The sequence below is a fragment of the Geotrypetes seraphini genome, chromosome 19 (assembly GCF_902459505.1).
Source record: "Geotrypetes seraphini chromosome 19, aGeoSer1.1, whole genome shotgun sequence".
In the NCBI taxonomy this organism is placed as follows: domain Eukaryota; kingdom Metazoa; phylum Chordata; class Amphibia; order Gymnophiona; family Dermophiidae; genus Geotrypetes; species Geotrypetes seraphini.
The window spans coordinates 17,509,646-17,653,824 of NC_047102.1; the positions used below are offsets into that span (position 1 = coordinate 17,509,646).

At 43.1% G+C, this 144,179-nt stretch overlaps 2 protein-coding genes across 2 annotated transcripts; both read right to left on the reverse strand.

Annotated features, from left to right (window-relative positions):
• Nucleotides 1–409: 409 nt before the first annotated feature.
• On the reverse strand, nt 410–88,598 carry AMPD3 (adenosine monophosphate deaminase 3). Its single transcript, XM_033928383.1, has 15 exons — nt 88,178–88,598; nt 80,259–80,484; nt 66,551–66,758; nt 62,091–62,256; nt 57,115–57,334; nt 52,989–53,118; nt 47,643–47,837; nt 45,443–45,574; nt 32,921–33,084; nt 23,197–23,323; nt 16,291–16,454; nt 11,456–11,576; nt 8,423–8,596; nt 5,112–5,222; nt 410–4,436 (listed from the first exon to the last, which is right to left on the reverse strand). Exons 1-15 carry the CDS (start codon nt 88,197–88,199, stop codon nt 4,263–4,265), a joined length of 2,334 nt encoding a protein of 777 aa, XP_033784274.1. The 5' UTR covers nt 88,200–88,598; the 3' UTR covers nt 410–4,262.
• Nucleotides 88,599–134,657: 46,059 nt separating this feature from the next.
• On the reverse strand, nt 134,658–137,019 carry ADM (adrenomedullin). The gene is made up of 4 exons (XM_033928384.1): nt 136,904–137,019; nt 136,332–136,436; nt 136,075–136,212; nt 134,658–135,770 (listed from the first exon to the last, which is right to left on the reverse strand). The coding sequence occupies exons 2-4, from the start codon at nt 136,421–136,423 to the stop codon at nt 135,425–135,427; spliced, it is 576 nt and encodes a 191-aa protein (XP_033784275.1). The 5' UTR covers nt 136,424–136,436; nt 136,904–137,019; the 3' UTR covers nt 134,658–135,424.
• Between the last annotated feature and the right edge of the window lie 7,160 nt (nt 137,020–144,179).

The window sequence follows — 144,179 nt, forward strand, 5'->3', positions numbered from 1 at the left end:
ATTTCCATTTTTTTTTTGTTCGGTTTTGGAATAAAAGGGACTCATTTTATCACACCCCAGATTTTTTTTTTTTTGCAATTTCATTCATTCTTCACCAGTTCATGCAATATCCATGCATTAAATTTAGTGCAGTGCATGCATTGGATAATAAGGAGTCATTCAGCAGAACTCCAATTTACTTCAAATTTGCTAAAAAAAAGAAAGCTTCAAAGCTTACTAATACTGAATTTGGTATGAAATGCAAGTTGGAAGAAGGGGGAATGGTAATTATCTGATACAACTGTCAGAATTGCTGGCTTAAGAACTTGTTCCCCAACCAATGTATCCGTACGGAGAAAATGAGGAATGGTGCTAGGGCACCTTTTGTCTATAAGCAATAGAGGAGGGAAGGAAGATGGACTCCAACATATTGATAAGATCCAAATTTATTGTTACAGAATCTCATACACATGTGAAAAAACCCTGACTGGCTGGGGTTCCCTCAGGACAGTTCCAGAGCAAGGCTAAGAATCACTAAGCCTGTAAGCAATTCCCCCCCAAAAGATAAAATGGACCCTGAGCAAAGCACTTTGTTTTAAATAAGCAATATTTAATGGTTTTGATAAACTATGATCCCTGCAATAAAAGAATTTTAAAATCCTATGTGCAAGTGATGATAAAGTTTGGATAACGGTTAAAAGCAGCTGTCCAAACCTAGTCCCTTAGATAAACATTAAAAAAAAGTAAAACAAATATGAAAATAAAAATCTCCCTCAAAAGCCACACAGTACTGGGGAGACCACATTTTTTTAAAAAGTTACAAAATCCAACTTTCTTTAAACAAACTGAATTGTGCTTATAGTCATGTCTAACAAATATAAAATGTACTAGTATTTACAAACATGGTAGAACTCAATAATCCTTACATTGATGAACTTAAAATACTATATAACACTTGCACTTTCGTTAAAATGGATCCAAGCAGAACAAACAGATGCAAATAAGAAAAAAAAAAACACAAAACAATTGCTACACATAGAGTCACATTTAAGTTCTCACAGTCCATGTGCAAAAATTACCACTTTCTGAACATCCCGAGTATAAAAATATTTCTTCCCATACTCACAATGTTTAAAGATACATTAACCTTTTCATTTGGTGCCATGGATATTCTTCTAGGGCTCCTCCACCGGGTAATATTTCTGGCAGGCAGTTTTATTAAGGTGCTATAACGTAAGCATGCATTAACACCTTCAGTACAGGTTAGTGGTAGCTGGAGGCCACCACATTAACATGCTAGTTAACCATGCTGACACATGCTAAACTAGTCATGCACTTCGTCACTACCCCTGATTGTACAAGAAGCGATGAAACGGAGCTACAACGGAGAACTCCCCACTGTACTCGTATATTGCATGAGCATTTTTGTCAGCAATAGTCAGAGGCTTGCCTGGCAGTCTGTGTACTGCTATTTAGGGAAATCTGTGCCTAGTTCAAAGTTTAGGTCTTTTGCTCCTAGGGTTGAGAATTCGATGGGGATAGCTTTCATAGTCCCGGGGAGGGGGGGCACGAATTCCAGTCAACCTACAATGGCAACAGCAACACCATGTGCAAAGATTTAGAGCAGGATTTCAGAAGGAGCTCTGAATGTGTAGAGAATGACAAGGGGACAAATTTGTCCCCATGCCCGCAGGAACTCAATTTCCCCTGTCTCAACTGCACAAGCCTCAAACACTTGTGATTTTAAGGTGTTTGAGGCTTGTGCATACGAGGATGGAACTTGCAGGAATGGGGCAGAGACAGGAAAAGAACTCACCAGGACGGGAAAATGAGTTCCCGTGTGGGCGGAGAAAAATTTGTCTCAGTGTCATTCTCTACTCTGATGCTTTCTTTCTCCTCCCACACCTTACACTTATGTCTGTCACTGTGACAACTAGGCTGGTTGAGGATGAAAAGAAACACCTATGTAATTGGAAATAAAGCTCTGGAGCTGAGCTAGAACCAAGTCAGAAGCCCAAAGGAGGCACCAAGAATACTGTGACACTCCCTCTCCCTTAATGGGTCTTCCTCCCCACTTTCCCTCCCCACCCAAGAAAACATAGCTTTATTCATTCTCAGAGATCATTTAACTGAAGCGATTAACCTTCTTGAGAGATGATACATGTCATTCAGTTTGTCCCTAGAGGATTTTAATGTAGGCAAACACAGTATTGTATAGAATACTTTGTTCAAAAAATTGTACATTTTTGATTTTATGATTCATTGAACAGTAAAACCCAAAATGTTTTGACTAGATCTCAGAAGCGCAGGGAACTATAAGAGCCCTTTAACTAAAACTTAAGATGCGTGCTAACAGAATTAGCGCATGCTAAATGCCGCATGTCTTATACCTATGGGCTACATGGCAGTTATCGTGCGCTAAGCTTTAATATTTCCCAAATTTCACACAGTGAAGCAGAGGAGCATCTTGGACTTCTGCCATAGGCTGTTTCCTGATTCCAGGGCTATACCAAGCCAGGATCACACCCTGCCTACCGTACCTCAGCCGAGAAATGAAGTCAATGGATGGGGAGCAATTTGGTGCCAAGCAGGCAATATAAGAGGAAAACCTTTTAATCACACTACTCTAATACTCTCTCTATTCAAGCCTTCTTTTTATGCAATAACTGTGCAGTTATGTGAGTGAAAGCCTTGTTTTTATTCCCAAACCTGGCCAGACCATCTCAAGCTGCTCAGGGGGAAAAACCTCAGATCCCCCTTTGCCGCCAGTCACAAACGTTGCAAGGGAAAATCTTCATCGGTTAAAAGAACCTTCTATTAATGCTTATTATTTAGCTTTACTTTTCTTTTTTTTCTTATACTAGATATCATAGCACTTGTGTTATTCATCTCAAGTTCTTAGCTTGTTTCTTTCTAAGAATGTTCAATAGTGTTAACTGCCGATGAAGGCAAGCCCACGTTTCGCTTCCACTGCGTCAGGGCACGGGACATATAGTGAACAATCTAGTTGGATAAGAAATAAAATTTATTTACTTTTTCCTTCAAAACATTCCTTTCACCCTGAACCGTTTGAGATTTGTCTGCCCAGGTTTGAGAATAAAAACATGGCTTTCATTATGAACTGCACCGTTATTGCATAATAAGGAGGATTGAGGATTAGAGTAGAGCAATTTGGTGCCCCCTGCTTCTCATACACCCTATGCAGCAAAAACCTTAACACAGCACTCCGTGACTTTGCAACCCCATGGGCTAATCACCGGACCACATCCTCTTGCTGGGATCAAACCTCAAAGCTGCAACCTTGCAGATACAATGGTAAGAAATAGGATCCTTATTCAAGTCACAGTTGAAGCTTCCTACATTGTAGCGAACATGTCAAGCAAAGACATTCATTGCATGAGCGATATACCTATGTCGTCATAAGGTGCATGTTTTATAGCACAATTATAATTTAAAACTTTAAAAATTAAAGCATGTTAATTAGGACACAATTGTAAGCTTATCATTCATTAAAAAAAAAAAATTACTATAGAGTCAAATATATGCATATTATTTTTTCACCATTCATTTCATATTCCTCGATACTGATTTTAAAGATACATAAAAATGCTAGGTAATATGCATAAATGCAGAATATGCTTTGTGCCAATGACACATTAGGTACGTTATCCAGTAAATAAAGGAACCCTGCAACTCTGTTTTCTAGTCTGACCATGTATGAGTGTCATCATTAAAGTGCCAGTGCTCTTAACGGCGTCACTCGCCAATGAGACCTGCTATTGAATCAAACAATATAATTTTCTCATGGTATTCTTATTGGAAAATACCAGATGTGCAAACCCTCAATTGTTTTTCAGAATTTTACACATTACAAGAACGGATTCTGGAGATATGGTCTTATGAGAAGACTTCCTTTTTGTTGACTTTGAGATGGTCTATGACTCAGAACTCGTATCAGCTCAGGTAAAAATATTGAGTTGGCAGGTTCAATGACCTGCCTCCTGTCCGAAAGAATCATCCTGAATAACACATTCTGCAGGCAACTTTTTCACCACAGAATACGTTAAAGCTAATTAGCACAGCTGTGATTTGAGGCACAACCAACAGAACCAGAGACATGCTCATACAGAGTCCCTACAACGTCGTGGCTGTTGCAACAAAACCGAGGAGAATTTGTTATGCTTCCAGTGGTCGTGCGCACCTCGCAGTTGTGATCATGGTCAGACGCTAAACAGAAACTTGTATCCAGTTGTGATGCCATCCATGTTTTTCAGCCTTGATGCTCACTGCGATGGAGCTGTAATCTCACACTGCATGGCATCGGCTAAGAAACTCAGCTCATTGCATAGGGTCTCATAGCGGAAAGCCATTCGAATCTGTGCAACGTTTGTCCGGCGAATATCGTTCCCTTCAGGACCTTCTTTCAAGTAGTTCTCGCCCAAGAAGTGTTTCTTTTCCTGTAGAAGAAAAGACATTTCATGGAAATGCTACACTTCTTTCGTTTAAGGAGCTTTTAAATAGTCTGGAAAGTAAAGTTCTGTCTGTTCAAGGAAATTCAGAAGTCTTAAATACATGTAGGTTAATTTTTTTTTTTTTAATTTAAAGGAGATCTTGCATTTGCACTTCCTAATCTCACTGTTACATAAGAACATAAGAGGTTGCCTCCGCCGAGTCAGACCAGAGGTCCATCTCGCTCAGCAGTCCGCTCCCACGGCGGCCCATCAGGCCTAGTTGCCTGAACAGTGTCCCTGACTAATTCTGTACTGTCTCTAATTCTATCCCTATAACCTACCTCTACTCCTATCTATACCCCTCAATCCCTTGGTCTTCCAGGTACCTATCTAAACCTTCTTTGAAGCCCTGTAGCGTGCTCCTGCTTATCACATCCTCCGGTAGTGCGTTCCATGTGTCCACCACCCTCTGGGTGAAAAAGAACTTCCTGGCGTTTGTTCTAAACCTTCCCCCTTTCAATTTCTCTGAGTGCCCCCTTGTACTTGTGGTTCCCCATAATTTGAAAAATCTGTCCCTATCTACTCTTTCTATGCCCTTCATGAACGTATCAAACTCCTATTATCTGTGTCTTGTTTAGTTTGGCAAATCTCATTATTTCCGTTCAAGAGAATACTTTTTACCTTATCTGATAATCCGCTTTGCAGTACACTGTTTCTGGCAATTTCACACAAGTCGCAGGTGCTGAGTTTCCACACTTGTGCAGCTATCGCATATTCTTCCATGAGTGCTTCCTGGGGAAATCCACAACACAAACAAATGTCAGATCAGAGTATGTCTTTCATCTAACGCTATTAGAAAAACAATTGTTAAATCTCTATATGGCTAATTATGTAGGGTTTGAGTTGCCTAATTTCAAGCTTGAAAAGCTTTCTGACTTAAATATTTGACACACAAAAAAATAAAAACCCATCAGGTCTTACATCAAAACAGATGGAAAAAGGCTGCAAAAATAAAAAAAAATAGTCATTAAAAACTCAGTCAAGATTATCCTCCCCTTTTACTAAGCCGGAGTGCTAAATATGCCAAAGTTGCTCTGATGCGCAGAGAATTCCCTGGGCCATGGTAGAAACCTCTGCCACACCTTAGTAAAAGAGGACTTATATTTCATTCCAGATCATGTTAAAACAAAAGTCCATAAGCCATTATTAAGGTGGATTTGGGAAAATTTATTGCTCTTTTCTAGAATAAGCAGCATAAAATCTGTTTCACTCCTTGGCATCTTGCCAGGGACTTGTGACCTGGGTTGGCCACTATTGGAAACAGGATACTGGGCTTGATGGACCTTCAGTCTGTCCCGGTAATGGCAACTCCTATCTTTTAAGTGTCCATTTAATAGAAATTAAGGCCAAGTCTCGCAAACCGTGTGCCACAAAGAGATTCTGGGTATGCTGCAAAGAGATAGACAAAAATAGGAGCAGGGAAGGAACACGATCGACCAATCTCAAGGGCAACCCATTTATTGAAATTATATGGCTTAAAAACCTATATAACATATACTGCAAGAGATTCCAGAATATATTTTTAAAATTCCCTTCATAAGAAATAATTCATAAAATAAATATATACTAGACTAGAAGACATGTACATTGTGTAGGCAAGAGTCCATTACCGCAGGTGCCTTTTCTCCTCTCCGCACCCTGGTGTACCTCTGTAAATGTTTGCCAGCTCCAAGCAGCATCTTCCACCTGCGGCTCATGCCAGCCTTGGCTCCCTTCTGATGTCACTTTCTGTCTCTGGACCAGGATGTGACATCAGAAGGGAGCCGAGGATGCTGCTCGCACCGATGAACATTTAGAGATATAATTTCAATTATAATGTGCTACAAAAAAACACATTTGATCTGTTTACTGTGCCAGAGCTAAAAAAAAAAAAAAAGTTTGCGAGACACTGAATTAATGGACCAAAAATGTCCAGTATTTATATGCGAGCTTCTAATTTGTCTTCTATTGAATAGATGTCAGAGGCCCCGTATCTCTGGAAAATCAAATAAATGCCCTTTATGGATGTTTTTAGCTTGACCTCTGCTTAGAATGCTTAACATATTAGCAACTTAACTACAGTTGGGTCAATAGCTGGTGGTGGTGGTCAACCTTTTTATGTATTGACCACTGCTGGCTAAATTTGGCCTGGAATTCAGTGCTCTGCCATATTTGTGCACCAGCACTGGATATCTGGGTCACTGGTGGAGCTGGGAGTTATGTGGGGGTCGGCTGCTATTCAGTGGTGTTGTTGACATACTTAACTGGGGAAAGAGAAGGTTGCATCTTTATCTACTAGGTTAGGTATATTGGTGCTGGCATAATGAATATTGGCAGTGCCCACAAATCTGACTGCCTCAACTCCCCTCCCAGACAGGCCTGGCATTACCTGGATTGTGCTAAGGTGATAAGAACATAAGAATAGTCATATTGGATCAGACCAACAGCCCATCTAGTCCAGTATTCTGTTGGCACAGTGGCCAATCTAGGTCACAAATACCTGGCAGAAACCCAAAGAGTAGCAACATTCCAGAACCCCAAAGAGTATCGAGATTCCAAGCAGAATCACAAAGGATAATAAGATTCTGGAATCCTAAATGGTAGCAACATTCCATGCTACTGATCCCAGGGCAAAGTCACAAAATACTGAAGGGGTAATAAATTTAACTAGTACGTTGGTATTGTAGACTGACTAAAGAAAAGTCAATCACTGCTTTTCTATGCAGTGACTTTTTCAGTTCCACTGATCCCAGGGCAAGCAGCGGCTTCCCCCCATCTGTTTCTCAATAGCAGACATTGAGCTTTTCCCTCCAGGAACTTGTCCAAACCTTTCTTAAACCCAGCTACACTAACCACTGTTACCACAACCTCTGACAACAAGTTCCAGAGCTTAACTATTTTCTGCGAGTGAAAAAATATTTCCTCCCATTTGTTTTAAAGGTATTTCCTTGTACCTTCATTGAGTTTCTCCTAATTTTCAAAAATTTTGAAAGCGTTAAAAAAAAAATCGATTCATTTTTACCAGTTCTACACCACTCAGGATTTTGTAGACTTCAATCAAATCTCTTTTCCATCTGTCTCTTTTCCAAGTTGAGGAATCCTAACCACTTTAGTCTTTCCTCATATGAGAGTAGTTCCATCCCCTTTATCATCTTAGGCATTTTGATCAGAATCAATATTAAGTGCCACTGATTATCGGCAGATTAGTATGTTTACAGACACTTGATATACTGCTATTTGCAATGTTGCACCAATGCTTAGCATGGTATAGGTCAGGGGTAGGCAATTCCGGTCCTCGAGAGCTGGAGCTAGGTCAGGTTTTCAGGATATCCACAATAAATATGCATGAGATAGATTTGCATCCCAAGGAGGCAGTGCATGCAAATCCATCTCATATATTCATGGTGGAGATCCTGAAAACCTGACTTGGCTCTGGCTCTCGAGGACCGGAATTGCCTACTCCTGGTATAAGTGGTCAGAAGTTAGATGAGTGCACTGTTACAGACCTGCCCTTCGCAATGCTTCTTTGCAAGCCAGTAAAATGAAGCTCTGAGTAGGACAATGACCACTGCTGACATGAAATGTGACCCCCATACATTTTGATGCCTGTCTATAAGGGATCTGGCAAATTCTTATCCCTTAGCATCAGCCTCTGGTCCTTTCATATTCTTAAGCCCTTGCAGCAGAGTCTAGTGCAGTGGTTCCCAACCCTGTCCTGGAGGACCACCAGGCCAATTGGGTTTTCAGGCTAGCCCTAATGAATATACACGAGAGAGATTTGCATACAATGGAAGTGAGAGGCATGCAAATCTGCTCCATGCATATTCATTAGGGCTATCCTGAAAACCCGATTGGCCTGGTGGTCCTCCAGGACAGGGTTGGGAACCACTGGTCTAGTGCTTCTGATTTTCAAACTTGTCCCTGTGTTTCCAGGCAAGCTATACCTTACTGACCTTAGTGTAGTGAAACTGCATTGGATCATCCGTGGAGAGGGAGACCACCAGGCCCTTATGTAGAAATTCCCGCAGTGGATTTTTGGAATATTCCAGGAAGAGACTGTTGTTGCTTAGTGGAGACATAGCAATGGGGATTTGTGCAAGGTAATAAAGGTACTGGAGAACTGGACTCTGCAGAAGAAGAGCACAAAGAACATAAGGATTAACCATACTGGTCCATCTAGCTCAATATCCTATTGCCACTGTCCAACCCAGGTCACAAGAAATCTGGCAGAAATCCAAAAAGAGTAGCAACATTCCAGAACTGAGATTGTGATGTCATAAGCCTCACTCCAGCAATGCCTAAGAGCCAACTTCATCAGTGATGTCACAATGGCTAGACTGTCCTATTATTGGCTCACATAAGAATAGCCATACTGGGTCAGACCAATGGTCCATCTAGCTCAGTATCCTATTGCCACAGTGCCCAGTCCAGGTCACGAGTACCAGGCAAAAACCCAAATAGTAGCAACATTCTGGAACCCTAAAGAGTAGCAAGATTCCATGCAGAATCTCAGAGAGTAGCACGATTCCATGTTTCCAATCCTAGGGCATGCAGTAATCAACAGGCAAACACATTTCGCAAACATTAAGGAGATTGTTATTAAGTGTGAGAAGCAGTAAATTATGAGGCTTTTTTTAAATTGAAGTTTAAATTTATACAGTCTCAAATATAATCAAATATCATAGTCTCCAGAGGATGAATTACAAAAATAAAGAAAATGTACTTAAAAAGGACCAATAAATCAAAAACAAATTATTTCCCGTACCTAGAGAATATTAAAGAAACTAAGGGGTGAGAATGCTCAAAATACAAGGCAATTTTGAAGAAGATAAAAGATAAGACTGAATTGCTTGACCACGTCTAGGTGAAGCCCTGCTAAATAAAAATGCCCAATATAATCACCAATGCATATTTGTTGTGTGTTAAAAAAAGAACTTAATTGAAATTGTATATCACTTCAACTTGCCTTCAGCAAATGAGACAGTGTAGCAAGATACACATGGAAATTAGTGCAGTCTTAATGTAGAAGTTTGCCACAGGGAGGAATGCCCCTCTAGGGGGCCACAATCCAGTCGGGTTTTCAGGATTTCCCCAATGAATATGTATTGAAAGTAGTGCATACACATAGATTTCATGCATATTTATTGGGGAAATCCTGAAAACCCGACTGGATTGCAGCCCACAAGGAGGGACTTTGAGACCCCTGCTCTAAGCTGTGCGGGAGTCCTCCACCTGTAGTTATGCCAGTGGGTGGTGATGCTTCAATATTGTGCTGGAGTCCTGCAGAGCTTGCCTGTCCCTCACTATTGAAAATGTGGTTGGGAAACAGCACCCCCCACTGGCAGGACTCTTAAGTGGTAGACTCCCGCCCAACTTATCAGTCTCTTAGGCAAAAAGAGGGTTAGGTGATTTGCCCAAGATCAGGAGTCGCAGTGGGATTTGAACAGGGCTTTCCTGGTTGGAAAACCAGTGCTCTAACCACTAAGATACTCCTCCATATGTTCAGCCTCCTTTTTTTTTTGGGAGGGGGGGGACAGCTCTTACAGTATATATTGGACATTGCACATTTTGAAGCAAATAAAAAGTTTAAGAAACTGCAGTGATACATCCATCCTTTTGTTTCTGTCTACAAGTATGCCACTATGAATATCTGGTCTGATATATATCATATACGTCATTTCTCACATCATATATGTCATTTCTCACATATTACACCAGATTTTCTGAATGAGTGACTCTCAGTTGCACAGAAGCATTTTGTTTCTCTCATTGAGACTGAAGGTGCATGGGTTAGGGTTAGGGTGAAAAAAAAAGTTTGCAGAGTGTCAGTTTCAGAAATTGACTCACAAAACTGGAACACATGAAATGACCCAACTGCAGCTTCATAATTAGTCATTGAATCTCTATCTACCTCTAGTGGCCAATTACATTCACTTCCAAATATTTGGCAGAAATAAGAGCTCACAAACATATTCTAGGTCGGTGTCTTGCAATCTTTCTCAAACCGTGGCACACTAAACGTAGCGGGCATCTGGAAGTGTGGGGACGTCGACACAATGTCATGCGCACGCGTGATGTCATCACGTCGATGTCCACGCACGTGCAAAGGCCCTCCAGATGGGCCTTGAGCCACCAGTGGGGAGTGCTGGCAGGGAAGACACGAAGGAGAGGTGCTGGCATTGCCTGATTGCCTACAGGATGTGCTTCTTGCCGCGAGAGGCACATCCTATGGGGCAGTCAGCAGGCGTCGACACCTCTCCTCCCCAGCGTCTCGTGGCACACCTGAAATCTCAGAAGGCACACAGTTTGCGATACACTGTTCTAGGTGATATCTATGATTAGCTCTCAAAAGTTATCCCTTCTAGAGGCCAATTGAATTTCAGCTTCAGGTTCTGTTACAACCCAAATCTTTTTTTTTTTCTTTCTTCCTCTTTTTGGTGTTGGATGAAAGGTTGTTTTAATTTTTGGCCATGCTTTAGATTCAGCCCATAATGACCATGTGTTTTCAGGGGAAGCTGGAAACTTGTGTTTTCTCCCATTTGTCTCCCTCCCTCCCCTTGAACAGGAGTTGCCCCTCCTCTGGGACCCTCCCTCCCCTGAATATCTCCCTGGGCTTATTTTACAAACTCTGGTGGTCTAGGAATGTAGTTGGAGCAGGAGCAATCCCCAGTTACTCATGCCCATTCAAATTCTGCTCTCAAAATGGGTGCTGTGTCTGGAGCATTATTTCTGTCCTGACTACACTTAAATCCAGATCCCATTAGTGTTAACAGTTGTTCGTATCTTTTGAACAGAAAAGGATTTTGTGAGAATGCACACCCTACAATGGTCTCTTATATAATCTGGAAATTCATTTTTATCTATAAAATGTGCCTGCCTTGTGATGATTTCTGAAAGGTTGGGGGGGGGGGGTGGAAACATGATACAAACGATTCCAAGAAAGGCGAAGACCTCTGCTTTGATTATACACATGGAAATAGTCATACCTTCTTCAGGTTCAGTCCATGTGAGATGTTGTCGGCTGTTAGGAAGGCTGACACCAAGTGCGTGATGGAGCCAGCTTCCCCGCAATGTGGTCGGAACTGAAAGGTACTCATCCCTCTCTCCCTGCAGAACAAGGAGCAAATTCAGAAGTGAGATCCTCAACCAGAGCAGGATACAGCAGCACTAAAGGCCTAAGCCAGGGGTCTCCAAAGTCCCTCCTCGAGGGCCGAATCCAGTCAGGTTTTCGGGATTTCCACAATGAATATGCATTGAAAGCAGTACATGCACATAGATCTCATGCATATTCATTGGGGAAATCCCAAAAACCTGACTGGATTCCAGCCCTCGAGGAGGGACTTTGGAGACCCCCGGCCTAAGCTAAGATCAAGAAAACTCCAGCTATAATCCATTCAAGCTTTAGAAAAATCGTAGTTATAATCGGGCAGAATTTTAAAGAATTATCTTTAAATAGGTAATTTCTTAAGAAATCAAATATATAATAATTTAAAAAAGCAGTAATCACCAATAAATCCTGGCATTTATTTCAATACATGCTCCACTGGTCTTCAGCACCATGTTCTGGACAGCTCCTGTGAGGGACAAACACCCCACTTTGAAAACTAATGGGCCTTTTTACTAAGCTGCACTAAGCACTAACATATGCTTACCACAGCTTTAAAGGGCTCAAACTTTTTATGGTGCAGATATTATGTGTGTGTAATTGCCACTGGTTTATACCATACACTTGATAACTAATTCTCTGTACCTTCATTGCATATGTACAGTTCTCATCTCCTTGTAAACTGCTCTGAACTGTTTTCTGATATTCTGTAACTTCGCTGTAAATGTAGTCTCTTACCCTGTAAACCGCTCTGAACTGTTTTGTGGTATTGCGGTATACAAAAATAAAGTTATTATTATTATTATTATTAAACACACACACACAAAACATCTGTGCCCATAGGAAAAAAAAAGAAAAAAAACAGGCAGACCTGTTGGATTTTTCAGGTCGGCATTAGCAATCCGATTATGGAATGCACTGTTAAGCCATCGATCGGATGGTTCGTTATAATATTAACTGCCTCATTTTAATAGTAATGAGGTCGTTTGCATGCCAGAATCGGAGAATGTATGACCGCACGGAAAGCCATGCTTTGAGCCATTTTCAACATCGAGTCGGCAAATTCCATCGGTCACTAAGCCAGTCAAAGCTAATACACAAATCGGAGCATTTAGTGCATCTACCCTCAGTAACCATTAGGGCAGGCATGTCCCAATGGTCATCATTTGCCAAAACCCATGCTAGCTGCTTTGCATATTTTAGTAAAAGATCCGCTAACTGCCCCTTCACACTTTTAGTTGACAGCAGTGGTAAAATATAGGTGCTTTATTTTTTTAATCCAGGCCACATTCAGTATATATTGTATGGATAACTACTGCCATTTTAAATTGCCAACAGGCTAAACTCTTCAATTTTACAAAAGGATGTGGCTAATAAGATGCCAGCATTGAGCAAAAAGTTATCCAGTCAAGTGTGATATTCCACTGCTAAGTGAATAACTTAACCATAAACTTATCTATAAAGTTAAACCAGTACCTTACTAATTTATCTTTATCTGGGGATTTTCAGTGCTGGACAGAAGGGGTTTAAACGGATACGGCCGAGAGGATAATATATTTATTTAGCTGTATGAAGTTTGCCTTCCACTGAAAATTCTTCAGTGTGAAAACCTTTGAATGGGGCCTATTTTCTGTCCAATAAAAAAATATCAAGCCCATTCAAATTTCTACAGAATAAATAGCACAAAAATTGTTCCCTAGAGATGTGATTGGCTCAGCAGCTGACCAATCAAACTCATACCCAGAGCCATTTTGCTGCAACATTATGATACATTCCCCTAAATTTGAATCATTCTCAGAGGATGCGATTACAGCAGTTAGTATAGCTGGGTTTAGCAATGGTTTGGACAAGTTCCCAGAGGAAAAGTCCACAGCATGTTATTGAGACAGATGTGGGGGAAGCCACTGCTTGTCCTGGATCAGTAGCATAGAATATTGCTATCATATGGTTATCTCCTGGGTACTGTGACATGAATTAGTCGCTGTCGGAAACAGGAAACTGGGCTAGAGGGAACCATTGTTCTGACCCAGTATGGCTGACCTTTATGTCATTAGATGTGAATATATATATATTTAGGATTTGATTACTGCCTTTTTGAAGGAACTCACTCAAAGTGGTGTACAGCAAGACTAATTCATTCTTTCAGGAGTTTAAGGGGCGAGAGATTTTTTGTTAAGTTAGGATATAGGGGAGGAGAAAGAAGAGTGAGAAAAGATTAAGAATGAGGGATAAGAGATAGTTAAACCCTTCCTTTCCACTCTCAACAGAATCAAATTACATAGTTCTTGTAATTGCATTAATCCAGGGTACTCGCATCTGAAGAAGAGTAGCTCACACCCAATGTCTTTTTTGGTTGGTCCTTTGAGAACATTTCTTTAAAATATATAACCACTCTTAACACTTTTCTTCATTACCTCCCAGAGAATTTCTATATAGTAAGATAGTAAATGATGGCAGATAAAGACCTGAACAGTCCATCCAGTCTGTCCTTCAGTTATACCAATTACAAATACATGATTAAATTAACTTGATATTTCTGAGTCATAGACTGTAAAGTCCACCTGGTGTTGTCCTAGGTTCCAAATGCTTAAGTTGTCGTCCAAGCTCACTCCAGCTTATCCAACCATCCTGTTTGCAGGATATATACCATAAAGTCTGGCCAGTAACATCCTCATGTTCCAAGTTAGTGGAGTTCCCATTGATATCCTCCTCAGCCCAACCCTACACCAATATGTGACCCAGACTGTGCAAGTCTGTCCAGTACCGGCCTTAGCTCTTTAATTTACATTCTTTGTTTTCTAATTAGAGATCCTCTATGTTTATCCCAAGCTTTTTTGAATTCCATCATCTTTATCTTCTCCACCACTTCCCTCGGGAGGGCATTCCAGGCATCTACCACCCTCTCCATGAAAAAGAATTTCCTAACATTGTTCCTGAGTCTTCCTCCCCACAACCTCAAAATTATACCCTCTAGTTTTACCATTTTCTCTTCTCTGCATCATGTCTCCCCTGTCCCTCCTTTCCTCCAGAGTATACATATTTAGGTCTTAGAGTCTCTTCTCATACTTCTTCTGGTTCAAAACCCCTTTCCATTTTTGTCACCTTCCTCTGGACTGCTTCAAGTCTTTTTATATCCTTCACCAGATACGGCCTCCAAAACCAAACACAATACTCCAAGTGCGGCCTCACCAACGACCTATACAGGGGCATCAACACCTCCCTTCTTCTGCTGGTTATTCCTCTTTCTATACAGCCTAGCATCCTTCTGGCTACAGCCACCGCCTTATCACACTGTTTAGATGCCTTTAGATCCTCAGACACAATCACCCCAAGGTCCCTCTCTCTATCTGTGCTTATCAGCATCTCACCTCCCTGCACATACGGTTCCCTCGGATTTCTACACCCAAATGCATCACTCTGCACTTCTTCGCATTGAATTTTAGTTGCCAGATGTTAGGCCATTCTTCCTGCTAGGCCAGGCACTGCCGAGAACAGCAAAGCAGGATGGCTCATCTGTGCCAGGACAGGTTCAGTTAAGATTTTTAAAATGTTGCTTTACTCTAAGTTACTCGATTAAGAGCTTTCTTCAATGAGAGTTTGGTTCTATAGGTACTGAACAGGGAAAAAGTCCCAATGGTTCAGATCACCTATGTCTTCTTTCATTTATGTACTTGGGAACTCTAAAATCTCAGACCAGAATGTTCCTGGCTCCTGCTCTGAACCTCAACAACTTTTTGTGCCCTCTGCCAGCATCCGGGAGAAACAGGGAGTTGCAGCTGTCTTGTGATGGTTTGGTTTCTTTTTTTTTTTCCCTCTTCTCTTTTCTATTTTTGATATAATTCTTTTCCTACTGCAAATATTGTAAATTTTTTCTGATGTATACTTGAAGAAGAAACTTAATAAACAAACATAAAAGCAACAGCACATATGCTATAGTGTTATAGGGAGCATGCAGGGTATTTACATACAGTTACCGAGCTTGCTGATTCAGATGTCTTATCTCCAAAGAAAGAAGATGCTTTGCAGGCAATCGGTCTCTTTGAGGTTATCAAATCTCTGTCCCTTGTAAGAATGCATTTTATAGATATCTTTTTGTCCTCATTGCAGCACAGACTGTGATTTGCTACTATTTAGAAACTACTTCTCAAAATGTCCCAGGCTAGAAACTGACCAAAGCTTGGGAGACAAACAGGTGGGTATTCAACCAGTGGTAGTGAGCATTTTTTTTTTTTAAAGCTACTGCTGGCGTTATTCCTGGATATTCAATCCTGGGTCACGTCTAGGTAACAGCACTAACTATCCAGGTTTAGTGACTAGCTATCTCTTCTGAAGTTAAGTGCAATAGTCTGCATTTAATCACCTAAGCGACACAACATAACAATAGGACTGACTTTTTTATGCAGTCCAATATGGCCGCTTAACTTAGGTAGTTAAGTGCTGAATATCTGCATATAAACCACATAAGTGTCAGCTCCACTCCTAGGCCACCCAAAAATAACTGGCCTGCGATAATACTTAGTGGCACTAACCAGTTAATTTTCGCAGAATATCAGCAGATAACCCCGCACACATGATTTAACCAGGCAAGAGCCATTTCTGGCTGGTTAATTGGTTTTGAATATCGACCCCCATTAAGTTCAGTTTCCACTCCCCAGACATCACGTCACTAAAGGCATAGACAGGAAAACTTTCCTAATTCTTCCAAGTGCTACTTACTTCCGAAGATTGTTGAGGATCATAATGTTTGCATACATATAATAGAGATAGTAGCTATACGGGGGATTCTGCTCAAAAGTCCAGATGTCAGGGCACGGACTCTTATTGCAAAACATGTGATCACTGTGCTTAGATTCGTCATCGACACTGTCAAATCCTGTCACCTAGAACAGAAAATTATTTTCATTAAGTGCCTCAAGATACTAAAGCTGCACAATATACAGAAGATTTAATAATAATAATAATATGCCAAAAAAAAACAGACATAACACTCTCTCTCCTCATGCCTACTGGTGGATCTCTCTCATTGTTGCAACACATAAGCTCAGCAAGAATACCAGCACTATAAAGACCTTGGCCTGATTCCTAGAAGCGTTAACAGCTGCCTGTAATTCACTGCAGTTTCCACCAGGTGCCAGCAGAGTGCCTGAAGAAATCAGAACCACTGCTGTACTGCGGAGATCCCAGAAAGCAGCAGAGCTGCAAATGACATCAGAAAATGCCACCAGCGCAGAATTTCTGGTAATTAAGTGAACAGAAAGTCCCTGAAGGCACCGGGAGATACTACTATTTATTATTTCTATGGCACTACCAAACACACGGGGCTAGGAGGTGTTATCTGGTGCTAATTCATTAAAATGCCAATAGGGATAAGAAATATGGTGCTGTGCCCCCCCCCCTGGACACACCTGCTGGCAATTAAAGACATTATTGTGTTAGAGAAACCATTAGAAGCTGCGCAATATGACTAGACAATAATGAAAGCTGAGCCATGACAAAGCAACAGATATGTAGTCAAGAGTCCCAGGTCTTAAAGGTCTATAAATCAGACACATTATAAATAAAAATGTTATGCTGTACAAAACACTAAGGGGTCAATATTCAGCATAGTTTAAGTGGGCAGGAGAGGAAGTAGTTAATCTGTGACTCAGGTGAGCACAGGGTGCCGGCAGTTAGAGCCATTGAGAAGAGGCAGAGCAGCGGCAGTGAAAGAGACAGATGCTCTCATCATTGTGCTAATGACTGGCAATTACAGGGCAGCTGGGGAGGGTTTTAAAACCAGTGCAGTAATGGTGCAGGATCAGTACAATGGGTAAGCGGCAGCGTTTGGTGCCCTACTATGCTTACTCCACTAACCGTGTTGGGCCAGTTCTGTTGATATTCAAAAGGGTTTAACGTAAACCCTAACTGAGCAAGCCGGCCTCTAATAGTCAGTGGTACTTAACCGGTTAGTGCCACTGAATATATCTTTTAACCAGACATCTCTTAACTAACTAGGTTAGGGGCGGGCCAAGGGTGGAGTTAGGGACAGAGTGTCAAAATAGTGATTTTCACTAAGCTAATTTGCATAATAATAATAATAACTTTATTTTTGTATACCGCCATACCCCGAAGAGTTCTAGGCGGTTCACATTAGTTAAACAGAGATTACAAGTGGTTACATATCAAATTGATCATAGAGTTGCAAACAGCAAGGCGAGAGTAGTTATATCGAATTGATCATAGAGTTGCGAACAGCAAGGAGCGAAGTGGGGGGAGAGGAGGGAGAAGGGGGAGGGGAGTAGATCAGGACGGGGGGAGGAGGAGGGTAGAAAAGGGGCATTAAAGGTCTTGGTCTCGGAATAGGTGAGTTTTGAGTAATTTTCTAAAGTCGAGGTAGTTGTAGGCCTGGAGGACCATAAGGCAGTGTCTCAAACTTTTTAGCTCCGGCACACTAAATAGAGCAAATGTTTTTTTGCAGCACTTTATAACTGAAATGATAAAATTGCAAAACCAACTAAAAATTAAATTTTGAAAGTTATTTATTTAAAGTTCTCTAAGCTATGTTTGGGTAACTGTAACAACGGTGAAAGTAAAGTAGATAGAATAGAGCTGCTAATCAATGTGATGGATGTGCTTGTGTTTCGAGTGCAAATTAATTCAAAACGTGGCTCGATAAGTCAACAAGCAAACACACATTTTATCATCCACCATCTGCAGTTCTCTTTTTTTTTTCAATTTAATTTCTGCTTTTGCAAAGATAAGAAGATCCAAACGGTAACAAAGCCTCGATTGCTTTGTTGTTCAAGTTAAGATAGCTACTGCATAAAAAAATAAAATTAGTTAGTTTTCAAGGACCAATCACGCCAAATGCTTATCTGGGAGCTCGTATCCTTATGCAAGCAGATGCTCATAACATTGACAGACTCTTGCGTATGTGACGTATATAATAATAATAACTTTATTTTTCTATACCGCCATAGTCAGTTGACTTCTAGGCGGTTCACATCAAGAGAAGGCTGGACATTCAGCGAATTACAAATGCATGAGGGGAAAGTTACAGGAGAAAAGGGTTGCCTGAAGAATTGCTTAGGGGTTTGAAGGGGGAAAAAGCGTAGAGAGCGCGGAATGGTCTGTTTAGGTGATGAATTTGTCAAACAGAGCAGTTTTTGATAGATGTCATCTAGTCTAGTGTATACTTATGAAGGGAATTTTTTTTTAATAATGTAAAATTCTGGAATCTCTTATGGCACACCCGGAATCTTTTATGGCACACCCGGAATCTCTTTGGGGCACACCACTGTGCCGTGACACAGTTTGAGAGACACTGGTCAGTTAATTTTCGGGACGGCGGATATACCTAGCTATCTGGTGCCAGGAGCCACACATGCCCTAGCACTGAATATCTGGAGTTAGTTTAGCAGCCATTTACCACCACGGGCTAAATATTGAACCCTGAGAAATTGGACAACCGGTACAAAGCACATCTATCTTATGAATATTCGTTATAGCAAACCTGAAAACCCAGCTGGCTAGGTGCATTTCCAGGAGAGGGTTGAAATACTCTGCTCTGAAGTGCTGCATCAGAGGGAGGCACCAAGCCATGCGGGCTTCACCTGCTGTCATATTTCCACATGCCCTGCAGGTCATTTTACAATAGCCTAATCAAATAACTTTTGCCTTTTGTCCTTCTTTTCCTCTCTCTCCTCCCCCCCCACACACACACTTGTCTCAGCTATTACAGGTCCCCTTTCTGTGCGAGGGAAAAGCAGGAGAAAGTCTGAATCCTGCAGCATCAGTCATGTGCCAGCAGAGAGACCTCCTACATAACTCTGTCCCCACCCCCAGGGCACGAGCACACCATCTGCTTCCTCTGACAAAGCCGCCTCAAGGATACATCTGTTCAGCCTTCTCTTTTGATCATCCCAAAATATCATTTTGACCACCGTTATCCTTTACTCCCCAGGCCAGCACACCATCTGCTATGTTTTCCAAGAAAAGCGATATGGCCTCTCTGACGTTTCATGTAAACTCTTTCCAAGAAGGTGGCCCACTAACCCTCCTTTATCCCAGCACCAGCCAGTCGCGGTGTAACATTATTCCTCCCCTAAGAATCAATAGAACCACTTTGGGGCAATGCCAACGCATTAGTACAGAGACAATGCGAGTTGGGCAAAGCAATTTAACTTGAGACTGCAGTGTGGCCGTCTTCCACACCCAGAGAGCAGAGATAAGAGGATGGAGTGCTCAGCTGTGATGGCAATTTCTACACACCATGACAGATGCCGAAATAAGGCCATTTTAACAAAGCCAGGCAGCTTTCTGAAAATGCACAAGGCATTACAGAGTCAGCCTTTGCCAACCCTGCATGGCACACATCCCAGGAGAAAGAGACTGCAGATCAGCTTTCCTTTAGACTCTTGCGAGGGTCATCTTGATAATCTCCATAACATAATGTATCCTCATCAGAACAGAAAAGAGACAAGAGCGTGACAGGAGGACACAATTGTGGCCGGGTACAGAGATGCACTATTTTCACTCAGGGGTGAGGAAGCATGCTAAGAAAGCCAGTGCTGCTTGAATACTTCTTAAGAGACCCAGCCGTCATGCAAAAGCATGTAGTGACACGCAAACAAAAAAGCCCTTCCACGTGAACCACGAACAGCATTTAAACATACGGAACAAATAGTGGGGAAATTAGCAAAAACATACCAAATGCCAGAAATCTGACTGGGAGAGCCACGAGGCTGGCTGAATAAGTAGGAGTGCATCTCAGCTGCACTGTCCGGATCGAACTACGAGTCAAAAAAAAGTCCCAGTATTCCAGTTTGAAAACACACCATTCCTAGATTCTGTCTCAAACGTGAGCCCTGGAATTTAACATTGCTGCTTATAGCAATTTTTTTTTTCTCTCAAAAATTTGCTTATATATTCGCTTGGTCTGTCTGTATTCACATTAGCCTCCAAGCCATTCTGCTTAGAGCTAACATCTTTTTCAGGGATTTAGGTTTATATAAGAGTTATAAAAAGAATTCATCGTTTCCCAGAAGACTGATGATCTAACCCAAAACTGGTACAAAAGGCTTTTCTAAGCCAAAAACTGATAAAAAGGGCTTTTAGAACTGTAAAGTATTTTCTTTTTGTCGTTTTTTTTTTTTTTTTTTTTAAGTCTTCATATTTTTTTTTAAGTCTTCATATTATGTAATCCTGAAATTGAAGACTCCGTGTCGGAGCTTTGCAAAGCAATCCTAGGGACCCCACTGCTGGCTGGGTGTTCAGAATCCACAATGAATATGCTTGAGATAAACGGGCATATCTGTGAGATTCCATCCCAGCGGCACACTAAACCAGCAGCTGTGGCTCGAGGGCACCCAGAAGTGCGCGGACGTTGCCCGGGATGAAGGCACATGCATGCATGACATCATCACGTCGACATCCGCGCATGGGCTGCTAGTAGAGGGGGAGGTGCTGAAAAAAAAAAAGGCACGGAGAGGAAGAGAGGCGTGCCGGCAGCCGACTGCCTAAAGGAGGCGCCTCTCCTCCTCCCCGGTGTCTCGCAGCACATCTGAAATTTCGTGCGGCACACAATTTGTGGCTACATTGCTCTATCCGAAACCCAACTGATTGGGGTGGGGGGTGGGGGGTCTCCAGGATATCTCCGCTTTGCCTTTTTTTTCTCCCCCGCCAGTCAAACTCTGCACCACTTGCTTGTGACTGAAAAAGCTACAACGTTTCAATATGATATACAGCTGGTCACTTTTTTAAAAGGGGTTGTTGTCATCTGGACCCAGGCATCCCAACTAACAGCAAGATAAGGGCTTTCTTAATCTATTCTGGTGACCGCACAGTCAGGTTTTCAACATAAACACCATGAATATGCAGTGGCGTAGCGAGGATAGGAAGCGCTCACATGCGCCCTTCTCTCTAACCCCCCTGCTCCTTCTGTGCCCCCCCTACTCACCCCCTCCCTTCCCCCGTACATCTTTACATCTTCGCTAGCGCAAGCAGCTTCTACGGCCCGCTGCTCACGCTGGCATTGGCTTTCCTTCTGATGTCACTTGCTGGCCCCTGCGAACAGGAGTTGATTTCAGAGGGGAACTAGGCCGGCACGAGCAACAGGTCGGAGAAGTTCCTAACGCTGGTGAAGATTTAAAGAGCTACAGGGAGAAGGGAGGGCATGAGCATGGCATGGGGGGTGGAGAGGTGCTGGTGCCCCCACCAAGACGTCGCCTGGGGCGGTCCACCCCCTTCTCCTTACTAAGCCACTATGAATTTGTACAGGATAAATTTGCAAAGAATGCATATCCAATATATACTAATATATCTTATCCTGGAAACCTGATTGGCAGTGGGCTCACCAGGACCACTCAGCAAAAGGATAACCCATTTAGAAAAATGCATATGGCGTGATTTTTCTATCACAGCAAGTTATAAAGGGGTTACCTCCCTTTGAACTGAAACACAGATTGTCAACAAAATGTTCCTTTTTCAATAAGCCGTTTAACATATAAACATGTATTAGCTCCCCTTCCCTCCCCTCCCCGATAAATCAGACTTCTGAAAAGTAAAACAACCCTTCCCCATGAACCTTATTCCCCTACCCCACTATCACAGGAGTCTTCACTCACCCAGTTTGAAACAGAATACCAGCAAGACAGAAGCAACTGGGGATGTCTCCTATACCAATGAAGACCCCCCTACAATTGCAAGTAAGCTGAGAAAGATAAAAGATGCAGGAAGGAGGTTGTTTTGCTTTTTAGCAGTATGGGGTGGGGGGCAAAGTTCGTTGAGGAGGAAGGAGCTCCAGAACTGGTTGTCAACATTAAAAAAAAAAAAAAAAAAGAATAAATATTAAAAATTCCCCATACCATTAAATGAAAATGAAAAACACCCTCGTATACCCTTAAAACGTCATGTTTCCTGAAAGTTAGTTATGCTTTTGTAACAATAAGGCTTTGCTCAGAATTTGATTGCCTTAATAAATATAAAATGAATGAGTAGAAAGTTTAACTTTGTTAGTAAAGGGTTTATTTATTAAAAAAAAAAAAAAAAAAAAAAAAAGGGGGGGGATTTAGGCTCTGAGCATAGTGGAAATAAATAGTAAGGAACCACTGAACTGGAAACCAGACTGGACCACAACAAACCAGCCCAGTCTGCCATTCCTCGATATCTTGTGTCTAATAGAAGGAAGGGAATCTCTTTCCAACTACATAACCTGGCATATAATAAATCTTAGCACAAGCCGCTATTTAATAATACCATCTGTATATCACAGCCAGGTTCTCTCCTTCCCCTCCCCCCACCCACAGGAAGACCCACTTAAGGAAAGGGAATTGCAATGGTTCTGAAAAGAGCAGTTTCAAAGAAAACGCGGGAGGTCATCAATACTACAAAACCTTCAAAAAAGAAACAGAAACCCTACTCTTCAAAAAATACATAAAACCAATATAACACAACCAAACAGAAAAAACAACAACCAAACTGAAAACCCCCCTGCAATTACCAACTACTCCTTAGCAAACTAGAAAATGTTCAATCTATTCCTTAAGTACTTCTTATTATCACAACAATTCTTATGTAATCCGCCTTGAACCGCAAGGTAAAGGCAAAATAGAAATCACTAATCTAATGTAATGTAATACTTACATATTTCAGGAAAAGATGCAGCTCTTTATGATCTGAGGGGTTAATTGTTGCCTCAAATAGAGGTAAGAAGATGTTCTCTAACATTTTCCCAAAATTAGGCAGAATCTTTTTTGACCTAAATATATCACTGAAAGACACAAATAAAAGAGCTCTCATTTCTTAAATGATCTGGATGACAAAGTAGTTACTGTATCTCAAATTTCAGTTAGTGCAAAGTTCTTTATGAGGACACAGGCAATATATGGTCAGATCCCAACTTTCTGTGGTATGGACAAACCTGGATTTAGGCAAAACTGCCTAGGATACCACATGTTAAAGATGCCGTATAGCTGGGCCAAAAATGGAGTCTGTATTTACTTACTTTACAGTTAACCAAGGACCCCATTCAAAAAGGCATGATTCAACCACAGAGCAGCCTAAAATACAATCCTTGGTCTGGGAGACCATAGAGAATGACACAATGACAGAATTTGTCCCTGTCTCCGTGGATAACCGCAGGAAACCATCTCAGCCTCAGTCCTACACCAGCATTCTTCAATGCAAAGCTTGAGGGTCAGTGACTGTGCCCATTCCTACTCTGAATCTTCCCTCTCTCCTTAAAGAATGACATGGGGATGGTTTCCCGTGGTTAACCGTGGGTCTGAGGACAACTGTCCCTGTGTCATTCTGCAAGCAAATCTTATGTTCTTGTGTAAGCCAAGTACAGGGCAGTCAAGCCATTGTGACTGATGAGGCTGGATCTTAGGTATTGGTGGAACGAGGCATTATGATATCACAATATGAGCTCTGGAATGTTGCTACTATTTGGGTTTCTACAAGGTACTAGTGACCTGGGTTGGCCACTATTGGAAACAGGATCCTGGTCTTGATGGACCTTCAGTCTCTGTCCCAGTATGAGGAAACCATCCCATGTCATTCTTTAGTGTCTCTCAACCTCAGTCCTTCTACACCAGCATTCTTCAATGCAAGGCTTGAGGGTCAGTGCCTGGGCCCATTCATACTCTGATACTTCCCTCTCTTCTTAAAAAAATGACATGGGGATGGTTTCCTGTGGTTAATCGTGGGGATGGGAACAAATTCTGTCCCTGCATCATTCTTTAGAAGTACCTGGCAGAAACCCAAATAGTAGCAACATTCTAGAGCTGAGATTGTGATGTCATAATCCTCATTCCACCAATGCCTAAGAGCCAAACTCACCATTGATGTCACAATGGCTTGACTGTCTTATACTTGACTCACATAAGAATTGCCATACTAGGACAGACTGAAGGTCCATCAAGCCCAGTATCCTATTTCCAACAGTGGCCAACCCAGGTCCCATAGAGAATGACAGCAGGACAGAATTTGCCCTTGCCCCCATGGATAACCCTGGGAAACCATCCCGTGTCATTCTTTAGTGTCTATCTCAACCCCAGTCCTTCTACACTAGCGTTCTTCAATGCAAGGCTTGAGGGTCAGTGGCTGGGGCCATTCATACTCTGAGTCTTCCCTTTGTACTTAAAGAATGTCACAGAGATGGTTTCCTGTGGTTATACGCAGGGAAGGGACAGTAACAAATTCTGTCACTGTATCATTCTCTTGAAACAAAACCTAATCCATCAACATTTGTATAATCTGACCTGTTTTATCATTCATTTTTTTAAAATTCTTTTTATTTATACACTTTCAAATAAATCCACAAGAATCCACTTGTTACAGAAAACAGTATATAAAGCAAATATGGTTATCATTTCAAAATCGAAGAAAATAAAATAGAAGTATCCTAATATATATATATCCCATAAATTTTAGGTATTATAGTTATATTATATTTTTTTAACTCTTAAGAGGTCCTCAATACCTTTTGGGAAAACAATAAGAAAAAGACAAGGAGATCTTATATTCCTAGGAATTAATACATAATGAAATGGCTTAACATGCTAATAAACAACCAGCCTTTTCCTTTTAGACCGCTGTACAGCATTTTCTTAGTGTCCAGAAAGCTACGAAGGTATTCAGGAACAAAAAAAAACAAAACACATATTTAATCCCAGCGTATCTAATTAAACATTTACAGGGGTAACGAAGTAAAAACGTAGCACCTAAACTTTTTACTTCTTTCCTCATAGCTAGAAATAACTTCCTGCGATCTTGGGTAGACTTTGTCACATCAGGGAAGATCCAAGTTTTTTGAACCAAAAAGAGACTTTACAATTAATTTTATAAAAATAATTAGCCCAAATGTTCAGCCGGAGCTGCTCAAGAGTTTTGCTGACTGCTGCTGGGATTATGCCAAGAAATTCAATGCCAGGCTATGTCTGGGTTTTGGCACTGTATTTCTAGGTTTATGGAGCCATACCTTGGATTCTTACCAGTCAAATACTGACTCCACCCTTGAACGTCCCCAAAATAGATGGTAACATTTTCAGCACCGCCACCGAGAAAGACTATTTAGCTCTGAACGAGCAATTTAAATGGCCAGGAGCCGTTTCTGGTGGTTAAATCAGTTTGAATATTGACTAAAATATTTTGTGCTCTGAAAAAAATATATATTCACTGCACTGTCCAGTATTCTATCAAGAAAGGCATCCAATTTTCTATCACCGCAAACTTTGCACTTAGGAGACACTCAAAGTTAAATATTTTTTCACTCAACAAATAGTTCATCTCTGGAACTCACTGCTAGAGGAGGTAGTTACAGTGGTTAGCATAAAAAAGATTTGGACAAGTCGCTGGAGGAAAAGTCCATAGGCAGCCATTGAGATAGACACGGATGAAGCCATTGCTTGCCCTGGGATCGGTAGCACGGAATGTTGCTACTCATTGGGATTCTACATGGAATCTTGTTTGACAGTCTGTCTGGAACCTTGCTCCTTTCATATTCCAAATGAAAAATGAACACAGCATAATCGTTTACAGCGACATCAAATTTATAATAACGAGGAAAAAGACCTCAAATACCCCAGTTTCTCAATATTTTGAAGACACATTCAATGGGGCAAAAGGTACTATCTTCGGTCAAAAAAAAAAGTGACCTTTTTCTTTTTACTTTTATTATTTTTTGTTATTTCTTTTTTAAATCTTGTAATACTTTTTCTGAGATCTTGCTTCAAACAAATATCAATATTGTATAAGTGTAACTGTGTGTTTCTGGGCAACCGATTATAAACAATACCTTCACATCTCACATTTGATCACTTATTGACGTACAAGAACACCTATTTACATTTTTGGATCTTTTCCAGATAAGCCCCGCCAAAAAGTTAACCCCCACCACCCAAAAAAAATTATAAAAAAGAGGCGCGATCTGTAAAAAAAATGGTCGACAGTTTATCCTATTTTTTTATAATTTTAAGTTTCATATCCTCTTTTTTATAATCTTTTTTGATAATGTTAAAAGTTTCATATCCTCTTTTATATAATCTTTTTTGGGTGCTCTGATGGGGGACGTGGGGGGGACCCCCCCCCACACTTTACTTTATACACATCGCGCCGCGTTGTGGGGCCGTTGTGCTGAGAACTTCACTGGTTAAGGTTGCGTGCGCTGGCAAAAGGTGGCGGGGCTTAACTTTCGGCGCGTCCACTTTTTCCATTAGTGGCGGGGCTTATCTGGAAAAGATCCTCATTTTTTTTTTAAGTTGTCATCCCAAACATTGTAAACAGAGTCTTCCATACTTTCAATGTTTACGCTTTAGTCACATTTGTAGCGATATCACTGTTTGCTATTTTGATTGGTGAATCACAGTTTGTTTCCACATCAGATATGGGATCATCAATACTTTCAGATTCCACATGGAATGCTGCTACTATTTGGGTTTCTGCCAGGTACTTGTGACCTGAATTGACCACCGTGAAGATTGGATACTGGGCTATATGGACCATTGGTCTGACCCAGTAAGGCTATTCTTGTTTTTGTTTTTTGATGGGACTTGTTACACTGTAACAATAGAAAATTGGGTGCATTTTATGTAATCTTCTAATGTCGCTCGAAGGAAGGAAAGGTGACTAGTGGAGTCCCTCAGGGTTCGGTGCTGGGGCCAATCCTGTTCAATATGTATGTAAGTGACATTGCTGAAGGGTTAGAAGGAAAAGTGTGCCTTTTTGCAGATGATACCAAGATTTGTAACAGAGTAGACACCGAAGAGGGAGTGGAAAATATGAAAAAGGATCTGCAAAAGTTAGAGGAATGGTCTAATGCCTGGCAACTAAAATTCAATGCAAAGAAATGCAGAGTAATGCATTTGGGGATTAATAATAGGAAGGAACCGTATATGCTGGGAGGAGAGAAGCTGATATGCACGGACGGAGAGAGGGACCTTGGGGTGATAGTGTCCGAAGATCTAAAGGCGAAAAAACAGTGTGATAAGGCAGTGGCTGCTGCCAGAAGGATTCTGGGCTGTATAAAGAGAGGCGTAGTCAGTAGAAGGAAGAAGGTGTTGATGCCCCTGTACAGGTCATTGGTGAGGCCCCACTTGGAGTATTGTGTTCAGTTTTGGAGACCGTATCTGGCGAAAGACATAAGAAGACTTGAGGCGGTCCAGAGGAGGGCGACGAAAATGATAGGAGGCTTGTGCCAGAAGACGTATGAGGAGAGACTGGAAGACCTGAATATGTATACCCTAGAGGAAAGGAGAGACAGGGGAGATATGATTCAGACGTTCAAATACTTAAAGGGTATTAACGTAGAACAAAATCTTTTCCAGAGAAAGGAAAATGGTAAAACCAGAGGACATAATTTGAGGTTGAGGGGTGGTAGATTCAGGGGCAATGTTAGGAAATTCTACTTTACGGAGAGGGTGGTGGATGCCTGGAATGCGCTCCCGAGAGAGGTGGTGGAGAGTAAAACTGTGACTGAGTTCAAAGAAGCGTGGGATGAACACAGAAGATTTAGAATCAGAAAATAATATTAAATATTGAACTAGGCCAGTTACTGGGCAGACTTGCACGGTCTGTGTCTGTATATGGCCGTTTGGTGGAGGATGGGCTGGGGAGGGCTTCAATGGCTGGGAGGGTGTAGATGGGCTGGAGTAAGTCTTAACAGAGATTTTGGCAGTTGGAACTCAAGCACAGTACCGGGTAAAGCTTTGTATTCTCGCCCAGAAATAGCTAAGAAGAAAAAAAAATAAAAAAAAAAAATAAAAAAAAAATTTAAATTGAATCAGGTTGGGCAGACTGGATGGACCATTCGGGTCTTTATCTGCCGTCATCTACTATGTTACTATGTTACTATGTTTTATATTATTTGTAATGCACTGTTAAATTTGAAAAACAATAAAGAATTTATAAAAACAAAAAAAATTGGATGCCTTTGTTGACAGAACACTGGGTGCTATATATTTCTTTTTTCCGCGCACACAATCTTTAAAACTAAAGTTAATTAAAACAGGTCAAATTATTTAAATATTGACGGAATTAGGTTTTGTACAGTTCCCCAGACTAAGGATTGTATTTTAGACAGTGTTGAAATTGGGTCTTGAGGTTTATTATAATTTCATTTAAACTTCCAATATCATATTCAACAGCAGAGCTGCCAAGTTATCTGGTTCCAAGAGGGAGATTTCAGGCTGGTTCTGGATTTGACAACTCTGCAAGACAGCCTGTAGCACTGAAAAACAAAATTTTCTCCCTGTGAAGAGGAGGAGTTCTCGTGGCCTTAACACTTCAACATTTTACACCGGCTCCCTGTCAAATCAGTACTGTAGCTCAAAGTCTGACACACTGAAATGGTTCCCCGTTGAGGTTTAGAACTACTCTATATATGATTAGAAAATGTGCACAAGGGACTCTGTTCCCTCCTCAGAGGCACGACGACTGCCAGGTTCTAACTGGAGGAGTCGGAGAATGGCAAGAACTACGGAACCCAAAATATGGCCGTTCAGCTGATTTCCCCCTAATGGCATCTCATTCTTTAAAACTGGACACTGAGGATGGTGGTAGAGCAGTGTTCCGCAAATGTTTTAAAGCACATTAAACTCGGGGCTGCAGCTGGAGGGCATCCAGACGGGGCCTGAGCCTGCAATTACTATGGCGGTGGGGGGTGCTGACTGCCTACAGGTCGTGCCTCTCGCCACTATGTTACTAAAGGTCTATGACCTCACAATGCAGGTATAAAGAGCCTTAGCCAATAATGAGAGGAGGAGATAGTGGATGCTGCAGATGGCCAATTGGAAGGATCATTTGTCCACTATCTGCCATCATGTTTCTATGTTACTAAAGTTCTGTGACATCACAATGCAGGTATAAAGAGCCTTAGCCAATAGGGAGAGGAGGAGATAGTGGATGCTGCGGATGGGCAGAATGGATGAGCCATCATGTCTCTATGTTACTAAAGTTCTATGACATCACAATGCAGGTGTAAAGAGCCTTAGCCAATAGGGAGAGGAGGAGATAGTGGATGCTGCAGATGGCCAACTGGAAGGATCATTTGTCCATTATCTGCCATCATGTTTCTATGTTACTAAAGTTCTGTGACATCACAATGCAGGTATAAAGAGCCTTAGCCAATAGGGAGAGGAGGAGATAGTGGATGCTGCGGATGGGCAGAATGGATGAGCCATCATGTCTCTATGTTACTAAAGTTCTATGACATCACAATGCAGGTGTAAAGAGCCTTAGCCAATAGGGAGAGGAGGAGATAGTGGATGCTGCTAATGGGCAGACTGGAAGGATCATTTGTCCATTATCTGCCATCATGTTTTTATGGCTAGATTAAGACATGAAAAAATGGGCCATTCTCTGGGTTGATAGTGGAAAGGGGGCATTGGGAGAGAGGAAGTATGTGCAGTGATTTGGATTTGCCAGTTTCTAAGCGAACCTTCCCACCTGGACCCTGAGCCTGCTCACAGTTAAAGTGATTCAAAAGTATCTCCAAGCCCTACTGTCGGTAATTTGATGACACAGCACCTGTGCTGGACTTATTTTGTAAAAGGCAGCCTAAACTAGCCTCTGAAGAAGCTCCTACAGAAAGTTACACTGGAACCGAGGAAGGAGAAACTTTGTACATGGATGTGCTGGTAAAGTGTAGCATACAGTATATGCAATGCATGTTTATGAAGCAGAAACCTAAGGATTGAGCCTTCCCCCCAGGCCCGTTGTTCACTCCGGGATTGCCTACGTTTTCTGAGCACCTGCGTTTGTGCTCAGATATGTCAAGGGAATTAGAGAAGCTCTTGCTTGAGCTTGCAATACACTGCTGTACACAGGTTGTTTATGAAATTACCCCTATGCGTCCCTGGAGAGCATTTCAGCATTGCTCAAACTCTTGATGACTACATTGAAATCTTAAACCAGTCACTGACTTTTTCCATGATTGGATATGGTGTCACCAAATTTCAGAAGTTTATGCACTTCTAAGTAGCCTAGTAAGGGAGGGGGCGGGGGGGGGGTTGGTCCGCCCTGGGCGCCATCTTGGTGGGGGCGCCAGAACCCATCCTCCTTTCTGCCCCCCCCCCACTACTGCGCCTGCATGCCCCTTCCCTTCACACATACCTCTAACGTTCCTGGCGTGAGCAACAAACTCAATCTGCTGTTTGCACCAGCGTCGGCTCTTCCTCAGACTTCACTTCCTGGACCTGCATCTAGGAAGTGACATCAGAGGAAGAGCTGACTCCTAACGTGAGCAGCTCGCACCGGGAACATTAAAGAGGTATGGGGGAAGGGAAGGGATGGGGGAAGGGAAGGGATGGGGCTTATGGCATAGCTCTTGAACACTCAGGTCTAAGGAAGAAAGGGTTACTTGGAGGGGGGGGGTCATAGCTACCCTCTTATGATGCAAGCAGCCAACCACGGTCACAGCCTATGCTAAGGCTTGGAAGACCTTTCAGCACGGGTGTGCAGAACAGAAGGTAAAGCCTTTTAGGGCTCTGGTTTCCGCAGTCCTATCGTTTCTTCAGGTTGGTCTCAAACAGGGCCTAGCAGTTGACTCAGGTAGCAAGCCTCTTGTGCTTAGGGCCTGACTGAAGATAGGCTCTTTGGCCATCCGGATGTGTCTATGTTTCTGAAGGGAGCGTTGCATTTGTATCCTTTCATGCAATAACCATTTCCACCATGGAATCTTAATATTGGGCCGTAGGCCCTCAATAAAGCCCTTACAAGAGGTGTCGCTGATGAATCTGACCATCAGCCCGGGCACGTCATTCAGAATGCTTTCTTTTGCTTCAATAAAGCTGGAATTAGATGGTTTTCAGGTTTTGTGAAATTTGTAGATGAACAGGCCTGGCAATAGCATAAAAACAAGGCTACTTTTCCTTCACAATGTGCTGAATGGGTAGAAAGCAATCTATTAATAATCACACACTTCCTCTGACAGTTGTCAGCTGGAAAATATACGTAGATCTGCTTTGTTTTATAATGTTCTGCATTCCAGTCCCTTTAGTTTAAATTTCTAGATCTTCTTCCTTTACAAAATCAATTGGTAAAGATGATGGCGAGAAACAAAAATGCAATCAAGAACAAATATCAAAAATAATAACAAAAATGATTATAAACAGGACAGAGTTACTTATCAGCTAATCAAGACTTCCTAACAGCATCAACATTGCAGGCAAAAGCTTAGAATAGACACAAACGAGGCAATTTCCCATTTCATGTATAAACAAAAACCTCTCCTCACTCTCTCAATGACAACATTCTTAGGCAGAGTTTCTTCAAGTCAAATAAAGATCGTTTCATTATACCCTTAGTTACTGGTGGAGGATGGGAAAAACAAAAGGAAGAAACGGAGAAAAACAGGAATAATGAAGGGACTCGGGAGGGACTTAGGGCTGGATGCACAAAGCTCTGGGCAACCTGGCAAAGAAAGCCGAGTTGGGAGCAATTTTCTTCTGCCCAGCTATACTCAGCATAATTGCATGCAAATCATATGCATGCTAACTGTTAAGAGTAGCCCGGTAAAAGAGGGGAGAAAATGTGCCTGGTGCCTGCTCAGAAGAGCAAAGCTGTAGGCACTGCCCTCCCATCCCTTCTGTCAGGCACTACTACTCATTCCTTCTCCTGCTGCTGCTGCTCTCCCCTGCCGGCTCAGCTGATTGGTGGCTCCAGTGAGTCCGGCCTACTCAGCTGTTCGCGGCTTCCCCTGCCGGCTCAGCTGATCATGGCTCCAGAGCTTCGATCAGATGAACGAGCAGGGTGAGAGCAGGGCTGCCGGCTTCGCTGCAGTGAGTGTGTTTGGGGGTTTTTTTTAGCTGCCGTTGTGCATGTGTTGTGCGAATGTGTATCCCGTACCTGTGTTAGGTGCAGGATATACATTCATACAACACAAGCACAACAGTTACCGGCAACTCCAGACCTGCTGTAAAAAACTCCCGGTATGAAGTGGGTGTTCCCCTTCTCTTCCCTTTTGCGCATTACAAGGAGTGCTCGTTTAAATACTAATGAGCTCCTTGTAATGCTTGCATAGGGTTCTCAGCGGCTGCTACTGCTATTGGTAGGAGCCCCAGAAAATGCTTTTGAGCACAGGAAGTGGGAGCTTCCTTGCAAGTAGGACTGGTTTTAACCACTCTTACTTGCACGGAAAACCTTTGAGCACCTGGTCCTCAGTAGATATATATATTAAAAAAAAAAAAAAAAATGCAAACACTGTCAAGGAAGCTCTGAAGAAGCCTTCGGTAGTGTCAGAGCTATACAAACAATGGTACATCTGACGACATGCCACAAAGCAAGAAAAAAAAAAATAGACCGGTACTAAAAACAGGTTGTTTGCACAATTATAATCGGTAAATACTATTGATAGATTCTGTCTACTTACTAGATTCTGGGAACCTGAATGATCCAGCGCATGTTGGGAGAATAAACCTTGTTCTTGATGAACCAGTCTGCCAGAATGTTCCATTCATTTGCAGAACGTCCGTATATGGACAGTCGAGGTTCCGTGTACTGGTATTTGCTATCCTCTAACTCACGAGCAACCTCCTGTTAGATAAAAAAATTATAGTTGCACTGTGAAGGCCTTGCAAGATATTATGGGTCCCATCAGCAACGAGCCCTACTTTAATATGCCAATATACAATATCAGTGGCATTCTCAGAAATGGCTGAAATCAGTCAACTCTGTGCTTCTGTCTCAATGAGTCTAGCTGTTTCATCAAAATGAAAGGCCACACTCTGGCTGCGGATCTGCCTCTCTGTTGCCCCCTTTTTAAAAAGATCTGTTTGCTTCCCGCACGAGTTCATTCATAATCCTTCATATGTTAGTAGAATGATAAATACATAAAACCAGAAAGCTTGTTGATGATGCAACTGCACTGGATCAATGTCACAAATCAATTTTTAAGATCTGTTACTATGCAAGAAAAAGCATTTTATTCCTGCCATGCCACAGTGTCAGGCAAGATGAATGAGTACTTATGTCTTCAACAGACAGACCCTCACCTGAGTCTGATTCATAAAAGCACAGTTACTTACCGTAACAGGTGTTATCCAGGGACAGCAGGCAGATATTCTTAACACATGGGTGACGTCACCGACGGAGCCCTCGGTACGGACCTTTTAACTAGAAGTTTCTAGTTGGCCGCACCGCGCGTGCGCGAGTGCCTTCCCGCCCGACGGAGGAGTGCGTGGTCCCCAGTTAGGATAAGCCAGCTAAGAAGCCAACCCGGGGAGGTGGGTGGGACTTAAGAATATCTGCCTGCTGTCCCTGGATAACACCTGTTACGGTAAGTAACTGTGCTTTATCCCAGGACAAGCAGGCAGCATATTCTTAACACATGGGTGACCTCCAAGCTAACAAAGAGGGAGGAGGGATGGTTGGCCATTAGGAAAATAAATTTTGTAACACAGATTGGCCGAAGTGTCCATCCCGTCTGGAGAATGCATCCAGACAGTAGTGAGTAGTGAACGTGTGAACTGAGGACCAAGTGGCCGCCTTGCAGATTTCCTCGATGGGCGTGGAACGGAGGAAAGCCACAGAAGCAGCCATAGCTCGGACTCTGTGGGCCGTGACAGATCCTTCCAGTGAGAGACCGGCCCGAGCATAACAGAAGGCAATACAGGCAGCAAGCCAATTTGAAAGTGTCCGTTTGGAGACAGGACGGCCCAAACGGTTGGGATCGAAAGACAAAAAGAGCTGGGGGGATGTTCGGTGAGCTCTGGTACGATCAAGGTAGTAAGCGAGGGCACGCTTACAATCCAGCGTGTGCAACGCCTGTTCTCCAGGATGCGAGTGAGGCTTAGGAAAGAAGACGGGAAGCACAATGGACTGGTTGAGGTGAAAAGCTGAGACCACCTTGGGAAGGAATTTAGGGTGGGTACGCAGAACAACCTTGTCATGGTGAAAAACAGTGAACGGTGGGTCGGCAACCAGTGCATGCAGTTCGCTAACCCTCCTGGCAGAGGTGATGGCAATTAGGAAAAGCACCTTCCAGGTAAGAAGCCTGAATGAAGTTGTGGCAAGAGGCTCAAACGGAGGTTTCATAAGGGCAGAGAGAACCACATTCAGGTCCCAGACGACGGGAGGAGGCTTGAGAGGCGGTTTGATGTTGAAGAGCCCTCTCATAAATCTTGAAACCAGCGGATGAGCCGTGAGGGGTTTTCCGAGAATAGGCTCGTGAAACGCAGTGATGGCACTGAGGTGGACTCTGATGGAAGTGGTTTTGAGGCCAGCGTTGGACAGCGAGAGCAAATAGTCCAAGACAGTTTCCACCGCCAAAGAGGTGGGTTCTTGATGATGCCGGAGACACCACGAGGAGAATCTGGTCCACTTCTGATGGTAACATTGAAGAGTGGCCGGTTTCCTGGAGGCGTCCAAAATGAGGCGGACCGGTTGAGATAGATTCTCCGGAGAGGTCAGCCCGAGAGAAACCAAGCTGTCAGGTGGAGGGAAGACAGGTTGGGATGTAGTAGAGACTGATTCTGCTGTGTAAGTAGAGTAGGAAACACAGGAAGAGGAATGGGCTCCCTGGAGCTGAGTTGAAGCAGAAGGGAGAACCAGTGTTGACGAGGCCACCGAGGGGCGATGAGGATCATGGTGGCATTGTCCTTGCGGAGTTTGGACAAGGTCCGCAACATCAAAGGAAGTGGAGGGAAGGCATAGAGGAACCGATCCCTCCAGTCGAGCAGGAATGCATCCGGGGCCAGACGGTGAGGAGAGAAGAGTCTGGAACAGAATTGGGGCAGCTGATGGTTGTGAGGTGCTGCAAAGAGGTCCACCTGCGGAGTGCCCCATCGAGCAAAGATGGAGAGTAGAGTCGGAGGGTCCAACGTCCACTCGTGAGGTTGAAGGATGCGGCTGAGATTGTCGGCCAGAGAGTTCTGTTCGCCCTGGATGTAGACCGCCCTGAGAAAGAGATTGCGGTCCGTGGCCCAGGTCCAGATGCGCAGAGCCTCCAGACAAAGGGGGCGAGATCCGGTGCCGCCTTGCTTGTTTATGTAGTACATGGCGACTTGATTGTCTGTGCATAGGAGGAGGACTTGAGGACAGAGAAGATGCTGGAAAGCCTTGAGGGCGTAGAAAATGGCTCTGAGTTCCAGGAAATTGATGTGATGACGACGCTCCTGTGGGGTCCAAAGTCCCTGGGTGCGTAGATCTCCCAGGTGAGCTCCCCACGCGTAGGGGGACGCATCTGTGGTGATGATCATAGAGTGGGGGGGCAGATGGAAAAGTAGACCCCTGGAAAGATTTGAGGAGTTCAACCACCATTGGAGAGATTGCTGAAGAGATGATGTCACAGAGATGGGATGAGAAAGAAGATCCGTAGTCTGTGACCACTGGTTGGCGAGCGTCCACTGAGGTGTACGAAGGTGGAGACGAGCCAGAGGGAGGACATGCACTGTCGAGGCCATGTGACCCAGGAGGACCATCATCTGTCGAGCAGGAATGGAGGGATGCAAGAGTACCTGACGGCAGAGATGGAGCAGGGTCTGCTTGCGATCGGAGGGGAGAAAAGCCCTCATTAGCGTGGTGTCCAGAACTGCTCCAATGAATTGAAGTCGCTGGGTGGGAAGCAGATGCGACTTGGGGTAGTTGATCTCGAACCCCAGGAGGTGGAGGAGAGAGATGGTGTGATGAGTAGCCTGTAGCACAAGTGGAGACGTAGGTGCTTTCACCAACCAATCGTCCAAATAGGGGAACACCTGGAGGTTGTGAGACCTGAGGAAGGCCGCTACCACTATGAGGCACTTGGTGAAGACCCTGGGTGAGGAGGCGAGGCCGAACGGTAGCACCTTGTACTGATAGTGGTGGTGCAGTACCTGGAATCGCAGGTAGCGGCGAGAATGTGGATTGATGGAGATGTGAGTGTAGGCCTCTTTGAGGTCCAGGGAACATAGCCAGTCGTGTTGAGAAAGAAGAGGATAGAGTGTGGCAAGGGAGAGCATTCTGAACTTCTCCTTGACCAGACACTTGTTGAGGTCCCTGAGATCGAGAATGGGACGGAGGTCTCCCGTCTTTTTGGGTACCAGGAAGTAGCGGGAGTAGAATCCCTGCCCCCTTTGATCTGGAGGTACTTCTTCGATGGCATTGAGAAGGAGGAGGGATTGAACCTCCCTCAGGAGGAGGGGGGTTTGAGATGAGTTTGAAGCAGACTCTACGGGAAGGTTGTCCGGAGGCAGAGTCTGGAAGTTGAGAGAGTAGCCGTGGCGGATGATGTTGAGGACCCACTGGTCCGACGTGATGACTTCCCAACGGCTTGAGAAAATGGTGAGACGACCCCCGATAGGCTGTGGAAGAGGTAGCGAGGGTGGATGACTGGCTATGCCCTGGAGAGAAGAGTCAAAAGGGCTGAGATTGTTTAGCAGGCTGAGGAGGCTTGGAGGGTTGGGTGGCCTGAGACCGAGCCTGGGCATGGTGCTGCTGTTGACGGGGTCGCCGAGATTGTTGGGGAGGCGGATTGAGTGGCCTGGCTGAGAACCTCCGCTGGTAGGATGATTGAGGCCGATAGGGTCGAGCAGGTGGAGCCTTCTTTTTCGGCTTGATTAGGGTGTCCCACCTAGTCTCATGGGCGGAGAGTTTCTGGGTGGTGGAATCCAGTGACTCTCCAAAAAGCTCATCCCCGAGACAGGGGGCGTTGGCCAGGCGGTCCTGGTGGTTGATGTCCAGGTCGGAGACTCTGAGCCAGGCCAAGCGACGCATGGCTACAGCCATGGCAGAGGCCCGAGAGGTGAGCTCGAAGGAGTCGTAGATCGAGCGGACCATATACTTGCGCATTTGGAGAAGGCCAGATATGTGCTGCTGGAATAGCGGGACCTTGCGCTCAGGAAGGTACTTCTGGAGGGCAGACAGCTGTTGGACCAAGTGTTTGAGATAAAAGGAAAAATGGAAGGAATAGTTGTTTGCCCTGTTGGCAAGCATGGCATTTTGGTAAAGCCTCTTGCCAAACTTGTCCATGGTCTTACCTTCTCTGCCAGGAGGGGTAGAGGCATAGACACTGGAGCCCTGAGTCTTTTTTAAGGTGGATTCCACCAGAAGGGACTCATGGGGCAATTGAGATTTGTCGAATCCTGGAATAGGGATGACACGGTAAAGGTTGTCCAGTTTACGGGGAGCTCCCGGTACCGTGAGGGGATTTTCCAAATTTTTGTAGAATGTCTCCCGTAAGATGTCATGTACGGGAAGTTTGAGGAACTCTTTAGGAGGTTGCTCAAAGTCTAAGGCTTCTAAAAAGGCTTGGGACTTTTTGGAGTCAGATTCAAGGGGAAGTGACAGAGCAGCAGACATTTCCCTCAGAAATTTAGAAAAAGAGGACTGCTCAGGTTTAGAGGAGGCATCAGGCGCCGATGGTTCCTCATCAGATGAGGAGGGATCCTCCTCGGTACCGAGAGGAGTCTCCTCCCATAAATCCGGATCCCTGACCTCTGGTGCGTGTCGGGACACCGGGGTGGAGGGTGCGGTGTGGTGAGTTTTGGACAAAGATTTACCAGAGCGCACCGAAACGGCACCAGGGGAGGACGATCGGCGTCGTTCTCGGTCCCGAGAAGAGTGCCGTACCGCCTGGTGCCGAGCAGGATCCACTGTGGTTCGAGAATGAACCACAGGATCATCAGGAAGTTGTTGTGCCGAAAGGATCGGCATCGAGGTGTTTACCGGTACCGAAGGAGTGGACACCGGGGGCTCGGTGCGGGGCTCGGGCCGGTCTGGTACCGGAAGGAGCGGTGCCAGGATAGAGGGTAGCAGTTGTTCAAGCTGTTTCTTCAACTGCTCCTGAAGCTGAGTTTGTAGGATGGCCGAGATACGGTCATCCAGGGGTGGCATCGGAACCGCTTTCTTTTTCTTCGGTTCCTTGGATGCCGCTCCACGCCCCGGCGATGAGGAGGCCGATGACGAGGCACTCACCGTTATCGGGGCGGAGCGTTTACGGGACCGGTGCGATGCCGGTATGGACGGTGTCGTCACCGTAGCTGGAGGGCGCTCGAGGGAAGAGGAAGGCTTCTTAGCCGGCTTACCTGGCGCCAGTGGCGCCGATGCGGGATCGGTCGGTGTCGAGCTGGACGGTGCCGATTTCTGCGGTACCGCCGCTGAGGGTGATGAATCCATCGCCGACTCGGAGCCGAAGAGCAGGGTTTGCTGGATTCTTCGGTTTTTAAGAGTACGTTTTTGTAAAGTGGCACAGCGGGTGCAGGAATCTGCCCGATGCTCCGGACCCAGGCACTGCAAACACCAATTGTGTGGGTCAGAAACGGAGATCGGGCGTGCACACCGCTGGCACTTCTTAAAACCGACCTGCGGGGGCATGAAGGGGAAGATAGCCTCCGCAAAATCGAAGTCCGAGGCCTGTATAATGGCAACAGGCCCCGCCGGGGCAAAAACGAAAGAAACAATAAAAATCAAAGTTTTTTTTTTTTTTTTTTTTTGCAATTGAAAGAAAAAGGAAACCCGAAGGTAGAGGAAGAAAAAAATATAACAAAAGCGCGAGCGGGAAGGCAAAAAGTGATTTCAACGGCCGTTGAAAAAATACACGCGTCTTCTTCGCTCCGCGGAAACGAAGAAACTGGGGACCACGCACTCCTCCGTCGGGCGGGAAGGCACTCGCGCACGCGCGGTGCGGCCAACTAGAAACTTCTAGTTAAAAGGTCCGTACCGAGGGCTCCGTCGGTGACGTCACCCATGTGTTAAGAATATGCTGCCTGCTTGTCCTGGGATAAAAGCTCCATGCCGAGGGTCGCAGAGCAGCTTTCAGATTGGGGAGGGAGGGAGGGAGGGAGAAACGCATACAAGCCCTGTCCCACCCTCAAGCTCCCAAGTTGCCGATGCCATGTGGTGCCATGGTCCTGGTAAACTACTACTACTGCTATTAATTATTTCTATAGTGCTACCAGACGCAGCGCTGCAGAGTCACAACGAAGAAGAAAACAGTCCCTGCTCGAAAGAGTTTACAATCTAAACAGGCAAGACAGACAAAGAGGATGTTATGGATACAGTCAAGGGGAACCATTAATCAGCTGGCTGGGTTGCAGGGCAGAGGGGAGTACAGTACAATCAAGCCATTGTGACATCACTGATAAAGTTGGCTCTTATTGGTAGAATGAGGCATTATGACATCACAAGCTCAACTCTGCTTCCCAAAGACAAACAGGATGTCATGGATATAGTTAAAAGACATACAGGATGTCATGGATACAGCTAAGGGGAACGGTTAACCAGCTGGCTGGGTTGGAGGGCAGAGGAGTAGGGTTAAGGATTGATGGCTATATAAAAAAAGGTGGGTTTTCAGTCTGCTTTAAGGGAAGGGAAGAGGGTTGATGGAAAAACTCGGGTAATTTATTCCAGGCAGCTAGATGAAAGGAACGAAGTCTGGAATTGGCAGTGGAGGAGAAGGGTAACGTTAAGAGTGACTTATCTGAGGAACGGAGTTCTCGGGGAGGTATATAAGGAGAGAGAAGCGAGGAGAGATATTGAGGGGCAGCAGAATGAACCCACCCTGTTCCAACTGCCTAGGCACTGCGAATGTGAAATGCTTATTTTTATTGGCACCTTTTTTGGATCAATCATATATTTTTATCTTGTTACAAAAATGTAATCCACCGGTTTCTAAAGAGTACAATAAAGAGGAGGAGGCCAGTGGCGTGGGAAGGGGAGGGGGAGCGGTCCGCCCCAGGCGCCATGTTGCTGGGGGCACAGGCTATGAACAGAAAAAATGGAGTTGCGGATGTGTTCATGTAACGTGTCACGATAGATGGAGGATCATGAGTTGATTTTTGGTGGGCAGATCCGAGAGTTCTTGATGGACGTAGAGTGAGTAGACATGGCAGAGAAGCAGGTTCCCCCAAAGACCTTTGACGACTAGCAGAGGTATTTTGTAAGCAATCCACACCGTACCATATGGGTGAGCAAAAGTGGAATAGTGAGCAAATGGAAATGGTGTACACACGGGTGGAACATGGGAAGAGCATGGGCAGGGTTTCCACTTAACATGCATAACTTACAGACTACTAACAAAAACAAAAAGAAGACCCAACGTTCCTCAGTAAAAACAATCCAGTGATAAAAACAAAAGAAACTGTGGACGTGGATGTTCTGAAAGATGATTTATTATTCACTCTTCACAATAAAAACCTAAGAATACAAATAAAAGTCTGGATTTATAGTACATGTGCGATTGTCCTACCAGGTCCGGTGTACTACAAACCCAGACTTTTATTCGTAAAGAGCGAATAATAAATCATCTTTCAGAACATATCCACCCTTGCCACATTTATACCAGGCTTATGGCTGGTGGAATTGTGGGTCCATAAATGCTAGGTTGTAAAAGTGCCAGGATAGGCTAGTTTTCTATAAAAGGAATCTGGGCACCCAGATGCTAATACAAAACAGCTTCTCGCTGCGCAGCTTTGCGGTACCTAAATAGAAGAGCCCATTAATAGGCTCCTATGTGTCTCCTATGTGTCTCCTATGCATGTGTGACCCGCTGATTGAAAAGGTACCAAATTTCAGCCTCAGGTATGGATTAATTACATCTTTAAAACATGAGAAACATTTCCTCAATTTAAAAAAAAAAAAAATAAGTGTTATTTGAAAAATAGCAAACAAAGCATCAGTGTCTCTAATCTATAGGAAGTTATGGATAAAATCTTGACTTTGGGCTGCTTTTACTAAGCTGCGTTAGGGCATTAATGCATGGAATAGCGCGCACTGAATTGCCCCGCGCGCTAAACCTTAACGCCAGCATTGAGCTGGCGTTAGTTCTAGCCGTGTAGCGCGCGGTAATATCCTGCGTGCGCTAAATACGCAATAAGTATTCCGTGAGCTCCCTTTAAGAGTGCTTTCAACACATGTAGATAGATCTGAGCCATACTACTTCCTGCAACTACTTATCACTTATATAGCGCTGAAAAGCGCTATATATTGTAACTATCCTGGAAATGTCCAGCTAGATCTTTTGTAATCCGTCTAGAACTGCAAGGTACAGGCGGAATAGAAGTCACTAATGTAATGTAATGTAAAAGCGTACGCAACCCTCTACATTTGATACTTATACAAGGTCCCTGCTCAGAAGAGCTTACAATGCAACTTGGACAGACAAACGTGACAAATAGGGTTGGGGATGCAGAACCCAAGGTGAGAGGAGTTAAGAGTTGAAAGCATTCTTAAAGGGGGTGGGCTTTTAACTGGGCCTTGAACACTGCCAGAGACGGAGCACGCCGTAGGGATTCGGGCAGCTTGTTCCAAGCATACGGCGCAGCAAGGCAGAAAGGACGGAGTCTGGAGTAGGCAACTGAAGAGAAGGGCACAGAAAGGAGGGTCTTACCAACTAAGCGGAGCTCATGGAATACTTATTGCGGAATAATGAATTTGGGTGCACCCGCTAATGGATTTCTAAGCAGCCTGCAACAGCACCACTGCATCATGGGTGTAGCTTAAATATTTCAAACTTAATGACCCCGTCACTTAATGCTGAACCACTTATGAAAACAATGCAATTATATTTAACAATAGCTCAAGAGACAGTAGTTATCCCATAAGTTAATTTAAATTCAACCAAGCACATTTTGCTATCAAATCCTTACACCAGTAGGTCCCAGCCCAGTCCTTGGGGCACACCCAACCAGTTGGGTTTTTCAAAAAAATCTCTCTCTCATACATTCATTCTGGACATTTCTGGTCTGGTGTTGCACTGCATGCAGAGTCTGGCTTCCTGGAGTTTCCAGTTCAGACATAGATTGTGCAAACAAAATTAACATATGATTCTCAAACCTGCCCTGGGGAACAACCAGCCAGTCAGGTTTCCAGGATGAATAGACACGAGACCGATTTACATGCCTATCACATCCATTATATGCAAATCTCCTTATACATATTTATTAGAGATATCTTGAAAGCCCAACTGGCTGGTGGTACCCCAGGACAGGCTTGAGAACCACTGCCTTATTTTGTATTTGGCGAGGTATTTGTGTGTAGTTTCTGCCTAGGAATCTATAGCAGTACTGCTTGTTCCGTTTTCCCGACAAGAGGAATGCTGGTGTAATGTTTTTTAATGTTGCTCTTTCATATATTGCAAGGGTGAGGCTATATAGGGGCAGGGCACAGGGATTCGCTCCCACTCCAGTAGATGTGGCCTCTCCACCCTAGAAAAAAAATGCATGGATAACGAATAAAAAAATTCAGCTGCTCTCCGTATAATTTATATAGTTAATTCTGGTCACAATTACCAGTCAGATAAATTATCCATTAAAAACAAAACAAAAAAAAAAAGTTAGACGTAAATATTCAAGATGACCAACTCTAATCCCTCCTTTTACAAAACCATTGTTTTTAGTGCCGGCCATGGTGATAACGCCTCCCAAACTCATAGGAATTCTATGAGCATCGGAGCTGTTACTGCCGCGACCAGTGCTAAAAGCACTAGCACGGTTTTATAAAAAGGGGAATATATGCATCATTTTAAAAGGATAAGTTTTATCCACTTAAAACTGTATAGCATCCATCCCATTGAATATCCTTGGAGTCATTGACAAATTGAATTATCAATTACATGTATCGCCAGAGGGTGATGATTAATGGAATTCGCTCGGAGAAGGAAAGGCGAGTAGTGGAGTCCCTCAAGGATCGGTGCTGGGGCCGATCCTGTTCAATAAGTATGTGAGCGACGTTGCCGAAGGGTTAGAAGGAAAGGTTTGCTTTTTTTGAGGATGATACCAAGATTTGTACGATTAGACACCAAGGAGGGGAGTGGAAAACATGAAAAAAGGATCTGTAAAAGTTAGAGGAATGGTCTAATAGCTGGCAACTTAAATTCAATGCAAAGAAGTGCAGTAATGCATTTGAGGATTAGAAATCGGCGGAAGGAACCGTATCAGCTTAGAGGTGAGGGGCTGATATGCACAGTTAGAAAGACCTTGGGGTGATAGTGTCTGAAGATCTAAAGGCAAACAGTGTGACAAGGCGGTGGCTGTTGCCAGAAGGATGCTAGGCTGTATAGAGAGAGGCGTAACCAGTAGAAGAAAGGAAGTGTTGATGCCCCTGTAGAGGTCGTTGGTGAGGCTCCACTTGGAGTATTGTGTTCAATTTTGGAGACTGTATCTGGCAAAGGACATAAGAAGACTTGAAGTGGGCCAGAGAAAAGTGATGAAAATGTTAGGAGGTTTGCACCAAAAGGTGCAAGAGGAGAGACTGGAAGCCCTGAATATGTATACCCTAGAGGAAATAAGGGACAAGAGAGATACGATTCAGACATTCAAATCCTTGAAAGGTATCAACGTAGAACAAAATCTTTTCTAGAGAAAGAAAAATGGTAAAACCAGAGGGCATAATTTTAGGTTGAGGAGTGGTAGACTCAAGAGTAATGTTAGGAAATTCTTCTTTATGGAAAGGGTGGTTGATGCCTGGAATGTGCTCCCAAGGGTGGTGGTGGAGAGGAAAGCGGTGACAGAGTTCAAACAAGCATGGGATGAACACAGAGGATCTCTAATCAGAAAATAATGGGTATATATTGAAGGACTTGCACGGTCTGTGTCCCATATATGGCCATTCAGTTGAGGATGGACTGGGGAGGGCTTCGATGGCTGGGATGGGTTAGGTGGGCTGGAATGTGCTTTGATGAAGACTCCAGTAGATAGAGCCTAAGCACACTACCAGGCAGAGCTCTGGGTTTCTGGTCCAGAAATATCTAATTAAAAAGGACCATTTAAATTAAATTATTAATTTATAGAGTGTGTACGGTTGGGCAGACTGGATGGACCATTCGGGTCTTTATCTGCCGTCATTTACTATGTTACTACCAAGAAAAAAAAATGTTTTAAACTTGAGCGGATTCATTCGAACCAGCCCTTTTTTAATCAAGAATTATGCATCCTAATCCATTCACTCATACTAAGCCAACTAGACTACTGCAATGCCCTCTTTCAAGGATTACGAAAGCACTGGATTCAGGCTCACAACAGGTGCATATAAATAGTATCTTGTGACTCCATTATTATAACAAGAATATTGGCTACCAATCAGATACAGGATTCCATTTAAAATATTAACTCTGGGACATAAAATACAAAATACCAGCTTCCCTTCATTCTTATCGCATCTCTTGATCCCTTAACAACCTTCAAGATCTCTACACTCCCAAAATAAAGACTTTTATTTGGACTGCTCTTTCTACCAGATTCAATTTGAATTCTATCATTGCAGTCTTCAGCATCACAGATCCAGTTCTCCAAAATAACTTATTATTACAACTTCAACCAGCACCCTCATTCTTAAAATTTAAGGCTTTTCTTTGAATGATTCATTTGACAGAAAAAGATTCCAGTAAAGAGTAGATATCCTTTCTACCAAGAGAGAGTGGCACACGGCAGCTTAATCTAACTTACTCCCTTTCCCTTTGCACTAATCTTTATATAATGTAACCTTTCCCTTCTTACCCAACTCTTCTTACTTTCCATTACCTACAATGTTTTTCTATGTTCTCGTAATTAAAACAATTGTCAAACGCTTAGCCAGAACCCTAATAGGCAGTAACCTGAATACACTTGAAACTTGAAACACTTGAAACACTTGAAAGGAGGAGTGTGTGGCGCAGTGGTTGGATCTACAGCCTCAGCACCCTGGGGTTGTGGGTTCAAACCCCGCACTGCTCCTTGTGACCCTGGGCAAGTCACTTAATCCTCCATAGCCCCAGGTACGTTAGCTAGATTGTGAGCCCCCCGGGACAGAGAGGGAAAATACTTGAGTACCTGATTGTAAAAACCGCTTAGATAACCTTGATAGGCGGTATATAAAAAAAAATCCTAATAAAACTAGAACATCTATCATTCATTCTTAATACCTATGTTGTACAGCATTCTGAGACTAAAGACGACAATGCATTTTAGCATCTCACATGTCCAGGCGCCAAAATAATAATTACCTTGATAATGCGGGCAAAGTATTCACCACCAAGATAGTTCTCACTTTTCAAGTAAAGGTCCCTCAGTTCGCTGGCACCAACAGGATTGTATTTCGCATTAAACTTGTCAAATCGATGAAAGGTCTGGCGGCCCTACGGGAGGCAAGTTTCAGTGCATTACATTTAAATATATTCCATGTTATAGATAACTGTGTCATAAGAACATAAGCAGTGCCTCCGCCGGGTCAGACCATAGGTCCATCCTGCCCAGCAGTCCGCTCCCGCGGCGGCCCAAACAGGTCACGACCTGTCCAAATCACCAGAAGGGGCCCCCATGCCACCTTGGTTTCCTATTGAGTCCTATCTTCCCATCAAAGTCCTAGCCCTCTGGTCTTGCACATGCACGACCTGGTCGGGTTTCTATACTTATTTTCTGGTTAGTGTCATTGCCTAAATTCTGTTTATTTTACGCAACGTCTTTTGCTCACAATGCAATAAAGATACTAATATTTCATGACTACTCATCAATTTGGTTCAATACAGATTACCATAAAAAAAAAAAAAGCTAAAACCTGATTTTAGGATTACAAACAAAAAAAAGTGAAAACGTACCACACGTTAATAATCTATCCTTTTAAAAAGTGTCGAAAGAGAAATGTTTTTAATTTCGTACAAAACCACATATCATTGGTTTCCAGTCAAGCTGCTATTCAATTTGGATATTACTGAGATGTTTTTGCACGTATTTGTATGCTTTACATCTCATTATTATGTATCCCATTTAAATTATCAGGTGTTACAATAATATAAAGCACACAGAGAACCTTGTACAAAAAAACGTTACGCCTTAGTGCACCTTTACCCCCCCCCCCCAATTATGTAAAAAAAACACCAAAATTTGTGCACACAATTTAAACAAGCTAATTAGCGCTGATAATTGGCATTTTAACAAACAATTATTGGAATTAGAATTAATTAAGAGTTATGTGTGTAAATTTAGTTGAGACATCCATGCCTATATTTTACACGAGTCAAAAAAGGGGTCACGGAAATAGGCGGGTCATTGGCATTTCCTTAAATTATAGGCGTAATTACAGAATTAGATCCTTCACACTGAAATTCTGATGCAAGCATTTGCGCCACATTTTTCTTGGTGGAAACGTCATGCCTAAATTTAGGGGTCCTTTTATCAAGCTGCGTAATACCGCGCGTTAAACCGCCTGCCGCGCTAGCCACTAGCGCGGCTTGATAAAAGGACCCCTTAGTCATGGTTCCTGGATATAAGGACTATTCTATAAACCTTGCCTAACTTTAAACATAGCTTATAGAATACAGCTTTTTTTCAGCACTGATTTTTTTTATGTGCAATACATAGAATTCAGTCCTTATTTTGTAAAAAAATAAAAAAAGGCTCACTACAAAATGCTTTAATAATAATAATAATCATAATAATAATAGCTTTACTTATATCCCGTCATACCTTTTCAATACATACACAATAAAAACACTATACAGAACGTATAAAATTAACACAGCAGTCATCAAGAAAAAGTAGTATCAATAATTATATTTCATTTCACAGAACAAATACATACATTATACGTGTAATCATGAATATAACCATAGCATTAAAAAGAAAATAAAACAAAAATAATAAAAAGTGCTCTACCATTACGCAAAAACTGGCTCCTAAATACTCCTTAAAAGTATGCAATCACCAGGCCTTTATTCATTCTCAAAAAACGAACAGGTCTCTTTCCTGGGAGGATGGGATTTGATAAAGGGTAGTTGATGAGAACATCCTTTTATTAATAATAATAATAATAATAACAGTTTATATACCGCAATACCGTTAAGTTCTATGCGGTTTACAGAAGATTAGTGGAGTACAAGTTGAGTTGACGTACAAGTTGAGTTAACTTAAGGGATGTGGGAACAATGGGGAGAAAGGGGAAGAGAGGGGAAGGAGGGAAGTGACTATACACCCTTCAGAGATGGGAAGTGAAGGACAAGAATGGCTTATCGAAGGGGGTAAAAGTCAAAAATGATCCATATAAGCTGGAGCTATAATTCTAAATGCTCAAGTTACTTTTGAGTTACAAGGATGCTAATTAAAGGGCTTTAGGACCCAGGCAACTGAAGACAAAACGGTTTTGCATTACCATGAAACGAACTCGTTTTGGGCGTTACCGCATCATATATGCCAAAGAAACAGACTTACTGCGTGCACGTCTAAGGAATCCACAGTCAAATCGTAGGGGTCCATGTTAAGACTTTCGAACAATTGCTTCAGTGTCACTTTCTTTCCTCCCTTCTCAGCAACAATCTTGTCCGATTCAGTCCTGTACGTGTGCTTGATGAATCGGAGCAAATGTTTCTGGTTCATGCAGGCAGCAGCATGGATGTGAGTGTCCACCTAGAATGAGAAAATTACCACAGACGTCCAGTCACTTAACATTTGAGTGGTATCATCATTGCCATGCAAACCAAAGGGCAAAAGGGACATGCTACATGAGCGAATCCCCATGTGGGTGAGGGTATCATGGTCAGAACCGATGGTGGAGCCAGTATGGAAGGCAGAAATTCCTTTGTGGTCTGTTACCAGATGATTCCTTTTATATAGGATTCTATCAAAATAGTCAACTCAATCTTTGGGTAGGACATGACCTTTAAGCCAAAATATTATAAGTATTTTCATTCCCAATTATTTTCTCGCCTGCTTCTCTACCCCATCCCCACTCCCCAATATTCAAAGCGCTGGACGCAGCATTTAAATCTGTACCTGGATATTCATCACCAGGCAAAGCAAAGAACAAGGAAAATAACTCCATGGGAAACCAACAGAAAATGGCAAAGTGAGGGTGGAACTCTGCACATCAACCAGAGATAAAACCAATGAAGAACCAATAAAAGTCTGTCGTATATTGAGTTGAACTGTGATGCAGACCCGATACAGTCCGTATTTCGGCAATGAAGCCTGCCTCAGGGGTGCAAGGAACATCTAAAAAACCAGATTCACTAATACTGATAATGTACAACATTAAAAATACAGTGAACATAGATATATGCAACAAAAACATACTGTGTATGAACTGAATCTATGAAGTTTCTACATTTAGCCACAATCAGGTAAATAACAAAATACTTTTTGTTTGAATGAATAAATAAAATAATCCAAGCTCACTGCACTTTTAATATCTGGTGCCTAGGGATTTGAGGGAGGGAGAAATCTGTAGTCATTCTTGCCCCTGCCATCACTGTGTTCTAGGGCCTGATATCAATGTTCTGTTTCTTCAGTTGACCCCACAGCACCTCTGGCTTATTCTTCTCTTATACTACTTGCAGTACTTCCATGATCCAGTCACATCCCCCTCCCCCCCTCCCGCATGTTGACTGTGAATTTCCATAGCACCCTTGCAAGAGTCCTCATTACCGAGATGTTCAACTTGCTGGTTCAGTACTGCAGAGCCGGGCACATTCCTCAGCTCAGGTTTCCTTGGCTTATGATGCCCTCTGTTTATTTACTCGCTGCCTACCCGGAGGGCTCAGGTCACATTCTGGATTGTGCCGACGGAGGCCAAGAGTTTCACAGTAATAAATTTCTAGAATCTGACTGATCAAACTGTAGCGAGAACCAGTTTGTCCCGGACAGAAAAGTAGTCACCTTTATGCGTGTCAAAGATATTATTAAGTTGCCGTGGCAGTGTTAAGAGAAGGCAAAAAGCTCTGGTGCACTGAACCTCGTGACCTCGGTTTTCAAAAGAGTTTTACAAGGGCACAGAATAGGATAAGCTGCTCTGGTAACAGTTTACACAAGTGGTTCCCAACCCTGTCCTGGAGGACCACCAGGCCAGTCGGGTTTTTGGGGCCAGCCCTAATGAATATGCATAGGATAAATTTGCATATAATGGAGGTGACAGGCATGCAAATCTGCCCCATGCATATTCATTAGGGCTGTCTCAAAAAACCGACTGGCCTTGTGGTCCTCCAGGACAGGGTTGGGAACCACTGGTTTATACGGCCATTGCTCATTATTTTGTTTAAGATACTATTGCAAATATATCCTTACTTTTTTACTGCTTTTAAATACAGTACCATTGTGCTTAGCTATATTAGAATATGATTTCCCTGCATGTAGGGTTACCATATGTCCGGATTTCAGCTCGGGACCGCGTCGGAAGGCGTCTGCACGGACGCAATGCGGCGATGTCACACGCACGTGTTGTGACATCGCATCACATCTGCGCACGTGCAGATTGCCCTCCCGATGCGGCTCCGAGCACAACAGGTTGGGGGGGTGAGGCTGGGGGAAGAACAGGGCGTGACTTGGGCCGAACAGGGCAGGGCTGGGTGGAAAAGGGCAGGCCTGGAGGCGGGGCCATGGGTCCAGATTTTACGATCGTAAAATCTAGTAACCATACCTACGTGTCTTCTGAATTATTTTCCTCCGTTTCCCCATACACCAAGGAGACAAGTCTATAAAAGGTCACCAGAGTTTAGGTATCAGAATGCAGTATGCCGAGCGTAAATTCTCGTGACAACATCTGGGCATCCAGATTCCACTATAGAATTCAAACATACCCTCTTCCCCCCTTTTACAAAACCGTAGCACGTTTTTTAGTGTTGGTCGCGGTGGTAAGAGCTCCAGCGCTCATAGGAATTCTATGAGCGTCAGAGCTGTTACCGCCACTAATAACCGTGCTATGGTTTTATAAAAGGGGGGGAGGGGGAATAATTTTTTATTTATTTATTAGTTCCTTAGCCCATCCTCCCAAAAAGCCCAGAACCGGTTACAAGGTTACAAAAGGTGCAGTCACAATAATTTCCACATATAAAATAAAATAATAAAATTACAATCATAATCCTACAATAAACAAAATTTAAAACAAATAAATTATTACAGCCTTATAAAAACACTAATCATCCATCTAATAACCTAATTGGCAGAATTTAAAACAAATAAATTTTCACAGCCCTGCAAAACAATAATAAACCATTTAATTACCTTATAACATAAGGAGTTTCTTGAAGGAACACAAAAACACCTCATTTTGCAATCGTAAAGAACGTGCAGGAATATTAATCGATAATTTCTCAGAAATATCCTGGATTCGTTGCATGAAAGACTTTAAATGCCAGTACTAATGCCTTAAAAATACATCACTTCCTAATAGGAAGCTAATGTACAGAGGCCAATGCAGGAGAAACAAGGACATAGGTGCTGAAATTTTTTAAATAATCTCACAGCAGCATTCTGCACACGTCAGAATCAAAGCAGACTTTTGGCAGACACTCCCATAAATATACAGTAAAACCTTGGATTGCGAGTAACTTGGTGTGCGAGTGTTTTGCAAGATGAGTAAAACTTTTTATTAAATTTTAACTTGATTAAATTTTAACGAGGTCTTGCAATACAAGTATGTACAGTATACGCACATTTCCAACTGAGCCAATGGATGCATTTTCTCCTGTCTGTCCTGGTGGGCTCACACTCTATCTAATGTGCCTGGGGCAATGGGGGATTGAGTTATTTGCCCAGGGTTACAAGGAACAGTATGGGATTTGAACCCACAACCTCAGGGTGTTGAGGCTGTGGCTCTAACCATTGCGCCATACACTCCCCACATCTAATTACCTCCAAGATATAAATGAGTACATAGGAAAGAAGAATCTGCACTAAGGGATCACAGACTGATGGTGAAAGGGGCAGACTCAGAAGTAATGTCAGGAAACATTTTTCTACAAAAAGGATAGTAGAGAATGATATGGTGAGTGTTACCTGCGGCTAGCCAAGGATAGCCATGGATAACCCGCTGAAACAGGGATGTAAAAAAATAAAAAATGGTCGCTGCAGGGAACGAGGACAAGGCCATTCACCACTCTGTGAAGTGGTGAATGGCCTTGTCCCCGCAGTTAGCCGATGAAATGCGTGCAAAATCCCTCCTTCCTCCCAATTGTGGTCGGGCATCTCCCTCCCTTCCCTTTGCTGGTAAGCCGGAGCCTTGAAGTTGCATGCAGCTGCCGGAAAGTCCTCCTCTGATGCAACTTCCTGTTTCCAGTTGCGTCAGAGGAGGACTTTCTGGCAGCCGCATGCGACTTCAAGGCTCCGGCTGCTTGTTAAGAGAAAATTAAAAGAAGCCAACGAAGGTAAAGGGAAGGGAAGAGAGGGAGGAAGATACTGTGACCGCGGCGAGCAAGCAGGCGGGCGAGAGGGAGGGGGCTGCTGGACCGTACAAAGGGTCTTTAAACACCGTCATTTTTCTGTGTTTCAATAAACCCTTATACAAATGAAATTGTTTAGAAGTATTAGAAATTCATTTCCAACATTTTAAAATAATCTGTTTCATTGACCTACTAATATGAACTAAAAAAAACAGGTTAAACAAAGACTGCAAACTCATTACCGAGTCAATAAAACTAGTTTAACTCGTGGCTTTGACTGTAGCAATATTTAATTATGGATGACTCATTGGCGAGTTATCTAAAATAAAGACGTATGACTGGGTGTGAATTAGAAGCTATAGATATTACTACAGGACATGCACGTTATAAAAACCTGTCAAATGAGACCTTTAAAAAGAAACTGTTGTATTTCTAAAATGCATGATCTTGTTGGAAACAAGTAGAATGGCTAAACAGTTGTCAAAATTGTTTCCTGTTTTTCATTTTCAACTTTTAAAGCATTTTTCTATACCCGTTTTGATTAGCAAGCATCTACTGGTTCACATTTCTTTTTCCATTTCCTACTCTACACTCACAGAATCTCAAGACCACTCTCCTAATTCTTGCTGACTTTAGTGATACGAGTCAAAACCATGAGAAAGGCAATTCTATTATCTGGGTATGTGCATGTAAGTGAAAGAAACAAGCAGCGAGGAATGACAGTTCATTTATTTGACTGGTAGGGCTTGGTATTCCCACAAGCCCAGCATGTCCATGGTCTGGCATCTTTGTCTCCTTCCCTTTACCCCCCCCCCCATGCCCTGGCATTTCTCCTTCCCTCCCATCCCTCCCTCCCCTCCATACCAAGGCATTTCCTCTCCCTCCCTCCCTTCTCCATGGTCTGGCATCACTCTCTCCTCTCTCTTCCATTCCTTCTTCCTTCCCCCCACCCAATTGGATGGCTTTTTCCTTACCCCTCTCTCCCTCTCTCCAATCGTGTGCACGGTGTAGCATTTCTCTACCCCCCTTCCCAATGGGTACTTCTCTTTCTCTCATTGCTGGCAGCCTTCACAACTCACTGCTCTGCTAGCATCAGGCCTTCCTCTCTGCCACCTACTTCCTACTTCCTACTTCCACGAAGGGAGGACCTGGCATTAAGGAAGACCCAACATCGGCAGAGCAGCGAGTTGTAAAGGCTGAGGCTGCCACTGCTGGAAGGGGTAGTTCCTGAACCATGACGCTGATCGCCGGCTCCAGGAGCACCCCCTTATGGTAGTAGAGCCTCAGATGGGCAGCGTGTGTAAATCACCAACCTTTAGAACAATTATAAATAGAATCGGGGGGAGGGTGCAGGGCAGGGTGCCCTCTCATCATTTGCCTCAGGCAGTAGATTGCATACTGGTACCTTTCGAACATTGTAGAAATCCCGGTGGGGTACACTTTTCAGCTCTTTCAGTTCTGACATTTCATTCAACATCTCATGAAGATTGAACTTTGATCCTAAAAAGTTAAGTCTGCGATGACAGTAGGTTTTCCTGTAGAAAGTGCAAGTTACAAATCCATTTACTTCATATGTTTTAGAGAGTTTGGAGTACCTTTGCAATAAGTAAGAAAGTACTATAGACCAGTGGTTCTTAAACCATAAGACATAAGAATTGCCGCTGCTGGGTCCATCGTGCCCAGCAGTCCACTCACGCAGCGGCCCTTAAGTCAAAGACCAGTGCCCAAACTGAGACTAGCCTTACCTGCGTACGTTCCGATACAGCAGGAACTTGATTAACTTTGTCTTGAATCCCTGGAGGGTGTTTTCACCTATAACAGCCTCCGGAAGAGCGTTCCAGTTTTCCACCACTCTCTGGTTGAAGAAGAACTTCCTTACTGCCAGTCAGTCGAGTTTTCAAGATATCCCTAATGAATATACATGAGGCAGATTTGCATATAGAAGTCTGCCTCATGCATATTTATTAGGGATATCTTGAAAACCCAACTGGCTGGGGGTTCCCCAGCACAGGTTTAAGAACCACTGCTAGAGACTAAACACAGAAAGCTTAAAAGATTGACAATTTACAGCAAATGCATCTTCATCCATTAATCCAACTTGGGTTTTTTCCAAGATAACATACATTACTGATTATTGTGCTCTTAACAGCAGTAGCTCTTTGAGGATACAAAACGCAATGTATATCTCTTCGCACCACAGGTATTATTAATGGGAAGCTTTGCCAGTGAAATCAAATATGTACATTTTTGACACTTAATCAGAACAAAAAGCACAAACACTGAATGCACGACATAAGCCAGAGAATGTGCTGTTTTTCCAGTGTTTACACAAGAAACACATATTTATTTATTTTATTTTTTTAAAATATATAAACCGCTTAGAATCGAAGCAGTGTACGTAACGCCGTACATATTATTAAAACAAACAAAGTATCCATAAAATAGACAAAGTTAACATTTACATTTCACAATCATCAAGGCTGGCGTTCTTACATCATCTTACTGCATTAAATATCTACCAAATCAAGAAAAATCCACAGTCTGTTATTGAGAAAGACAAGGGGGAAGCCACTGCTTGCCCTGCATTGGTAGCATGGAATGTTGCTTCTCTTTAGGGTTCCGGAATCTTGCTATTCTTTGAGATTCTGCATGGAATCTTGATACTCTTTTGAGGTCTAGAATCTTTTGTTACTCTTTGGGATTCTGGAATGTTGCTACTCCTTGGGTTTTGGCCAGGTACAAGGGACCTGGATTGGCCACCGTGAGAACGGGCGACTGGGCTTGATGGACCAATCCTGGCTGGGAAACTACATAAATAAAACCAGACAGACCTACAACGCATTTCAAAAATCAATCAAAACCACTCTGTTTGACAAATTCATCACCTAAACAGACTGATCTACGCTCACCACGCATTTTCCCCCCACAAACCCGAAGCAATCTCTCAGACAATTCCTACCCCTCTCACTTTCCCTCCCCTTACAACCCTTTTTCTTCTGTAACATTCCCCTCATGCATTTGTAATTCGCTGAATGTCCAGCCTTCTTTTGATGTGAACCGCCTAGAAGTCATTTGACTATGGCGGTATAGAAAAATAAAGTTATTATTACTATTATTGGTCTGACCCAGTAAGGCTATTCTTATGTTCTTAACTGTTTCATTAAAATCAGAAACCCTATGTATATTTCAGTAAAAATAGAAAGCTTGGAGATTACAATCCTTTGTCTGTTGATTTGCTAAGTTTACAATTTCACGGTAAAGCAAAAAGTGCACAAGGATTTTGTGGGTGTGGAAGGGGTCTGGCAGTTCCCCTTTTCTCCTTCTTCTTCCAAAACAGTTGACATCAATGTTGGGTTCTGGTACCATCAGTCTTCACTCGCCATTACCCAGGGATTTTTTTGTTCCTATTTTAATGAATCCATTTTCCCACTGTTCCTAGTCTGGTCAATTATCTGAGGCCAGGATCCGTGCAACCTCTGTGGAGGTTCATAGACAATGGCGCGAAAGACAAAGGCGCGCCCGGACAATTGAGCGCAGCGTGGAGGCGCACGCCGCTCAAAATTACTGTTTTTAGGGGCTCCAACGGGGGGTTTTATTGGGGAACCCCCCCACTTTACTTAATAGAGATCGCGCCAGCGTTATGGGGGGTTTGGGGGGTTGTAACCCTCCACATTTAACTGTAAACTTAACTTTTTCCCTAAAAACAGGGAAAAAGTGAAGTTTTCAGTAGAATGTGGGGGGTTACAACCCCCCACAACGCGGCGCAAAAGTGCCGGGTTTTGAAAAGCCATCCGGACCCCCGGACATGTTCTCAAAAGGAGACACGTCTGGGAAAATCCAGACATCTGGTAACCCTATGCAGAAACCCCACTGTGGTATTGAACTTGGGGTGACAGGTCAAAAGCACGCAAGACAATCGCGCGCGGACAAAAACGCGCAGACAACTCAGCGCAAAGACAATTGAGCGCAAGACAAGTAAGCGCAAAGACAATCCAGCGTAAGACATTTGAGCGCAAGACAATTGAGCGCAGCGACAACTCAGCGCAAGATAACTCAGCACAATGACAATTCAGCGCGCCACTAGAGGCCGCTTGCCCATCGAAGGGCACGCGCACGTACAGCACGTGAACACGTCCTGCACTGAGTTGTCTTGCGCTGAGTTGTCCCGCTCGTGCACATTTCGGAAAATAATTTGCGCTTAATTGTCTTGCGCTCAAATGTCTCACTCTCGGTTGTCTTTGCGCTCACTTGTCTTAACGCTCAATTGTCTTCTGCTCGCGATTGTCTTGCACGCAATTGTCTATGAACCGAACTTGGGGGTCTTTCATGTGGCACTGCACAGCACTGAGCCACATTATCCAGTCTTCAAATGAGCTAGATGGCATAATGACCCCTCTGTGGGCACATTAAAGGATTTTGCTAAGTAGAGGGGATGCTCAGCACCCAAGGCACTCACAGAGCTTACACCTATGATTCAAAAGCATTATTACTTTAAGTTCATTCTTGGCAAAGCTTGAATCAAAAAAGGAGGTGTGAAACGTTGCCATGTTTTATGATAGCTAAAGCTATTATATTGCCAATGACAGATAATTTAAGCTCTAGAGATGGCATCTAACATAGGAAGCTAAAGCATGTTCTGTCCAATTTAGACATACATTCAAGGTGCGTGCATGTGTTCACATGTGTGGGTGCATGTGTTTGCACAAAGGGCGTGAGGATACGGGGAGAGGGAATGCTGCAAGCTAGCTGGCTCAAGAACAAAACCGATCATAAAGAACAGTAAAATATTCAAAAGCATGAACAATTTTCAGCTGCCAGTTTTACTTGGATAAAAGCTTCATTACATGGGTGGTGTCATTTTTGAAACTCACTCAACCATCTTTAGAAATCAGAGTTCCTTACGATGCCTTATGAGGTTGAATCAAGAGGCCTCAGGATATGGAAATCATGCTTCATATCCACCTATTCTTGTGCTTTTTAAATCAGATGCACTGGTGCTAGATCATTAAAACTGAAACCATTTAAGCAGAGGAAAAGATGGAGCCAATCGTCGTGTCTTCAAGGGCTTGATGCTAGCGTTCAAATCCTTAACACAACATGGCGCCAGGCTACGTGACAACCAAGCTTCTTCCATAGGTGCCGAACAGGTCCCTCCGCTCCCAGGATGAAATGCACCTCAAAACGCCCCCTGGTGGTGCCCTTCACTGCAAACCACCAAACAACGTTCCTACTCCCACGTCATACTAAGCCACTGGAATCAACAGCTCCCGCAGATCAGATCCCTTGAAGGATTCCTGAACTTTAGAAAAGCAATAAAATCATACCTCTTCACCTTATTCCCCTGCCTATAGCTGGTAGATTACAAAGACACCTGTATATTGGTACTAGATCCTCAGTATATGTCGAGTTCAGATGAAAACTTTTATTGAAAAGTCTTGCAATGTAACTATGGAAAATTGCAACCCACTCTGAGTTCACTGGGGAGAACGGGATAAAGATCAAATTGCTGTACGTTATAAAAATGGACTTACGTTGGGCCATCAGCAATGAGAGCCAGAATATGGCTGAGGTCCAGTGTGTAGGTCTCCAAGTCTGGATAGGGCAAGCTCCGAGGCTCGTCACTCTGCATCTTTTTTAAGTTATCATACACGTGGAGTATGCCCCCCTTTAGCTTCACCACGTAGTCCAGGTTCTTGAAAGAGTCTTCAAGATTGTAAGGATCTTCTCCTTCACCGGGAGGAGGATGCAGATCTATAATGCAAGACAAGAAAACGTGGGATTAGAATGATCAGCGGAGACATATTGCCGTTAGAGCCAAAGCATCTTTTATGCAATCTAAACTTCACTGAAAACATTAAGGAGATAAATTCTATAACTGTGTGGTTATATATAGGTATTTAGGACCAGATTCAGTAAGATTCGCCTATGGAGGTGAGGATTATCTTCAAATTTGCTTGCCTCTGCTTCAAAACCCTAACAGGCTCGTCCCCAATCTACCTATCAGATCACTTTGTCCGTCCGGGCCCCACCCGCACACGTAACGCCCACTTGTTTGCCTTCCCGTCCCTAAAGTGCTGCATCTACAAGAGATTCCTCGACAGATCCCTGGCGTTCCAGGCATGCAAATGGAACAAATGTCTATCCACTCTCATCTCTAATTCTCCCTTCTACCAAACTTTCAGGAAGTCAATCAAAACTTATCTCTTTGACAAATATCTCCGACTCCCGCCCTCCTTGTTAACTCCCACCGTCCTGTACCTCCCACCTACCTGCACCCGACTTCCTAAGCCACGCCGATTGACTTGTTTAGAACCTCTCTATCTCCTTCTTGCCTGCTCCCGACTCGCTAAGTTATATTGATTGATTGACTTATTTGTAAATTTCGCTGTAGATGTACAGTCTCTTGTCATGTAAACCGCTCTGAACTATTCTGGTACTGCGGTATACAAAAATAAAGTTGTTATTATTATTATTAACTAGTGCCGAAAACTAGGCACCAGAAAAAATCCACACTCAGCACTATTTTATGAAGAGCTGAGCCAACAGCACCTAAGCCCAGATTCTATAAATGGCATCTGAAGTTAGGTGCCTAGATAACCAGAGCCGGTATTGTGACATCATGATGGCTCATTTAAGGTTAATACACTAGGGAAGGGGAGAACTCCGTTTGTGCAGGAGATAGAGAAGGAAAGAAATTCATAAATCAAATGCATCCTTGAATAAAAAGGTCTCCAGAAAAACCAGTTTTGTTAGATCAATGTTATTTATCTATAGGGAAGTAACCACACACTCCCCACGCTTGTGCCAACACCCCGGGCCAAGTATCAGCCTATCGTCAAAACAATGAGCCTTCAAAGCTTTAAACATAACCTCAGCAGCTAATATTTCCCTCAGTATGTTAATGTCTAGACTCGCTCACTTCCTCTTTTCAGTTTCATTTCTAAGTCTCCTTTTTTTTTTTTTTCCCTGATCTATTTTTTTTATATTTTATAAAACGCAGATAGAATAATGCTGGTCTCGCTTTCATAATAGCCACAAACCCTTTTTGAAAAATCCTCTTCCTGATTTGCTCTTCAGATGCTCCAGCTACCTTCATAAGCGAAACTCATTTTCAGCCTAATTCTAGAACATGCGCAAAAAAAAAAATAAAAAATTGTGCGCCCCAATTTGGACATGTGCCCAATTTGTGTGTGCAAGTCAATTGAATGAGCTAATTAGCGCAGATAATTGGAACCTTAACAAGCAATTATTGGGGCTAAGTGAAATTAAAGTTTGCACGTGTACATTTAGGTACAGGATCCGGGCATAAAAATTTACATGCGATTCCAAAAAGGCGGCACAGCCCTGATAGGGTCACGGGGTGGATCAGGGATGCTCCTGCAGTTTGCGCAGATCGTTCTAGACTAATTTAGGCTCGAGGATGTGCCCCATATTTCAGTTAGCGCAGTTAGCGCAGTTCCCGGTGCCAAGCACCATTCTTTAAATGGTACCTAATTTTAAGCGCCATTTATAGAATAGCGCTAAACGCTATTTTTATGGGGCCAATTATTTTTAAGCACCATTTATAGAATCTAGTCCTTTGTATAGGAGCTCCATATGAGAAACAGGACACATTTCTTGAGTATTTTACAAAAGACTGCTGAATTCAGAGCCTCTTGTAAATGTATAGTGGTACCAGCACGTACTTTATAGCGATGTCATGTCAAAACACTAGATTCAGGGGCCCTTTTTCTAAGTGCAATAGAATTTGCAGTTAACGTGTCTTATCGTGGGATTTACCTCACGTTAGCTGCAGATCTAACGTGACAATGGCTGGAGGCATTTACAGCGTTGTTTTTTTTTTTATAAATTCAGAATGTACTTTTAATGTTCCCCTTAGCACATGGCACCAGCTCAGAGCTAACACAGGAGCACTTAGTTCCTCCTGAATATGAGATGCTAAGTGATTGTGCATTAGCCAGTCGTTGTGTGGTACATCTAACACGCCAGTTGGCTAATGTTTCCACACCCATTCCCTGCCAATGCAAACTGGAAATGTAAAACGGTGACAGAATTCGTTAAAGCGAGGGATGAACACAGAGGATCTCTTGATTAGAAAGTATACGGGTGTAAAATGAAGAACTAAGTCCGGTATTGGGTCTGTGTCCCGCCTATGGCAATTCGGTTTAGGATGGGTTGGGGAGGGGGCTTCGACCGGAACTCCAGCAATTTGGAACACGAGGACAGTGCTGGACAGACTTTTACAGGCTGCATCCGGCAAAATGTTTGGACAGGCTGCAGCGAGCTTTAAGGGCAACTCCAAGAGTTGGAACTGGAGGGTCTAAGGCCCAGAATTATCAAAGAAGAAAAGCCAATTTAATCATGGATTTACAAGACGTACAACTGTTGGGCAGACTGGATGGACCGTTCAGGTCTTTATCTAATGTCATTTAGTATGTTACTATGGGGTCTTTTTATTAAGGTGAGCTAACTGATATAGAATATAATGGATGCTTTAGCCTTTAGCGTGTGCTAATCGGTTAGCGTGCCTTAATAAAAGGAATCCATTAGCTTTTTTCACGTATTAAAGCGATGCACTTTTTTCACGTATTAAAGCGATGCACTTTTTCACGTATTAAAGCGATGCACTTTTTTCACGTATTAAAGCGATGCACTTTTTTCACGTATTAAGCGGTGCACTTTTTTTTCACGTATTAAAGCGATGCACTTTTTTCACGTATTAAAGCGATGCACTTTTTTCACGTATTAAAGCGATGCACTTTTTTCACGTATTAAAGCGATGCACTTTTTTCACGTATTAGAGCGATGCACTTTTTTCACGTATTAAGCGGTGCACTTTTCACGTATTAAGCGATGCACTTTTCACGTATTAAGCGGTGCACTTTTTTCACGTATTAAAGCGATGCACTTTTTTCACGTATTAAAGCGATGCACTTTTTTCACGTATTAAAGCGATGCACTTTTTTCACGTATTAAAGCGATGCACTTTTTTCACGTATTAAAGCGATGCACTTTTTTCACGTATTAAAGCGATGCACTTTTTTCATGTATTAAAGCGATGCCCTTTAGTAAAAGGCCGCCATGGAAACAAGTGGGAAAAACAGGCAGAGTCTGCCTCATGAAATAGTTCCCAACGGCTTCGTGTGCATGCGTGTACCTGTTCTGTGTGTGTCTTTGTCCTTAGAGGAGGGGTCGACTTTGCTCATGGAAGCTTGGGGTTTAGTTTGGGAGATTGGGTACCTGTAGGAGTAGATAGTAATGGCAGCTAGAAAGGTGAGGAGTAGTTACAGGGGGACGAGGGGGGGGGGCTAGGTGGGGGTTGGACAGGTAGTTGTGATGGGTATTTGGGGGGTGGGTTATTTGGAAAGGTAGAGGGTACTAATGGGGAGTAGGGCTGTTGAGGGGTGAGAAGAGTAGAGAATAGGACAGAAGCAGTTGAAAAGGAAGAAGTCTCTACGTGCTGTGCTTCATTGTATGAAACTAGAGAAGTTGGGACTCCTCCCATAGAAGCTTTACTTCCAAAGTAGAGAAAGATATGGTGACAAAATTCATCACTTTTCCCGTCCTTGCAGATAAACATGGGAAACCATCCCCACGTCATTCTTTAAGGACAGAGGGAATGGGCACAACCACTGAGCCTCAAGCCTTACATTGAAGAATGCTGGTGCAGAAGGACCGAGATTGAGATAGACACTAAAGAATGACATGGGATGGTTTCCCACGGGAGCGCTGATGAATTCTCTCACCGTGTCATTCTCTATTCCAAAGATTATCTTGCCTTTCACCCCATCTAGTTAGATTCAGATTCAGGCCATATCAAACTCTATTTTCAATAAAACTATATTCTGGACTACAAGTAGTCTTTCCATTTTGTACAGATGACAAACTGAGTTCCACCAGAAGCTCTAGTTTAGTCTGGAACAATTTTAAAAGGTTCCAGGATGTGTGGAGGCCAATAATAGATTATTATAATGATTAAGGTTAATTTACTATTCTTTTTCCTTATGTGATAATTTGAAGGAGTGGGAGGGGGGGGGGTTATGATAATTTAAATAAATATTTGCATAAATATTTGCATATTTTAACTGAATAATACACATAGGAAGTATAACATATATGTATAGATATGAAAGGGGGTGGGATTAAATTTTTTGGGAAATATATTGTTATGGAATTTCAAGTGATAATGTATTATGATGAGCTATATTTATTGTACACTTGATGTATATGTTAAAAGGAATAAAGATTTGGAAAAAAAAAAACTATATTCTGGAGACTTATTTTGATTGATTTTTGTTTTTTAATTGCGTCTCTTCGGTTGTAACCCACCTTGGATAAAGGCGAGCTATAAATAGGATAATAAATAATATTTGCTACCGACCAAAGAACCACACACTATTGTATAGATCGGTGTTCTTGTAAATGCGTGACAATCATGGTCACAGTCACAAGTTAAGCCATCTTTGTTTACACCACCGGCAAGCAACAAGGGACAGAAGGAGCCCACCTGGAAATACTTCATCCTCCAGTGTCCAGTTCTCATCGTGCATGGAGCACAGATACTTTGCTGTTGTCCTGGGAAAGCGGTGATAGGCCAGCCGGGCATACTTCTCCCGAATAAGAAGAGCTTTCGCCAGGCCTTTAGCAGCCTGTTCGTAATCATCTACGGTGACCTAGAAGAAATGACCTTTTTACTGCCAATAATCCAAAGTAGTTTCCAAGTTTTATTAAAATTTGTTATCCCGCTTATCAAAATTTCTAAGCGGTTTTACAATAAAAATTTCTAAAAAAAACAAAAACATAACAAAAAGGGGGACATATAAACAATTTGTCATTATATAAAAACAGTATACGTATTTACATGAGCATGTTTAGGAAATTACTTAAGAAGCAATTATTTGTAGATGCCTTTTTAGTCAATAATTGTCCTCTCTGGCTAAGTTGATGAACTATTTACGATCTTTATTATACAAGACATGGTATTAGCTTGTAGATATGATTTCTGAGAATTGTTGTATGTCTTTTTTTTATGATGATTTTGTTTTAAAATTATGTATGTAAATTATGTAAACCGCTTAGTTTTAAACAGTATAGAAATTCTTAAAATAAATTAAATAAAAATAAATAAATAAATACATGGACACTACAGACTAACAAGAATTGCAGGGGGTAGGCGGGGGGGGTGAAATGCAATTTTAAATTAAACGACGTAAAAAGGATAATACAATTACGGTAGGTGATAGAGGATGGAAACAAGTTGTCATGTGTTATACGTCAAATGCATCTTTAAAAAGAAATGTCTTTAGATTGGATTTAAAATCGTTCGATGTTAGATTCTTCCCGAAGGTGAGCAGGTATTGAATTCCATAACTGAGGGACTGCAGTGGAGAATATAGATGAACGTATGGTGTCATATATTATCGGCTGTGGTGATGGTATAACTAAAAGATGTTGATTTGGGGATCTGAGTATTCTATTATAAATGTATAAGGAATTATTAATCTGTTTATAAATGCTGGTCTATTGGAGGTTTTTAGACTTGAATGCTAGTAGAAGAATTTCATGTGTGATTCGGTATGAAATTGGCAACCAGTAAATGTAAGAGACCTCTTAACTTGCACCTCGGTGCTATGTGCTATAGTGAAGGCGATGATTGATTGAAAAATTGTTTAACCGAAGAGATTTGGGGATGGCGATAAGAAAGGCAACTGTCAACCGTGGCTCCAAAAACCAAACGGAGACCTCGCATACCAGGGTACGAGTGAGTTGCTGTTCAGTTTTAGTCAAATGCTAATGCAATTTAAAAATGCATCATTGTGCAAGCCAGTTTAAAAAGGTATTTATTTTAACTTCTTTCTACAGTTAGACAACATGACTCCAGCCCTACCTTTCTGTCTGTCTCTACTCCAGGCAGTGGCATACCTAACGATCGGAAGAGCACCCCCTAGGAGTTGCACCTGGGGCAGACCCCCTCCTCCCCCCGGGAACTTGCGAGGTTGCTGCAAGAAATCATGGCAGCCATTTAGATGGCGACTGCATGGGGCAGGAGCGTATGAAGATCACTCCTGCCCCGGTTCACTGCTGGACCACCAGGGAGTTTATACTAATGAGGGAGGGAGATGAAAATTGTGCGAATCAGTTGGGACAGGAAGCGGGAGGGATCCTTCCTATTCTGGCCCACCAGGTCTTAAGGCAGGCCCGATGGAGGCCTGCAACAGGTCTGGGTTGGGGGGAGGGGCTGACCCGAACATAAACCAAGACTCCCATTTTTGGGCCATTTTTTGGGCCCAAAAATCTTGGTTTATGTTCGAGAATATACAGTAAGTCTAACTTCATATTACTGGGATTGGTTTCAGGTATGCCGGCTGCTGGTTCTCTTAAATCACCAAAAAAGGGTAATTCAAGGAGTCGCCTGAAATAGATAACAACTCAATACAATTCAGCAGCAGTGAAAACAGCAAAACAATAAAACTAGATTTGCTAGAAAGCTGGATAGAGGCATGAGCACCTTATGCAGTTAGAAATAAAGCAGAATCCTCACTTATCTCCTGCAGTGATGCGGCAGTAATTCGTCAGTGGAAGTGAAAGCTCCTTAAAGCTGTCCTCTTTGCAGACACAGCAGGTTTATCACCCTTCAGAACTGCAGGATAGGGCATGACTCTTAACTGAGAATGATTAATGGTTTTGCCTTACCATCACCATTTTCATGTCATTTGTGCTGCCGTGTTGACGCCACTGCAATTTCTTTTAATAGCAGCTTTGTCCCCGGTTTGTGAAAAAGATGCCTTTGTCTTTGCTTGTTTGACCCAGAAGTTTCCTCCTGCTCCTTCGAGTTCCCAACACTATCAGAACCAGGGCTGGAATGTGGCTGTGGGAGCCTTCAGGTGCAAATATCTGATGAATTCTTCTCCCTCCCAATTTACTATAACATCACAAAGGATTCTTCCAGAACCTTGGAATGATGGACGATGAATCTGGACTCTACGTGTTGCCATTCCCTCCTCTCCCCCCCCCCCCTCCCTCTGGGTCAATTTTTGATGCCTCTAAAACATTGCCCTTCCCAGCAATTCAAAGACTTGAACTGGGAATTGAACCAGATCCTTCTGCACGGCAAACACTGTTGCAAAGCTACCAGGCCAGCTGTCAAGAGACTATGGGCTTGATTGACCATTGGTCTGACCCAGTAAGGCTATTCTTATGTTCTTATGAGGGGCGATATGATTGAAGTCTACAAAATCCCGAGTGGAGTAGAACGGGTACAAGTGGATCGATTTTTCACTCTGTCAAAAATTACAAAGACCAGGGGACACTCGATGAAGTTACTAATGGTGCTAATAAAGAAAACCACTTTACTCCTCCATTGTATAGTGGTTTTCTTTATTAGCGCAAGCACCAGTCACTTTGTACACCGCTGAGGATCAATAACGAGTGGATACCTCCCCACTCCTTGCCAAACTTCATTGGCTCCCAATAATCTCCAGAATCCATTTCAAATGTTCCTGCCTGGCTTTCAAGATCATTCACGGAATCCTGCCTCCTCTTATCCCACTGTCTTTCAACTCCTCCAGTCCCGACTCCTCCAGAACTGCCCAAAGGCTTAAACTAGCCTTCCCCTCTCCACGCGGCATCCACTATTCAGGCAAACTGGGAAAATCCCTTCTCTTCAAAATCACAGGTCTTTGGAACGACCTCACCACCCCGCTGCGGAACCTGAGCTCCCTTCAGTTATTCCGCAAACAACTGAAAACCTGGCTTTTCAGCAAATTGTAGCTCTATCCTTCCCCCCTTTCTCTCCCCCCTTCTACACATAAGTTCATGTAATCCTTTTTCTTCTTCTCTACCCACTATTTTAAGTTCTTGTAAACCGTGTCGAGCTCCATTCTCATGGAGATGATGCGGTATATAAACTTAAGGTTTAGATTAGATACCATCCATTTCAGATAAGTTCTTTTCTTTCTTTTGTTTGTTATATTTACTTTTGGATGGTAAAGGGGACAGTGAAAACGATGATGGTCCCCCAATGAACCTCAGTTCGGTGTTATCACCAGTCACGGGTTCAGGGTCTGAGGTTTTCACAACTATAATTATCATAATTATTATCAATTAGAGCTGTGATTTCAGAAGGTTTCTAGGATGGCAAACAGTTTTTCAATAGTTGATAGGATTAAGGATTCAAAAAGGATAAAATTGAGCTGCAATAGATTTTATAATACCTTTCATTCAAATGTGTCAGCATGGATTAAAATTACATACACCTCTCCCTCTGTATTCGTGGCTTCAGCAATTGTGGTTTCGATTATGTGCGGTTTTTAGCTTGCTGGCTCCTCTCCCCCAATTATGTCCGCTTGCATAAAGAAATCGCCGATTCCAAGGGTTTACAGAGAAAATCACCGATTCCCAGCACTTTCTTCACCGTGTTTTGCCTCTCCTTCAGGAACAGGCCACGTCTCCCACCATGTTATTCGCAGTTCCACCATATTCATGATGCTTTTTAATAGAAAACTGCGAATAACATATGAAAAAGTTATCTGCGGTTTTTCTGAATTCACGGGTCTGTTAATCCCCTATCCCAGCGAATACGGAGAAAGAAGTGTATAGCGCGTGTACAAGCTAGAGCCGCAGTTCCCAAACCTCTTTGGGGGGACCTTCAGCCAGTCAAGTTTTCAGGATGTCCACAATGAATATTCATGTGCTGCCTACATTGTGGAGATCCTGAAAACCTAAGTGGCTGGGAGCCCCCCCAGGACAGATGTGGGAACCACCGAGTTTAACTACTACACTACCCTTTTTATCATAGCTGCTCTCCAACGTGCCATCACCCATTCAGAAGGGCATTAATGGAAGTGCCATCACCCATTCATACTGTGCTTATTGGAAATTACTTGTGAAAAAAAATGTACATGAAGGTACACGGTGTAAATATTTCTTATTTAAATGTGTTGAAAAAAAAAATGATACGTTCTTTACCCCTGCACAGTAATCTCCACTAATGGTGACTCTCTGGAACTCTGGAACATCGTATGGTAACTCTAAGGTCTCAACATCATCTGGAACTGTAGCAAGGGTTGGCTGAACTGGAGTCACTGGTGACATAACTGGAGTGGCCGATGAACCCTTCCAGTCTTGAATTTGCAGCGACAGAGACTGGGACCGAATGATCTTGAAACTTTTCCTCCTGTGAACCACAGTACAGAAGAAGGCAGACAAGCATCTGGTTAGAGTACGTACATACGACCTACGTGTATTCAACAGAATTAACTCTACTGAGTAACAACCAGAGTTGCTTATGGTGTGTAACCAGAACATGAAAGATGGAAAAAGGACCCAACAAACTGTCCTCAATAAAAATGGAACCCTCACTGAAGCTTTTCCATCTAGGAGCCTCATTCACTAAGGCAACGCTTCCCAAACTTGTCCCGAGGATACCACAGTCGGCCAAGGTTTCAAAATATCCATAATAAATTTGCATGAGATGTTTGCATTTCCTTCAGTGTGTGGCTGCCTATACAAGAAAGTTTACATCGAACGACTGCATTTCAGGCAGCCAGTCAGGATTCCGTGTTACGTATCTTGTCTGCTACCTCAGGCTCCTATCTGCACTTCCGAAAACTATTGAAAACATCTTCGTTTGTAAGATTTTGGGGAAATTAATGATTAATTCACTGATTTGTACACAGTCTTTTTGCTGATGTAAACCGCATCGATCCAGAAGATTTTGCGATCTATAAATGTAATGTAGGGGCTTTTTTGATATTACGTCTAAATCCAAGTTTAGACGTTCTGCAAAACATGCACAAAAAAAAAAAAAAAAGCACATTCAGAGCAAAAACGCAAGAACGTGGCATGGGGGGGCCGGAGAGGTGCTGGTGCTCAGGGCGGTCCGCCCCTCTTTACTACGCCACTGCAATTAACTTATATAAAAAGGCCCAATTACACATCACACCAATAACCCTTATGTCAACAGGTGCCACCTATATGGGGTATAGAAGGCTCATAAATTCCACCATAAATGTAGTGACAGTGGAATATGGGCCTGCGTTGCTGTCTTTATGGTTCACTTTACCTCTCATCAACATAACCCCGGAACCTCCTTGTTGCTCTACTGGGACGGGCCCGTAATATCTGAAGCCGTCATACAGGCAGGTATGCCCCGTTTCATTCACATCTTTGGGGGGTGATCATGCTTACATCCCTCCAGTAGTCATCTGATCAGTTTGGGCACCTTTTGGCACTTATTCATTGTTAAGACGCAGCTTTATTTAAAAAAAGGGGGGGTATGTATTTATCTATCTTTTTGCAGGACATGCAAGCCTGCAGCCAAGCTCTATCCCCGGCAGTATTCAAATCTAAGCTAGATGGCCACTTTTTCGAGGCTGCTTTTAACTCCTAATTCTTACTCTCTTGTACTTCTCACAGAGGGAATGATATACAGTATTCCCCTGAAATTTGCGGGGTTTACGTTCCAGGAACCCCTGCAAATTAACCCCCCACACACACGAATACGGTTTTTAGGCAGGGGAGACAGGAGAGGGCAGCAGGAGAGGGCAGCCAGAGCGCCAGCGAGTGAAGGAAATCACTCGCGGTATGCTCCGACCGCCTCTTCCTGTACTAAAGTTGGGCTTCACCATTCAGGAACTGCTTTGACACGCAGCTCCCGATTGGTAAGGCCCGACTTTAGTACAGGAAGAGGCGGTCGGAGCATACCGCGAGTGATTTCCTTCACTCACCGGCGGAAAATGCCGTGAGTGACTGGGACCGCGAACCGCCGACCGTGAATTTGAGGGGGGGAGCACTGTAAACAGACGTGGGTACTCATTCCCTTTGTGAGAAATTCCCTAACCCCCTAGTTGTCTAATTTGGCTGTTTAATTAGATTGTAAGCTCTATCAAGTAGGGATTGTCTCTTATTTCTATAGCGTTGCCAGATGTAAATATGGAAGTAGTAGGTACTATTTATAACTCACCTATTAACTAAATGCCCCCTTTTACAAAGCCGCGTTAGAGGCTGCTGCTGCGGTTAACTGCTCCGAAGCCCATAGGGGTTTAAAGGCCTTTGGGGCTTTTGCCATGCGGCAGCCACTAGTATGGCTTTGTGAAAGAGGGGAGGGGAGAACAAAGTAACACACATTGTTAAAAGACAAAAACAAATCACAACTCGTAAACTAAAACATAAAATCATTATAAAATACTGTTCATAAAAAAACAAATAACAGCATCATAGAACCAGTTCTGAGCCTTTTTAGTTCATAAAAGCTTGAACAAACCAAAAGGGCTCTCGGTTTTCTTTAAAATTCAGAGACAGATGTTAATGTCCGAATATTGCCCAGTAAAAATTTTTCCATAGTACTGGATCAGCCAAGAAGCAAACCCATTCACAATTGTCTACATAACAAATTTTGGATAATGTAATGTAATGTAATGTAATGTAATTTATTTCTTATATACCGCTACATCCGTTAGGTTCTAAGCGGTTTTCAGAAAATATACATTAAAATTATAAGTATGAGAGGTACTTAGAAGTTCCCTAACTGTCCCGAAGGCTCACAATCTAACTAAAGTACCAAGAGATCTGTAAGGGAGTGCAAAGTAAGAAAAGAGAAAAGATGAGAAAATTAACAATCTAACTGAACTGTGTACTTTGAAAGATAGAAGAGAAGAGATATAGAGGAGGAACTGTTGAAAAAAAGAATTCTGGAGAATTTAAAAGATAGAAATAAAACAAAATGTTAAAGCAATGAATGAGATTAAATAATTCATAAAACTGGAAAAAATTAAAAGTAAAAAACATTGGCTTCAGTCCACAATTTCAGTTTCCAGATAAGGATTTCTAGTCAAGAGATTTGGATGATAGTTCCAGGCTGTCCATTTCTCCTCCTCCACGATGGTCTCCTCAATTTCCTCTGTGAAAAAGTTATTCGGAGCAGAACCAAAATACATACAAGATCCAAAAAGACATCAAAAGACTGACTAGTTCATAACGCTTCTACAAATTCCTTAAAATATTCCAAAGCAACACTTTATATGTATCCTAAAATGCAGACTTCAAGAAGTAACATGTCAGTATGTTGATGTCCAAAAATCAAATGCACAGCAGCATGTACAACTTGTAATGCTTTGCAGAAGACTGGGATAAATCCAAATTTAGACAACTGCAGCAATCCAATCTAGACAAGATGGAACTCTGAATCACCTCCCTAAAATCAGAGCGAAGAATCAGAGACTTGATCTTACTTAAAACATGTAACTGATAAAAACAAGTTTGAACTACCTTAGCTACCAAAATTCAGCTGTGCAACCAGCAAAATAAGGAACTACTTTTCAGAGTCTGACTTCACCCAAATATGCCTTGATCCTCTCTTGCATGGACTACTGCAATGCGCTATTCAATAGTCTCACAGTGAAGAACATCTCCAGCATGTACAAAATGAAGCAATCAGATTTAAAAAACAAAAAACAAACTCTTCATGCCCATGACCCTGTCTCCCAGGCTCTATTATCAGCTCACTTGGCTGCCCGTTGCCAAACCCTGCGTCTTGAAGGGCCTGATGCTAGCATTCAAAACCTTGCATGACATGGTGCCAGACTACGTGACAACCAAGCTTCCTCTGTACATGCTGAACAGGTCCCCCCCTCCCAGGTTGAAATATACCTCAAAACACCCCCTGAATGTGCCCATCAATTGTAAAAAGCCAAACGACATTCATACTCCCACTTCACACCAAACCACTGGAATCGACTGCCCCCCACAGATCAGATTCCTTGAAGCAACTTAGGAAAGCAATAAAAACATACCTCTTCTCCTAACTCCCCTTACGAGCAGTGGATTACAAAGAAATGTATATTGGTAATACACTTCTCCCTCCGTATTCGCGGTGGTTAGGGGCAGAGCCGGCCTGCAAATATTTTAAAAACCGTGAATAATATTTGGGCCGGTTCTGCCCCTAACCCCCGCTTCCCCCAGCTATTTTAAGCCCTGAAAGCCCCACCTTAAGCCTTACCTGGTGGTCTAGCGGGTTTTCGGGGCAGGAACGATCTTCCCACACTCCTGCCCCGTGCAAATCGCTCACAGGAAATGGCTGCCTTGAGCTCCTGTAGTCTCTCGAGCCATTTCCTATGAGCGATCTACACGGGGCAGGATTATGGGAAGATCGCTCCTGCCTCGAAAACCCACTAGACCACAGTTCTTCAACCGCCGGTCCGCGGACCAGTGCCGGTCCGCAGAAAATTCCTGCCGGTCCGCACAGGACCGGCGAGATGGACCCGTTAAATTTTCTGCCCCGATGGTGTTTGCAGAAATCTTCTGTTACTCCCAGCCTCGGGCGATCAAGACAGGCGGTCATTCCCTCTGTGAGTCTCGCCTATGCGGAAACAGGAAGTTGAAACAAAATAGGCGGGACTCAGAGAGGGAAGGTCCCGACGTTTGCAGCCTGTCTTGATCGCTGCCCCTGCTGAGTCGCCGAAGAGGGCCGCGGGGAAAGTGCAGGCAGAGAGAAGATGATCAGCGTGCGCGGGGAGGTCAGCGTGTCGATTTGGGCCATCAGCAGCGTTTGTGCTGAGTCTGCCCATGTGCAGGATGCGGCGGGTAGGGGCCTCCGACTCGTCTTGGGCGGCTGGGCCTGCGGTGCAAAGCTGTTTTTGCCGGCTTGGGGGGGGGGTCGCGAATGTGCAGGGCACAGCAGGAGTAAGATCATGGGGAGCCTTCAACAGTGGCTGTCTCCTCTCCTAGCAGCTCTGTACTTACCAGGGCAGTGATTCACTTTGGCAACTTTCCCTTTCCTCAGAGGCGGCAACGGACCCAAGGCTGCCTAAGGAAATCACTGCTGCAGGCAAGTACTGAGAGCTGCTGGAAGGAGAGGAAGCCACTGTTGGAGGCTGGGAAGCTGTTGGATAAAGGGAGAGCTGCTACTGCACCTGGAGAGAGGTAGAAAGAGAGATGCTGCTGGGAGGGGAAGAGGGAAAGAGTTGGGAAGAGAGCTACTGTTGGATAGGGGGGAGGAGGGAAGGGAGAAGGTAAAAAGGAAGGAAACAGCTGGCAGGGAGATTAGAGGAGGGAAAGGGGAGAGACAGGAATGAGAAAGTAGAGAGAGATTGATGCTGGAAATGGGGTCAGCAGAGAAATGAGAGAGGGATAAAGATGCTAGATCTGGTGTAGGAGAGATAAAAATGAAGAAAGCAGTGAAGCTGGAATGAATGATGTAAAAAGGAGAGAGGAGGCACGGGCTGGATGGAAAGGGGAGAGGGGCATAGAAAGAAGTCAGATACATATGGAAGGGGGAGAGGCCAGACAGTGGATGGAATGGGCAGATGCTGGAAGGAAGAGTGGAAAGAAGATGAAAGCAGAGACCACAAAAGGTAGAAAAAAATCATTTTATTTCTATTTTGTCATTACAATATATCAGATTTGAAATATATATCCTGCTAGAGACATAACTGTGGACTGCAAAGCCTAACACTATTCCTGTCATGTGTGACTGCAGTATTCTGTTAGCATGATATTTCTGTGTAGCATTCTGTAATAATTTGGCTTGTTCAGTTTTCTTGATAGTAGAGGGGATATATGTGAAGGGGAGGGGAGACAGGGGTTTTGTTGGTCCTTGTTCTGAATATTTATAAAATGACAATTGTACAGAATATTGTTTCTTTTTAAACTTTAATAAAATACGTTCAATATAAAATCATAACTGAGGCTTGTGCAGATGGGATCAGATGGTTTGTGGGGACCGAGCTTGCGGAGATGGGGCGAAAATGTATTTTTTAAAATTTCGGTCTTAGTAGTTTGCCGGTCCACAAAATAATTATTTTATTTCTGCCGGTCCACGGGTGTAAAAAGGTTGAAGAACACTGCACTAGACCACCAGGTAAGGCTTAAGGGGGGGGGGGGGGGGGGGGGAGCTTACAGGGCTTAAAATAGCCTGAAAAAAGAAAAAGGAATTTTAGGTTTTAAAATTGCAAATAAGTGAATCCGTAGATACAGAAACCGCGAATATGGAGGGGGAAGTGTAGATCCTTAGTATTTGTTGCATTCGGATAAAAACTTGATAAAACTTACAATGCAACTATGGCGAATTGTAACCTTTTAACTGTATATTATGTGTGTCAACCTGTAACCTGTTCTAAGCTCTTTGGGGAACACAAATTAAATAAATAAACAAACATACCAAGACTCACAGATTTGATAATCTAAGCAATCCTTGCCTACAGATGAGGTTCGTTGCAGTCATGGGACGCGAGAGTGGAGTTTTTTTTGACAGGGTGAGTAGTGAAACTATTGTATTTTGAGGCGTTATAAGATTTATTCTGGTAATATTTTGTGTTGGCTTGTACAGCTAAAAGTCCCCCGAGGCAGTCCAGGGCAGTGAAACAAGGTGCCCTTGTCAGGCTTTATTTGATGCAGCGGGACGTTAGATTCCTGGAATGAAAGATGAAAGCTAATTCCCTGTGCGATGACTTAACTTTTAATGCCAGGAACAATGGAACACTATGTGGAGGGAGTAGATTTGAACATGTAACCCCAAACTGCTTCATTGGCTACCAATAAAAAATAGCGAGTTATTTATAAAGCGCTGGTGTTGATATTTAAGACAGTTCATTTTAAGATCCCATGGTATTTGACACAGGTGCTTTTTGATATAGCCTTCAATCCTTAACCCTACTCCTCTGCCCTCCAACCCAGCCAGCTGATTAACCGTTCCCCTTAACTGTATCCATGACATCCTGTATGTCTTTGGGAAGCAGAGCTGAGCTTGTGATGTCATAATGCCTTATTCCACCAATAAGAGCCAACCTCATCAGTGATGTCACAATGGCTTGATTGTCCTGTACAAGCCAACAGATTAACCGTTCCCCTTAACTGTATCCATGGCATCCTGTATATCTTTGGGAAGCAGAGCTGAGCTTGTGATGTCATAATGCCTTATTCCACCAATAAGAGCCAACCTCATCAGTGATGTCACAATGGCTTGATTGTCCTGTACAAGCCAGCAGATTAACCGTTCCCCCTAACTTCCTCCATGACATTCTGTTTGTCTGTTTAGATTGTAAGTAGAGAATGACAAGGGGAAAAAAATCTGTCCCCGTCACTGCCCCGTCCCCGGACCACCGTCCCCTTCACTGCCCCGTCCCCGCCGTTCCCTTCACGTCCCCGCCCTCTAGCATCCACCCTTCCCTCTCGCCACCTCACCGCCCTTCAGCGGTCCGAGAATCTCCCTCCCCCTTACCTTTGCGGCGCTTTAGTAAAGAAACTTACTGAATCCGGCGAAGCCTGCCTGCAGTCGCGTGTGTGTGGGCGGAAGTTGCGTCAGAGGAGAAGCTTCCACCCACACACACGCAACTGCAGGCAGGCAGGCTTCGCCAGCTTCAGTAAGTTTCTTTACTAAAGCGCCGCGAAGTTAACGGGGTGGGAGGAAGATAGATTTGGCCATAAGTAGAGAGGGAGGGAGGTGACCACGCGCCTTCCCTCCCTTAACTCTGGGGACAAGGCCACGGGGCGGTGGATGGCCTTGTCCCCATGCCCGCAGTGAGCACTTTTCCCCCCCACTGGTTCGGCGGGTAAGTGCCACTCTATCATTCTCTAATTGTAAGCTCTTTCGAGCAGGGACTGTCTTCTTTATGACTCAGTACAGCGCGGCGTGCATCTGGTAGTGCTATAGAAATTATTAATAGTAGTAGTGCAAAAAGGATATCATCCATTAAGATCTTTGAGGTCAGAAGGGATGGTACAGTTAGTTAGTGAAGAACTTACAACTGTGCATTATGGGAAAATAAGGACTTCTGTTATCTCAGTGGCAGGAGGGCTGTTATGGAATAACCTGACAAGATCCCTTTGATTGTTACATGACCTACAGAAATTTAAGAAGGTTTTTAAAACAACTTTATTTGAAGAAGCCTCTTGCTAAATGAGTTGATGATTCCTAGAAGAAAAAGGGATTGAGGGGTATAGATAAGTATAGACCACTACTCAGGCAATGGACTTGCGGGAGCGGACCGCTGGGCAGGATGGACCTATGGTCTGCCTCAGCGGAGGCAATTCTTATGTTCTTAAGTTTATAATTGCAATAAAGGCAGCCTAAAGAAATTTTAAATAAGTAAATACATATTTAAAACTCCTCTCATCTTGGAAGGCAAGTTCAAAATCATTTTGGCTATACTGTATATGAGAATTATTTTTTCTATTTTGATTAGTGGACATTTTTTTTTTTTTTTTTTTAATTAATGGAGTTTGTTTTGAAGACTTTTTTAAAGTCGAGTCTGGTTAGCACCGAGGTCCCTTTTCCCTCCACTATATGGTGTGATTTAGCTGATTAACACTTCCAGCAGTTAAAGAAAAACTTTCTGTGATATTTGTATATCAAATACTAATCCACTTGGACTACCCTGAGGATGTACTTAAAATAACTTACACTAATCAGAATAGATTAAGTCACGAGATCCAACACAGTCCAGTCCAGGATATTTAGAGGTCAGAAAAGTACTGCCTGCTCCCCCTCCCCTTCTTACAGCTCATAGAAACTTAGAACATGACGGCAGAAAAGGGCCACGGCCCATCTAGTCTACCCACCCTAATGGCCCACCACTACCTCCATGAAGAGATCCCACATGCCAATCCCATCTTTTCTTAAAATCTGGCACGCTGCTTGCCTCAATTACCTGTTGTGGAAGATTATTCCAGCGGTCAACCACCCTTTCGGTGAAGAAATATTTTCTGGTGTCGCCATGAAATTTCCCACCCCTGATTTTCAACGGATGGCCTCTTGTTGCCGTGGGTCCTTTAAGGAAAAAGAGATCCTCTTCCACTTCGATACGGCCCGTGACATATTTGAACGTCTCGATCATGTCTCCCCTCTCTCTGCGTTCCGGAACTGGCCCATGGACCAGTGGTTGAAGAACACTGTTTTAGAGCATCCCAGAGGCCCTCTTCATTAAGTGCTACGAAGTCCATTAACCACCTTTCCAGCACAGTTATTACTGAAACCCATATCCCCTATATTAGAGCAAATACCACCAATGATTGCTTTGGATTTATTTTTTTTTTTTTTAAGTATTGACTAGGATCTGATAAATTCCTTGTTTGCTACTGGTTCACAGAAATCCAGGAAGATAAAATGCTTAGTTCAACATCATACAGCGTAAACAGCAGCAAGGAATCTTGCAGTCATGCTCCACATTTTCTCAAGCTCAGTCAAAATGCTGTAATGACTGAATCACTCCTGCCAGCGCCATACGACTGATACAATTATGAAGAGGCAAAAAAACCCCCCAAACAACCCAACCTGCTCAGCCCACTGTCTCCTCTCACTGGCATTGGTGAAATGGGCGAGGTAGGTGGGCACCAGTAGAACAGACACTACAGTCTGGGGTCTGGAGTCTTTGGACTCTTTTTGGATGGAAAACACATACGAAATTCATTGACAATGAAGAAACCTCGTTAGCAGATCCAGAAGCATAGTATGATGCCAATTTAACATTCTCACTCCGCAGGGATCATGATGTGCGCGATGCTAAACTGCCGTGCGCCTCCATTGAGCTGGCGTTAGTTTCTCCGCGTAGCGCGGGGCAGTGGCGGGGGACAGGTTTTTTTTCCCCGTGTCATTCTTTAAATGCAATCCCAGTCCTCCGCAAACGCCCGATGAAAAATACAAGTCTTAAGTGCTTTCTTAACCCTTTCAGGACCAAGGGACATATTTGTCCCATAACTTTAAAATCCTATAAATTTTGATTGGGATAGTCTACAGTTCTAAATTTGATATGTACGGATTCCATATGATACTGCCTTTATGTAAACAAACTGGTTCCGACATTCATTCATTAGCGTCGTTGCCAGATTGACGAGAAGATTCACTTGCCACACTGTCCATAAGCCAGAAGTGTGATTTTTTTAAATAAAAATAATGATATTTCACAAAAAAAAAATCAATTTTTTGGCATCTGCAAGCCCTTTTTACCATAAAAATGTCGTCAAAACCACAAAAATTGGCCTACGATCCTTATGGTCCCGAAAGGGTTAAACCTTGATAGGAAAGTCTTGTCAAAAAGAGAACAGAAAGGAATTCCATAATATAAAAGAGAGCATGGAAGAAAAAAAAACAAAAACAAAAACAATAGCTCTCCGAGCCTCTTTTATAAAGCTGAGGTAGCGAGCACCAGTGCGGCAAACGCGATGCAGCCCTTAGGAATTGAATAGGCTTCGGTGCATTTGCCTTGGGAAGGGGGGAGGGGGGAGGAAATCAGTTCCGCGGCTTTGTAAAAGGGGCCTCAGTTCCCTGAATCGAACACCAGATTCTGTCCCACACACTCGGACACACAGACCAAAAAAAAAAAAAAAAAAGTCACTCAGGCTGATGTTCTGTTCACTCTGCCACCCCTTCCTCTGATCAAGAGCCCAAGAAAGCAAACCATGGTGAAGACGATGCTTCTTAATCCAGGTGTAGCCAGACAACATTCTCAGTTAATGAGGACATTGCCTAAGACAGATTAATTATTTCAGCTCAGTGCTCTAGCAGAAGCCATCGCCCGCTTGATTTTGTTGTTTTTACAGATTTTGCGCGTATTCTGCCTACACTATGCTTTTCAACACTACAGATTACGGGGCCTCAGTAGGGATCTTTTGCCCAAGGTCATAGCACCTGTAGCCAGTAGCTGTGCACCTCCCCCACCCTCTCCCCTGTCCCCCTTCCCTTTTTAGCTTCTCCAGCTCACCCTTTAACGCCACTTCCTAGACACAGATCCCAGAAGTGACGTCAGAGAGGGGGGCCAATGCGGTACTGGGGAAAGATAAGGGAGCCCTGCACGCTGTTGAATCGTCACCTCAAGAGGTACTCGAGCCATACACGGCAAACCTTTTGAAGTATACGAAATTACTTCACTACATTTACACTGCAAATTTAAGATTATTCTGTCATTAAATGACTTCTAATAAACACATTTGATTGGAAATATATAATAGCAACAACTTTATTTTTATATACCTCAATGCCACAAACCGTTCAGAGCGGTTTACAGAAGGAGAGACTTTATACAGACAGCGATTATACAAAAAAAACTTTCAAACTTACATTAGCATGTGAAGATTAATCGAGTTTATCTGGAAGTGTTTTTAAAAAAATACATCAAAAGACAAAAAAGAACCAACAAAAAATGCAAAGCAGAAAACAACCAAAACTGCAGTAGAACACACAAGGCAGAGGAATGTATTAAAAAGTCATAAAAACATGTATACAATCTTTAGAAAATCCAAATACTGGTCCTAATATTCTTGTGGACCGGACTCGACACGGTCCCTGTTTCGAAAAACACTTTTTCCTCAGGGGTCCCGGATGGTGGTACGTAGAATATAAAAAAAAAAACAGACTGGAAAAAAACAAAATTTAACGAAACAGGCGTAAAACTCTCCAGGAGTCAGAGAGATTTATCAAAGAAATAGGTTTTGATCGACTTCCTAAAAGTTTGATAAGAAAGTGCATTTGAAAGAATAAAGTTGGTTAAACATTTATTCCATTTGTCTGCTTGGAATGATAATAATAATAATAACAGTTTATATACCGCAGGACCGTGAAGTTCTATGCGGTTTACAATGATTAAAAAGATGCTACAAATTGAGTGGAACATACATAGTTAGAGATTAGTGGCTAACAGTTTAAGGGATCAGATTTAAGGGAGAGATTGTGATGGAAGCGATTCTCCAGATTCATTACCTAGGTACTTCAAGAACAGGATAATTTTCTATCAAGGAATCTCTTGTGCAATTATTGATTCTAGAGCATCAGCTTAAACAGGATGGTGATCCTGTTTAGCGCATGGGCGGGCAGAGAGGAGGAGGGGTTGCCATCGCACCCTCGGAGTGGACTGCCCTACCCCCCCTCTTACTACACAACTGACCTTCCTCCCTGAAGTCGAATTGCCTTATCTTCATGGTGGGTCCTAGCCCCACCAGACTCAAACACTGCCTTACATAGGTGCATAAGAACCTTTGATACCTTTTATCATTCTATACGTTTTCCGTTTCAGCGTGGTTCACCCTGTTCAACATCTAAGCATCCTGCCAAGTTAGAACATTCTCCAACTCCATTCAATGGTATTTATGGTGGGGGCCCCCCAACAACGAGACACCATGGACTTTCGTTGGCAGTATGCATCCAACCGCCGACTCCGGTACCTCCACCCTCCCTCCCCAAAAGCATTCTCAATTCTTGCATGAACTGAGCATGCACGAGAAGTCCTGCTGTCAGCAGCTGGAGGCACACTTCCGACTTCTGCATTGACAAATCTCTCCGACTCCTGGAGAATTTTACGCCTGTTTTGTTCGATTTTGTTTTTTTCCAATCAGTTTTTTTTAATATTCTACGCACCGCCATCCGGGATCCCTGAGGAAAAAGTGTTTTTCGAAACAGGGACCGTGTCGGGTCCGGTCCACAAGAATATTAGGACCAGTTTTTGGATTTTCTAAAAATTGTATACATGTTTTTATGACTTTTTAATAAATTATTGCGCCTTGGGTGTTCTACTGCAGTTTTGGTGTTGTTTTCAGCTTTGCATTTTTTCTGCATTTTTTGTTGGTTCTTTTTTTGTCTTTTGATGGATTTTAAAAGCACTTCCAGATAAACTCGATTAATCTTAACATGCTAATGTAAGTTTGAAAGCTTTTTTGTATAATCGCTGTCTGTATACAGTCTCTCCTTCTGTAAACTGCTCTGAACTGTTAGTGGTATTGCGGTATATATAAAAATAAAGTTGTTGCTATTAAAGAAGCAGCACAAGGAGGAGGAGGAGGGGAGCAGTTCAGTAACTGCATTTCTTTGGCTGGCAGGCTTCGGCAACCCCAGTGGCCGTTTAAAGGGGTACACACTTTATAGAATCGAATCTAGCACACGCCTAAAAGCCAGTACTTGTACTTCTGATGCGCATTAAGTGCGGCTAGTCCATAAACCACATGCGAGGTTGCGGGTTCAATCCCGGCACTGCTCTTTGTGACCCTGGACAAGTCACTTAACCCTCCATTGCCACAGACCAGTGGTTCCCAACCCCGTCCTGGAGGACCACCAGGCCAGTCGGGTTTTCAGGCTAGCCCTAATGAATATGCATGAGAGAGATCGGCATATAATGGAGGTGCCTGGCATGCAAATCTGCTCCATGCATATTCATTAGGGCTATCCTGAAAACCCGACTGGCCTGGTGGTCCTCCAGGACAGGGTTGGGAACCACTGCCATAGACAGTAAGCCCACTGGGCTAGATAGGGGGAATACTTAGAGTACCTGCTTATTATTCAAAGTCGCTTTGATATCTATGAAGGAAAGGTGGTATATCAAAAAAAGATAAGGGGGAGGGAGAGATTTGTACTGCCTTTTTGTGGTTTACATTCAAAGCAGTTTATATTTATTATTTAAGTTTTCTATATCATTCTGAGCTCCCCTTGGGAGAATGGTTTACATTAATTTATTCAGGTACTCAAGCATTTTTCCCTGTCTGTCCCGGTGGGCTCACAATCTATCTACTGTACCTGGGGCAATGGGGGAATTAAGTGACTTGCCCAGGGCCACAAGGAGCAGCGTGGGTTTGAACCCACAACCTCAGGCTGCTGAGGCTGTAGCTTTAACCACTGCGCCACACTCTCCCCACCTTTATAGACTCAGGCCCGTCATGTGATCTGCCAGGCAAAAAGCTCACGTTGCAGTGAACAAACCTTTTAGCCGTCTCTGCCGACTTCTGCTCGGCCATCTCTTTCTCCAGTTCTCTTTCCTTAGCCTCCTTCTGGCCAATGGGACAGTCCTCGGGCACACTAAAGAGCGAGAAGGCATCTTTGCTGTCTTCTTCTCGAAGAACTTTGGCGTACACTTTCTCTGCGAGAAGCCGCACCTTCTCGTCCACTTGAGAGATATTAGTCCTTGGAAACTGTCTCGGCATGTCGCCTACGAAGAAAAATGTTTTTAAGATAGATCAATTCAAAGAACGGCCGTGTCGGAGACATGAAAAGGATGCATTTCCTTTACAGAGCCATCTCAATTGATTAGTTTTCTCTCAATGAAACGTCTTGAAAAAGGAATAACAACGTCCATGGGAAATTAGCTCCCTGCACTTTAGTCAGACAAGGATTTTTCTTACTTAATTAATTTGAATTATATATGTTCTGCTCTTAATAGTGGATCCAATAATATTGAGGACTAGTGTGAGATCAGCTAGATTAGTATTTCCTTGTAGTAAATATTAATTTTGGCATTTTAGTTTAATATGTTGTTTGATCTCACTTTACTGTACAAGATGTATATGCTTGGAAATATTGTAAAATTTTATAAATAAAATAATTTAAAAAAAGAAAAAAGAAAAGGATGCATTTCCATTTGGCCGTGTCTCTTAAGGCTCTGTGGATCAGCAACGCAGGTAGGACAGACAGTCCCTTGTTATACGACTCCTCCCCCGGGCTGCCCACACAATAGCCCGTTTCATCTTTAGTGGTTAGAGCACAGGTGTCAAAGTCGGTCCTCGAGGGCCAGAATCCAGTCGGGTTTTCAGGATTTCCCCAATGAATCTGCATGAGATCTATTTGCATGCACTGCTTTCAATGCATATTCATTGGGGAAATCCAGAAAACCCGACTGGATTCCGGCCCTCGAGGAGGGACTTTGACACCCCTGGGTTAGAGGGATATTTAGCGGCCCTGCCCAGCTAAATGCCACTTAATATTCCCTTGAAGCCGGGTTCGTATCAATTAATCGGATAAAAGCCTCTCTTAATTGATTAACTCTCTCTGAATACTGACTCCAGGTATGCGGTCGCCATGCAGCTGAATAAAGACTTTGGGCTTCTTTTACAAAGGTCCTAGCCGTTACTGCCTCCTTTTAAGCAGGTGGTAGTTTTTCAGCTGGTGCGCGCTACAGCTAAAAACTGCTTTGAGTGTGGTTGTAAAAATTACGAAAAGGTGGTATACAAGTCCCAATCACTTTCCCTAAAGCGTGTTATGCTCTTTGGGCCCAGGGAAGGTCCCGACAGGCAAGTACAACTCTAGTCATCTTACTGGTCTTTACAGGTCACTATGGCATTACCAATAATTAAAGGCAGCGATTTCCAAACCTGTCCTGGGGAACTCCAGCCACTCAGGTTTCCAGGATATCTGTACTGAGTACGCATTAGATATTTCCATACCAAGGAGGCAAAAAAAATGCAAATGAATTTATTAATAATAATAATAGCTTTATTTATATCCCGTCATACCTTTTCAGTTCAAGACGGTGTACAACAAGAGGAGCTGTAGGACAGGGAGGTGCCAGTGCATCAGTTAGATTTGGGAAGGAGTGGAATGGGTGACGGGGCGGTAAGGGGAAGGAGGTAGGAACGTGTAGGACAAGTTAGGTGATCAGCAGAGTTGAGGGATCAGATAGACTTGTTTTTAGTATTTTTCTGAATGAGTGGTATGTTAGTGCGTTCAGGTCGCTTAAGGTGCTGTTCAATTTAACGAATACTCATTGTGGATATCCTGAAAACTTAACTGGCTGAGGTTCCCCCAGGACATGTTTGAGAATCACCATCTTACATTATCGGTCTGCCTTGAACTGAAAGGTAAGGCAGAATAGAAATTAATATGTTAAATTAAATTAACCCAGATACAGGTACCCGGATATTTAATCCTGATGCCCAGACATGGGTATATAGGTGTAAAAAAAAAAACAAAAACAAAAAAAACCCAAAACACCCCACTGCCCACTACCATCCCCACTTTTATGTAAAAAAATTTTTAGAAGGGTAGAGGGAGGAGGAGAGGGGTTATTTTGATTATCTGCCCCCAAAAAACAGTATTCCTCCATAACAATCTGAAAGTTCAGAACTATTCTTCCAGCAAGTTAAAATTTGCTGAAATCGCTAAACCCATTAATACATCAAATAACTTAGCCTCCGCTTTATTTAACACTGCAGCCAAGGCAAGGGAGAGTGTGGCGCAGTGGTTAAAGCTGCACCCTGGGGTTTGGGGTTCAAACCCACACTGCTCCTTATGACCCTGGGCAAGTCACTTAATCCCCCCATTGCCCCAGGTACATTAGATAGATTGTGAGTCTGCTGGGACAGACTGGGAAAGATGCTCGAGTGCCTGAATAAACTCATGTAATCCGTTCTGAACGGTATAGAAAATTGAATAAATAAATAAACAACCAGTCTGTAAGTTAGTGGAACATGAAATTTAAAAATAGCTAAAACTCTTTATTATTGATGTTATTTTTTTTGTATATTTTTTTTCTATTTTTTATTTATGTTTTGTATTGTGTTGTGTTGTGTTGATTATTTTTTTGTATATTGTGTATTTTAAATAAACATGGAAACTTGTACACCCTCCCCCACCCGTTGACAACCGTGACACTTTATAGGGTGTCCATAGGGCCCGATGAGCCACATAAAAGAGAGACTGTGTCATTGAAGCCGAGAGGGTAAGCCTCCAAACCCTTGTCCAAAAAATCACCCAGTCACCCTCCCCCACTCTTCCCCCCAAATCATGCTCCCAAATGTACTTCAAAGCCACACATTGATTAACTCCCTTAAACTTAGGGGGTCCTTTTACTAAGGCGCAATAGATGTTTTAACGCACGCTAAATGCTAACACATGCCAACGCAACCATTTTATCCTATGAATATAACATTATACTTATAGACCGCGTTACCAAAAAGTTCTACGCGGTTTACAAAAGATTATGAGCATTAAACATAATCGTATATTCGAATGAGTCAGCTAGTCAGGTATTTGGAGAAAAGATAGATTTTTAGCTGTTTTCTAAAATGTCTGTAAGAAACAGCTGTGAGCAACAATGATCACATGAGAAGCTGCCTGAGATGCTACAGAGTGATTTAGGAATTTCCTGCTTTTACAACCTTTTACAGAAGGGAAATTGAACAGAGCACGAGTTTTTCTACTGCAAATAGGACACTCAACATATAAAGCTTCCACTACTCCAAAGCTATACCTCTTACAAAAAACACCCAGAAGAAGCTTAACTCATATATTTAATTAATTTATAAAGTCAATTTATTAAATATTCCCCCTATTACCATAAATATATTTTTATATTTTATAAATATGCTTATTCCCCACTCATACAATCCATAAAACATCCAACAATTCAATATACAACAGTGGTCTCAAAGTTGCGGCCCGGGGGCCACATGCGGCCCGCCAGGTCTTATTTTGAGGCTCTTGGTAGGTTTATCATAATAACAAAAGTAAAATAAAACACTTTCTTGATCATATGTCTCTTTAGCTATAAATTACAATATTATTAAGACTTAGCCAAAAGGAAAGATTTATAAACAATAAAGAGTTTTACCTCATGCAAAACTGCCATTTCTTTTTCTGAGGCCCTTCAAGTACCGACAAATCCAAAATGTGGCCCTGCAAAGGGTTTGAGTTTGAGGCTACTGTTATACAACATCTTGCTACTTAGAAAACCTGGACCCTCAGTCCTTCAGTGTTCAATCCTTCAGAGTCCAGTCTTTGAAAATATCGTTGAAAATCCCATACTGCTTGGACTTAACTCCCGTGTCGATAAAACCATGTCACTTCAAGTCCATCATTGATAACCAAATGATATTCAGCCAGCTCAACGCAATCTTTCGTTTCACCATAAAGGCATCCTCCGGAGCTGAAGCCGCTTCAGGTTTTCATGCCTCATAGATATAGAATGCTCTGTGCTTATCATACGGCAACTGCAACGCAGGCTCAGAAGTGTCACCTCCCGAACACAAAGAAAGTTCCCGCGTGTTAGCATTTAATAATAATAATAACTTTATTCTTATATACCGCCACAATCTTGCAACTTCTAGGCGGTTTACAATGAAGAGAAACTGTACAGACAGCGAATTACAGAGTATAGCATTGAACATCTAGTGATAGTAACAGGAGAGTTACAGGGTCTGTGTATTACACGGTTTCACAATGAGTAGCATTATACAGTCGACGATATTCAGAGCATAAGTAGGAGAAGAGAAAGGAGATTGCGCTTTGAGTTACAAAGGTGCAAGACTGCGAAGGTGAAAAAGATAACATAAGATGTTGATGAGAAGTAAGTTGTTAACTTGGTACATTTGAACCAAGGACGGGCACCAGTGGGAAAAACTGGTAACAATTAAAGATAGAAATTTTGGCAGAAGAGGGTAGACGGACTCCTTGGGATGGGAGGAGGCTCCGATTTTAGGGGAGAAGTCTGGTTAGGTTATAAATTTCTTAAACAAGGTGGTTTAGCATGTGCACCTTAGTAAAAGGACTACCGTATTTGCCGGCGTATAAGACGACCCCCCAACTTTTACAGTTAAAATATAGAGTTTGTTATATACTCGCCATATAAGACTACCCCTTCTTCCGCACACCTTCTGCACAACAAATAAAACTTAAAAGAACATCAGAATTTATTTCAACAATTTTCACTAAAGCTGAATAGAACAATAAACCCATGGGAGCTGCCATGCTATTTGTTTTCTAAACTGTTAACCAAACTGAAACTGTCAATGATAGAAGGAAGATAACACATAGAGGGAGAGAGCAAGTGCCGGGCAAGTCCCTAGCAAGTTTGCTGGCATGACAGTTTCCCTTTAAAAGCCTTCAAAAGCCTCCTGTTCGCCCCCGCAACTTCCTGAAGGGCTAGACTCCACACACGGCCGCATGTGCGAGAGACGTAGTCAAGAGAAAAGGGGTGGGGCCAGAGCGCCGCTGCTTCCCGCTGCGCAGGATGAAGGGGCTGGCACCCTTGTCACACTGATGTCCCGCCATGGCCCCGCTGATGTCCCGGCAGGTTTACTAGTACCGTAAGCACCGTAAGGAGGTAAGGAAGGAGATGTTAGGGCATGTAAAGTAAGGGCATGTAAACAGTACCCGGCGTATAAGACGACCCCCGACTTTGGGGAGGATTTTAAGGTACTGAAAAGTCGTCTTATACGCCGGCAAATACGGTACTTAAACTTTCAGTACACAGTTGAGGCTTTTTTAAAATTCTACCCAATTAACCCCCTCACAGAAATCTCGCAAACCAGTCTATCCCCCCCTTCTGAACAAACCCTAATAACCTACAATCTTTCAAACAATGCCGAAACTGTAACTAACAGCAAAATTGGGACACTCCTAAACCAAACTGCTGCCTCAGTTCCTCAAAAGCCTTAAACTCGCCCCCATTCAGAAACTGAGTAGCATGCCAAAAACCTTTGCCTTGCCAGTCAGCCCAGCTAACCACAGCACCTTGTATCCTTATGCCAAATGGAGACAAGATCGGCTATTGGCCATACCAGATCCAAACCCTCTGCTAAGAACAGAAGCATCCTGGGTACCGCAAGGAACCACATTCTCCACCTTCATCGACAGCAAGCCAACTAAGGGAACTGGGGACACCAAAGTCCATCGTAGCTGCAACCACCGAAGACACCGTCCATCTTCCTCTGGCAGAAACCAGGCCACCACTGCTGCCGCCAAGTAGGCATGATGGGATTTAATTCTAATGCTAATACAGTTATTTATTTTTTGGGGTTTTTTTTAATAAATAGTTTATGTGCAGACTAACGCAGGCTTTTACAAAGCTGCAGCAGAAGGTTTCACCGTGGGCCAGCAAGGCAAATGCTCCGACACTCTTTTACAAAGGTGCGCTACGTTTTTTTAGCACGCGCTAAATATCGGCGCGTGCTAAGCACACGCTAAATGCCAACGCGTGCATGTTATCCTACGGATGCGCTAGCGGTTAGCGCACGTGTCGATTTAGCGCGCGTAAAAGAGGGCCTCACCGAACTCCTAAGAGCATCGGAGCCTTTAGTTCACCAGCCCGCAACAGAAACCTGTACTGCCTCTGTTAAAGGAGCCCTAGCAAATGTTTTTATTTAGATACACCCAAGGCGGTATAAAACTTTGATTCTCTAAAGTAATACTAAGGACGGCTACAGGAAACTCTTCTATCTTGGCATCCCAAGTCCTCTAAATTTTCTTCACACTTCTACCTCTAACCCTCTGTTGTAGTTCCTTCCTATTTCTCCTACTGTAAACCGCGTCGAGCTCTACGAACGTGGAGATGATGCGGTATACAAACCTAAGGATTAGATTAGTATGTGATATCTGTCCCAGGAGCAGCTGGATCTTTGATTTATTCCCTAAACTGGGGAAGGGGTAAAACTGGGGAAGGGGGACCTGACGGACCTCGCGGATCTAAAACCGTACATCCTTAAAAATCCGAGGTCCGCGCCACTTATAGTTTCTGGCTCTGACAGACCTCGATGACAATTTAGCGCTGACGGATCCGTCCCGGCATAGGGAGGGAAAAGTATTAGGATCCGTCAGCGCTAAAATGCCGTCGAGGTCTGTCAGAGCCAGAGACTAGTGCTGGAGCGGCTCTAAAGCGAATCCTTTAAACCGGTTTCCCGCAGCCCCGGTAAATTAAAAAATCTGAGGTCCGCAGCTCCGACAGACCTCAATGACATTTTAGCGCCAACGGATCCTAATACTTTTCCCTCCCTATGCTGACATGGATCCGTCGGCGCTAAATTGTCATCGAGGTCTGTCAGAGCCAGAAACTATCTACGAGTGGCACGGACCCCAGATTTTTAAGGACGTGCGGTTTTAGATCCGCCAGGGCCGTGAAGTCCGCGTGTTACCCCCTTCCCCCCAAACTGTTCAAGTCAGATACACACTTTGTACCCAACAGGGCTATCTTTAGAAAAGCATCAGAAATAGATGGAAAGATAATACAAGCTATTTTCAGATAATATAGGTAAGAGCTAAAACAAGGCTGCTGGAACTGAGCTGCTAGTTTGCAGGGGATTCGGTATCTAACGATGTCACCTATTGCTCAGAAAATGTCATTATAAAATCTGTTGCAAAACGATCGACCATCAATTGGATCCCTAATTATTACAGAGGAGCACTTTTCTTAACTGGATTATGCGTGCAATGGGAGTTTCGGTGTCGTATGAGGAGACCAAATATGACAGCCCCGTCGGAGGCTCAGACCGTCCATCTGCAGCGAGTCTGCAGTGTGTCCGCGCTGCGCCGCCCAGCGGCGAAGGTGCCACACTACAGCCGCAGCCGCACACTGGGCGAACCACTTTCCAAGCATCTCTTTGCACAAATCGTCCAGTGATTCAACACATTTTTGTCCAGATAGCCAAGGCAAGCTCCTCGTCTACTAGCAACGGTGCTTTTTTATTGCACTTTCATGGAGAAATTGTTGCTCGATTCATTATGAATGAGGGAGAAAGAGCAGCAGCGTTCAGTACCACCCCGATGCTTTTTCAGAGGCAACAGAAACGCTGAGGGCTCTCCCCAAAGGTAAAAGGCCGGACCGGGGCTGCTTGAAAGCTTTTTTTTTTTTTTTAGCCCGGTCATGGCTTTCCAGCTGGAAGGCTGCATTGCATTCATGCAACTACTCCAGTCCCAGTGCAAGTCGCCCCTTTCCTCCCCCCCCCCCCCTCCAGCATCCCGAGACGCATCCCTGGGAGCCCAGCCTCTGCGACACTGCTCCCGAGCCCCAGCCTCTCCCCTCCCCCCCCCCCCTCCAAAATGCACATTGCAAAAGACCAAGTAAGTTGCAGGGCTTAGATGTCAAAAGGCCGACCCAATAGAAGTCCATGAGGATCCTGGCTCTCCATCCTTACCTAGAGCCCCAGTTAAAGCCATGGCTCGGCTGTGGAGGGAAGGGGCCAGGAAATGCACCGTGGCCGGGGCTCCTGCGTCCGTCCAGAATCGATCCTTCCTCCAAGTGACAGCCCGGTCCTCGCACCGCACCCCTTTTCTATTTCAGGACGCCGATCCCGCTGGAGTTCTTTCTCCTCCTCCTCCACACACCTTGAAATCTTGGGAACCAGTCATCAGCCAATGAGAAAAGAGCAAAGCCCACGCCAACCCGGAAGAGCGGCGTGGAGGGCCGAGGCGAGCTGGGGGGGGCTGCCTGCCTCGCTTTGCCTATGCGGCGTTCTCCGGCGCGCGCTAATGCAGCCTCGCGCCCCGGGGAAAGCGACGCCGCCTGCGACGCTGTGACGTCACGGCCTCGGGTCGCTGGGAATCGCACGGAGGCAAGTTTTTGCCTCGGTCCCATTCCCCGTAAGCTCTGCCTTAACCGCCCAAGCCTCGAGCACTTGGGATTTTAAATGGGTTGAAGGGGGCAGACAAAGAGGAAATGGAGCGACTTTTAACGCATTGATCCCTCCAGCTACTGTTTATGACTATTCTTTGGCTGATCAGGTAGGAATGAATCGTGTGTGGGTTCTCCCTGGAAAGTAGCCTAGGGGTGCAGCCTTTCCCTTGCCAGGTTGGGTTACCTGAGTTGGAATCATAACCAAAAAGTTCTAATTTCCAGCCTCCAGTTTGAGTCCCTCTGCTGGAAATGACAGTTTACCAGGGGTCTCAAAGTCGCTCCTTGAGGGCCAGAATCCAGTCGGGTTTTCAGGATTTCCCCAATGAATATGCATGAGATCTATGTGCATGCACTGCTTTCAATGCATATTCATTGGGGAAATCCTGAAAACCCGACTGGATTGCGGCCCTCAAGGAGGTACTTTAGACAGATCCTGTCCCCAAAGATTAGTTTAAACAAGAATTTCCACCCAGAGCTAATTGAGCCCACTCTCTAGATCATGGGTAGGGAACTCCAGTCCTCAAGAGCCGTATTCCAGTCGGGTTTTCAGGATTTCCCCCAATGAATATGCATTGAAAGCAGTGCATGGAAATAGATCTCATGCATATTCATTGGGGAAATCCTGAAAACCCGACTGGAATACGGCTCTCGAGGACCAGAGTTCCCTACCCCTGGTCTAGCTCAGTGGTTCCCAACCTTGTCCTGGAGGAACACCAGGCCAATTGGGTTTTCAGGCTAGCCCTAATGAATATGCATGAAGCAAATTTGCATGCCTATCACTTCCATCATATGCAAATCTCTCTCATGCATATTCATTAGGGCTAGCCTGAAAACCCGATTGGCCTGGTGTTCCTCCAGGACAGGGTTGGGAATCACTGGTCTAGCTCCAGCAAAATTTCATCTACAGCAGGGGTAGGGAACTCCGGTCCTCGAGAGCCGTATTCCAGTCGGGTTTTCAGGATTTCCTCAATGAATATGCATGAGATCTATTTGCATGCACTGCTTTCAATGCATATTCATTGGGGAAATCCTGAAAACCCGACTGGAATACGGCTCTCGAGGACCGGAGTTCCCTATCCCTGCTCTAGATTGTAGGGGGTATTATGATGGTCTGTGTATATGTGTGAATCTGGGGATGGGAAGAAAACATTGCTGCCGGAATCTTCTTGTCCCCTCTGACGTCCTATAGAACACCAAAAATTAGATATATAGATATAATTTGGCTTTTTTTTTTATGCCATCAACTAGCGTTTGAGTCCTCCAGTGTCATCCCCATGGTTGTTTTCACTGTATCCAGCCCTCTTCGCTTGGTTCCTTTGATCTTCCCAAACATGATGTCCTTCTCCAATGATCTTTCTCTTCTGACAGTGTGACCAAAATAAGGTCATCATTTGGGCTTCGAGTGGCATAGCCGGTTTGATCTCTTCCAGAAACAATTTGTTCGTTCTTCTGGCGGTCCACGGCATACATAAAATCCTTCTCCAGCACCAAAGCTTAAATGAATCGATCTTCTTTCTGTCTATTTTTGTCGTGTCTAGTTTTTGCATCCATAATTAACCACTGAGAAAATGAATGTGTGGACGAGTCTAATCTTCATTTGGAATGTCATTTCCTTACCTTTGACTACTTTGTCGAGAGCCTTCATTGAAGAGGGACCAAGTGCTATTCTGCTAGTTGCTTCTTTGTTTACAAAAGAGTCCAGGAGGCTGAAATCCTTTATAACTTCTATTCCTCGCTTTCAAGCTCAAAATCTTCTTCGTTTTCCATGTTCATGATCTATGTCTTGCTTAGGTTTAGTTCTAATCCCATGTTATGACATTCGTCTTTTACTCCCACCTTTTTCAATAGTAGCTCAAGGTGAATTACATTCAAGTACTTCTTCCCTGTCCCCGGAGAGCTTACAGTCTTTGTCTGTCTTGATTTACTAAGGGGCCCTTTTACTAACTGTGGCAAGCACTACACTTCTCCCTCCGTATTCGCTGTGATAGGGGATTAACAGAAATTCAAATACAGAAAAACCGCAAATAACTTTTTCATATGTTATTCACTGTTTTCTATTAAAAACCATCGTGAATATGGTGAAACTGCGAATAACAGGATGGGAGACCTGGCCTGTTCATGAAGGAGAGGCAAAACACGATGAAGAAAGTGCCGGGAATCTGCGATTTTCTCTGTGCAAGATGACATAATTTGGGGGGGAGGAGCCAGCAAGCTAAAAACCGTGAATAATCGAAACCGCGAATACGGAGGGAGAAGTGTAATGATCATTTTGTGTTCGGCAATATACTACCCACATGTTAAAAAGCAGAACATATTGTTTAGTGCTGGGGGGCAGAGATTAGGGGTGCCCAGTGGCATAGTAAGGGGGGCTGGTCCGACCCAGGCACCATTTTGGTGGGGGCGCCAGCTCCCGTTCTCCTCTCTGCCCCTCCCGCTCCTTGCCCACCACCGCGTCCGCACGCCACTTCCCTTTCCCTGTACCTCTTTAACATTTGTGGCGCGAGGAGCACCCCCAACCTGCTGCTCGCACCAGGGTCGGCTCTTCCTCTGATGTCACAACCTGGACCGGCGCCCTTGAAAGTGACATCAGAGGAAGAGCCAACGCTGCTGCGAGCAGCAGGTTGGGGGTTTCTGCTCGTGCCGCGAACGGTAAAGAGATACAGGGGATGGGAAGGGTCGCACATGTGGTGTGGCAGGAGGGTGCGGGGAAGGAATGGATGGAGGGCCTCTCACCTTTGCTACACCTTTGGACATGCCCAGCGCTAATCCATTAACGCAGCTCTTTTACTACAGGTTAACCAATTAGTGCATAGACCATCTTCTTTGCCTGTAGATGGTCTGCGCATACTTACAGAGCTGCACACTTTAAAAAAAAAAAAAACACTTTTACTTTATTTTTACTTTGCGAGCCCATGGTTTTAACCTTTTTTAAACCCGTGGGTTAAAACTACGGGCTCACACTGCGGGGAAAGGCAGTCGGAGCAGAGAGCAGGAGAATCGGGGCAAGACAGTTTACTGAGCAGGGCAGCAGAGAGTAGGAGAGGGCAGTCGCTTCTTTGTTGATCGGCCAGCCTAAATTTTGTTTAGCGAATCCCCTGCCTGCTTTGCATGCCGTTTCCCCTCATTTGCATGCGCGGATCGGATCGGAGGTTGATCGGCACCAAGGTTAGTGAATCGGGTCGCAAAGTGGTCGGGACACGATCGGTGTCCTTAGGGAATCTAGCCCTTATTTTGCATGACTGTAAAGTTTTGCATACCATTTGCAGCCTCCCTCCCTCTATACACCTTCTCCAGAAAGGGCATGATAGGATAATGTATTCAAATGGTGTTTAATATGTTTATATTATTGATTTGCTTTTCCTGCAGAGCAAAGCAAGCTAATGGATCAGCTAGCCAAATGCTTTTAAAGCTGTAATGGGTCCATTAAAGCAAAGGCAGAACCTATCACATTTCAGCATAATATAATGTCTTTATCCACATCGTGAATTACTACAGAATATCAGTGGGAAAATCTTATATCTATTTAAAGAATGGAAAAAATGGGTGAACTGGTAAAATACGTTTCTGGCTGGCCAGGAATCAAAGAGAGAAGCCGTCGGTCTTGTGTGAGCAAATTCAAGATGGATTTCACAGTCCAGACCAATGAGTGCACAGGCCGAGAATTACACAGTCCAGAGAAGATCAGATACTAAATTTAGCTCGCTGCTTTCTGTGGAATCAATGCCATTTATTTGCAGGATGGAAAGCTGTTGCTAGCAGGACACAATGTGGTACCATCATAATCAAAACTTTCTAATGTTTGAATATTACTGGAAGAAGACAATAATTGCACTGGGATTTCAGTTATTAGCCAGCGATTTGGGATGCCATAGAAATCGCATGGGAAAGAGAAACATTTTCAGAAAGCAGCTCTTTGCCTCTGCTACCCAGATTCCCTATTTATACCTTTATATTTCTTATTTATTTGTTTCCAAACTTTAATCGCAAGAACAGAAAAGCACAACTGCATTTCCGGCATACTGAGATACCCACCAATAATATAACATAAATCTGTTACAGGTTTTGACAACTGGAATCTTTTTTTTTTTTTTCCATAAGTCTTTATTAAATTTCCAAACTACCATAGTGCAAACAAACAATTTCAATATACATAAGTTTACACAAAATGCACATTAACTTACAGACATTAATGTACAACCATTTCCTCCCCCCCCCCACGCCCCCATCAAATAATCAAAAAAAGTACAACTGGAATCTTAAAGCCTATGGGGCTCATAATAAAAAAAAAAACGTCTAAAAAGTGGCCTAAATGGGTACATGGACGATCAAAAAGCCTGATCGTCCAAGTACCCATAATCAAAGCTTGGGCTTCCTCTTGCCCCGATGTCGTCGGAGGGGGGGGGGGGTTGGGGATCGCGGGGCAAGAGGGCTTGGGCTCTCTCTTGCCCCGATGTCGTCGGGGGGAGGGGGTGGATCCTGTAACCGGTGTTGTTTTTGACAGACACCGGTTACAGAATCCAGCTTTTAGGCGAAGGACTGGTTCCTCCTTTGCCTAAAAGCCCTTGTTTTGGATGTTTGGGGCTTAGGCTTTTTTTAGGTTGATTATATGGTTTAAGTTTAGACGTAGTGCTGGTCTGGACGTTTAAACAGCTGAATGTAGAGGCAGGCCATTATAAAAAAAAACCCTCCTTTTGGACATTTTTTTTGATAATGGACATTTTCCCTGTTTCTACTTTCAACGTTTAAGGCCTTAGGCCAAAAGGGGACTTAGACATTTTTTTTATTATGCCCCTGCACATATTTATTTTCCATTCTGTATCGCCCTATCTTTATTTGTAACCTTGAAAAACTGTTTTTAATAGGGGTAATTGAGTGCCCCATATTTTGCTAAATCATATATTTCCCATGGGAGAAAAGTTTAACCAAGTAACCCATCTGCCCTGTAAAATGCTTTGGTCTATCAGGCATATCTTCCCTCCACTGACATACTCTGTCACTTCCTATCCAATTATATCAGAAAAGCTGTGAGACACTAATTGGAGCAGAGCTTCAATAGAAGGTATTTTTATGGGATGTCCTGATGGCTCAGTGATATGTGTATCAGTATGAATGGGTCGTGGTTGAATTTTTGGCGTGGAGCTTCTCCCTAGTTTGGCTAGAGTGGGAGGGGGATAAAACGAAGACCTTGCAGACCTCACGGATCTCTACCGCACGTCCATAAAAATGTGTTTACCTCGAGGGTGAGCAGGATCGGTGAGGTCCACGAGAGTTAAAACGAGGATCCCTGTGGACACCACGCCATGGCCTCTTTATTTTTAAGGCCTTGTGCAAGAATCCGTGGGGCCCCTGGGTAGAAGGCATTTGGGGCTGCAGAAAAGCTGGGCAGAAGAACAGGGAGAGTTAGGATGAGGCAGCAGGAAATTCATGCAGTATTCAGCACCATCATAGGTAGAAGTTAAAACGCGGATCCCCACAGAACTAAAAGCGCAAGGCCTTAAAAAGAAAATGGCCGTGGTGTGGGGTCCCCAGGGATCCTCATTTTTTAACTCCTGAGGACCTCATGGATCCTGCTGAAGGGGGTAAGATGAGGATAAGTAGGGTGAGTAGGATCCATGAGGTCCATGGAAGTTAGAATAAGGATCCCTGTAGACCCTGTGCCATGGCCGTTTTCTTTTTAAGATGGTATGGTAGACATCCACAGGGTCCATGGGATCCTCATATAGAGGTCCATCAGAGATAAACTGAAATCACGAACCGCTGCTGTCAAAACTAGAGGTAAGCAGATTTTGAAGAACGTGCTGTTGAGATCCATGAGGTCCGCTGGCTCCACGGAATCTGCTTTTTACCTCCTCCTGGCCTGGAGCTGGAGATGCTGAAGAGGAAATGTTTATGGTCACAAAGGGTTGGGAAGCTTTGCGGCCAGTGTATGGAGAAATGCCTAGATCAAGGGGGTTCTCCACCCAGTCCTTTGGACCCACAAAGCCAGTCTGGTTTTCAAGAGAGCCACAATGAATATATATGCACTGCCTCCAAGGTATGCAAATATAGCTCATGCCTATTCATTGTGGGTATCCCGAAAACCTGACTGGCTGGGTGTGTTCCAAGGACTGGATTGAGAATCCCTGGCCTAGATGAAGATCCCAGCCAGTGGGAATATCAGGATATTCCTAATGATTATGCATCACGCTATATTCAGGATTCAAAAAAAATCACAATGTAGCTCAATTATGTTCTACACACTCTAACTGAAGAGCTATTTCCCACACATACATTACCACAGAAAAATAAATTATAAACAATGTATTTTTATTTTATTATAACAAGTCAGTATCCAAAATCTTATTTAAAACCCTAAGTAATAAATACTTCAAAGTTTTAAACATAAATAGGAGACCCAAACCCACACCAGTAACAACAATTAACCCCTTCCTGTGTTTCCTCAATCAGTTCTTTTCATCACAAGGACCACTTATTACATTTTGTGATCTTAACCACCAGTCAGGCGTAGTGATGATGAATGATTTTCCTGGAGCAAAATGTCCATTCTTATCCGTGACTGTCTCAGAATAACAATGCAACTTGGATAGTTGGAATTTTATTATGGGCAGTCCACGATTGTGAAGATGGATGGATTATCAAATCGAATCGAATCTAATATGGACTTTTCTATTCTGCTTGATTTAACCAGGCTCTAGGCAGATCGCAACCAAAAAAGAAGGTATGACAGATCCCACCGAAATACAATAATTTGCATACTACAAATAATACTCACTCTGAGCTTAAGGTCCCTTCGAAGAAATTGAGCCTTAATCACCCTCCTAAAGGTGGCATAATAGAGACGTACTGGATATTTTTCAGTAATTTGTTCCATGGCTCTGGTCTTCTTCCTACTCAAGATCTATGCCTACTTATGGCCTTTTGACATATCGAAATTGAGAGTGCAATCAACCTAATTTCCTGAATAGAACAAAGTGTTCTAGTTGTTGAGTAAAGGAAGACCATATTTTGGAGATAGGGGCTTGTCCGTATACTTGTAGAATGTTGAAAACAAAAATGTTCATTGAAAATGAAGTGAAATATTTTCCAAAAATACTGATAGTTCATAGTTTATTAAAATTTGATAAAACGCTTCTCCTGGAATACAAAGCGTTGTACATTAAAAATTTAAATATAAATAAGGAACAAACAGCAAATAATAAACATAGACCTAAGACTGACATACTTGGTTGGGGTTGCGACATGAGAACAATAGGAAAAAAGGGAAGAACTACAATTTAGTAAGAAAAAGCACATAAAAGGGATGTACAGTACAATTATAAGAGAGTGACAGGTTAAGTGATAATAAAGTAACTATATATATATATATATATATATATATATATGTGTGTGTGTGTGTGTGATAAATCAATTGTAGGCATCTTTAATTTATAAAATTTTATTGAAGGAATCAAATAAATATACAATAATATAATACAATAAGATATTCATTACAATTATATTCACAATTCTAATTTTTCCATAAATATTTCTATCATTCCTCCAAAATATATTTCCGTATGACCTGTTTCATACCTCTATACACTACCCCTGACCCCTTCCCCCTCCCCCCATTGTTTTATTTCCAATTATAACATTGTAATGAATGAATTAAGCAAATTTACAATTCAAGTATTTCCATACATACTACTATCATCCCTCCTATTCCCTCCCCTCCCCCAGAATGGAAGGTGACACAAATTACCAGATGTTGAAATGCAATGAATGTTTCCAAAGCTTCAATATAAAACATTAAGAATCATACTTCGTGCTCTAGAGGAAAGATTGTGAATATATGGGTCCCAAGTTTTCAAAAAGAGACGAGTTCATCTAGGAAATGTACGAACCTCCCATAGGCATCTTTAAAAAGAAAGCATTTTCCAAATTGTGGGGAAGCATATTCCGATCTTGATGGAATGCTGTCTACTTAATATGCCTTTCCCTTGGTTTCTCCCCCAGGAACATCGTTTGGCTATTTTTGTGATGACCCTAGCAAGGGTGGCTTTGGCGGGTTGTTGGCGCTCCGTTAAGGTCCCGGAGAGAGAACACTTACTTAATCGTTTGGATACTATTCAATTGATGTGTAAATTGACTGCCCTGCGCCGGATGCGCATGGAGCCCTATCGGAAAGTATGGTCTGGTTATGTCGCTTGGAGGTCTTCCTCACTCCACATGAGCCTAGAATTGGATTAGGAGAAAGGGGGGTTGGGGTGTGGGGGGGGTTTCTTCGAGGGTTGGGTTGTTTCACCATAGGAAGAGTACTACTTATGGTCATGATTTTCCCTTTTTTTTTTTTGCGTGCTGATCTTTGTTTATCCCAGGACAAGCAGGCAGCATATTCTTAACACATGGGTGACGTCACCGACGGAGCCCTCGGTACGGACCTTTTTAACTAGAAGTTTCTAGTTGGCCGCACCGCGCGTGCGCGAGTGCCTTCCCGCCCGACGGAGGAGTGCGTGGTCCCCAGTTTCTTCGTTTCCGCGGAGCGAAGAAGACGCGTGTGTTTTTTCAACGGCCGTTGAAACCACTTTTTTGCCTTCCCGCTCGCGCTTTTTTCCTTATTTTTTCTTTCTTTACCTTCGGGTTTATTTTTTCTTTGATTTGCAAAAAAAAAAAAAAAAAAACTTTGCTTTTTCCCTTTTTCTTTCGTTTTGCCCCGGCGGGGCCTGTTGCCAGTATACAGGCCTCGGGCTTCGATTTTGCGGAGGCTATCTTCCCCTTCATGCCCCCGCAGGTCGGTTTTAAGAAGTGCCAGCGGTGTGCACGCCCGATCTCCTTAACTGACCCACACAATTGGTGTTTGCAGTGTCTGGGTCCGGAGCATCGGGCGGATTCCTGCACCCGCTGTGCCACTCTTAAAAAGAGAACTCTTAAAAACCGAAGAATCCAACAAACTCTTCTCTTCGGTACCGAGTCGGCGATGGACTCCTCCCCTTCAACGGCGGTACCTCAAAAATCGGCACCGTCGACCTCGACACCGACCGACCCCGCATCGGCGCCGCTGGCGCCAGGTAAGCCGGCTAAGAAGCCTTCCTCTTCCCTCGAGCGCCCTCCAGCTACGGTGGCGACACCGTCCTTACCGGCATCGCACCGGTCCCGCAAACGCTCCGCCCCGATCTCGGTGAGTGCCTCATCATCGGCCTCCTCATCGCCGGGGCATGGAGCGGCATCTAAGGAACCGAAGAAAAAGAAAGTGGTTCCGATGCCACCCCTCGATGACCGTATCTCGGCCATCTTAAAGGCTCAACTCCAGGAGCAGTTGAAGAAACAACTTGAACAACTGTTGCCCACTATCCTGGCACCGCTCCTTCCGGTACCAGACCGGCCCGAGCCCCGTACCGAGCCCCCGGTGTCCACCCCTTCGGTACCGGTGAACACCTCCATGCCCTGCCTGCTGTCCCTGGATAACACCTGTTACGGTAAGTAACTGTGCTATATAGCTAGAGGATATATGTCTAGACGAGGTGTCATGACGTCAGGTTTTGTGCTGTTTTGATGGTGTTTCATCTTGTACTTTATGCTTAAAAATTTTAATAAGCTTGCTATGCACAACTATTATTATTATATTTTTAAGGTGATTTTTTCACTAATATTCTGCTTAAACTCGACAGTGATCTTAACCATCCGAGATAATAAACACCTTTTACCATACAGTTTTTCTGGAACCTCAGGCCACCACTCAGAGCTCAAACTCGTTCATTGCTCTAAGCTTTATGTGGAAGCTCCTCATTGGATCCTTTTATGTTTTTTTAAAGCCTCTTTTTGCTTTTGTGATTAGTTTTTTGTTTTTTCTTAAACCATTTTATAATCAAACTCAGAGCTTAAAACATTAAGCAATACTTAGCTCGATCTTGTGGTCTTTGGCTACGGGGACTTCATACCAACATGTTTCGCTAAACAGCTTTATCAAGGTTTAACCCCTAGAATACAACAAAAGCCAAATTTACCATTTCAATAGAAACACCACCAGATATTAGCTTTACTAGAGTGCCCCATTATCTCGCTTACCTTTCAAATTTACCGCCAAGACTTGTGACCACTTATCCACAAATATGGCGGCGGCGTTTTTACTTCGAATTTAAATAGGACGAAGCCCCCATTAGCATAAGCGGCGTCATCACGCCACGTAAAAATTTTAATAAACACTTATGGGGAAAAAAAAGAAAGCATTTTAAACTACTTTTGAATTTATCCAAGTTTTGTTCAGCTCTGAGGTGTAAGGGGAGAGAGTTCCAAATTGAACTGTAACTGAAAAAACACGAGTACCACAGGTGCCAATTATTTTTAAGGACGGGACATTAAGAGAGTCTTGTAAGGCTGATCTTAAGGTTCTGGGGGGATTGTATGGAATTAATAGTCTATCTATAAATGCAGGAGCATTACGGTAGTCTGTAGGGTTTTGAAAGTTAGAAGAGCAATTTTATAGGTAATCCGGTGTGGGATAGGCAACCAATGAGCTTCCTTTAACAAAGGGGTGACATGATTGAATTTTTTGGAACCCGAGATGATTTTGAAGGCCATATTTTCTATGAGTTGAAGGCGCCTAATATCTTTTTGACACAACCCTTTATATAATGAGTTGCAATAATCAATTTTGGATATTATAAGGGAGTGAATTATTTTATTAAGAGAATTTGAGTCAAGAAGAGGGACCAAAGATCTTATCATCCAAAGTTTGTAGAAGCAGTTTTTGACCAAAGTACTGATTTGGGGATGAAATGAAAGTTTATTATCAATGATGAGACCTAATATTTTGGTCGTTGGCGCAGCTTAATGTGGGAATTTCCAACACACCCTAACAGCAAAAGTAGAGTGGGGTTTTTTTTAGGTCTTTTCCATTTTACTTTTTTTCAGGTTGTGTGCTAATATTGTCAAGAGCACGTGAGAGGATTAGATGCAGTTACAAAATTAGTCAGGGACACTGTTCAGGCAATTAGGCCTGACGGGCCGCCGCAGGAGCGGACCGCTGGGCAGGATGGACCTCTGGTCTGCCTCAGCGGAGGCAACTTCTTATGTTCTTATGAGACCTGAAATGCTTAACTCAGGAGTACTCAGCACCTCCTCTGTCTGGAGAAACCAGTTAGCATTCAGTAATCAAAATGGACTAGCTAATTAACACAGACATGCACACGCCCCACCCATGCTACACCCTTTCTCAAACATGTTTAAAAATTTGTAGCCACAGTTTAACACATGAAAGCAGGGACAATACCTCAAAACGCTCTAACGCATTTATGTGGTTTTTGCACGCTAATTGCTTATTAAGGGCATAGCGCCTTAGGTAAAAGGGTCCCTAAATAAATCTTTATTTTAAATTGTATGATTTCACTTCATGTATGCATGATTTGTAATGTATTAGTGCTGTACCAGAAATGGATCTTTACGTAGGGTGAAGTGTCTTTAGCCACCCCTGAAATACCTTCTATTTCTAATTCTTCAGGCCCTCTGAAATGCCACCAAATGTCCAATAAAATTTCATGACACTTGGCTTTATGCATCCAAATCTTCATCGGGTCACTTTATGAGACATTATGTTAACTCATTAATAAATTAGGTTAAACTTTCAACTGTTTTTGCACTTTTTTTTTTTTTATCAACTTTTTAATTTAAAAGAATCTTCAAGAGCTATATTGTACTTATCTTAGGTGGTGAACAGCAAGGGGCAAGTTTGCCAACATGTTTCACCCTTGGGGGGGTTTCCTCAGGGCTACAATCCCTTAGTATCACTTGAACTTCACGATGCGACCACCCAGTGTTTTTGACAAGATCTGGAAATGGAAGCATTATGTAATGTTTTGCATCAGTATTCCATCAGACATCACATGAACCTGGGTTGTTCTGGAGCCATATTAAAACGAACGTGATTTGCTGCTGAATCACCACGAAGTGGGCAACTCCTTGCCATGCCGTGACGTTTTGTTTCTGTTGAACTGTGCAAGCAAGGAATTCAGTACGGTTAGGACTTTGAAGAATGTAAGAATAAGGAAGAAGATTCCACATCCATGACTTTGTCACATGCGGCAGACAACAGCACTGATGATACGTTGGGAGTGGCAGCCTGACTAATTAGGCACACACTGAAAGTTCACATGGGATGCTCGTGGAGATACAGGTAAGACTAGATTGCTGACTCATTACTGTTACAGCCTGATTTGGAAAATTAAGGTTGCAGAAGAAGATTCCTCCTCCATGATGACACAGCCTTGAGTTCACTGATGGTGAAATGGCCATGTGAGATTCCTTTGATAGAAAAGAAATCGTAGATACCTCTTAGACAAGTCTATATTTTACCTAAGCACATAAGAATAGCCTTACTGGGTCATAGCAATGGTCCATCAAGGCCAGTAGCCCGTTCTCACGGTGGTCGATCCAGGTCACTAGAACCTGGCCAAAATCCAAGGAGTAGCAATATTCCATGCTAGTTTTCAAGTTTCAAGTTTATTAAAAGATTTGTTTGAACCGCTTATTCAGGTTTCTAAGCGGTTTACAGTATAAAATGACATAAAAACACGTAAAAACAAGGGATATTAAATAACATCAAAGTCTAACTTAAAACTCTGTTAAAATGTACGGACCTACATTCAAACAATAGGGTAGTGGGGAAGAACTACAAATATTATAGGAAAGGTGCAACATAGAAGGAAATAACAATAGGAATGGGGGAAAATAGCAGAATGCTACCGATCCCGGGCAAGCAGTGGCTTCCCCGGTCTGTCTCAATAACAGACTATGGACTTTTCCTCCAGGAACTTGTCCAAACCTTTCTTAAAACCAGCTATGCTATCCGCTCTTACCACAACCTCTGGCAATGCGTTCCAGAGCTTAACTATTCTCCGAGTGAAAAAATATTTCCTCCGATTGGTTTGAAAAGTATTTCCCTGTAACTTCACTGAGTGTCCCCTAGTCTTTGTAATTTTTGACGGAGTGAAAAATCGATCCACTTGTACCCGTTTTACTCCACTCAGGGTTTTGTAGACTTCAATCTTATCTCCCCTCAGCCGTCTCTTTTCCAAGCAGAAGAGCCCTAACCGTTTTAGTCTTTCCTCATACGAGAGGAGTTCCAGCCCCTTTATCATCTTGGTCGCTCTTCTTTGAACCTTTTCTAACACCGCTATATCTTTCTTGAGATAAGGAGACCAGAATTGAACGCAATACTCCAGATGAGGTCGCACCATGGAGTGATACAGGGACATTATAACATTCTTAGTATTGTTAACCATCCCTTTTTAAATAATTCCTAACATCCTGTTTGCTTTTTTGGCCGCCACCACACATTGGGCAGAAGGTTTCATCGTATCAAAACAAAAAGTGTTCTCTCCAAAACCATGAACCACCATACAATGCCATTAGTGCAACTTGTCTTTTTTATTCCTTCAGTCTAGAAACAGTTTTACCTTGTTCTGATGTTGCCTCCTCTGTCCTTAGTTTCTTGTTTCCGTAAGTGCACCCAAAAATTAGTTTTCTGAAGGCCTTGCTATGGCATATACTTTCAAACTTCCACATGTTCAATATAGTTGCTACTTTTCATTTACAGAGGTTATGGCAGCTATTTTGAAAGTGATAGGAGAGACAGGACTGAGGCCCAGATTCTCAAAACTGTAACGCCATCGCTAAACTGTTTTCCAGCAGTTTAGCCCGTAAGCAGTTTAGAGACGGATTATCAAAAGGGATTATCTCCTTCTTTAGCGAGGATTCTAGCAGTCTCCGACACTGACATGCAAATGGGCTCTTCAACATTGAAATGAGCCCTCTGGTGGATTTTTAAAAATTGCCGAGCCATTTTCTAAAAGCGGCATCGGCTTTTATCTCCAAAAGGAAAACAAGTGGTCCAGGGGTGCCGGTCAGTGTTGAGACTACTAGAAATCCTAAAGCACAACCTGAGCCCCCCCCCCCTCCCCCCTGCAGCAGGAGAGATGCCTACACTCTCCCGCTGCACTAAAACCTAACCTGTCCTCCCCCCACCCCCCGCAGCGAGAGAGATGCAGCAGGTTTTTGAGTGGGGGTTCCTCATGTCCTAACTTCACCACTAGACCACTGGATGCTATAAGGAAGATCAAAGAGGGGCCTACGTGGAGGTGAGGGGGTGATAGGAGACACTTGGGAGGGCCAGAGAGGTGTGGTTGCTGCTATTCAGTGGGGTGTTAATGTTTATTGTACATTTGATATCCTGCTTAATGCAAAAAGGTCAAAACGTCTTTACAAAATCTAAAAAGAACACATAAAAAGGAACGCGGAGTGTGTGATGCAATGGCTAGAGCTACAGCCCCAGCACCCTGCGGTCGTGGCTTCAAATCCCGCACTGCTCCCTGTGACCCTGGGCAAGTCACTTAGGCCCAGATTCATGTCCCGACCCGTTTGCGAGCATTCCCCGACCCGGACTCGATTCACTAACCTTCTGCCCAACCCAATCCACCCCCGATTCAATCCACACATGCAAATGAGGGGAAATGGTATGCAAAGTAGGAGGGTGGACCAGTTTTCAGCCCATTTACCCGGAATATTCTGGGAAGTATGGTTTTGGGGGGTTATGATTGTTGGAGGAGGACTTCCTAAAGGTTAATTGAGGGGAAGCGGTGCAGGGCCTCTAATGTTTTGGTTACATATACAAACCACTTAAACTAGTAGAACACGTATACATAGGGTTACCATATGTCCGGATTTACTTGGACATGGCTTCTTTTTAGAGGGCAAGTCCGGGCGTCCGGACAGCTTTTCAGAACCCGGAACTTTGTGTCGGGAGGGACATCCGTGCATGCACGAATGCAACATGGTGACATCACACGTACGCGCTCATGCGCGTGACATCATCATCTCGCTTCCGCGGATGCCCTCCCAACTGAGACGAGCAGGCCGAGAGGGCGGGGTGAGGGGCGAGGCTGGGGCTTGACATGGGGGTAATGGGGCAAGGATGGGTGGGACTGGGGGGCAGGTCTACAGGTCCGGTAAAATCCAGTAACCCTAGTATGCAACAATAAAAGGAAATGTTTCGCAAAATTGTCCTGCTTTTGTGTTACATCCAGCATAATGCACACCTCACCTTCTGGCAAATTCTCAAGGGATTGGAGTGTTCTTATTTATAATTTTTCTGCAGGGCCTGAGTACTCAGATTGTGAGCCCTCCAGGGACAGAAAAATACCTCCTGTACCAGAATGTAATCTGCCTCAACAGCTTTTGGGCTTCCAGGCAGTTTATGAGACACTGAAATAAAAATAAAGACATATTACTTTGAAATCTCTAGTCTCACTGAAGTGATAGCGGCTGCCCCCCCAAAAAATCAAAAATATCAGCTCAAATCATTTGTCGTTTGCAGGGAAGGGATAGTCAAGTTATGATTCCTTCAGGGCAGTGCTTTTGCTCTCCTCCGCTGGCATTAAAGCCGGATATTCTTTGCCAGGTCATTTCTGGTGAGCGGCATTGAATATCCAGGTAAGTTTTTTTTAACTGCTAAAAGTTAACCAGTTATGGCAATATTCCGCACTCACTGGTTAATGTTTTAGCAGTCAAAGATAGGACGGCTATTCATGCCATCCTATTTGACTGCTAGACCTATCCAGTTAGATGCTAAATACTGGTGCTTCGATGGCTGGGATGGTTGGGGTGGGCTTTGGCGGAGACTCCGGTGGATGATGCCTGGGCACACTGCCGGGCGGGGCTCTGGGTTTCTGGCCCAGAAGTGTCTAAGACAAAGGACCATTTAGGTTGAATGATTGGTTTGTGAAGCGTGTGTGGTTGGGCAGACTGGAGGGACCATTTGGGTCCTCATCTGCCGCCATTTACTATGTGGAACAAAAAAGTGTCCTCCAATCCATCTGGTAATATGACGATCTTTATTGTTCAACATCAAAACGATAGATTCACCAACTCAATGTCGGCCATCAGGCCTGCCTCAGGAGTCTTAAAAATCGCAAATGATAACGTGAATTATGCAGATTTGACCAAGAACCAATCAAAATGGAGTATCATCTGTATGTTTGGTTGAGGTAAGTTGCTTCTGGTCCTAGGAACTGGTCTGGCTTCTTGGGTTGATTCCAAGCTGGAGAGGGAACCTTGTAAAGAAGCCAGACCAGTTCCTAGGACCAGAAGCAACTTACTTCAACCAAACATACAGATGATACTCCATTTTGATTGGTTCTTGGTCAAATCTGCATAATTTGCATGTTATCATTCGCGAATTTTAAGACTCCTGAGGCAGGCCTGATGGCCGAAACACATACATGTCGAGTCATTGAGTTGGTGAATGTATCGTTTTGATGTTTGAACAATAAAGATCATCATATTACCAGATAAGTAAAGGGGAAAGGGATTGAGACTTGTATACCACCTTTTTTTTCTTTTTAGCTAAAGAACCACACTCAAAACAGTTTACATACAGGTACAATGGAACGCCGATTATCCGAACTAACCTCGGCAGAGGGTAGTCCAGACAAAGGGAAACCTGGATGATTGAACGCGCCTTTTTGAACAGAGCACACATTCTGAGCGTTGCACTTGGCCATTATTTTTTTATTTTCAACAATACCAAACTACAGTGCTGTATTTGTAGTACAGTGGTGCCTCGCATAACGAACGCCTCGCACAGCGAACGCTGCGCACAACGAACTTCATGTCTTGCTTCCTACAACGAACTTCGTTTCACACAACGAAGTCGCCCGAGCTGCATCCTTCCGCGCAGGCACTGCGCTTAACTGCCCTCTCTCCGCCTGGCTCCCTGTGCAGTGGCGGACCGTCGGCTCGCAGGGGCCCGGCGCCTACTGCTGATGCGTTGGGGGGGGCGGAGCTACTCTCACCGCTTCCCCGATGCTAGAAAAAAAAATGAACAGTTAAGTCCCAGTTTTTGCCGCTGAGACTCTGCCCTCTCTCACTGTAAAATTAGACTCTACTTAGTCTGTCTTTAAATTTAAAAAATGTGTGTTGTTTTAAAAAACAATTATGTTTTTAGATGTATCTAAATAAAAATAATAACAAAAAATTTATCTTTTTTATGTCATCTTAGCATATTTTATGCTACAGAACAAATTATTTTTTTTAACATGTATTGTTATGGGAAAACGCGTTTCACATAACGAACTTTTCGCATAACAAACTTGCTCCTGGAACCAATTAAGTTCGTTGTGTGAGGCACCACTGTACATATATTACTGATTGAACATACAGTACCTTTTGGAAGAGAGCACATGCATGTATCCTGAGCGTTACACGTTGAACACTGTTTTTCATTTTCAACCAGAAAGGGTATATAAGTATTGCATTTGTAAGAAAGGAAGTAACTCTTAATTGCTTCAGAGCTGATTTTCGTGTTTGTGCTGCAAGATCACGTAAGCTTTACGGACAAAGGAGCCGGGTCACACACTGCTCTCTTCCTGCTTTTCTAGCCAAGTCATTGCTGTTTTGAAACATTCAAAAAGAATCTCCCTTATTCTCACACTTATCCTAAGATATTAAATATTTTCAATAGTAACAAACTCTCAGAGATACCACCGTGATACTCAAAATGCTTTCACGAGAGTCCCTGCAAGTTAGACCACTAAATTCGAACAAAATTAACAAAAGCCAAGTACTGTTAATACTAATGTTTTCACGATAAAGTTTGATCGTTAAGAGATGTTAACTCATTATGACGCTAAGAGGTTTTGGTAGGTGAAGCCAGATACAGTGAAAGCATTTTAAGTATCATGGTGCTTTGTTAATTAATGTTTAATGGCGCTTTCAATTAGCGCTATTTAAGCCACTTAAGAAAAATAAGTTAGGTGCTTAGCTCAACTAGGGGCTCCTTTTATCAAGCCGCGCTAGCGGGGTTAGCGGGTCGGGCATTTCATCACGCGCTAACCCCCATGGCCGGCTAAAAAAAAACTAACGCCTGCTCAATGCAGGCGTTAGCGGCTAGCGCGGCAGGCGGTTTAACGCCCGGTATTACGCGGACTAAACCCCCCCTACCGCAGCTTGATCAAAGGACCCCTAGGCGTGCCAATCTAAGCACCTATCTTTAAGCGTCTTTTCTAGAATCAGGGCCTAGATGGAAATAATTGGTTATCTCCCACTGAATATTAGACGCTGATGTGCTATTTGGCCAGTTAAGTAGCTTTAATAGGGAGGCCCTATTAATATTCAAGTTGCTCACTATCCATCGGTTTGGGCTCTGTTTTTATCCAAAAGAATCCCACAAAAAGGGTTATTGAGACCTTCCTTTGAGAAAAGCAACGATTTGACGTCCTACCTCCGTCGAGTGGTTTGTGTTTTTCCCCTCACTATACATAAGAACATAAGAAGTTGCCTCCGCTGAGGCAGACCAGAGGTCCATCTCGCCCAGCGGTCCGCTCCCGCGGCGGCCCATCAGGCCCATTGCCTGAGCAGTGGTCCCAGACTATCCCTATAACCTACCGCAGGGGTATCCAATGTCGGTCCTCGAGGGCCGCAGTCCAGTCGGGTTTTCAAGATTTCCCCAATGAATATTCATGAGATCTATTTGCATGCACTGCTTTCATAGTATGCTAATAGATCTCATGCATATTCATTGGGGAAATCCTGAAAACCCGACTGGATTGCGGCCCTCGAGGACCGACATTGGACACCCCTGACCTACCGCTACTCCTATCTGTACCCCTCAATCCCTTTGTCCTCTAGGAACCTATCCAAACCTTCTTTGAAGCCTTGTAACGTGCTCCGGCCTATCACAGCCTCCGGAAGCGCGTTCCATGTATCCACCACCCTCTGGGTGAAAAAGAACTTCCTGCCGTTTGTTCTAAACCTTTCCCCTTATAATTTCTCCGAGTGCCCCCTTGTACTTGTGGTTCCCCATAATCTGAAAAATCTGTCCCTGTCTACCTTCTCTATACCCTTCAGGATCTTGAAGGTTTCTATCATGTCTCCTCTAAGTCTCCGCTTTTCCAGGGAGAACAGCCCCAGCTATAGGAATATTAGGTCTTAGATCCAAACCATACTGTTCTCAACGGAGCTTAAGATTATTTTTTTTTTTTTTCTTACACCATCCTCAAAACAGTTATTTTCCTCTCAAATCAATCCGGATCTCATATAATCATTTGGTAATAGGGCTTCAAGGAGCTGTACTCCCAGCCCAGAAGACACAAAGAACGTGAGAAGCGTTCGGAACATTCTGAACATTGTCTTCTTAAACTTGCCTGTTCTCGGTATCATAGGAGAAATTTGATAGTTTGTTTTCTAGAAGTAGGATGCCCTAGTTTATAGCGTATGACTAATGAAATGCAAGCAGATCTATTTTTATAATGTGGACTAGCAGCCCTTTAGATAGGGAGGAGAATAGATAGGAGAAAACAAGGGCTGGGGGAGGGAGTAGAGGGGATGCCAAGAATGTCAGAGACCAGTAGACTGAAGCAGATTCAGATTATATGAGACAACTAAGGGGACAAGAATGGGGGAAACGATGAAGAGTATAAGAACAGAACATGAAAATAAACTGAAACACGACTGTGAAAGAAATAATAATTTAAAAAAAGAAGAAGAATCAAACAATAGAAGAAATCAGGCAGACGTAGACAACTGTTGGGAAGTTATATGATATCTGGGTGGAAAAGATTCAGAACTTCAGAGCAAGTTATCTTGCAAAGCTCACAAGAGTTGCTGCATCAAAAAACATGTTTATTATTTCAATTCCAAGGGCCTTATTCAATATTTTCTTTCCACTGACACAGAATGAAGAAAAGCCCTCTCTGAGTAAAGTCCCAAATGAGTTGCGGACCACACTGTATGCCAGGCAGTCCTCGTACATCTCAAATCAAACTGGGTGCCAGAAAAAGACATGGAATTTTGATTAGGATTAGAGAATGACACAGGAACAAATTTCTCCCCGTCCCTACAGGAACTCAATTTTTCCATCCCATCCCTGCAAGTTCTTTTCCTGACCCTCCCCCATTCCTGCAAGCTCCATCCTCATCTGCACAAGCCTCAAACCCTTTAAAATCATAAGTAGTAACATTCTAGAGCTCAAATTGTGATGTCATAATGCCTCATTCCACCAATGCCTAAGCTCCGTCCTCATCTGCACAAGCCTCAAACCCTTTAAAATCATAAGTAGTAACATTCTAGAGCTCAGATTGTGATGTCATAATGCCTCATTCCACCAATGCCTAAGCTCCGTCCTCATCTGCACAAGCCTCAAACTCTTTAAAATCATAAGTGTTCGAGGCTTGTGCGGTTAAGGCAGAGCTTACAGGAATGGGACAAGGGACAGCGGCAAAACTCACAAGGACTGGACGGGGCAATTGAGTTCCTGCGGGGATGGGGGTCAAATTTGTCCCCGTGTCATTCTCTAATTAGGACAAAAGAGAGTGAGCTGTCCTATCTAATCACATGTCTTGTTAAAGGAATTCAAGCTGGTCAGCATTTCTTTAGCCATGGCTGGCATTATCGCTGGTTGTTCAATGCTGCACCACATCCAGGTACTGCTATTCGATAACTGAGTTTATGTGGCTGGCTATCTCTTTTGCAGTTAAGTCAACACTTAGGGGGAAGTTTTTCAATTGGCACTAACCATGTTTAGCACATGCTAAATGCTAAAGATGCCCATTATATTCCTTTTCACGGAGAGAGTGGTGGATGCCTGGAATGCCCTCCTAAGAGAGGTGATGGAGATGAAAACGGTAATGGAATTCAAAAAAACTCATGGGATGAACACAGTAGATCTCTAATTAGACAATGAATTGTATAAATTAAGAACTAGGGCTGGTACTTTGCAGACTTGCACAATCTGTGCCCCCTATATGTCAACTCGGTTTAAGATGGGCTTGGGAGGGCCTCGTTGGGAGCTCCAGTAATTTGGAACAGGAGGACAGCGTTGGGCAGACTTTCATAGTCCGTATCCCACAAATGATAAGATGGTTCGGAGCGAGCTTCGACAGCAATTCCAGGAGTTGGAACCTAAGGTCAGTACCAGGCGGACTTTATGGTCTATGACCCAGAAATATCACAGAAAAAAGACGATTCAATTTAATCATGAATTTCTAATGAGTGTAACTATTGGGCAGAATGGATGGCGTGTTCAGGTTTTTTATCTGCCGTCATTTACTTTGCTATTTTAAATGGTTACAAAATCAGAATTTATTGGAATATGTTTATAAATAAGATGATACAAATACAAGTCCCAAAAAGCATGGTTACTTTGCACTTTCACCCTTATAGGCTGCAATTGGTGCAGAAGTTACAACCTTCAGACAATGCAACGCGACAAAATGACCAGGTTTCAAGTTCAAGTTTTATTTTGATTTGATGAATCGCTTATTCAAATTTACTAAGCGAGTTACAATAAAAGAAAAATAAACATACATTTAGACATACTATTTAAAATTTAAAAATGATGGGTTAGACCGACAAACTTACAAACTAATCGATACACAAGGGATGGAGGAATACAGTTACAATTTAGTGCTTTAAAGTAGAAAAAAGAACCATAAATGGTGTTCCTCAAGTGGCCCCCGAGATCACCGGGCATTACTGTTTGGAACTTTTTCCTTTGGGGGTACGTGCCTCCACTACCCGCAACCGTGGATGATCTGCAGGAATGCATCACTGAAGCTATAAGCGCGATCACGCCGGATATGCTTTGGAGAGTCTGGTCCGAGCTCAATTATTGCATCGATGTTCGCCGAGGAACAAGTGGGGCACACATCGAGTGTATGTAATCAACAGATACCATATGAAACTTTATGAGTTGATGAAACTGTAGCCTCAAAGGTGAAAGGATATTCCAATAAATTTGGGTTTTGTAACCATTTACAATCAAGGAGTGTTTTTTTGTGGGCACCCTGTATATGTTATGTTATAAGTGATTGAACTGGCCAGGAGCCATTTCTAGCTGGTTAAGTTGCTCTGAATATCAACCCTGTAGTTACAACACTGGCATTCAGTCATTGTTCACATCCTCAATAAAGTTCATAGGCATCCAGTGTAGACATTTCAACAAGGCCTCTGATTAACATTTCTTCTGAGAGCCCAAGGTATGATCCAATTAAGCACAGTAACCTTAATCGAAGAATAATCCATTCGCTTATGTACTTTGGGGGGTTAGTCCTTGTGAGGAAAATATTCACTTAAAGTAATATAGATAATTTTTCATTTAACTTAATGTGGATTTTCAATCAGGTACTGCACTCAGGCTATTATATCTTAAACAGATATCTTACCCTAAAGTTAATTCTGCAAACACCTGTGATATCAAAACCACCTGGAACAAAAAAAAAAAAAGAAAAGCAACAGAAATGTGAGTATTGTGGATGGGCTCATTAATGGCTCCACTGGATTGGGCAGTTCTGTACAATCTGATGCTTTCACATGTAAGTGGAGACACCTACAGGACACATTGTATAGCGCACAATTCTATGAAGTGACGCCTACAGGTAGGAGCCACTTATGTGTATCAAAGGCAACATTGCTTGACAGGTGCCTATGTGCATTAAGCACTGTTCTATAAAGTAAGTACCTAAGTGTCATAGCACCTAACAGCAAGGAGGAGTATACACATGGATGTACCATGGGTGTGTCTCCCACATATGCATGTAAATTATAGAACACTATAAAGTACACGCATTCACTATAAGGTACATGCATTCACGTACTTGGTGCACCTAGTCTGCCAATGACAAGGCATAACAGGTGCATCTGCACATGGGCACACCCATGCCAACTTAAGCTAATGTTCTATAATGGAATCTTGGCACTGAATAGGCCAAGAGGGAAATTCTATAAATGGTGCTCAAAAATGGGCACCCCAAAAAATCCGTGCTAAGCTCTTTCCACAAATGACGCACACACTTTATAGAATAAGATTTAATGCAGATCCCTGTACCTAACTGGAGGCACCAGATTTACGCCTGCTGAAACCAGATCAGAGAAAAAAACCTTATCCTGAAAACATGATCAAAATTTACCTCCAATGACGGTCAAAATTTCACGCACAAATTTGGGCACATACTCGATTTGTGCATGCGAGTTATTAGAGTAATGAGGCAATTAGCGTCAATAATAGGCCATCAACAATCAATTACACTGAGATTGGCTATTGAAGTTGTTTTTTTAAAAACAGACATAAAGAATTTTGGGGACTAAAGATACAGATGTTCCCAGATGTGACTAAAGATACCCAAAAACGTTGACGACAATTCTTGCTCCTCAAATCAGGGGTAACAATGATGGGAGGTGTTTTTCTCTTGCGATATCCCTATAAATGAATTGTCAAATAGAGATCAAATACATAAGTATTCTTCGATCCATCTCAGTTAACAGGGTTCCTCTCTACGAAACGCCTTGAAGGGGTTAATGTGATAACAGCAACAACGACTTAAAGTAATTAGAAATACTCCTACCGTAGTTAGATATTTGCTTTTCTTGTTAAATTGATGTGACTTATTTTTATTTTCACTCACTAGAATTCTTGGATCAATATATGGGATTAATAGTATTGACTAAGAATTGTATTTCCTATTTCAAGCTAGTATTTTGCTTAAAATTATTATTCCTGTTTCTTTCTCAATATTCTGTACAAGCGGTCTTCTTGAAAAATTTTAAAAGAAATAAATAAATAATAATGAAAACCAATCAATTACACTGGCCAACATGGCACCTCGAATGTTAGACTGTTTCTGGGTATATTCCACCTGCTGATTCCAAAAATGGCACCCATTTTCTCCTATCAGCTCTAGTGTTTGAGGTACAGATCATATGCCATATACCACTCTTCACTCTGTTTGCCCATTAAAAAATCAGGATATTTTAATGTAGTGTTTAAATTAATATCTTTTCAGCATGAAGGAAACATATTCAAAATTAAAAGAAAAGTGTCCAACATGAAAATCGATTTATTTCAAACCAAAAGCACACGTTTATGATACAAACTTGCCAGTCATTCGACACACAAGAAGCTCCTTTTGTAAGACTTCCGAGAGTGGGATCTGCCAGGACAATCCCACGTAAGAGTCCAACAGTAGTCTGCCATCATGTGTGCATCCCATTTCCTTGGTATCTGGCTTCCATTGTTTTTATGTCTTAGTGAAATCTTTCACCTTGCTCTTCGCTTAACCCTTTCAGGACCAAGGGACATATTTGTCCCATAACTTTAAAATCCTATAAATTTTGATTGGGATAGTCTACAGTTCTAAATTTGATATGTACGGATTCCATATGATACTGCCTTTATGTAAACAAACTGGTTCCGACATTCATTCATTAGCGTCGTTGCCAGATTGACGAGAAGATTCACTTGCCACACTGTCCATAAGCCAGAAGTGTGATTTTTTAAATAAAAATAATGATATTTCACAAAAAAAATCAATTTTTTGGCATCTGCAAGCCCTTTTTACCATAAAAATGTCGTCAAAACCACAAAAATTGGCCTACGATCCTTATGGTCCTGAAAGGGTTAAGTCACCAAAGTTCTCTGGAAAGCGACTGTGTAGATAATGAACTTTAACACTCAGTGTTACAGCCAAGCCTGTTGAAATGAAAGAGCATATTTTGATCATCTATCCTTTAGATCAGTGTTCTTCAACCACCGGTCCGTGGACCGGTGCCGGTCCACAGAAATTTCCTGCCGGTCCACAGGGCCAGCACGTGCATCAGGCCCAAAACAGTGTTCTTCAACCGCCGGTCCACGGTGTGATCGATGCGGCGTTATCTTCGAGCAAGCTCCCTCTTCCTCACTGATTCAGTGCACAAAGCCACGGGCAGTGGCTCCTAAGGGGATCCTGCGCCTGAACCGGAAGCCTTCTCTCTTACGTTGCAACGTCAGAGGGAAGGCTTCCAGATGAGGCACAGGACGTGCAAGGTGCAATTAGTACTATTATGGGGGCGGGGTCTGGGGTGGAGATTGGGTAGAGATGGGCGGGGTCTGGCCCACGACTTAGCCCAGTGTTCTTCAACCGCCGGTCCACGGACCGATGCCGGTCCACAGAATAATTCTTTTATTTCTGCTGGTCCATAGGTGTAAAAAGGTTGAAAAACACTGCTTTAGACCATTGGTGCAAGCATTGGTTCTATCTATATTGGATTATTGCAATATCGTATATTTGGGTGTACCTAAAAAAAACAATGAGAAAATTGAGAATAGTACAGAACACGGCTGTATGTCTAATATTCGGACTGAAGAAAAGAGATCATGTCAGTCCCTACTATAGATTGCTGCACTGGTTGCCAATGGAGGCACGAGTAATATTCAAATTCTCTTGTATTTGTTTTAAGTTGATTTGGAGACTGGCCCCTACCTATCTTTTGTCTCATTTTGTGCTATACAACCCCACGAGGAGAACCAGAAATTGCCATTTATTTCCCTATCCAAAGATTACTGGTTGTAGATACAGGTCATTTTTGGATAGGACTTTTATGTTTCAAGCAGTCCTGGTTTGGTAATTACATTAGTGGAGCCAGGATGACCTATGGTGCTTTTCGGAAAGAAATTAAAACTGTACTATTTGATAGATTCATTTCCTAAATAGAAATTACATTAATTGCAATAATTCTACTTTGATTATCCTTAAGAAATATATTGTACTTTTGCTATTTGTATTTTGTACTTCACTGATTGTCTCTTTGATGTAAACCACCGTGGTGGTATAGAAGAATAAAGTTATTATTATTATTATATCCTCTACTAATTGTGTGTAGTTGTCTGTTTTCTTGTTGTCAAGAAAGTGATTTTCCACTTTTTTCATTCTGTCGGGAAAATATGGAATGGAAAAAGTGGAAAATCGTTGGACTAAGTGTATAGCCCTCAATAAAGACTGCCCCAACTATGTTGATTGGGCTAGAAATTTTCAGTGGCCCCTCATATATATAGGTGAAACATAAAAATATTCCAGTGACAGTCTCCTTTCTATAACAGATTCTATTATAGAGCTGACACCTTAGTAATGTTGTCCCCCATAGAAAAGAATCTACAATGAACATACAGAACCATGACCGCAGGGCAAATTAAGGGGAAGAAGCCAGAAATGACTGTTGATGTTTCAGTGAAGGTCAATATAAATGGTTTTCAAAAAATATATAAAAGGCACTATGGGCTCCTTTTACGAAGGTCGTTAGAGCCTTAACGCACGGAATAGCGTGTGCTAAAATGCCCCGCGCACTACCGCCTCCTCTTGAGCAGTTTTTTGGCTAGCACGCACTATAGCGTGTGCTAATCCGGTGCGTACCCTAAAAACGCTAGCACACTTTGTAAAAGGAGCCCTAAGTTTTTACATTTCCCCCTTCCCATTCGCGGTTTCCTTACTCACGATTTCACATAATCACGATTTTTGGGGGGGAGAGAAGGGAAAACCCCCCATATTTTTGTCTTCCCCCCGGCATCCTGGCCTTACCTAGTGGTCTAGCTGGTTTTCGGGGCAGGAGCGATCTTCCTACGCTCCTGCCCCGTGCAGATAGCCAGACTGACTACGGGAACTCCCCACAGCCATTTCCTAATGCTATCTGCACGGGGCAGGAGCGTAGGAAGATCGCTCCTGCCCCAAAAACCAGCTAGACCATCAGGTAAGGCCGGGATGCCAGGGGAAGGCAGAAGGGAGGCGGGGGTGGGTCAGAGCTGGATATTCACGGTTTTTTTGCCATTCGCGGTCCGGCTCTGCCCCTATCCCCTGCGAATAACGAGGGAGAAATGTACCGGTTTTGACTTTAAAAAATTTGGAAGTAGAAATAAAAATTGAAGAAAACAGCATTATAAATTATGGCATAAAAATGTGATACTGCTGTTAGTTATTTTTTATTTTTTTTCTTATGTTATGCAGTTTTGATCCTGCCAAGCCAGTTGTTCAGAAAACCACATCACTGGGCATGGGACACCTCTGCAGTTGCACAAGAGCTAGCTCCTCTGTACCCTGGGACAGAGTCCTTGGGTTTCGCAGTTGATCTGTTAATTTCTACTCTCCATTCTCCATGCAACAAGAAGCATGTTACAAAGGAACCCCGAGGTAGGATATAATGGTTTAAAGCTCTCTGGCACCACCTACTGAATTTAAATTCTGGATTTTATTATCCCTTGCACTGTGTTTGTGACTTTTCCTGATGAAAATGTAGAATAACACAGCAGATGTGCAACAAATAACCACTTTTTATTGACAGCGACTCTAAATTACAGAACCTAAGAGCTCCTTATACTAAGCCGCGTTAGGGCATTAACGCGCGGAATAGCATTGAGCTGGCGTTAGTTCTAGCCGCGTAGCGCGGGTTTAGCGTGGGCTAAAAACGCTAACGCAGCTTAGTAAAAGGAGCCCTAAGTGGTTTCAGTCAGATCTTTTTAGATAGTCTTCCTTGTGAATTAATCCTCCCCGTAAACACTTTTTATTTTATATATCTGGGAATCTCTGTTTTGTGCTAGTATTATCATTTGATATTGACAAGCTCCCTTTGCCACAATGGTAAGAAGTTATAAACATCATACGTCACGTGTCAGTGCAAGAAAAGCGCTGGCTGTAGCATAGATGCATCGTCTACAGGGAAAGATAGCTCACTTGTTGCCCGAGTCTAATTAAAATAGCTATCAACTGAGAGAGGTTCACTTCTCCCTCCGTATTCGCGGTTTCAGCATTCACGGTTTCGATTATTCACGGTTTTTAGCTTGCTGGCTCCTCCCCCCCCCCAATGACATCAGCTTGCATAGAGCAATCGCCGATTCCAAGCGTTTACAGAGAAAATCGCTGATTCCCAGCACTTTCTTCACCATGTTTTGCCTCTCCTTCAGGAACAGGCCAGGTCTCCCACCATGTTATTCGCAGTTTCACCATATTCATGATGGTTTTTAATAGAAAATAGCGAATAACGTGAAAAAGTTATTGGCGGGGTCTGTTAATCCCCTATCACAGTGAATACGAAGGGAGAAGTGTAGTCACAAAATTTAAACCAGAAATTCAAAACAATACAGTACTTTAAACTGTGTGGACTCCCGTGTTAAGCCTGCTGTAAATTTAAAAAATACAGTATAATCTCGTCATAATGGACTTCGAGGGACCTGGCAAAACAGTCCATTATATCCAGAGTCCGTTATAGCCACAGTTTTTAAAAACCTGTATTTAGGTCAATTGAAACAAAGTACAATCGATAAACAACAGTCACTGCACAAACATATCAGCAAAATCAGTAACAAAACTCAGGAAAACATTGTTATGGCACGAAATGATTGCAAAACCAGAACCCTAAAAGATGTTCTAAAGCAGGGGTGTCCAACCTGCGGCCCCGTGAAGTATTTTGTGCGGCCCCAGTCGAGGGCGATGCAGTCTTTTCCTCTGCTGCCCTCTGGTGTTTACTGTCTTGCCGGCTCCCTCCTCTGTCTTGCTGCAGCGTTTGCGCGGCCCCAGAAACATTTTTTTTCGGCTGACGCAGCCCAGGGAAGCCAAAAGGTTGGACACCCCTGTTCTAAAGCATTGTCCTGGAAAGAAAAATACTCTTGTCATTTTCTTCTGGGCTGCATTTTGATACTGTATCACCGGCACGCTACGCGCCTTGTAGGCGGAGCCTGCATGTCCGTTATAGCCAAACAAAAGTACAGCTAAAAGCGGCTCTGGGGACCAAATTGTTTGTCTGTTATATGCGAAATTCCGTTATATGCGAGTCCGCTATATGCGGTGCTTTTCTGCATGTTCGTAAAGGCGCACGGCCGGGACCAGTGGGCCTCGTCCGCTATAGACGATATTCCGTTATAAGCGAGTCCGTTATAACGAGCTTAAACTGTAGTAGAGAAAAAAAGGACCTCAGAAAATACACGCCCAGCACAATCGAGCCATGCTACATGGGGCTCAATCACAGTCATAGGTCTCTCAAAAAAAACTCCACAAAAGCCAAAAGTATAGACTTTGTACATATTTTCAGCCAAATCTTCTTAACCACAGGAGTACCTAGGATTCAAGTTCTCCCCCCAAATAATTCAAACCCCAGAAGGCAGTGGCTGTACCAAAGGAGGGGGCGATCCAGAACCTTCCGCCCTACTCTGCCGCTGCTCCTTTCCTGAACCAGCAGCAGCGGCAGTAAACTTTAAATTCAGTCATGACTGTGGTTGAGACCCATGGTGCATGATTGGATGGTGCTGAATTGGGTGGGCATGTATTTCCTGAAGTCTCTTTTTCTCCACTATTTGTGAAATTTGCAGCAGGCTTAACCCAAGAGTCCACATCTGCTGACTATCCCTTCTTTAAAAGTAATAGGTACAAGGAGATCTACTATCTTTTCGGTTATAGCACCCCAGATCTGGAACAACTTACTAATTTACTTATGTGGTGAATCCTCACTATAAAAATTTAAAAGCTCTTTAAAAAGTTACTTGTGTAGGGACGCATTTGAGACATAGATAGCATAATTTTTCTATCATTAAAGCATATGCTCTAATACTTAATTTTAATCAGATTGTACATATAGGTCATAATCTCCTTTACCTCTTTTCCACGTTTTCCATGTTCAGCCATGCTTTCAAGATTAATTTCTATTACCCTCCAGTTGTTTTTTTTCCCTAAATGTATCTCTATTTTCTTTAAAGATTGTAGTTCACCCTCCTTTCCTTTTGTACTGGTAATTATTTGTACGTATACACTGTATGTTTATTTTTATAAAAGTTGTTTTATTGTTTCTTTTCTAATTTTAAATTGTCATATGCATTGAAGTATTTGACATTGCGTGCACAACAAATTTTTAATAAACTTGAAACTCGTTTAAAGCATTGTTTTGAATTTCTGATTTAGATACAGTGTCACAAAATTTAAGCCACCTTGAACTTGGAGGTCAGGACTTGTCCTGTAAGGATAGCAAATTAAACGATGAATAACAAAAAAAGGAAAAAAAAACCCTGCAGCAGTGATGTACAAAGTGCCTGGGAGCTTTATTAAATAAAATACGGTAATCTCAATGGTGGTTCCCATGTGTGAAACATGCAGGACCCGACACGGGCCGTGTTTCGGAGAAACACTCCTTCTTCAGGAGTCCTAGAAGAAAGTGCGATGCAATGAGATGTTGAAAATGGTGACATGCTAAAAGGTGCTAGCTGAAAATGTGAATACAAGAAGGAGAAAATATGACATTAAAATTAGTTAAAGTAACCATGAGGAAGTATGGCACACAAGATCTCCCTAAAATCTCTGCAGGTGGCGCAAAACTTTGTTTTGTGAGCGTTGTTCCGACTTCAAAGAAATGAACATGTATCAGAGCATTATTGTAAGCTGTATTGGTTAAAAATTGAGTTTAGAATTAAGTTTCAATTATTGCTGTTGGTTTTACTCGCGTGCACAAGGGTGTGCCCCACAAAACTTGATAACCTTATGTTGGGATGCAAAAGCTTCGTTCGGCAACACAATGAAACTTGACTATACCGACAATGAGAACATAAGAACATAAGAACCTAAGCATTGCCTCTGCCGGGTCAGACCAGGGGTCCATCGCGCCCGGCAGTCCGCTCCCGGGGCGGCCCTCCAGGTCCATGACCTGAAAATGTTCCCTACCTAACCTAAAATGTCCATACCCTATTTGCTCAGTGTCCTGTGAGGTAAACCTCTATCTGTACCCCGTTATTCCCTTCGCTTCCAGGAAGTCATCCAGTCCCTTTTTGAACCCCAGAATTGTACTCTGGCTTATCACCTCTCCGGGAAGCGCGTTCCAGGTGTCTACCACCCGTTGAGTGAAGAAGAACTTTCTTGCATTCGTTTTGAATCTAATCTAATCTAATCTAATCTAATCTAAATCTTGGGTTTATATACCGCATCATCTCCGCAGATGGAGCTCGACACGGTTTACATGGTAAGGGAAGGAACGGAACTCCAGTGGAATTATATAATTATGAGAGAAGAGAGGTTGGTGTGAGAGTGCCAGGAGCGGGACGGGGTTACGTTCTGGAGAAGAGCCAGGTCTTCAGATGCTTACGGAATGGTAGAAGGGGGCTCAAATTGCGGAGAGGGGAAGGGAGACTGTTCCAGAGCTGAGTGATTCTGAAAGGGAGGGAAGAGCCAAGTTTACCAACAAGGGAGATGTCTCCTCTCAGTTTTTCTGAGTGACCTCTTGTTTTAGTTGCCCCTGCTAGTTTAAAGAATCTGTCCCTCTCCACCTTCTCTATGCCTTTCATGATTTTATAAGTCTGTATCATGTCCCCTCTCAGTCTCCGCTTTTCCAGGGTAAAGAGCCCCAGCCTGTCTAACCGTTCGGCATATGAGAGGTTCTCCATACCCTTTATCATCCTCGTTGCTCTCCTCTGGACCCTCTCGAGTATTGCCATGTCCTTCTTGAGGTATGGCGACCAGTATTGGACGCAGTATTCCAGATGTGGGCGCACCATTGCTCGATACAGTGGCAGGATAACCTCCTTCGTTCTGGTAGTGATACCCTTTTTGATAATGCCCAGCATTCTGCTCGCTTTTTTTTGAGAGAAAAGATTTTTTCATGCGGTGGTCCAGATGAGTGGATTAAGCTCCCTTCTTTCATTAAGCAGAAAGAAAGTTTGCAGGCTTTCAAGAAATTGTTGTATGAAATACACAGTATGGCTTCATCAGCTTTGTTATGATGACTACATGTTATGCTCATTGAATTAATCCTTTTGGGATGGATGGAAATCACCCCGATTCATAATTGTCCAAAATGCGCTCAGGCTCACACCTCCTTGGGACATACGCTTTGGACCTGTCCCCGCATTTTACAGTTTTGGTGTTGCCTAAGTCAAAATACTAGTTCACTATGGGGCCGGCGGTGGACTCCTGCGCCAAGAGCGCTTTTTGGATACTATAATATTGCATCACTGAAGCCTAAAGGGTTGACAGCTTTTCTGACATGCTCTTGGGCAAGAAAGCCATTTTGATGAATTGGCTGTCCGGGGACCTGCCCTCTTACTATCACTGGAGATCACTGATGATGGTGCACGCCTCCTTGGAGTGGAGACAAGTTGGTGATCTTGAAATGGGGCTGGCCGTCGTTTTTGTCAGATTTGGGAGCGTTTCTGGATGGATCTTGCTCCTCATGCTCACAGTAGATTAATAATAATAATAATGATAATAGCAGCTTATATACCGCAATACCGTGAAGTTCTATGCGGTTTACAAAGATTAAGCAAAGGTACAAATTGATTGACTTTAAGAGGGGAGGAAGAAAGAGGGTTAATAGGACAGGAAATCCATTTTTGAGGAGAGAGTGATCAATAGAACAAGTTAATCGCTATAGAGGGGAGAGAGAGGAGAGGATCAGTTGTCTAGATACTTTAGGAACAGGTGTGTTTTCAGACGTTTCCTAAATTCCTCATAAGTAGATTACTGAATTTGTAACCTTGATCACATGCTACTTTGTGTTCTCTTGGACCATTATTATTTTATGGACTTGGTTGGGAGTCGAGGGCGGGTGGGGATTGTTTTGTGCACATAAGTGAGAACGCTGTTTGCATTTTCTGGCACTTTATTGCAAAACTTTAATAAATATATTTAAACATAATCCTTTTGGGATGGCAGGGTTTTTGACGATGTTAATGTTGATATGTCAGTCTGATTTGGCAATTTGGTGTTGTCACTTTTTGATTTTTGTAAAAAAACTGAAATGTTATGTATGTGTTGATGTACTTCGCCTTGTGCAAGGCGGATTATAAATAAACCAAACCAAGCCTGTCACCACTGCTATTGATCTGAGTATATGACAAAAGCACTCCAACCAAATACCTCCAATACGATGTGAACACTTCTCTATTGGCCCTGATCCGAGTATAAGCTGATCTTAATCTAATCCACAGATGTCAATCTCAAGGTCCGTGGGCCAGATCTGGCCCGCCTGGCTTTTTTATGCGGCCCGCAGTCCAATGCTCCCAGTGTTATCTTGTGGTCGGCTCCTTCCTCCTCACAGCCACAATGTGTGTCCCGCACCTCATCCAGAAGCATTCCCTCTGATGTTGCGACGTCAGAGAGAAGCCTTCCGCTTCAGGCGCAGAACGCGCGAGGAACTGCTGCACACAGCTTTGGGCACACTGCAGCTGTGAGGAGGAGGGAGCCGGCTACAAGATAACACTGGGGGCATCGGACCGTGGGCTGCATAAAACAGCCAGAAGATAAGACACCCACTGGAAGGATGCACAACATGGAAGGAGGGAGATGACAGCGATAGGGGAATGATTAGTGTCAGAATTGTGTCAATTTTGAGAATTTTAATCTGCTGTCTATATTTTGCACTGCTCAGGAAGAAATGCATTTGTTTCTTTTTCTCTGGGGGTTATTCTGCATACAGAGTCTTGAATCTTAGTGTTTCTTTTTTATATATTAGTACTTTTAGTTTTTGGTATAGGGGTTATCTGTGTTCTAGTAGGAATACATGTTGAAAAGCATACAGTATGCTTTGTGTAGTTTAATTTTGTGGTTAACCATTACCATTATGTGTTAATAAGATTATATTGTGTGTGTATATATGAAAAATGAATGGAAAAAATTGTGTTATAATTAGTACCGTTATGGGGTCTGGGGTAGAGATTGGACGGAGTCTGGCCCGTGACTTAACCTGTGTTTTGGATTTCGGCCCCTTAATGTGATTGAGCTTGACACCCCTGATCTAATCGAAAGCCTCCAAGTCATTGTAAATATTCATTTATAACTTGTGCCAATCCAAACCTAAAACCCCCAGCCTAGAGTGAATGCACTTTTGTAACCCCATTCCTCCTCCCCAATATTCATTGAATATACCCTGATGCTTTGCTCCAATTCACTGTAAATGCCCCTCCGTCCCCCTTACCTCCCTTCAGTATATCATGAATGTCCCCTTATTCCTGTACCTCTAAACCACTGTGATTGTATCACTGTAACCCTTCAGTATATAGAATGTGCCTTTATTCCTGTACCTCCAAGCACTGTGTATGTACTGCTGAACCAGGGCTGTGGAGTCGGTAGATAAATGTTCCGACTCCGACTCCTCAGTTTTTTGTACTTCAGACTCCGACTCCGACTCCAGGTACCCGAAATTTCCTCCGACTCCGACTCCACAGCACTGGTTAATTTTCAGATCGTTAAAATGGAATGTCAAGTTGAGAGAAATGAGCATTTTCGACACCACCTTCTTTTTGCTTTTAATCAAGGTTCTAGGGCCGCAGAAGCTGCTCGCAACATTTGTGCTGTGTATATAGTGGGTGCTATAGCTGAAAGAATCGCTCGTGATTGGTATGCCAAGTTCAAAAATGGAGTCGGTAGATAAATGTTCCGACTCCGACTCCTCAGTTTTTTGTACTTCAGGCTCCGACTCCAACTCCAGGTACCCGAAATTTCCTCCAACTCCAACTCCTCGACTCCGACTCCACTAGTTAATTTTCAGATCGTTAAAATGGAATGTCAAGTTGAGAGAAATGAGCATTTTCGACACCACCTTCTTTTTGCTTTTAATCAAGGTTCTAAGGCCGCAGAAGCTGCTCGCAACATTTGTGCTGTGTATATAGTGGGTGCTATAGCTGAAAGAATCGCTCGTGATTGGTATGCCAAGTTCAAAAATGGAATCGGTAGATAAATGTTCCGACTCCGACTCCTCAGTTTTTTGTACTTCAGACTCCGACTCCAGGTTCCCGAAATTTCCTCCGACTCCGACTCCACAGCCCTGGCTGTAACCCGTTCTGGGCTCCTGGGATTGTGAAAAATTGCAGGCGGACCTTACGAAATTGGATGACTAGGCGTCCAAATGGCAGATGAAATTTAATGTGGACAAAATGCAAAGTGATGCTCTGAATCACAGTAACCAGATGCTAGGGTCCACCTTGGGGATTAGCACCCAAGAAAAGGATCTGGGTATCATTGTAAACAATACGATGAAACCTTCCGCCCAATGTGCGGCGGCAGCCAAAAAAGCAAACAGGATGCTAAGAATTATTTAAAAAGGGATGGATAACAAGACTAAGAATGTTATAATGCCCCTGTGTCGCTCCATGGTGCAACCTCATCTGGAGTATTGCGTTCAGTTCTGGTCTCCTTATCTCAAGAAAGATATAGTAGCATTAGAAAAGGTTCAAAGAAGAGAGACCAAGATGGTAAAGGGGATGGAACTCCTCTCGTACGAGGAAAGACTAAAATGGTTAGGGCTCTTCAGCTTGGAAAAAAGACGGCTGAGGAGAGATATGATTCAAGTCTACAAAATCCTGAGTGGAGTAGAATGGGTACAAGTGGATCAATTTTTCACTCTGTCAAAAATTTAAAAGACATGGGGACACTCGATGAAGTTACAGGGAAATAATTTTAAAATCAATAGGAGGAAATTTTTTTTTTTTTACTCAGAGTATAGTTAAGTTCTGGAACACGTTGCCAGAGGATGTGGTAAGAGCAGATAGCGTAGCTGGTTTTAAGGAAAGTTTGGACAAGTTCCTGGAGGAAAAATCCATAGTCTGTTATTGAGAAAGACAGGGGGGAAGCCACTGCTTGCCCGGGATCGGTAGCATGGAATATTGCTACTCCTTGGGTTTTGGCCAGGTACTAGGGGCTTGGATTGGCCACCATGAGAACGGGCTTCTGGGCTTGATGGACCGTTGGTCTGACCCTGTAAGGCTATTCTTATGTTCTAATGCCTATGACCTGGATCAGGCCATTGTTGAAAACAGGATACTGGACTAGACGGACCATTGATTTGAGCCCTACAAATCCATTCATATACATGGTTTGTTTTCTTCAAAGCAGTAGATGGCAGCAGTGTGTTAAATAAAAAAAACAACATTTATCAAATCTGAATTGCATTTTTTTTCCCAGTGTGCATCAGATAACACTGACCCTTATGCAAAGGTAATTATCAGTTGCCATTGGCAATCTCTATATGGTACTTTTGTTTGCCACTCATGGAAGCCATGTAGCAACACCCAAAACACAATTGGCAACAACTTTTTCCCCCCTGGTGAGAATGCACCAGAAAGTAAGGCTCAAATAAATCTTAGAAAAAATAATAATTATTATAGGACGTCAGTACGGGCACAGCTCACTGTTTGGAACCAGAGTGAGCCCCAGGCAGGATCTCATAGGTGACGGAGCACCAGACTCAAGGTCTAAATAAGACCTGCCCCTTGCATCATTATGTCCAATATGGAAATTTATTAATGCAAAATTCCACAAGCCCTTGGTGTAAATTCAAACCAGGTGAAAAAAAAGGATAACATTTTGAACTCCCAATATTAAAATCCATCAAAAATCTGCATGAGGAACATTAAAGTGCAGGGTGGTAACATAAAAAAAGTCATTGAAAAGCTGGTACTTATGTAAAAGTACTTAGATGAATCCCATCAAAAGTTTGTATCGCCACTTGGCAGAGCCCCGTTTCGGCATCTTTGTCAGGAGCGGAGACTAAAGTGCAAATGAGATGCAAATGAAGCTAATCCATTCTGAAGCAACAGGAGACCATCGATCCTGTGAGCAGAATCCACCGGAGCTTAGTGCTAAGAAGTAAAGCTCAGCTCCGGTGGATTCTGCTCACAGGTATCGATGGTCTCCTGTTGCTTCAGAATGGATTAGCTTCATTTGCATCTCATTTGCACTTTAGTCTCCGCTCCTGACGAAGATGCCGAAACGGGGCTCTGTCAAGGGGCGATACAAGGGGGACAGGAGCCACGGGTCAACCTCTTCTGAGTCCTCCAGGGCTGGGAATCTGCAGATGGGTCAGTCTGAGGGGGGAAGAGATCCTTTCCAGAGCCCTTCAAACCGCGGAGCCCAGGAGGCCACTATGGGAGTCGCTGAAGGGGCCTCTAATACAGGGCTTTACTATGCATTTTGTCAGTCTGATGTAGAATGCCTATTTAAATTGTTGGGGTCCTCCTACGTGTGTTTCAGGCACATCGGTTGGGGCAACTACAGGATTTTCCCTCAGCCCACCATAGGCCCACAGATATACCCAATACTACCCTGGGACATGGTCTGTATTTTGAAGAAACACTCCTTCCTCAGGGGTCTTATAGTGAAACGTATGGAGGTAAGAAAAATGAAATGAATATCAGAAGGGAATGGAATATTGGAAAGTTAATGAGGAGTGAAAAAGATAGGCGGAAAATTAGGGCCTCGGTAACATTCCAATACACTAAAACCTTGGTTTGCGAGCATAATTCGTTCCGAAAACATGTTTGTAATCCAAAGCACTCATATAGCAAAGCAAATTTCCCCATAAGAAATAATGGGAGCTCAGACAATTTGTTCCACAACCCAAAAACTTTAATACAAAATACTATACATACTTGTATTGCAAGACCTCACTCATTTAGAACAGTCACTACACTCCCGCAGCGTCAGAGAGAGAAGAACCATCGGCTCAGTTGTGATGATGTGACGCGTGTATGCTGTATGCACTCATATTGCAAGATTTTGCTTGTTTAGAACAGTCACTACACCTGGGTGTACTGATAGATAGGACCCTGAAACCGTCGGCACAATGTGCGGCAGCGGCAAAGAAAGCAAATAGAATGTTAGGCATGATAAAGAAAGGAATCATGAATAGATCGGAGAAAGTTATAATGCCGCTTTATAGGGCAATGGTCAGACCACACTTGGAATACTGTGTCCAACATTGGTCTCCCAACCTAAAGAAGGATATAAAACTGCTGGAGAGGGTGCAGAGACGAGCAACAAAGCTAATAAAAGGTATGAAGAACTTGGACTACGAGGAACGACTTAAGAGACTGGGATTGTTCTCCCTTGAGAAAAGAAGACTGCGAGGGGATATGATCGAGACCTTCAAAATACTGAAAGGAATCAACAAAATAGAGCAGGAAAAAAAATTTATTTACAATGTCCAATGTGACACGGACAAGAGGACATGGACTGAAGCTAAGGGGGGGGACAAGTCTAGGACAAATATCAGGAAGTTCTGCTTCACGCAACAAGTGGTGGACACCTGGAATGCTCTCCCAGAGGAGGTTATTGCGGAATCCACCGCTCCAAGATTTAATAGCAAACTAGATGCACATCTCCTTACGAGAGGCATAGAGGGATATGGGTGACTAAAATTACACCAGGTGTACACCTGGCTGGGCCTCCGTGTGTGCGGATCGCCAGACTTGATGGACCGAAGGTCTGATCCGGAGATGGCAGTTCTTATGTTCTCTTTCATTGTCAGAGAGAGAAGAACCATCGGCTCAGTTGTGATGTGTGTATACTGTATGTACTTGTATTGCAAGACCTTGTTTGTATATCAAGTTAACATTTCATAAAATGTTTTGCTTGTCTTGCAAAACACTTGCAAATCAAGTTACTTGCAATCCAAGGTTTTACTGTATTTCATTCCCTTCTGAAATTCATTTCATTTTTCTTACCTCCATACGTTTCACTATAGGACCCCTGAGGAAGGAGTGTTTCTTCGAGCCACGAACCATATCAGGTCCCAATGTTCTATCGAGAACCATTATTTGGTGTGGGGCGCAGTGGTTGAAGCTACAGCCTCAGCACCCTGGGGTTGTGGGTTCAAACCCTGTGCTGCTCCTTGTGACCCTGGGCAAGTCACTCAATCCTGTATAGCCCCAAGGACACTAGATAGATTGTGAAGTCACCAGGACAGATAGGGAAAATGCTTGAGTACCTGAATGTAAAACCGCTTAGATCACCTTGATAGACGGTATATAAAAACTTGAACATTTGTTGACTCTTTAAATAAAATCCCTGATTCTTGTACATCATCTCTGCAGTTTTTCTTTTTGACCAAATCTCCTCAACATTCCAGGGTGATAGGAAATCTTTCCTATTATCCAGAGAACAATTTGAGATATATTCATTAAACTCTTCTACGCCCCATGGCATGAACGATGCCTTGGCGTGGTTAACAGCTGGGTTGTTTAGGCATTAAGGTTTTTTCCCTAAGCAATGCCCCGGCTAAATTCTACTGGCTGAGGTGCTTGCCACGGCATAATCTTCTGTTTAAAAAGATTACTTGTACCTAATTTGGCTTCTACTGCAATTACATTACATTAGTGATTTCTCCCTGGAAAAGCGCAGACTTAGAGGAGACATGATAGAAATCTTCAAAATCCTGAAGGGCATAGAGACGGTAGACAGGGACAGATTCTTCAGACTGTGGGGAACCACAAGTACAAGGGGACACTCAGAAAAATTGAAAGGGGACAGGTTTAGAACAAACGCTAGGAAGTTCTTTTTTACCCAGAGGGTGATGGACACATGGAACGCGCTTCTGAAGGTTGTGATAGGTCAGAGCACGCTACAGGGGTTCAAGGAAGGTTTAGATAGGTTCCTAAAGGATAAGGGGATTGAGGAGTACAGATGGAAGTAGAGGTAGGTTATAGGAATAGTCAGGGACCACTTCACAGGTCATAGGCCTGATGGGCCGCCGCAGGAGCGGACCGCTGGGCGCGATGGACCTCTGGTCTGACCCAGTGGAGGCAACTTCTTATGTTCTTATTCCGCCATTACCTTGCAGTTCAAGACAGATTACATATGAGTTATCAAGACATTTAGGAGTACATGAGGAGTTGTCTGGACATTTTTGGAGGTGCTAAAGGGTGAAGTGGATTGCAAATGGGGCTTGAGATGGATCTTGCTGTGTTAGTTTGTCTTTATGTCGTTTTTGAAAAGCAGGGTTTTTATTTCTTTTTTTTGGAAGGTTTTGTAGTCTGCAGTTGAGATCAGTAAATTGGAGAGTTGGTGGTCGAGTTTTGCTGCTTGGGTGGCCAGGAGGTCATCGTACTTTTTTTTTTTCGGAGAACTGGATACAGAATATAGTGGGAAGTGCCCTTGAGTTTGCCCCTAAAGAAGGACACGAAACGGGGTACTCTGTAGGGTAATCAGCCAAGTCACCCCTCAAGGAAATTTGTGAATACTTGCGGACATTACGAAATAGGTTCCCTTTCAAAGTGATTTATTATGGGAATAGTGATTAATGCTTTATAATTGTAATTTTGATCTCTCACTTTTATATTTGCACTCAGCACTTTTTGGAGTTAAAAAATTATTTCTAAAAAAACACAGGTTGGCAACAGGTGATATTTGTGGGTAGACCCGGCAGGACTCTGTAGGGTGCGCATGAATTGTGGATATACGCTGGTGAACCTCCCAATCATTGACAGGAGGTTCCCACAGACTGATTTGCCCCCCGTGTATGAACAATTTGAAAACAATTTTTTATAAAAGTGTAAGTTCTGCGTGCAAATTTAGAGATACAGGAGTAGATCTTTTGGAATTGTACATTGCAGTTTTACCCCTCCGATATAGTATTGAGCTTTATATATATTTCTGGATTGGGAGTCAGATTGGACCCATAGACCTGGTCAAGTTTCAAGTTTTATTAGGATTTTATATACCGCCTATCAAGGTTATCTAAGCGGTTTTACAATCAGGTACTCAAGCATTTTCCCTCTCTGTCCCGGTGGGCTCACGATCTATCTAACGTACCTGGGGCTTTGGAGGATTAAGTGACTTGCCCAAGGTCATAAGGAGCAACGCGGGACTTGAACCCACAACCCCAGGGTGCAGAGGCTGTAGCTTCAACCACTGTGCCACACACTGTCCCCATCTACAGAGAGACAAGGGCCTCCGATTACCTGTCCAGGCAGATCTCCTGACTCAGGGTCCAGTTCCCTTAGAGAATTAGGAACACTTTGGACTTACGGCATGGATCTTGAGCGAGAGGCCCTAGTATGCAAAGGATGCTCCTCCATACCTGCAATAGCACCAATAGATCCTTGATAAAAGTCGGAGGTATTGAGGAGTGGAGGGGGTAAGTTATGTGCAGTAGCATAGCGAGGGTGAGAGGTTTCCCTTCCCCGTACCTCTGTAACGTTCCTCGCACGAACAGCAACTCCCAAGCTGCTGTCATGCCAGCATCGGCTCTTCCTCTGATGTCACTTTCTAGGCGCCGGTCCAGGAAGTGACATCAGAGGAAGAGCCAACACTGGCCGCAACAGCAGGTTGGAGGGGGGTGAGTTGCTGCTCGTGCCAGGAATGTTCCAGAGGTACAGGGGGAGGAGGGAAGCGATGTGCATGCGAAGCAATGGGGGAGGCAGGGAAGGCGCAGGGGGTAAAGAGAAGGATGGGTGGCTGAGCCCTCACCAAGACGGCACCCGAGGCAGACCGCCCCCCTCCCTTACTACGCCACAGGTTATGTATGTCAGGGGGATGGGGCATGGAAGGATAATTTGGTTATGCACCTCCTCCATTTGGACCCCAAGTTTTAAACAAGTGGCTGGCACTTGGAAATGCTTCAGGGCAGCTATGAAAGTCATGAGGGAAGTTTTCTTAGATGCGTATTCCTGTTGTACAATGGAGAATACAAGTCTGTTTTGAGGAATGCCTAAACCACACCTCACCATACCCCTTGAAATCTTAGCATCATTTGCTTCTCCCTATGTGAATTCCACTAAGCATCCGGAAACAAAGCAACACCTCCTGCTTCTGTGAGTCTCGAAAAGCTGGACACCATCCCCAAGATCAAGTGCCAACCCTGTCTGTGGTTGCTTACAAATGCTGGAACAGAAGTCACCAGCCCTTACAAGTGTCAAAAGATCATCGGGAACATGGAAATTGATCTGTAGCCTGGTTGTCACTGAAAAAAATAAAAATACAAAAACTGCTGGGTCAGCATCTTGGTGAAACTGCCAATTCAACTCTGTGCGTGCAATGCTGTCTTGGAAGGCCGACCTCGTTTAAGGTTATTAACCTCTGTTTGACATTTACACGGGAAGAATCCCAGCAAAGACTGATGAAAGGATCGTCCTGAAACCCAAATGTGCGAGCGGCTTTCTCAAGTCTATCAACAGCTGTGGTTCTAACTCTGCTTGTGTGTGTTCATGTGTCTGCTGTATGCTGAGAATGATGTTATAATATAGAAAAATAGTGTATTGACAGCATGAGGAAAATATTTGAATAGTTGTCTGGAGTTACCATTATTGTCTTTAATTATGACTTAAGTGCCTCTTGGGTACAGCATCAGCCAGCAAGCTGCACAGACGTGCCAAAATATTCATTATTAATCCCCTCTTTGCCATTGTTCTTGTTTCTGGCACATCAAGGAAGTTCTTCCATCTATTCATGAAATTACACAGGTTTTCTAAGGCGAGCGAGAAAATGACATCTCTTTTAAAAAGATCATCTCGGCAGGAGCTATGAGTGCCTTGAGAAATTCAAAATATTCCCTTATAAAACCACAAGAAGAAAACGTCTTCAGCCACCCATCTGGCATGGCTGCTCCTGCTCCAAAGGGAGATTCGGGATTTTTTTTTAATGTCTGGCTGCGCATGTGAGATGCGGGTACAAGGTGCCAGTGCCTGAACCCACAGTTTTATCTCTGTGATTCATAGAAAAAAAAATATAATATAAATAGATAAACCTTGTGAGTGGATACTGTGCAAAAAGCTTTGTTCTGTTTCATTTACCATGCACAATTTTTCATTTGTTCTGTCTAGAACCCCCAATAGCCCTTATGGCTGCAGGTGGCACCTGTAGGGCAGTATCGTAGGTTTTGGTGGGCTCACAGTTTCCACCATGAATGTATTGGTTAGAGTGACTTATGGGCCTGGGTCCTCCTCTCTATGGTTCACTAGCCCACCTCCCATACTTAAGCCACCTGTGTGCAGCCCTACAGGTGCTGATGTTCCAGAGGTAGCTATGTCTGTTTTTATTCTGATCTTCGTGGGGGTGCAACAGGCTCATTGAAAATGGAGGGAGCGTGTGGTGGTCTTACCTGGTCGCTTCCAATACCTTTTGGGCACTTATACCTGAAAAGTGAAAATAAAATCATAAAAATATGGTGACAGATAAAAGGCCAAATGGCCCATCCAGCAGTGGTGTAATAAGGAAGGGGTGTGTGTGGGGGGGGGAGGGGGGCAAACCGTTCTAGGTACCATGTTCCTGGGACGTGCCATCACCTCTTTAAAAGTTTACTGGCATCAGTTCCATAAAATATCTCAAATATCGCATTATGTTTTCAAATCATCTAAGCAAACACCATTATCATCAGTCATTTGATTCAATGGATTGATTGACTTTGGATCTTTCACAAATTTACCTTAAGAAGATTAGATAAGAAGTGTCCTGCTGGATCAGATTGTGTCAGTGGTACATCCTGTCTTTTAACAGTGGCCATATTGAAGCGTGCACCCTTGCTGGCAAAGAAGTCTATCTTGGTTCATTGGCTTGCTGCTCAGCCTCCTATCTTATCGCAACGGAGATCCTTGATGATTTCTCAACTACAGATAGAACACTTGGACTCTATTAAGGGACGTTATTTGCAATTAATTTGGGAGCCTTTTTGGACTTCTTTAACCGGTTATGCTCGTAGCCACATTTGATTGTGTGGGGATTCTCTGTTTCTCTGTGGTGCTTCCTCTCAGGCTTCTCCATGCCTTTTTTTTATTTTTATTATTTGGGTGGGGGTTCCTTTTTGGGGTTCTTGAAATTTGGTTTGGGTTGTTGTGAATCTTGTGCTTTTTGTTTGACTTTTTGACCAATAAACAATTTTGCATATAACAGTGGCCCTATCAAATCACTTAGAAATAAATGGTAGTTCCAGTAACCCTTGCTCACATTCCCAGAAATAAGCAATGGAAATCCCCCAAATTGTCAAGGGGTCTGGTCTCCAGAAACCTGTGCTCTAATACTAAAATAAATATATCAGGTTAATAAGATCAGAGTTCTTGAGCCAGAGAAGAACATTTGGAAAAGCCTTTAACAGCTAATATCTAAGAAACTGTACAAAATAATACCTTATTATCCAGAAAGACTAATTTTAATGTCACAATGAAATTCTCTTGCTGTTGTAATTCAGGAAGAAAATTGATGAAATTAGACCATTCTCCATAAATGATATAAATTGTTTTTTATGAAGAGAATTTTTATTTTATAGTTTGGGGATCTAATAGAGACTTTTAAAATATTAAAGGGATTTGATCAAATTGACCAGGAAGCAGCATTACTGACATTTTCAGATGTGACGCGGACAAGAGGTCATAGCCTGAAACTGAATGGCAGCAGGTTCAGGACAGATGTCAGGAAGTTCTGTTTCACACAACAAGTGTGACCGGATCAGACCGAGGTCCATCTAGTCCGGCGATCCGCACACGCGGAGGCCCATTTAGGTGCTCCTTTTTGGAGACCCGGTTTTCCCGTATCCCTCAATATGATCTGCAAGAAGGTGTGCGTCCAACTTGCGTTTGAAACCCAGCACAGTATTTTCTGCCACCACCTCCTCCGGGAGAGCATTCCAAGCGCCCAAGTGGGCGCTTGGAATGCTCTCCCGGAGGAGGTGGTGGCAGAAAATACTGTGCTGGGTTTCAAACGCAAGTTGGACGCACACCTTCTTGCAGATCATATTGAGGGATACGGGAAAACCGGGTCTCCAAAAAGGAGCACCTAAATGGGCCTCCGCGTGTGCGGATCGCCGGACTAGATGGACCTCGGTCTGATCCGGTGAAGGCGTTTCTTATGGTATCTTAAGATGTTGATATCAATGTAAAAATAAAAGGGCAAATCCTATAAGAAGCACCCAAAAATTAGGCGCCTAATCAGGCACTGTTCGGCGCGATCCAAGTCAAAACGGGGCGCTGTTTAATGAATCACGCTGAGCGGAACCTATTTTGGAGGCGCCCAAGAAATAGGCCAGCTCTAGGCACAACTAAAAGGTAGGCGCCTAGCTGAGCGCTTAAGCACGCTTAAGAGCAGCGATTCCGCAACAAGGCGCCTGACATGTAGCCACGCCCACACCTAACGTACATAGCACCTGTTTTTTCAAAGGCCGCCTAAATTTTTAGAGGCACCTAGTTGCAGAATCGCTCTTTCTTGATAGGCGCCTAAGTTTCAATTATTGCTGATTAAAAAGCTTAATTGAGCTTGTTAATCAATTTAGATAGGCCCTATCTAGATGGGCGCCTCCGAAATAGGTGCCTTACATTAGGCGCCAGTTACAGAATTTGAGCCAAAGTGCCTATTTTTATAGTGGAATCTTCAATTATACTTTTTGGCAAATTTAGGGCTCCTTTTACAAAGTCGCATTAGCGGTTTAATGCACGTAATAGCGCGTGCTAATTTGTTGGCCGCACTAGCCGCTACCGCCTCTTGAGCAGGCGGTAGTTTTTTGGCTAGTGTGGGGGTTAGCGCGTGCTAAAAATGTGCGTGCAATAAAGACTTTTACGTGGCTTCGTAAAAGGAGCCCTTAGACCAGGGGTAGGGAACTCCGGTCCTCGAGAGCCGTATTCCAGTCGGGTTTTCAGGATTTCCCCAATGAATATGCATTGAAAGCAGTGCATGCAAATAGATCTCATGCATATTCATTGGGGAAATCCTGAAAACCCAACTGGAATACGGCTCTCGAGGACCGGAGTTCCCTACCCCTACCTTAGACTATGACAAATTTAGACTATGGGCCCTCTAGGGACAGGGAAATACCTACAGTACCTGAATGTAACTCACCTTGAGCCCTTACTGAAAAAGGGTGTGAGCAAAATCTAAATTAAAAAAAAAAAAAATCCCAACAAACCCAAGATTATCGATAAAGAGTCTGCACTGATTTATTGTAGCAATAATATTGGATGCCAGTAGGTGGCGTAGAAACCTCAGAGTTAGCCAGGGTTTATTTTTCTGGCCTGTGGTTTGGATGTCGTCCTGTGAAAAATGAAGAGATTTCACTGCAATGCACAACCGCATTGATCTGGCTGGCGTCTAACTTTAGACCTAAACTGTGGCCCAGGAAATCCTTCAAATAAACAGCCTTGGAACTGACATTATTTTTGGGGAGAAAGCACACACAATAAATCTTTTCCTGTGTTGTGTAATGCTGAGCGTTGCTGTTGTTTCTTTGATTAATTGCAGAAGAATAAGCTACCCTGGTAAGTCCAACCTCTGACAGTTTGCAGCCTGTAGCAGAGAGTGGAAAATTCCTTTGGAGTTTTCCAAATCGGTTTTCCAACGTGATGCCTAAGCAATGCGGTTTGTTTGTTTTCTGCAAATACCTTATTGAAGCTTTTTCTTGGCTCTTTTTTTTTAACATGTTTGACAAATTACCTGAACTATATATATATATAGGGATTGCAAACAAGAATGAAAAATGATTCATTTAGATTACCAGGATTAACAGACTTCAAAGAATCATAGAATTTTATTATGTCACATTGCCCATTTGAACAGAAATAGATAATACATATGTTCTCTTTCACAAATATGGAATGTAAGAAACACGAGGGGAGAGATGGAAAGATACCTCCTGATATCCTCGACATTAAAATTAAAGATACGTACAAAAATAATTCTGAATTCAAAAGTTACAGATGACGAGAAACAAAAAAACAGCATTTAAATAGCGTTATTTACCTCATTATATACACATATCAGAAACACAGAAATTGCACTTTTGTTTTTTTTAGGAGTTTACATTCAAGTATAAAACAGTCCTTAATGGACTGACTAGTCTGTCGGATCCCTTTAGGCAACGAATCCAAAGGAGTTGCACTTCTCGATGCAATCCAGCCACAGCAGACATGAGAAGGGACCGGAGTCCCTGGAAATCCCCCCACCAAGGACCATCAGCTTCAGCTTCTCTCAGCGTCAAAAGCATGTGGTCAGCAGTGGCCGATGGCGGTGAGTCTTTAATTCACAGTTCCCGCAGACACTGATTTACAGACAGAGGGAGGGGGCTCCGGAGTCCCCCCCCCCCTTTTTTTTTTCCAGTGTCTCCCCAACGCGATCATGTCCTCGTCCCACTGCAGAGATCAGAAGCGGACTCCAAAAGTCACAAGTGCAATACCTCGCAGCAACCTCTCCGTCCAGGTCAGCCACCACCTGCCTCGGTTGCAGCCGGAAGTGGTCTCTCCGTTGTTCACGATGCTCCTTGCTTCTCGCTCCTGCGCTTAAATCCCCAGGAAAGCGAGCCCAGCCCGCGCCTCCTTCAGGCCAGAGCGGCTATCGTCCACGCCCTCCGCCGCCTGGCTCCCGCCACGGAGCCACAGCGGCCTCAGTTTGCCCTCGATGACCCGGAAAAGCGCCCTGCGCTCGGGCAGAGCGCGCCGTCTCCGGCCGTAGCCTTGCGCACTCATCTTCCTGCTGGGCGCCGCGTTGTCCTTCTGCTTATCCATGTAGTGGTACAGCAGATGGGCGAGGTTCTGCACTGTGCACGTCCCGAAGCGACACCCCACCTTCACCAGGGTGTCCTTGCTCGGAGGGTGCCTCTTCACCCGCATGGGAGCGACGGGAGCGCTGCAAGAGAGCAAGGCAAAGACACGTTAGCCTCGTTACAACTGCCTCTAACGAAATGACACCAAACTAGAAAATAAAACAAATCTCTCTAATAAAAAAAACAAAAAAAACCCACCAATTTATGGAGAATAGTCTGATTTCGGGTTTCATAGTGGCATTAAAATGAGTCTCCCTGGATAATAAGGTGTTATTTTCTACAACTGGGTCTTTTATCCTCAATATGTCTATAACGAAACGAAACGAACGTCCTCGTTTTACCCAAAGTACTTCCCATTTAACTGCGTAGTGCAACTCTTGAAATTACCTGGCTTGAAGATTCGGATCCTTCACATCCTCTGCCCTTATGAAAGGGGATCTTGCATTTGGATTCACTCCGGGATCACTGGCTTCACTCGGTGCCCTTAATTCTCTCCTTATTCGGCCGAGCGCCCTCACAGTCCATCTGAAAACATCCAAAAAGCACACCTTACAAACTCGGAAGAAATGGAAAGAAAAATACTATTTCCATCCTATTATCCATCACTGGTTTAAAGGAGGAACAGAGAAGAACCGAGAGCTCACCTTTTCTTCAATTCCGAAGCGAAATCCAGTCTTACAGCCCCCAAGAAGGTCACCGAGCTGAGATAAAGCAGGGTTACTGGAACCAGTTTCATTTTGGCAGTTTTCCTGGTGGAGGAAAAAGCAAGACAAGCTCATTATAGGCTTTAGAGTTAAGTCTCTGCTCCACACCACCAAGTACTATAATAACCTCTAGGAATTTCTCCGCCTGCTCTTTACTCAGCAATTTCTAACACAGCAAATAGAGAGAGAAAAATAATGGATTTTCGAGTTCACGTGTTACCTTTTGGCTTATTGGCCGGTCCAAGGCTACAATATTGCCAAAAGGCTAGCTCTAACTGAAAAAGGGGATTAAAATCACTGTCCCATATCTGTCTAGACTAGTGGCATATACATATTTGTCATTACTTTTGAAAGTTTAAGCATTTTTTTTGTAGTCACATTGAAGGATTCTCTCTCTCGATTTACAAATTGCCCCAAAACTAGCAATGTGACTTCAGAATCACAATTCCTAACTTTTTTTTTGTAAGCTCTCTCTTCCCCCCCCCCCCCCCGTTAGTTTTGCATAGTCATACCTGAGAATGCTGATAATCCACAGAGACAAATGTTCTAAAAAATAAAAAAAAAATATCAATCCCGTGATCAAAAGTATCCTGCAAGTGCTGGTAAGTCCCTCCTTGAGTCCCACTGCAGAAACCACTGGCCGTCCTGAGCGCCGATGCGGCCTTTTATAGAGCGGCGGCCGGGAGGGGGCGTGGTTTCGCTACGTGCCAAGCGCACGCTCCTGGCACGTTCTCTGCCGCTGGCTTTCACCTTCCGTCCGAAGACCCCCGGATGCATTTTTCTAGCATTAGTCACGTTCTTGTCATCCTCAACAGGACGCAAATAAACAAATTAAACAGCATGCCGAGGAAAAGACCTGCACATACCTCGATTTTAGAAGATTAAGCGTAGACAGAAATGTCTCAATAATAATGGTGATAAAGTTTCCAGCAATACCTGGCCTGTTTTCCAGTGCAATATTGCATCTGCTAAAATGTTTAAGAAGAGCAATCGAGGACTGCAAACGCCTTGATTTTGAGAGGTCATTAGCATAATGGCCCTGTGACAAAAGTGTGCCCAGACAGGGTTATTTCTCATTCATACATTTGTAACTATGAAACTGTCCAAGTGATCAGTGCTTTTGGATAACGCGTTAAAGCTATAAATTAGCTCCTTTTCGAGGCCACTTGATACAAAGCAGAAACAGTGTTTTAGCCTTCATTTGGTTTTAATTCGTGTATTTCCATGACATTGGCCTGTTCAAATTCTGATACCGGCCATCGCGGAATACTTTCGATTAACAGAAAGAGGAGTGCATGAGAACTGAATTGGACTGAATGGGGCAACAGATTAAGAGGACCAGCAGAAACCAGCAGAATTTCGGTTAAAAAAAAAAAAAGAACAGAGATCGGGAGAGTATTGCACGATATGGTTACATAATAAGGTCATTGGAGAGAGGCAATAATGTCATATGAGAGGTTTTGAGGACCATAACAAAAAACCCCAAACCCCCAACTGGCTCCCTATACAAGCAGGTTACACTACAAATTCTACTGCACCCTATTCAAAGCCCTGAATGGCCATGGCCCAACTTAGCTAAACAATCACCCAACCAGGAAGAACACATCCAGACCAAGGAGAACACAGGACCCTATACCCCCCCCCCCCAGGCATATAAGGAAAGAAAATGCCCCCAAACAGCAAAACTAGGCCACCACCTGCCCAACTACAAAACCTTTAGGAAAGAACTGGAAAACCTTCTCAATATATCCCCGGATCCTCAATGCTTCTAGCTATCTTGTCATTTCTCCCAGACCAATTCTTTTGTCATCCGCCTAAAACCGAAAGGCATTGGCGGAAGAGAAGACACTAATGGAATGGAATATGTTATAAGACATCTTACCCTTATCTTTTTTTTTTCTTTAATATTGTTTACTGCCTAGGGTATCTTGCCTACTGGAGGATGATTCCTCTGAAGCTCTGTAATTAAAAGCAAACGACTTCCGTGCTTGGAAAAAAAAACAACAACTAGGCTAAAACTCTGTCCTAAGTCTTGTTATTACTAGATAGACCATCGCCATGAACGAATAGACTTCCTGCAGCCTCGGCTGAAGCACTGTTTCGTTGCATCAATGACAGATGCAAAATATTCCTGACAAGCATGTCAAAAAAAGTCGTATTCTTACTCAAGAAGGTCAAGAATGATCAGCTTGATTCATTTTTTTCCAGAATTGTATTTTCGTAGCTTTGATGTAAGCCGCTTGCCTAACTAGGCTGCATCCCCTGATTCCCCCCCCCCTCTCTCTTCCCATCGTGCAATTGCTTGAAGGGCAATCTACACCTACTGGAGATGATGACTTCTTTGCCTGGAAATTTTCGGACCGCTGGGGTATTTCTTGTTAAATGGGATTCGGAAATAACAGAATATGGCACGCCTTAGTTTCACTTCCCCCCCCCCCCCCCCATTCCCGTCCACCGGGTCTTTTGAACGAAGAGAAGGGGAGAATGAGGTTGGCGATGAGATGTAAACCTTGGTATCTCTTGATCGCCAATGTCGGTCGTATTCGTGGTTGCGCTGTCCCTTGCGCGTGGTTCTGATCGGCCAAAGCCTAAGAACGGCGGCTTTTGCAAAGCATAGACACCGAGCAGTAGCGACGTGGAAGGGAGATCCAGTTGCAAGACAGCGTGGTGCTTTCTAAACAAGGTCGATCTCCTGCAAATAGTTTTAGTTTACAGTTTTTCCTGGCTCTTGACCTAAAACCAGCAGCTTTAGGCTTTCCCCAGTGCTAGCTATTAAGCTCCCTTCATAATTCTGCATTGCCCGTGGCAGACATGAAATCACAGCAACGGAATACTTAAGTCTACCTAATTTCTCTCTTCCCTCCCTAAATACATGCCCACACTGTTAACTTTACCCCTTGCAAATTAGTGCTGGCAACCGAATACCGTGTGCTGACTTATAATCATTCAACTCCCAGGTTTATTCCGATCCTTTATATATTTTGTATACCGGCCTCAGCTTCAGCTGCACTTCCTAGGGAATTTTTTTTATACCCTGTTGAAATTTTAACTCCATTTTCAATCTCCTATGTTTGATTATACATCCTTTGAAGGAATAAGCTATAATACAGTACCTTGGCACCAAGTCTGTGATAATTTTCTCTTAAAAGAGAGTGAATTGGGACCAATGGTACATAAGAACATAAGAATAACACATAATTGGAAAAGTTGGAATAGACTGAACTTTAGTTTTTGCTGGAATTCAGTACGCCATATTTATAAAATGGAAAGAACATTAGCCATTCAAAATGGGAATTTTAATAAATTTTAGGATGTGTGGAGGCCATTATCAGAATATTGTAAAGAATAAGTATACATATTTTTTCTTCCCTGTTTAGTACAAATGGAAAATAGGGCGGGGGAGGGGGGATTTTATTATTGAAGAAAATGATTTTATGAAATATAAAATGAAGGGAGGGAGGGAGATAAATTTAATTTGATAAAAGTCAATTGTAAAATCTCAAGTAAATTATGTATGTTGCAATGTTAATATCAATATTGATGTACTTGATGTAAGTTATAAAATGAATAAAGAATTTTTTAAAAAAAGGAATAGCCTTACTGGGTCAGACCAATGGCCAAGTAACCCGTCCTCACAGCGGCCAATCCAAGTCACTAGTACCTGGCCAAAACCCAAAAGCAACATGCTACCATGTCGGTCTCAATAGCATTCCATGCTTCCCCAGGAAATTGTCCAAACCCCTTTTTTTTTTAACCAGCTACCTTAATCACTCTTACCACAACCTCTGGCAACAGGTTCCAGAACTTAACTATTTTCTGAGTGAAAAAATATTTCCTCCTATTGGTTTTAAAAGTATTTCCCTGTAACTTCATCAAGTGTCCCCTAGTTTTTGTAATTTTTGACGGAGTGAAAAATTGATCCACTTGTACCCGTTCTACTCCACTCAGGATTTTGTAGACTTCAATCCTATCTCCCCTCAGCCGTCTCTTTTCCAGGCTGAAGAGCCCTAACCTTCTTAGCCTTTCCTTATACAAGAGGAGTTTCATCTCCTTCATCATCTTGATCGCTCTTCTTTGAACCTTTTTTAGTGCCGCTATATCTTTCTTGAGATAAGGAGACTAGAACTGAATGCAATACTCCAGATGTGGTCGCATCATGGAGCAACAGAGGGGCATTATAATATTCTTAGTCTTGTTAACCATCCCTTTTTAAAATCATTCCTAGCATCCTGTTGCTTTTTTGGCCACCGCCACACATTGGGCGAAAGGTTTCATCGTATTGTCTGCAATAACACCCAGATCCTTTTCTTGGGCGCTAATCCCCAAGGCGGACCCTAGCATTTGGTAATTATGATTTTGGGTTATTATTCCCATTGTGCATCACTTTGTATTTGTCCACATTAAATTTCATCTGCCACTTGGATGCCCGGTCTTCCAGTTTCCTAAGTAAGGTCTGCCTGCAATTTTTCACAATCTGCATGCATTTTAACAATTTTGAACAGTTTAGTGTCATCTGCAAATTTAATCACCTCACTCATTATTCTAATTTCCAGATCATTATAAATAAGTTAAATAGCACCAGCCCCATTACAGTTCCCTGTGGCACTCTACTATTTACCCTCCTCCATTCAGAAAAGTGGCCATTTAACCCTACCCTCTGTTTTCTATATAACCAATTCCTAATTCACATTACCTTCTATCCCATGACTCTTTAATTTTCTCAGGAGTCTCTAATGAGGAACTTTGTTAAAAGCTTTCTGAAAATTTAGATACACTACATCAACCAGATCACCTTTATCCACATGTTTATTCACACCTTCAAAGAAGTCAAGCAAATTGGTGAGGCAAGATCTCCCTCGGCTGAACCCATGCTGACTCTGTCCCATTAAATCACGTTTGTCTACGTGTTCCACAATTTTATTTGTTATAATTGTTTCTACTATTTTGCCCGGCACTGAAGTCAGGCTTACTGGTCTGTAATTTCCCGGATCTCCCCTGGATCCCTTTTAAAAAATCAGCATAACATTAGCCACCCTCCAATTTTCAGCGACAGGTTACAGATCATTAACAGCAGGTCTCTGAGCATTGGAGCTAACACCACCACAGCCAGAGATAAAAAAAAGTCTAACGCAGCTTTGTAAAAAAAGGGAGGGGGGTGAACTAAATTAAGTTTATAATCATTGTATTGGTATGTTGGGGTCATCAGGACTTCATTGGCTGAAATGACTTTTTCTCTTGCATAATGACTTTTCTTGTTTGCAGTGCTTTCCCAGCAGCCCAAGGTTTTGCACTGGGTCTGAAATATTTTGCATCAACAAAACTAGAAAAAAAAAAAATCCTTGCTTTTAGGTATATTCAGTATTTGAGAACAGATTATTACTACAGTCAACTGGACAATCTCTCCCTCTACTCAATGATTTGCTCACTCGCTACTGGCAGGGAGGAATTATCCCAGATTCAACCGACAAAATTCTGACAGCCTTATTCTAGCCCCAATAAACCAATCATCTGTAAGTGGTGCTTGAGCTCTCATTAAGTTATTGTGGGGGAAAAATAAGAAGTACTTTAAAAGTTCCATCTTAATCTACCTGGAAGGGGTAGCACAACAGTAGTTTGAACACGGAAGTCCAACAGATAGTACTAGTCATGGTCATGAATTCGAACATGAGCTTCAAAGAGTGTTTGGGGAAAGTTACCAACGTGGGTTACCATTAAGACAAGTTATTTTAACAAAGGGTCCCATCACTTAAAATGGGGCCTGTGCTATCACAGTTTGTAGTAATATGACCTGTCTTAATGGTAACCCACATTGATAACGTCCCCCTTTGACTCTGTCCTGCCCCGCTGCTATTGAGATCCCAAATAATATTGTCTGACCTCAGGCTTTTATTTTAGCGTACGTATGTTTTAACATAAGGACTAGAGAATGACACGGTGACAAAATTCATCACCGTTCCCGTCCCCGCGGATAACCACGGGAAACCATCTTCATGTCATTCATTAAGGAGAGAGGAAAGAATCAAAGTATAATTGGGCACAACCACTGACCCGCAAGCTTTGCTTTGAAGAATGCTGGTGTAGAAGAACCAAGGTTGAAATAGACACTAGAAAATGACATGGGATTATTTCCCGCGGTTATCCGCGGGGAAGGGAACGGTGATGAATTTTGTCACCATGTCATTCTCTAATAAGGACCTCTATTTCTCTTATAATAATGAATCTCAGGAAATGCATCATTCACTTACAGGCATACCAAATGTTTCTCTTACGAGAAACTTTGTGAAATACCGGTAATCTGTAAAACAGTGAGGAGGATTTCTTTTCATGGTAGGGAGTATATTGTGAATCTATTGTTTAAAGGAAGGATGCACTAATGAGTTTTTCTTATTTTGGACCTGATTTATGACAACCTTTTTTCATTGTGTCTATGCAAAAAGACCTTGATGAAACAGGTTCTAAGCTTTTTTCCCATACAGCCAGATTTACTAAGCTTTTTCCCATAGACAGAAAATAGAAGGGAGGGGTGGAGCTATTTATGGTTTGTGGTTTATTAGATCGGATAGAAAGAATTTGTCACGGTCCCCGTCCCCACGGATAACCATGGGAACCATCCCCTGTCATTCTTTAGTGTCTATGTCAACCTAAGTCCTTCTACACCAGCATTCTTCAGTGCAAGGCTTGAGGGTCAGCAGCTGGGCCCATTCATACTCTGATTCTTCCCTCTGTCCTTAAAGAATGGCATGGCGATGGTTTTCTATGGTTATCCATGGGGACAGGGATGATGACAAATTCTATCACCGTGTCATGCTCTAAAACTTATTTGCCAATTCTTGGTCAGCGTCTACCAGAAAACTAGAATTGTTTCAACTCCTTCCATCTCCCAAAGGAATGAAATACAAATGCACATTCAACTCGTTCCTCACGTACCTTGGCACCAAGATCTGGAACAACCTCCCAACTAAAAACAGGAAGGAAACATTCTATAACAGATTCTGAAAAAATATTAAAAACTCTCTTCTTTGAAAGCACACACACCACAGTCAACTAACTTGAAATTCCTAATGTCACTAAATTCCATGCCCAAGTGTTATACCAGTGCTATTCTCCCTTCCCTATTACTCCGTTCATACCTCTGCCCTCCTCAAACTGCTATAACATAGTACAGTATATACATTCTGTAATCCCTGATATTGTAAGTCACCTTGAACCTGTTTGGCATAGCACAACTCGGAAATACTAGATTAGATTATAAATAAACTGTTTACCCTCAATCCAGACCCAGATTCCAAAACTGATACCTTCCAGTTTTAGACTGTACACTTCCTTGTTATGTTTTCAAGAAAGGAGGTATATATGAGTGGTTCACCAGTTTTTGCATTTAGAATTTGGAACATTATACAGTACATGATAGTTTGAAGGTGATACAAGTTTTGACAGATAGCTAGTGTAATTTCATAGTAAGTGAGATGGGGGTCTAATTTTTAGCCAGTCCCTCTGGTCACCACTGGTCACTCACTCTAGGCCCTACCAGTCACTCTGGTTGCCATCCTCTCAGGTCCCAGATACCACCAGTCCCTCTGATTGCCAGCCTTGGTTCTAGCTGATTCCTCTGCTGGTCACCACCAGTCTCCCCCTCTGAAGACTTTCCAGGTCCCACAGGCACTCTCCACCAGGCCCTCTGCTGGTCATCAAGTTTAAGTGCTCTCTAGTCACTCCAAGCTTCTCTCTACTACACCAGGACCCCTGTCAGCACTGGTCAGAACTGGTATTAAGAGCTTACTGGGAGTT

What these genes read in the sequence shown, in the direction of transcription:
- ADM (XM_033928384.1), bottom strand. Translation starts at nt 136,423, where the DNA reads ATGAAACTGGTTCCAGTAACCCTGCTTTATCTCAGCTCGGTGACCTTC. An exon ending in GCTTCGGAATTGAAGAAAAG is followed by an intron (nt 136,213 to 136,331) that starts GTGAGCTCTCGG and finishes GGATGTTTTCAG; the next exon opens with ATGGACTGTGAGGGCGCTCG. An exon ending in GATCCGAATCTTCAAGCCAG is followed by an intron (nt 135,771 to 136,074) that starts GTAATTTCAAGA and finishes GCTCTCTTGCAG; the next exon opens with CGCTCCCGTCGCTCCCATGC.
- AMPD3 (XM_033928383.1), bottom strand. Translation starts at nt 88,199, where the DNA reads ATGGCTTTAACTGGGGCTCTAG. An exon ending in ATCCTCAACAATCTTCGGAA is followed by an intron (nt 11,577 to 16,290) that starts GTAAGTAGCACT and finishes CTTGTTCTGCAG; the next exon opens with GGAGAGAGGGATGAGTACCT. An exon ending in ATGGACTGAACCTGAAGAAG is followed by an intron (nt 8,597 to 11,455) that starts GTATGACTATTT and finishes CTTCTTCTGCAG; the next exon opens with AGTCCAGTTCTCCAGTACCT.